The 144,179-nt window shown below is 38.0% G+C and overlaps 3 protein-coding genes across 5 annotated transcripts; 1 reads left to right on the forward strand and 2 right to left on the reverse strand.

Moving 5' to 3' along the window:
- Nucleotides 1-34,329: 34,329 nt before the first annotated feature.
- Nucleotides 34,330-37,846, reverse strand: LOC121382147. The gene is made up of 2 exons (XM_041511657.1): nucleotides 37,406-37,846; nucleotides 34,330-36,117 (listed from the first exon to the last, which is right to left on the reverse strand). The coding sequence occupies exons 1-2, from the start codon at nucleotides 37,833-37,835 to the stop codon at nucleotides 35,675-35,677; spliced, it is 873 nt and encodes a 290-aa protein (XP_041367591.1). The 5' UTR covers nucleotides 37,836-37,846; the 3' UTR covers nucleotides 34,330-35,674.
- A 20-nt stretch (nucleotides 37,847-37,866) lies between these two features.
- On the reverse strand, nucleotides 37,867-99,628 carry LOC121381631 (tyramine receptor tyra-2-like). Its single transcript, XM_041510966.1, has 4 exons — nucleotides 98,608-99,628; nucleotides 64,489-64,591; nucleotides 38,697-38,842; nucleotides 37,867-37,892 (listed from the first exon to the last, which is right to left on the reverse strand). Exons 1-4 carry the CDS (start codon nucleotides 98,720-98,722, stop codon nucleotides 37,867-37,869), a joined length of 390 nt encoding a protein of 129 aa, XP_041366900.1. The 5' UTR covers nucleotides 98,723-99,628.
- Nucleotides 99,629-105,835: 6,207 nt separating this feature from the next.
- LOC121382269 lies at nucleotides 105,836-123,434 on the forward strand. 3 transcript variants are annotated; one of them, XM_041511835.1, is made up of 3 exons: nucleotides 105,836-106,078; nucleotides 117,200-117,562; nucleotides 122,061-123,434. In XM_041511835.1, exons 1-3 carry the CDS (start codon nucleotides 106,069-106,071, stop codon nucleotides 122,300-122,302), a joined length of 615 nt encoding a protein of 204 aa, XP_041367769.1. In that variant the 5' UTR covers nucleotides 105,836-106,068; the 3' UTR covers nucleotides 122,303-123,434. The 3 variants fall into 3 exon arrangements, 2 of the variants coding, with proteins under 2 accessions (XP_041367769.1, XP_041367768.1); XR_005959140.1 differs by having other exon boundaries at nucleotides 105,839-105,906; XM_041511834.1 differs by lacking the exon at nucleotides 105,836-106,078 and adding an exon at nucleotides 114,414-114,822.
- The last annotated feature ends 20,745 nt before the right edge of the window (nucleotides 123,435-144,179 follow it).

A 144,179-nucleotide genomic window follows, 5' to 3' on the forward strand; every position in this document is an offset into this window, starting at 1 on the left:
AAGGGTCATGCAGTGCCTTTATAATTTTAAAATCCATACCTGACTTCACTAGACTCATCACTTTGCTCATTCATCTTAATTTAAAGTCTTAACTTTCAGTCCCACAAGAGATGAGAAAATCATCTGATGATCATTGAATACATCACTTTGATATCCCAGTATGTTAAGTGAACTGCAGCTGTCACCAAGCCCTCTCATTAGAGAAGCCATATTAAGTACAAAAAACCAGATTGGTGTTTGTGAAGACATTGAGTGGCTGGGTTACATCACAGCTCCGGTTGATTATGTTTAAAGAGACAAGCCAATCAGCACCTCCTCCTAAACACACATACAGGATCGACAGGATTTCAGGCTGAAAAATAGTCAAATAAACAAAATACTTGACACATGAGAAGTTCTAATATAGCTACATGCATTGCAAGTTTGTGTATGTGTGTGTTTGAAAGAGAGAAAAAAAATGGAGAGAAAGAGAGAGAAAGACAGACAGAGAGAGACATATACACACAGGCAGACATGCATAGAGAACAACTGAAGAAAGAGCGAGAAAGACAGACAGACAGAGACAGACAGACAGACAGCGAGTCAGACAGACAGACAGATGGAGAGATGGAGAAATAGAGAAAAAGTGGGAGAAGTAGGAAGAGACAGAGGGAAAGAATGACAGAAGGTGAGGCAAATAAAGAATATCATGACTAAAAAAAAAAAAAAAAAAAACTATTTAATAACAAACAGGCATAAAATCAAGGAAACAACTCAGTTATAAATATTATCAATGATTACTATAATCAACGTAACACATCAGATGAACCCATTATTCTTCACAAATAGTGGCATGTTATTGAAAATACCTGGGGCAGGAGGTACAGGGGCGTAGGCAAGAGGGGTTCGGGGGGGGGGGGGGGGTTCCCCCCCCCCCCCCCCCCCCCCCCGCTGACGCAAATGGTCCGCTTTCAGAACTAAACATACAGGTTTATACATATGGAGTTTCTGGTGGTGCAAAAACAAAATAGAAAAAGGTCCACTTGATTCATATTCGAACACCACCACCACCACCACCACCACCACCACAACCCCCCCCCCCCCCCCCCCCGGTCCAGATCACGCTACGCCCCTGAGGTAAAGCACTTGCCTGATGCAGAATCAGTGCGACCATTGGGCTATTTCTCATTCCAGTCAGTGCTCCACAACCGGTGTAACAAAAGTTACAAAGATTTTGAAATACCGGTTAGCTAGGTGAAATCACTTGAGAACTAAGTTCCAGTTACCTAAGATTTTGAAATACCGTATTAATACTACGTAGATATTTTGAAGGAAGGAATTTTTTAGCTAACGATGGGAATGGGAAATTGTTTAACTGCACATTCAGAGCAAGCTGTTGCAGGGCACGCCTATACTGGGACAAGTACCGGCCTCAGCATGAACTCAACACATTTTAATTATCGTTATATACCATCAGACATATGGTTGTGGTTGTGGTCACACACACACACACACACACACACACACACACACACATATACACACACACATATATATATATACACACACACACACACACACACAAACACAAACACGCGTGCGCGCACGCACACACGTATAAATTTTATATATTAAAAAACACATCGACCCACCCCCTCCTACTTCGTACGCCATATTGTACCACATTTACTTGAGTCAATACATTTTCTTAACAATTCAGGGCTTTTATGTGGATAGAAGACGAAGTGAGTTTAATTATTGCTTTTACCATCATGACTCCCGTAATTAAATCTGGCTCGTACGCGGGGGGGGGGGGGGGGGGGTGCGAGGGGTGCGTACGCACACCCCATAGTCTGCCGAGGTCCATCCATGGATGTGTCCAAAAAAAAAAAAAAAAAAAAAAATCCGACGATGTGACAAATTTACTTCCCAGAATGCAGGAAAATGCATCTCCTGCATTCTAGATTTAAAACATTTTCGAGGAGCATGCCCCTGAATCCCCCTAGCAAGTCCGGTCCTTTGGGCCGTCGATTACCCCCCCTCCCCCCATATAAATTTCTGCGTACGGGCCTGTAAATGAACGGCATGATTTACAATAAACTCGTAATTTCTTAATGATTTAGTCTGTTTAGTCTTTTTGTACTGCCTGTCTAGTCCAGTCAGAATACAGGACCCCGTACGTTTTTTGAGGGGACCTTTATTTTATGATTGAAATTCATTAATGAGGTCCCTGTGATGAAATTTAGCCTGGGAGTCTTTTTTGTTTTACTGTCGTTTGGCGGCCATATTGGAAAATGGCCGCCATTTTGCGATTCATTGAATAAATAGTGATATCTCGGTAACAAGTGAACAGATTTTCATTTTTTAAACGGTGTTGGATAGGTAATTAAAACGTCTATAAATAATTACATTGTTACATTTAAATATATCTAATAGTGTTTTTGCAATAAACGTTTTAATGAAAAAAAAGGGGCATTATTTAAATATTTCTACCATTACATTTCACGGTAAGTACCTTGTGGGTTTTTTTTAGGGGACCTTTGTTTTTTTTATTAGAATTCATTACTGAGATGCCCGTGATAAAAATTAGCCTAGGAGTCTTTTTTGTTCTTTTGCTGTTTGGCGGCCATTTTGGAAAATGGCAACCGTTTTTCATTTCATTGAATAATTTGCGATATCTTGATAACTTATGAACAGATTTTCATTATTTAAATGGCACTGGATAGGTATTTAAAAGCTCTATAAAGTAATCCATTATTGCATTAGATAAACCCAATATATTTTTTGCAATAAACATTTGAATGCCAAAAAAGGTATAATGTAAATGTTTGTACATGTACCATTGCATCCGAAATTGTGTTGGGTTTATAATGTACTTGGATGTACTTTTATTAACATTAAATAGCATGCTTTTGTAAGAAAACTTGTACTAAACTGTTATACAGTTTTGACACTGCGTCTCATTCATTCACTGAGAATTATATGTGAAACATTGTGTTTTTCTCATACATATTTTTATAAAAAATATTTCTGTTAATTATTTCTACAATGTTACAGTAAAATATGTAATTCACAGTGAGTTTATATTTAGTAGCATTTAGTCAATATATTACTTTCAAAAAATTGTGGATGAAACCATGGCAGGAACGTCTAAGCTTACAAAGAGATCTTCACTCTTACTTGTAGAGCCACCAGAGTTGGCGAGGAAAAAATCTAAAACATGTTCTGATGTTATGTGTGTGATTTGTGAGGAAAGTACAACTTCAAAACAAAATCCTTTGCAACAACAATCTCAAGATTCGTGGAATAATTTAGCAAAAAAAAGTAAGCAGTGGAAAGGTTTAGGTACTGCTTTTGATAATCTTCATGAACGAATAATAATTGATGAAACTCCTAAAAAGGTGCACAAAATCTGTAAATTAGATATCACTGGTATCAAGTTAAAAAGAACACAATAGGCTCGTTGTGTGCCTGTGACAAGTGATGCACAAGAAACTGAAGTTACTGATCAGTCTGTCGAGTCACGAGTACGAAGTAGTCGTGGAAGTTCTGAGTTGATATCAGTGTGCATATTTTGTGAGGAATCCCTGGAAGGCAAAATTAATAGAAATATCTTTGGTGAAAATGTTCCTATAAAGACCCACAGAATAGAAACAGAGATAGCTTGGAATACATTCACTGAGGCTGTCCCCTACATTGAGAATAAAGTCAAACGGGATCGTTTGCAAGCACTTGTAACTTACTGTGATAATGCTGGTGGCATATTAAAAGCTGCTGCCTTGGACATTCGTTATCACAAAAACTGTTGGAAATCACACTGTAGACCTGTATACAACACACGTGCAAATGATATGAGAGGAGAGGAACGTCGTCTTAGAGAACAATGGGTTATTGAAAAACAGAATGAAGGATTTCAACAACTTTGCACATATCTGGTTGACTGTCTAGATACCCGGAAAGAAGTTTACACCCTCAGAGATATACTTTCTGAATATGAGCAAATACAAAGGGATTTGTTGATCACCAATGAAGAGATCAGAAATACTTGTGATGACAGGCATGCATTACGTTCACTACGCCAAAAACTTGAAAAACATTTTGGGCAGAATATTGGGTTTCAATCAAGGTACCGCAAAAATGAATCCTCAATAGTTTTTTTCCCAAAGCATGGAGGAGCATATGTTGAAAGTGCCATAAATTGTTGGGGCGTTGAAAGTTCACAACTGATAAGCAATGTAACCAAGATTATACACTGTAAGTTTCGAAACGAAGGAGGAATCCCATGGCCATGTGCAATCAATGAACTTGATAAGGATAATACACCCAATGACATTCACAACCTAGTTGCACTTCTAGCTGATCCTCAGTAAAAATTTGTAGATGGTCGTGCAGTTGTTGCAGAACGCTTGCAGCCATCGATTCGTTTTGTGTCTGAAAGCTTGATGCATCTCATCACTGGTAAGCGACAGCCATTGCATGTAAGTGTATCAATGTTTGTTCACAACTTGACAGGAAGTAAAGAGCTCATTAAAATTTTGAGACAACTGAGAATTGGAATTTCATATAATGATGTTCTAGACCAACTATCAGCATGGGCACTACATGAAAGCAATAAGTCAGAGCACAATTCAGTGTGTCCAACTGACAGGCCCCACTTGATTAAGCATGTCCATTTTTGCCCAAATGAAATTGCACCACATCAGCCCTGTACTGTCGTGATGGACAATGATGATTTTAATGAAGATGGACTGACAGGCTCTGAGACGAGTCATTACACAAATGTCATTATGGCACAACCAATATCTTCCCGTTATGAAGGGACTTTGGAAAAAACAACATTGGTTGTACCAACTCGTGAAGTTAAAAACAATCTGGTCTGCCCAACAGTTGCCAAACAATCTTACACTTCCAGTTCCCGTGCAGAACCTAAACCAAAGAAAATAGAATGCAAAGATCAGTCAATGATAGCATACCGAGTAACTGCCCATGCACTTCTTCGTGTGATGCAATCAAAAGACAATGTTCCGGCTTTCACAGGATATCATACTTCTCTCGCTTGCAATGTTGAGAAGTGGGAAACGTACAATGTGAAGTGTTATGCGCAGCCTCCAAGTAAAGAAGTTGTTTTAGATGTGATGGACTGGTGCCAGAAAGTTGCTGAAATGAAGGAAATGCCGTTAATTCAACTCGTTTCTGATCAAGCTGTGTATAAATGTTGAAGAGGCACTTTTTGAAGATGGGGAGAGATGGTCTCGTGTTAAGTCTGTAATTGGCGGTTTTCACACAGAAATGTCTTTCCTTAATGTAATTGGAAAGCGATATGCTGGTAGTGGTCTTGAAGAATTGGCAGTTTCTGCAGGAATTGTGGCTGCTGGCAGTGCACACAGGACATTAGCTGGAAAACACTACAATAGGGGAATGCGTTTACACAAACTAGTAGCTGAAGGCTTGTTACGCATGCTGATTCAGGAATGCATCCAGAAGAACTCTAAAATAACAGATGGTTTGAAACACTTGATTGATATCACCACTGAAGAAGAACATGAGACATTCATCAAATCAACTGACTTCACTGATTTTGTACATGAACTATTTAAAGACGTCTTAGCATCTGGATCGGACATGGCTAAATATTGGATTTCTTACATTCTTGATGTGGAGATTCTTTATCAGCACTACCATTGTCTGAGGAGTGGAACAAATTTTGATGAATACCTAAGCAGTTGCCGTAAAATGTTGCCTTTGATGGCAGCATATGGAAACATCAACTATCTTCGGTATCTGTCCATCTATTACTGGCACATGTCCACACTGAGTGACGAAGAGAAGAAGAACATGGCTGCGATTTATTCTTGTTCACTGAGTGGCAGAAGCTACAGCAAATTATCCCCCGATCAGGTTATTGAAATGACTATGAACAAACAATCCAAGAACCGAAGAAGTGGGGGCTGGGTTGGATTTACCAAAAACTTGTCAATGGTTGCAATTAGCATCCTCAGCAGGCCAGTTGTTATGCAAATAAGAGAACAACTGCAAAAAGTGACACAATTCAAGAAACCGCTATATCACCATCCTGAAATAGGTCCATCAAGACAGTCCAAAGACAGCCAGGTACTTGATGCTATGAATGTAGCTCTGGAGGAATGGTGCACAAACCCATGGGATCTAAGCTGACCAACTCTTCGATCACTTTGTACTGGACAACCGGCATCAGAAGAGGTGAAACATAGTCTTGAAACAGCTCACGATGAAGGCAATCAAATGGTTGAAAATGTACTAGAACGTCTATCTTCTGGTACTCGATCAATACACAACACAATTACTAAAAGGAAAAGCAAAACATTTGTAACAAAGACAGCTGCTGTCAAAAGCAAACAAGAAAGTAGAGCCATTATTGACCACACTGCAACAAAAAAGATAATTGATCTTCTAACCAGTGGGGATGAGTCTAGTATGACTCTGGAGGATCTGATGCAGTACAGAATAACTTCCGTGAGCTTGTCTCTATTTACAGCAGATGGAATTTTCCACAAAACTGTGAAATCAAAGTTCATGACAATGCTGACCCTCACAGCTGCACAACCACCATCAGATTACCACGTAATGGTAGACATGGGAATGGCTTGGAACAAAATACCTGCAAACAAAACATGGTCTGACTATGCTTTTAGTCTCTTCAACTACATAGTGGGTCGTCATCCAAAAGCAGTTGCATTCCATTTCATAAATGATATTTATGATGAAACCATGTTGATGCATAGCCCAAAGCAACACGAACAACAACGTCGTGCAAAGGCGTATGGGTTTGTTGCTAATGGATTTCCTGTTGCTGACCAACAAATGCCAACAGGGTCATCTTGGCGTTCATTCCTGTCAAAGCCATCTAACAAACAAAGATTGCAGCATTTTCTCCTGAAGGAATGGCATTCCTACAATCATCATGCTGATCTGTATTTTACTATGAAACTTGTCTGCTACAATGTGAAAACAGTAGAATGTGAATCTCGCTTTGAATCCAAGTCGCCATGCGAGGCAGACACTAGAGCTTTCTTCCATGCAGCTCAAATGGATAACTCTTGCACAATTATGTTTGACTTTGAAGATACAGATGTTTGGATTATTGCATCATACATTAGTCATGTAACTGGACAGTGCATGTACATGTACAAGAAGAAATCAGGAGAGGCTCCTACATACTACAGCTGCACTTCATTCTTTCCGGACACCAATGTGGCATCAGTTGCTCTTGGAGTTTATGCATTTACAGGTGTAGACACAGTTGGTGGCCTTTTTGGCTGTGGGAAGGTCACGGCCATGAAACGGATTCTAAAGTCAACTGATTTGTCATACAGGAAGACGATGGAGACACTTGGTACAGATGATGAACTATCTGATGAACTCTTCTCTCAACTTGAGTTGTGTACAATCAGGATGCTCTACAATGACCCAGTGAGCACAACTCTGTCCAGTGCTCGTGCGCGCAAATGGCAACAAATGTCCCACTACGATTCAGCAAGATTGCCTCCAGACCAGGATTCCTTCAAACAGCACTGCCTCCGAGCTCACCTGCAGGTATATGAGTGGAAAAACTCAAGATGTATTAAAACACTTATTCCAAATAACTTTGGATGGGAAAAGAAGGATGACATATTACAACCAGTCACAGACACTATCAACGCTCTTCCTGATGACACACACTTCTCTGTACTTGAAGAGGATGAATATGATGAGGAAACTGATGACATCGTTTACCAGTCTTCAGATGAAGACAGCGATGCAGATGATGATGAGTAAATGATTTCAAACATGTGAGTGACATATAGAAAAAGTGCAGTGTTGTTAATGTCCAAAATCTTCCTTACATTCCGTCTAAAGTATTAACCCACTTTTCAGTCTTTATTTTGCATTAAAACTGTTATAGCAAAAATACTATTAGATATATTTAAAACTATCAATGAAATGATTTATAGAGTATTTAAAAATCTATGCAATGGTGTTTTAAAAATTAAATTAAAATCTGTCCACTGGTTATCAAGATATCACTGTTTATTCAGTGAAATTAAAATCGGTAGCCATGTTCCAAGATGGCCGCCAAATGACAAAAGTAAAAAAAAAAGACTCCCAGGTTAATTTTCATCATAGGCACCTCAGCAATGAATTCCAGTCACAAAAATGATCCCCTAACAAAACCCCACAAGGTTGTGTATTGTGAAATGAAATGATAGAAAAATTTACATAATGCCTATTTTTTCAATTAAAACGTTTATTGCAAAAAAAACTATTAGATATATTTAAATGTAAAAATGGAATTATTTATTGACGTTTTAATTACCTATCCAACACCGTTTAAAAAATGAAAATCTGTTCACTTGTTACCAAGATATCACTATTTATTCAATGAATCGCAAAATGGTGGCCATTTTCCAATATGGCCGCCAAACGACGGTAAAACAAAAAAGACTCCCAGGCTAAATTTCATCACAGGGACCTCATCAGTGAATTTCAATCATGAAAAAACAGGTCCCCTCAAAAAAACGCACGGGCCCTGGAATTCTGACTGGACTAGTCGGCGTCAAAAAAAAAAAAAAAAAAAAAAAAAAAAATAGACGAGAAAAAAAGCGATCGATAAAATATTAATGATAAACCTCATACTACATGTATTATTATTTATAAACACACACCAATTAACAAACATTTTTTAAAAAACCCACAAAAACCAAAGCAGTTAGAAAAGTTTCCAAGCAAATTAGGCCTACCATCAAAATGCTTAAATCGCATTTTGGATACAGGGATGAAAAACAACTTCTGGAAGAGCCAAGCTGGGGCTATCGCACGCGCAGATCAGCCAAGTTTATATGAATGTTTGTGGTGTTTGGGGGTCAAAACCCCTCCCTGCTCCAATTCAATTTTCTTTCCTATTTTTTTCAATGTATTTTCCAGGGGAGCATGACCCGACCCCCATATAACATTTACTAATACCTCCTCACAATTTCCTGCACGCGCCTGCGTTTGCAATTTGAGGGTACTTTATAAGGAAACTTTTTTTCTTTTTTTTTTACTCAACATGTAGACTGAATATTTCTGTCTCCGTAAAGCAATATTTCATCATTTTATTTTATTTTTATCTGTCTATTTTATATAATTTGTGTCTTATAGCTTTGATCAGACATAAATAAAAACTAGACATTTTGGACTTTTTAATTAAAGATACAATATGAATAATAACTTTACAGAGACAAAAATGTGCTGTCTACTCAACATGGTATGGGTTCAAAACCAATCTAATGTGGATCTAACACCAGCCAGTTGGAGCTCATGTCCACCAATCAAAACCTTACTTGCAGAATCCTGCCAGTGATTTAAAAATAATTTGAAAACATTCCGAATTATCCTGAGGGTATACGATATGTTTCATGTGAATTACGAATGCCTTATGTAGACCAGTAGAACTAATTTTAATCGGATTGCTAACAACACTGCGTAGTCCCCAATGTCCAGGTAACGTTTCGTCTGTAAATAATAATTTAAATATTGACCAATCACACTTCGCCTGTTATAACGTTATTTGGGAGCATACAAATTCTAAAAATATCGGGCGAGTCTATTTTAGTGGCCGCAGTACAGCGAACCATACCAATACGTACGGGGTGGGTTATCAGTGTTCAATTTACATTAAAAATTATTTATTTTTTATAAAAAAAACAACTAAAAAACTAAATCAGTCTTCAGTTTTACATTACAAATTATTTATTTTATGAAATGAAACATGTTTTAAGGCATTCGTAATTCACACGAAACATGTCGTATACCCTCAGAATAATTCGGAATGTTTTCAAATTATTTTTAAATCACTGGCAGGATTCTGCAAGTAAGGTTTTGATTGGTGGACATGAGCTCCAACTGGCTGGTGTTAGATCCACATGTAATAGTGGAGCTAATTTTAATTAGATTGGGTTCAAAACTTAATGTTTTTTCCTCGTGTTGTAGACTTACATGTCATTTCAGCCAGACTGGTTTGTTTTCAGGAGCATGTGCAGAAAACTGAAGTGTTGCAGGCGAAGACAAATACTGCGTGAAGCCACACAAGAGATCCTAGATTTATATATGTTCGTTTTAGTAGGCCTATTATAGTTAGTTGCACGCCAATCAGGTCAGGTAATAGGGTTTTACGTGCACATTCAGAACAAGCTGTTGTAGCGCACGGCTGTCTTGGACACCATGACAAAAAAAAAAACATTTTTAAAATGTAAACATTAAGGCTTTACATGATTATGAATCAGTCTTTGCAAACATTTTGACCAATGCCCATGCTAAAATTCATGATGCGTGTTATGCTAAGATACGACTACCATCTATCATGACGAAGATGGCCAACTCGCCAATCTCTCGACTTCTACAACAGTCCAGTTGCTAGTCACATTGTTACAACTCGATTCTCGTCGTAGCCTACATAACTCCTTCGACCGATTAGGTGTTAATCTGAGCGCATGCGTCGTAAGTTGGAAGTGAGGGGAATTACAACACAACTGTCCAGTTGGCCAACTCCGTCGTAGCATTTGATAGTGTGTCCCTTTAAGATGTTATCGACTAACAGACACTTTTTAACGATTGTAATTACATATCAAATATAATTTTCTGCATAAAATATTAGTGGCTGTATATTAAACGTATTTCTGGTCGTTCTAATATTTGTACTAGGTTAAATTTCATTTTATTTCCTAAAAAAGATTTTTTTTGTGCGTACGAAATTATTTGAAGACAAACTCCAGTTTGGGCTTCTTACAAATATTGAGAGGACCAGAAACACATTGAATATCCAGACACTAATATTCTAAACAAGACACTATAGGCGTACGGGCTCCCCATTTTTACGGGGGGTGGGGTGGGGGCAGGCTGATTTTTGCCCGAATTAAACAAAAGTGCCCGAATCTGGATTACAACGTTTATTCATATTAGCATTACTGCCAAACAGTTATGTTGGGTTGCAAACGAATCGCCACGCATTTTTACATGGGTTACAATTAATATTGTGGGTAGAATAATGAAAATTCATGGTAAAAATTTTTCAGGCCACCTCATTTTGACCGAATTTCTCTATTGTTTTTGCCCAAATTTGAGGATTTTCCTCCTGGACCCAGTCTCGTATGCTGATAATCACATTGTGGTGTCGCTCTCCTGAGTATTCGCCAGCTGTCAAGATAATGTGGACCAACAGAGACGTTTTGACGACTAATTACATATTAAATATATTTTTCTAAATACATGTATGTAATATTATATTATATTAAAGGTACATTTCTGAATTTGCTGCAATGTTTTAAGATGTTGTCGACTAATAAAATGTTTCTACGATTAAACTTATATATTAAATATATTTTCTATTTTAAAATATTAGTGGCTGTATATTAAACTGATCGTTAAACTGTTTCTGATCGTTCTAATATTTGTACTAGGCTAATTTTCATTTTATTTCCTAAAAAAATCTAGTTTGGCCTTCTTACAAATATTAAGAAGACCAGAAACACATTGAATATACAGACACTGATATTCTAAACAAGAAAATATATTTAATATGTAAGTTTAATCGTAGACATATTTTATTAGTCGGAAAAATCTTACAATGCAGCAAACTCAGGAACGCCCCTTTAAAGTCCACTATGGTGGAAACAAAAGATGATTAAAACTAAACTAACAGAAAATAAGCTGATGCTTGGTTTACTTTGTTGATCAAAAGAATTAATTGGCGACGATAGTCGGAAACATCTTACAATGCAGCAAAGTCAGGAATGTCCCTTTAATGGCTGTATATTAAAACCTATTTCTAATAGTTTTTGTATTCTAGGTCAAACTTAATTTCATTTCCTAATATATATATATATATATATTGAATATACAGACACTGATATATATATATATATATATATATATATATATATATATATATATATATATATATATATATGTGTGTGTGTGTGTGTGTGTGTGTGTGTGCGCGTGCGTGCGTGTGTGTGTGTGTGTGTGTGTGTGTATTTATATATATGTTATATTTATATCGGTCTACACTTTACTGGTGTAATCCAATTTAAAACTAACATGTGACTTCTAACTGAACACACCGGCCTCGGTGGCGTCATGGTAGGCCATCGGTCTACAGGCTGGTAGGTACTGGGTCCGGATCTCAGTCGAGGCAGAGGATTTTTAATCCAGATACCGACTCCAAACCCTGAGTGAGTGCTCCGCAAGGCTCAATGGGTAGGTGTAAACCACTTGCACCGACCAGTGATCCATAAGTGGTTCAACAAAGGCCATGGTTTGTGCTATCCTGCCTGTGGGAAGCGCAAATAAAATATCCCTTGCTGCTAATCGGAAGAGTAGCCCATGTAGTGGCGACAGCGGGTTTCCTCTCAAAATCTGTGTGGTCCGTAACCATATGTCTGACGCCATATAACCGTAAATAAAATGTGTTGAGTGCGTCGTTAAATAAAACATTTCTTTCTTTCTTTCTTTCTAACTGAACATAAGCCACTCCTGTCGTTTAACCATTTCCTCTGCAAGAACTACCATTGTTGGTAATAAAATAAATTGGAATACTGTTGGAAGCGGAAGTCTTTTGTTAGATCCTGACATTATGAATGCATTAGATAGCCAAAACACAATTTTAATAGATCAATTATCCGAAATGGACGTTTATGGCATATATTTGTAAATGAAGACAATAACACCTAATTCAATAATGGGAACAGTCTTCAAAGCTATTTCTATTTTTAATGAGGTTTGTATTTCTAGAGCAGAAGAGATTACTTTCTATTCATCCATTGTAGATCTTTGTTCTATGGCGTGCGTCTACAGATATATACGTGTAGTTATAGAAAGGTTATAATCATGTGGAAGCTAAGAATTACATTTGGTATTGTTCCAGACTTGATTAGAAGGGGATTGAGGATCACTGTGATTGATATTGTATGCCTGGCTTGTCTCATGCCAATTTTATTTCCGCACGTGCCTGCACGTATAAATAAAAACATAATTTTGTGAGTGGTGGGTATACAAACAATACCCTCCCCTACCATCTGATAATTTCTGGCACAGCCCTTGGAACACATTTTAAACCTAAATCAGTAATATGTGTTCTGTTTTAATACCCGTCGTCAGTAAACCATTACAAAGCACGGGCGTTCGGGTCCTGGTTAGAGTGTATAGATGTTTTATTAGTACCACTCCGTGAAACTTGATATATCCTGTGTTGTTATATATATGGACTATATTGACTATTTACTTGATTTGTGTAACAACCATTCTTTGTGGTCGGATGTTCAATAATAATGAGCTGGGTGATGGCAACTGCCCCATGTGCTGGAGCAAAACCTCAAATTGTGGAAAAAATTATACAGATATTCCGGCAAGATATGCCAACCTGAGACCTTTTTACTATTTATTTCTATTCTTAAAATTAGTTGTATTCCGTGTAAAAATGCGTAGTGATTCGTTTGCAACCTATAAAGCTGTTTGGTAGTAATATGAATAAATGTTGTTTTCCAGATTTGGGCATTTTCGTTTAATTCGGGCAATTTTAATATTAACGTACGCCTGTCATGGGTGGGAGGAGGGATCGCCCGTGCTGGCAAGTGCAACTAAGAACTAGCAGCCCGACCAGGGTCGGTTGCGGGCGGGGTCGCTTGTGGTGGTATTGAATTTGAACGTCCGATAGAATTAAGACAAAAAAAACCCCGCAATTTTCCTAAGGTAATTTGGCGCATAATCTAAAAACGGTTCATCAAAAAGAAATGGAGCTATTTGAATAATTTTGACTTAGTTTGCCGAATTGTAACACGTACTGGAAGACGCAGCACCCTTCATGCTTCGTCAAGAGGACTCCCGCTACTGCACGACGAAACACCCTCTATACCTCGTCAGAGGACTTCCATTGACAAGACTAGCTTCACAAATCTGAGAATTTAACAGTTGTTGTGGCAAGATTTCTCTTTTAAATTTTTGAGACGAACCATACAATTTGAAATCGGCAAACGCACGTGTTAACAGAAACTGACAACAGGCTGTCGTTTGTGCTTTGCCGAGCTAAGGCGGCACAGGCGACGAATCAAGCGTATACGTTTGACGATATCCGTTCATAGCGAACACACACGACTTTTTTAAAAGTGCATTTGAGCTTGTATTTCACATTTGTACATGGTGTTATAATATGGTAACCAGATAATGTAACTTTAAAATTTAAAAAAAAAGTCAGTATCTATCTGTGATATTTGTATTTTTGCACAGTTCTTTACACTGTGTTTTTATTTAAATCTTGAATTTTTATATTGATGTTGATCATCACTTTATTTGTTTGCATTACCATAGTTTGACACCCAATAGCCGATGTATTGTTCATGCTGGGGTGTCGTTAAACATTCATTCATTCATTCATTCATTATTCATTTTATTTCCTAAAAATATTTTTTTCGTACATACGAAATTATTTGAAGACAAAATCCAGTTTGGGCTCCTTACAAATATTAAGACGATCAGAAAAACATTGAATATACAAACACTGATATTCTAAACAAGAAAATATATTTAATATGTAAGTTTAATCGTAGAAATATTTTATTAGTCGGAAACCTCTTACAATGCAGCAAACTCGGGAATGTCCCTTTAAGAATATTGGGAATGTCATCTTCGCAAGCCATGGTACGATTCCGTATATCATACAGCATTTGCTTGCGAATATGGGGGTGCATGTCTATGCTTTACAGAATATGCTTGTATTTTCACAAATTAATTTGGATGTTTTTCGAAAGGTACTTATGTTATTAGATTTATATGATTGCCACGATAAGGAAGAAACAACAGACATAAAAGTAAAAAATGTATGACTCAAAGCTGTAGCTTTTGCTCATTAAAACGTTTAATATTCGAAATATTTTCATCGACAACGAAATTACTTTTAAGTTCATGTTAGAAATTATTTGCGTTGTGGTATAAAGATTTAAAATCTTTTTTTTTTAAAGGCAAACGTTTCGTGGATGGATAAGGTGGAATAAACATGCAAAAGACTTGTACAATATTTGTCCACAATTGACCAATTGGTTACATCAATATTTACCAAATATAGCGATGCCTTTTTTTTTTTTTTTTTTTTGGGGGGGGGGGGGGGAGAGGGTGGCACAAAACAGTTTAAAAAAACAACCGTAAATTTAACAAACACTGTCAGAAAACCCCCTAAATAATACCCCCCCCCCCCCCCCCCCCCCCCAAACAATATTGTAACAGAAATTCAGTATGTACAGCGAACACTATTGCGTCCTCATAACTTCATAACTAGTCATGTTGATGTATTGCTTTTTGATTAACCTACTTCAGTTCAACTTGAAAATATTATGTTCTATAATGATGGCTTTATAAATTGTTTATTGTGGCATTGTAAGCTCAAGGATAAAACTCGGTGTTGCATAAGATTTATTACTGCTCAATTTCATGGCGTGTTAGAAATCAACATCGTCGCCAATTAATTCTTTTGATCAACAAAGTAAACCAAGCATCAGCTTATTTTCTGTTAGTTTAGTTTTAATCATCTTTTGTTTCCACCATAGTGGACTTTAAAGGGGCGTTCCTGAGTTTGCTGCATTGTAAGATTTTTCCGACTAATAAAATATGTCTACGATTAAACTTACGTATTAAGTCTATTTTCTTGTTTAGAATACCGGTGTCTGTATATTCAATGTGTTTCTGGTCGTCTTAGTATTTGTAAGACGCCCAAACTGGATTTTGTCTTCAAATAATTTCGTACGAATGAAAAAAAACACATTTAGGAAATAAAATGAAATTTAACCTAGTACAAATATTAGAACGATCAGAAACACGTTTAATATACAGCCACTAATATTTTATGCAGAAAAATATCTTTGATATGTAATTAAATCGTTAAAAAGTGTCTGTTAGTCGATAACATCTTGAACATTGCAGCAAACTCAGGAATGTCCCTTTAAAGATGCTTCACCTTCAAAAGGAAGGTCTGATTTTCCCCCAAATTTTTGTTGATGATATAAAAGACGCAGACCCTAGTTTTAGCCCTCGAAAATGGACACTAAATTTAGTTAATCTACAAACCTGTAATACGTTTGGATAAGATTATAACAAAGAGAAGCTATAAAGTCTGTGATGTTTAAACTGGGAAATACCGTTTAAAAATAGACCGCAGCTTGTCTCAATAACCGTTACTTGTCAGACGAACGTGCGTTTTTACGAGAATTGTGAAAAATGCATTTTGGGGTATTACGAAAACCTGGATGACCATCAGAATTCAGGTGTATGAAAATTAATATTCGAAATAATAAAATATAAGTATTTCTAATTTAAGTTATCAAAATGGGATTTAACAGTGAACAATACGTCGTAGGGTTTAAATACTAGGGTCTGTCACTTTAACTTAAACTAAAACTGTCTATATTGTTTTTAATAAAGTCAATAAACTAGATAATCACCATTTTAAATCAGGTGACAAAAAAAATTTAAATTTCTAGGTGTAATTTTTGACTCAAAACTAACCTTTAGTGACCATATCAATGACTTAGTCAAGAACTCAAAAAATACTCTAAACTTGTTAAGAGCCATCTCAGGTACCAGTTGGGGAGCGCAAACAGAGGCAATGCTTATGGTTTACAAAGCATGCATACTCTCCAGAATAGATTATGGAGCCCAAGCCTACAGTTGCCCCAAAACTGTTACATAAATTAGATGTTATTCAAAACCAAGCTCTTAGAATCATAACTAAAGTTCCATCAAATACCAGCGGACAGAGTTTAGAAGTTGAGTTTAACATTATGCCACTGAAATATCGTCGCAATCGTCAACATCTTAATTATCATCTAAAAATCCACTCTCTTAAACTAGATCACCCAGTTCAGGAACTCACTCCTATCATAGCTAAACCAGGACTAGTATTCAAAACCAATCAAAATCTTAATGATTCTTTCGCCACTAAAGCTAGTAAAATAGAAATAGAAGTAGGTATAGATAACAAGCTTGTGGCACTGTACCATATCAATCAGCCAGTCGAGTGCCACACACCATATCTACTTAAACAAGCTACGGATTCAACTCCATTTCCACCATTTAAGAAAATCCTGTTCGATCAGATCCATATCTACACGGATGGCTACAAAAATCCAGATAACGGTAGGGTTGGCTTCGCAATAGTTGAAGAAAAAATATATATATAAACACTCTAAATTAGTTAAATACTCCAGGCTGTTAGGTAATCTATCAGTCTATACAGCAGAACTGACAGCCATCCATGAAGCTCTAATCTGGATCAAAACCCAAAAATACTCAAAAAAGCGTTATTTTCTCAGACAGTCTTAGCTCTATCCAATCACTTCAAACTAATAAATCTACCAGACTAGACATTCTCGCAGCTATCCACAATAAACTTCATAAACTAAACCATCTCAATTTAACAGTAGTATTCGAATGGGTCCCAGCTCACGTAGGGATAATTGGCATTGAAATAGCTGAATATGGAGCCACAACTGCACTTTCAATCACTAGTAAAATTACAACACTACCTTTAGGAATTTCAGAACTCATGTCAAAAGCAAGAAAACATTACATTAATCAATGGCAAGCCAGCTGGGACCTGACACCCAATACATGGCACTATAATATCAAACCACTAGTTAATTCAATCCGACCTAAACACTTAACCACTTATGTGGATAAAATAATTACTAAATTGCGTATAGGTAAATCAGCGCAGCTCAACAGCTGCTCTTTCACCAATAAAAACCCTGATTGTGCGTGTGGCACCCGGGAAGATATGAAACACTATCTCCTGGATTACACGCTACACAACAGTCAAAGAAAACTAATGATAGAATCAATAACCGAAGCCAACCATAACAAACCAATTACGCCTAACATTCTACTTAATCCTGATAAATATCACAAACATAAAACCTTCAAAGCAGTATATCAATTCGTCCAGTCCATCAAACCAAAATTATAAGTGCCACGTTCAATCGACGCGGACCCCCAACCCGATTGATCGCAGGCAGGATGGGAAGCCGTAACACACTCACTGGGCTCCTGATAGACATAAATTTAAAACTAAAATTAGAAAATGATCACAAACCACCCGCCTGTACGTCCCCTGGAGGGAAGAGCGACCTTATACACTCGACCGGACATGCACTCCAATCCGGGGACCAACGGAGGGAAGGTGGCGATCTATAATTAAGATACTTAATATGCTTAATATATCAATATGCTGCTTAACTCGTTACACCTGTGACTCCCCGGATGGAAGAGTGACCTTACGCATTCGACCACGACTATGCACTCCAACCCGGGGAGAGAACGGCGAAATGACAAAAGTAAAAGCATATACGTAGCCAATTTAGCTGACATAAAACTAATAATATAAACTAACAATTACTCAAAACCACCCGCCTGTACATTCCTTGGATGGAAGAACGACCTTAAGCACTCGACCAGACAAGCACTCCAACCCGGGGATCAACGGCGGGAAGGTAGCGAATAATTTAATAACTGTTAGATAAGACACTGCTTAACTCGTTACACCTGTGACTCCCCGGATGGAAGAGCGACCTTACGCATTCGACCACAACCATGCACTCCAACCCGGGGAGAGAACGGTGAAATGACAAAAGTAAAATCATATATATAGCCAAACTAACTGGCATAAATTAATATTACAAACTAACAATCATTCAAAACCACCCGCCTGTACATTCCTTGGATGAAAGAGCGACCAAAAGCACTCGACTAGACAAGCACTCCAACCCGGGGATCAACGGCGGGACGGTAGCTTAGACTTAGATATGTGTTTAACGTGCTCATATACCTTTATGGTTTCGAACACGCCTACCCCGAGTACGGCCTCCGATATGATCGGTGGTCTGACTCGGGGCAGGAAAAACCTAACTACTATAACAATTTAAATTTTTTGAAATTTAAGACCAAAATATGGGACGGTAGCGAATGATTTAGTAACTGTTAGATAAGATAATGCTTGAATCGTTACACCTGTGACTCCCTTGGTGGAAGAGCGACCTTACGCATTCGACCAGACCACGCATTCCAACCCGGGGAGAGAACGGTGAAATGACTAAAGCGGGCTTATACCTAACATCGTTAGACAATCAACCAGGATAGGACACCACTAATTATCGCCTATTTTTTGCAGCACCCTCATTGGTCCAATCCGGCCAATCACGGATCAAGAACCTCACTACACCTAACTGTAAATAAACTGCACGAATTTGTCTTTGCACCCGCACCATGTTTTTATCACTGATGTATTCAATTCTAGCAAACTAAGGTAAGTCAACTAGGGTTCCAGAAGCAAAGACATGCAGTAAAACCGATAACCAACTACCCAGATAGCCAGAAGACAAACCAAGTAAGCCTATTAAGATACTATCTTTAGGGGGCGGGAATAAAAATTCTTCAAATTAGTACATAGATTAGTACGTACATGTATGCAATTGACCCCTGAGAGCGTTAGTTTCATTGTTTTATGCATTGGTGATAAACTTAAGTATGCCAAGCACTAGGCTTTTTAAAGCAATACCTACACTATAAGGGTTCAACCCTTCAAATTAGATAGCTAGGCGATATTCATTGTTTTAGAGGGCCGTGTGCAGTTCCAATATGCACTTAAGCCCAGGTGGGCACTTTGTTACGTAATACCTCCGCGCGACCGTGGTCGAGCTGTGCCTAATACACACCCAGCCCCGGTGCGGAGGCCATGTGGCCAGTAGATACGTAATACCTCCGCTAGTTCGGTACGATCGGGGTATATTTGGCGAACTAGGCGACAGTAAGTCTAGGCTTCTAAGAAAATTTTCGTCTTGGTCGCTGTGGAAATATCACTTGTAGGTATTCGGTGCCGCGATGTACCCCCAGGCGATATTCGGTTTTATGATAAATAGCTAGGGTTTTAGAGATATCAAGGAGAAACATATTGGAAGGCTTCCAGGAAGAGCGTCCGTTTGGACTTGGTAATTATATATTTTCTGCTCTGTTGTATAACCTTGATGTGATTGGTGTGACTTTAAATATTTTAATACTGTATTATACCGATATTATTTAGACGGTGCTGCCGGTAATCTGACGCAGTAAACTGTAGGCTCACTGTTCTAATATATATATATAAAGCTTAACCAGTCATCCTAGAGGACCTAGGTAAACTGTAGGTTATTGTCTTTATTGTGATAGGTACCAGTATTAATTCTGTATTACAAGGTTACTGAATGAGTAGTTAAGGGTTAATTAAAAATTAACCAGTTAGGAATAGAGTGGTAATTCCTTTATTAATTAAGTTCCCCTGGAAGCGTTTCTCAATTATCACACGTGTGGGTGTTGTGTCACTGTGAAGTGTCAGCGTAGGTTAATACAGATTCCAAAGTGTATTGTGTTTTTGTTGTGTTTTCTAGTGAACTAAACGTGCTATAATAATATATACTTTATATAAGATCTTATGTCTGATCATACCTAGACGAGCCACGCGGGTTAAACTGCCCGTTACAGAGAGATCTAATAGATATACAGTTGGGAGAGATATTTGGACAATCGTGTTTCATCCAGTTACGGGTATTATAGGATCCCCGTGACAATACTATACAAAGACGGAGGGGGATGGGTGGTCATGAATGACCGTTGAACGCACTAGAATAGGGACTTAAGACAATAGGTACAACCGTAACACAAAACTATGATTCACGGACAGACTACACGCCCACTGCATCAGTACACAGGGTGCATTGACTAATGATAACAATGCACCTGCCCCCATTTAATGGCCCAGCAAGTACTTTAATAAGGAACCGGACAAAAGAATACCGGTTCCGAGTACACAATTGCAATGCACCCGGGGGAAGCTGAACAAATGAATAACGGCCTTCCCTACCCAAACCCCCAATACTTGCTGCTGGTATTAACTTGGTACTCGGTGACACTGAAGAGGAGGACACCGAGGACCACGCCAACAACAATACATGGACCAACCCGGAACAGCTGCCTTGCCTACCAGTGCCAACTACACAATTGCACGAGTCTCCCCTGGGTTGTCATGCCACGACCAGAAGCGGTCAGACCCTTTCTAAGGGCCCTATGGGCAACCTAGGGAGACACCACAGAATCGTAGAGGTCTAAAATTAACGAGCTACTCTCGATTCACTAATATCAAAACCTATATTAGCTCTGCCATTTACCTTTCGACCGACCGTTCAAAATTGCGCCAAATTTGCTCAATCAAAATTGCGCACCCTTTTCTCTTTGGATTAATTGCTCCATTCAAATTCCATAGCACCACCACCACCCCCACCCACCTGCTACCGATTTGATCGGGCTGTTGGTGCTCCCTTGCACCTGCCAAGGCGGGCTCTTGTGCCCACGACAGGCGTACGATACAACAGCTTGTTCTGAATGTGCACGTAAAACCCTACGACCTGACCTGACCTGACTTTAACTTACGTTCAGCTACGCACCAGTAACACACCAAGACAATATAAAACTAGTATAGTGTGTGATAGAAGCCGTAAGATACACGGCGGTTATGAATCTGTCGTTAGTATATTCAATATAATATCTCTGCACAAGACTGACTCCATAGCAAGTTATGATAACATTAGTGGTCGAGGGTATGCAACTACGACTCGTTGTCAGGTGCTTTATTTAGAGTGCAAAGCTGTTTTTCATTATGATATATGGCTTCAATTCCGTTTTTAGAGGAGTGCCACTCTATACAGCTTCCGTAAGCAAAGGGACACTTGAATGAGCACGCGTACATAGACTGGATTTACTTTACAGACATTTTATTTAGATTATTTTGAAGGCGAAAACCCTTCATTTGGGTCTCTCTCTGTCTCTTTCTCTCTGTCTCTTTCTGTGTCTCTCTCTGTGTCTCTTTCTGCCTATCTCTCTGTCTTTCCCTCTTCCCCTCTCTCTGTCTTTCCCATCTTCTCTCTCTCTCTCTCTCTCTCTCTCTCTCTCTCTCTCTCTCTCTCTCTCTCTCTCTCTCTGTCTGTCTGTCTGTCTGTCTCTCTCTCTCTCTCTCTCTCTCTCTCTCTCTCTCTCTCTCTCTCTCTCTCTCTCTCTCTCTCTCTCTCTCTCTCTCTCTCCATGTCTGTCTCTATCTCTCTGTCTCTCTCAGTCTCTGTATTCCCCCCCCCCCCCCATCTCTCTATCTGTGTATATGTGTGTCAGGTCGTGATGTTCCAATGATCAATTATAATCGAACATTGATCGGTTTGGTTCTACCGATGTGATGATATTATATTATACTCATTAATAATCGATTGTGTGAGAATATTTTAACTGTAATTGTTCCTCCAGGTTACATTATGAAATTGATATAAATTGTTTTGGGTTGGTGTTTGTTTTCATGTGTACATAAGAAAAAGATAACAAATAGTTAGTACAGGTAAACTTAGCGATTTGAAGGTTTTAGCCTTGAAAACACGATACTAGGTGCATTGTCCTCAACAAAGAAAAAAAGAAAAAAAAGAAGAACAAAAAGAGTTCAGACAATTAACGTTACACAAGATACTTTTTATATTTACTGATATTTTAAACCTTAAATTAAAGCCCAGATCTCGAGTCCTGGTGAGCCATTCTATCAAAATCAATAAAGGTAGTCTACAAAAAAAATATCCTGTTCGCGAGATCTCGGAAGGCCAATGATAGAGTGTAACGTTAATAAATGATCAGTCACAAAATAGTTTCTTCTAAAACCAGCTTGCACTTTACAGAGCAGTTATTTAAGAACAAACAAAGCCAGAATCAATTTACCCAGATACCTAAGTATAGTGAAGGGTCGGTACTTTTAGGTATATAGGTAAAATAGCACCATTTAAACATATACATGTACCAGGAATTACAAATTAGTGATTTCGCGAAGTGCCCGTGACCACCAGGCAATACGCGAAATAACTGAAAATTCCAGGCATTTCACGAAATGACTGAAAATCATGGCCAGCCATTACGCAAAATGACTAAGGTGCTATCTATAATACCACACCACTCAAGTCCTAATGTAACGCTTTATTTAAACTCAAATCAAATCATTTCAGAAGTTGTACATGAAGATAAAGTTGAATGTTACCAAATTATCAGTGTCAAATCATGAAATTAACATATTGGTATAGAAAGGTCACTTGTTTTTGCACACAAGGCTACCATGTCAACGGCTGGAACATTGAATTTTGGTTTTGAAACTCGATTGCATCTCTTAGGACCAGCACGGTTACACCTAACATATCCCTGTAGCTTACATTGTAGCTTTAAGTATCAATAGAATGGTGCATTTATCACAGAGAAATATTGTAGTATTAAAATTTATAAATGAATCACTACATCGATAGTGGATGGACATTGAATGTATTGAAACACACTTACTTTGGTAGCAGATAGTATCCATGTCTGCTCTTTGTTCCAATATCGGCTGCTGCTGTTTTAAGATCTTCTAACATTGTGAAATATGCATCTTTTGGAATTAACACTTTTCTACAAACTTCATACTTTTTGAAAAGCTCAGAGAAAAATTAATGACCAGAACCTTTTGTTAGTAACATTCAAGTGTTATTAAGCATATTTTCTGTAAGATTCTTTAATCTGAAACTATAGCAAAAGTTGAATATTAAGTTATTGTATAATAATAAATAATTAATATTAAGTAGTATTTTAAATCGTATAATCAATATACTTATCCTTGTTTGTTCTTCAAATGTGGTTTTATCAATATTTAAGACCAAAAGCCTGTATAAAAGTGTCAGCAATAAGACTTGAATCACTTTAGTCATTTTGCGTAATGGTGGTTACAGGCACTTCTCGAAATGATTGATTTGTTTAGGCATTACGCGTAATGACCGGTTTCATAGATTGACTGTAACATATAAAAACAATTGTATTAAATATAGTCTCGTAGAAAGACAATAAAAATGCAAAGTAAAGTACATATGTTTAATAGGAAAGAACAGTAATCTAGTAATGACGAATTTCAGAACAAGTTAAAATCGTTTATATAAAATGTTTTGTCAAAACATTCGTTCAAACATCTGAACACGCGTTCAAAAAAACATGTCTATCGAACTGAAATGTCTGCTACTTCTTCTCCCAAAGCGTGCTGTATTATTAGATTCCCTAAGCGTTTTCCGCTAGTTGCTGGGATTTTTTTTTTTTTTAAAGCCGTCTATTTTGTCTGTTTTTTAAAATAAAGTTCTGGGCTGATTTACTTGGAATTTGGTTGGTAGTTTGATGCTTCCGGAGAATTGATCGTATTAAAAAAAACTGTGTGTATTGGTTATGTGTATTAGCGTCTATCGCGAATTATATACAATTATTTAGTAAAAACAAATTCTTCAGACGTCTGTTTTATCATTTTGTAAGAAGCGTTCTAGGCCAATATAATTGAAATTTGGTAGATAGTTAGACCAACCAGGGGGATTGATTGTATTAAAAAAATTTATGTGTATCGGTTATGTATATTAGCCTCTATCGCGAATTTCGTATTGTATGTCAGTTTCTATGAAATGTACGGGTAAAAACTCTTGAAATTCTAGTTTTTCTAATTTCTACTGCCTGTCTACATAAAACTGTCAAAATATTGAATTAAGCCGCTGCTTGCATCCGGGGCAATTGGGATGTTTGATGTTAAAGGGACATTCCTGAGTTTGCTGCATTGTAAGATGTTTCCGACTAATAAAATACTTCTACGATTAAATTTACATATTAAATATATTTTTTTGTTTAGAATATCAGTGTCTGTATATTCAATGTGTTTCTGGTCCTCTCAATATTTGTAAGAAGCCCAAACTGGAGTTTGTCATCAAATAATTTCGTACGTACGAAAACATATTTTTTAGGAAATAAAATGAAATTTAACCTACTACAAATATTAGAACGACCAGAAATACGTTTAATATACAGCACCTAATATTTTATGCAGAAAAAATATATTTGATATGTAATTACAATCGTTAAAAAGTCTCTGTTAGTCGATAACATCTTAAACATTGCAGCAAACTCAGTAATGTCCCTTTTAAGTCCGGTTCGTCTCATCAAAACGCAAAAATCAGTTTAGTCGCGAAGGTTTGAAGTTACGACAATATTGTTTTCGTTGTTGTAATCTGCTGCTTGGAACGTAATAGACGATCGATTTATATGCGTAGTGTTTTATTTTATAAAATAAATAATTTGTAATGTAAAACTGAAGACTGATTTAGTTTGGGTTTTTTTTATAAATAAATAAATAATTGTTAATGTAAAATTGAAGACTGATAACCCACCCCATACGTATTGGTATGGTTCGCTGTACTGCGGCCACTAAAATAGACTCGCCCGATAGTTTTAGAATTTGTATGCTCTCAAATAACGTTATAAAACGCGAAGTGTGATTGGTTAATATTTAAATTATTATTTACAGACAAAATGTTACCTGGACATTGGAGACTACGCAGAGTTGTTAGCAATCCGATTAAAATTAGTTCTACTGGTCTAAATAAGGCATTCGTAATTCACATGAAACATATCGTATACCCTCAGGATAATTCGGAATGTTTTCAAATTATTTTTAAATCACTGGCAGGATTTAAAAATAATAACAACTCGTGACAAGTAAGGTTTTGATTGGTGGACATGAACTCCAAATGGCTGGTGTTAGATCCACATGTAATAGTGGAGCTAATTTTAATTAGATTGATGTGTAAGAGGCCAACCATCGACAGGGGTTTTGGTTTTTTAAAAACGTATTATTATTGTTTGTAAAGTAAGTTCTGGGACGATTATTATTATTATTATTATTATTATTATTATTATTCCGCTACCATTTTGTATCATGTGTATGCCCCTCGTGAAATAAGTTTCACTGTTACTCGCTAAAACTCGTGACAACTGAAAATTACAGCCCCCTTCCGTTGTCTTGGACACTTTCGCCTGGATTTCGGAAAATGTTCCTAGGGCAGACGAGCTTGAACCTGCAGTGGATGTAAGCACGCGTCAACTGGTTCATGGATTGATCGGTTGATTATTCCAGCAAATTGTTTGTATTGACTGTAATTATCCCAATTCTATTTGTCCCAAGCTCATAAAAGCTCTGTGCAACTTGGGAATCGTATTATCTAGGAGGCATAAACAGATGGGTCTCGTATGAACTTGCGTATTGTAACCACCTTGATTAACGCACGCGTTATTTTGCACCTATGTACACTTCTGCTGGTTTAATATCCTATAATTACAGCCCCCTTGTCTTGGACACTTTTGCCGGGAATTCGGAGAATGTTCCCAAGGCAGACGTGCTTGTACCTTCAGTGGATTGCGCACCCTATTTCACATTTCCGCTTTTTGTTTTTTGTCTGGTGTTTTTTTTTTTTTATTATTATTATTAGTGTCATTTATAATGTGTGTTCTTGCGTTCAAGATGTTTGACGTTTCCATATCAATATTAAGGTAGCACTAAACCAAATAATTTCCGGCTGGGTCAAAGTTCGAGGTGCAGCGAACTTTTGATAGAGAAGTTAACTCCACAAGTCCTATGTTTGGTTATAAATGTGAGTGTGTTGGTTGTAAAAAAAATTTAGTTTCATCTGGCCCAAAAAATGTATGCAATTTTATTTCATCTAGTACCACTGTGTCAAGTAGTCTTGTATTTGGAACATGTATGGGGTACCTATTAAAAAAAGTACTCAAAGTTTGTGCGAAACTAGGGGTGTTGTTAAAACATCTTGTTATACCGAAAATGAGCCATGAAAGGTATCATTTTCTTTAGTTAATACTTTGAGGTAGACATTTATGGGTCATAGTTTGGTTGATATATTGCATATATTGTTTATAAACACAAACGTTAACATGGTCGCCTATGGGATTTTATTTGGTATAATAATACCTATAGATGGACTCCACCACAGCGGCGAGTTCAGCTCAGTGGTAGAGCGCTATCTTGAGGTATGGTGGGCTGCAGGATCGATCGCCTCCAAGTATCTCGGGTTTTTTCTCGTCCAAACCTGTTCTTCGCGGTACCTCAAAGGTCGTGGTATGTACTGTCCTCTCTTTGGTGCCTTTTCGGTATGACTAAGTGGCGGCTGTGGGTTTAATTCTTTTCCCCTCTAGACTGAATGTCGAAATAAAGTTAAAGATTATTTGGTTTAACTACGCCACTAGAGCACATTATTCATAAATATCGAAATAATTACAGTAAACTCCATTTCAAACTCGATTTTCTCAAACGCCACCCTATCTTAAAGGATGAAGTTGGACTAAAAACGTTTTTCTCTGTAAACACATGTTAGACTTCAAATAGACGTAGTTTTAATTGTGCTGAAGTGTTAATTAAACACATATTTATTTCCGATATTAAACTGTATTAAACTGTATGTATTTGTACATAACATGCTACAATATTATGCTCTTTAATTTGTGTCCTATCTTTCCCTCTTGATCAGGTTCTTAGACACCAAATGGACCGTAGTTTAACATGTGATGAGTGTCGTTAAGCACATTTTTAATATTCCTCTCCTTTTTGTGTGCACTAAATGGCCTTTGTGGATGTCCCAGTAGTCGAGCGGTTAAAGTAGCGGACTGTCAAATACCATGCTAGTAGATGCAGTAGGTTCGAATCCTGCCAGGTGATAGATTGTGTTTTTATATACTATTTGTATCTGTTTATTTGTTTTTGTATCAATACGTAAGAGGATGCGTAGCGCTTGTTTAATATGGATCAACCTGCATTTGGAGGATTAGAGAGGGCTCTTCAACATTAATGCTAAATAACCACAGGCGTCGGAAGTGACAGGGGGTGGGGGAGGGAAGTGTAGGATACTCTCCTAACTCTGAAGATTGTGGAGGCTTTAGTCCCCCCCCCCCCACCCCCACCCCCGCCCCACCCACCCACTCAGTTATAAAGCGAATTAATATATTACTGTCCCTCGTAGTCGCTGGTACCTTCCAACGCCTTTGGAGACGTGCTTTAATTTCATAAAAGCTTTTCTTTGCGGTTCAAGGATGGTAGTAATGTATTGCAAATGTGATGAAAACATGTTTGCTTTTTTATCCTGCAAGAAATGCACAAAAGTGTAGCAATGCGTTTACGTTCCTTGCATCACGTTTTGTAACAAATCTCATTTTCGTTAATATACTTTACCTAATGGATAGGATTGCCATAGCAATTGATGTACGATGAGCAAATGTACTATTAGTCTCTTTTTTATTTTACGCCACTCTGATGAAATAAGTAAGCCTATGTTTTAATATCCAGTTATTTCTGTCGGTAGTCTTAATAGGCATAAGCGTACGAGACAGGGGGACAGGAGGGGGAAACTGCCCCCCCCCCCCCCCCCCCCCAAGGGCTGGAGCAAATCCTCAAATCCGGGCAAACAAGATAAGAGATATTCGCGCAAAGTGAGCTTGCCTGAAATCTTTTCACCATGTATTTCCATCATTCTACTCAAAAAAATAAACATTAGTTGTAATGCATGTAAAATGTGTGGTGATTCATTTGCAACCCTATATAGGTGTTTGGTAGTAATACTGATATGAATAAATTAATGTTGTTATCCAGATTCGGAGATTTTTGTGGAATTCGCGTAAAAAGCACCCTGCCTCCTTACAACAATGGGAGCCCGTACGCCCATGTTAATCAGGCATTTATATGTAGCTAAAGTTGACAAACTACAGCGCGTGTTGTGGCCTTTCACACCTGTTTACATTTTTTTATTTTAATAATTATTTTAGTATGTTTATATTTAATTGATATTTGTCGTCATATACCATTGTTTTACACCCAGAATCAGATATGTTTTCATGCTGGAGTTTCCTTAAATAGCAGTTCATTATTTCATGCATTCGTTCAATCGTTCGTTTATTCCTTCCTTCAAGACTTGCACAATATTTATAATATATCCCTTTAGTGTTACATCAACAACTGATTCCTGATAATATAATACTGGTTTGGCTCATTTAAATATAACGTAATATTAGAAAGCTTGATTAATTTTACATTCATTTCTTAGTCATTAATACATTCCTTCCGAAAAGTAGCTAGTGATCTGTTATGTGCACTTACCCAAAGACATGACAGTACATACCACGGCCTTTGATGTAGCATTCATGGTATCTCTTTCTAAAAATTGAAAAAAAAAATGTAGCGGGTTTCCTCTCTAAGACTATATATTAAAACTACCAAATGTTTGACAACCAATTGCCGATGACTAATAAATCAATATGCTCTAGTGGTGTCATTAAACAGAACAAACTTGTTTTAACTGACTGGCATGGGGAACATCCTAAACCAGCGAGGTCGATCGATCCTGCGACTCTTCACACCCCAGGTAACTATATCACCTCTAGCAAATTAAAACAAAAAGCTGTCAGCATGTGGGTAATATTTCTAGTAGCTTGTAATGCATTAATTTACACTGGAAGAACGAATCGGGCAAATCAGTTGTTGAACTGATCGATAGATATATCAGTGACGAGCCGGCGTTTCGTGTTGAAAATGACTTATTGTAGCGGCAAACTAAAGTAATTGCCATGTCTGATTCGTAATTGAATGCGATCTTGTTTAGATGACGTTGTTTTCACCGACTGATCAAAGGGTTTGCACGAGTGGAAAACAAAACAAAAGCTAGTAAAACCTGTTTTGTACTTTCTTTGTATAAAACAGAAGCATAAGCTAGGGGTATGGGTGGGGGTGGGGATGGGTGGGTCGTGAGTTTCGGACGAACAGACCCGCTAAGGCTAAGATGCTTTACAGTGCAATATTAAGCTTTTCATATAGGTCTGCAGGAAACATGTAGAAAAAAAGGTTTCCACTAGGTTAATATTCGACCTCTCTCCCCCCCCCCCCCCCCCCCCCCCCCCCCCACACACACACACACACTCCAGGTCATCTAGGCGTACGGGTTCCCATTGTTGTAGGGAAAGGCCAGTTTTACCCGAATTAAACGAAAATGCCCAAATCTGAATAACAACATTTCTTCTTATTAGCGATACTGCCAAACAGCTATATTGGGTTGCAAACAAATCACTACGCATTTTTACACGGATTACAACTAATATTGTGGTTGAATGATGGAAATACGTGGTGGAATGGTTTCAGGCCAGCTAATTTTGTCATACACGTTTGCTGCAGGTACACCCTACGCTACGCCCCCATAAAATTTCCAATTTGCTAACCGAAGATTGGTCTGAAGTTTTAACGACATCGATTTGATACGTATTCGTTACTCGATTCACTTACGATGACACATCGCATCCGGCCATCTCTGATTACGTTCCTCCTCGCCATTTGCTAATTGGAAGGTTCGTTTAGCAAATGACAATAAAATGAGATCTGACGTAATAAACGAGTCCACTATAACCAGATATTCATTAGTTTGATGATTTCGACCAACGTTTCTTCGTAATTATACTAGCTTGAAGACTTACCCGAATACTTCACGTTCTTATAGCATTGCAATTGGCTGAGAATTGAAATTTATACGTAGCCCAGTGGTAAAGCGTTCGTCTGATATTCGGTCGGTCTAGGATCGATCACCGTTGGTGGGCCCATTGGGCTATTTCTCGTTTCAGCCAGTGCTGGTATATCAAAGGCCATGGTAGGTACATATAAAAGATCCCTTGCTACTAATAGAAGGATGTAACGGGTATCCTCTCTAAGACTATTCGACAAATTACTAAATGTCTGAGATCCAATAGCCGATGATTAATAAACCAATGTGTGCTAGTGGTATCGTTAAACAAAACAAACTTTAACATGAATACACACATTTGTTTGTGGTTGCTGTTTCTGGGGTGTTTAATTTTTACTCCGAAGAAAATCTTGAGACAAACATTGTCTAAAATATTAAAGGCAATAATAATAATATTAAATTTTTATTTCAGATCAGTGATCCATAGAACATATTTAAACATCACATACAAGACTGATTACATAAATGTCCTTGACCTATTTTATAATAAAAACAAATTGTTTTTGTTTAACGACACCACTGGAGCACATTGATTAATTAATCATCGGCTATTGGATGTCAAACATTTGGTAATTATGACTCGTAGTTATCAGAGGAAACCTGCTACATTTCATTTCATTTCAATTTTCATACTATTGAATTTACTACAAGTTATTTATTTCTGAGCCGATTGATTTGTAAATTGTACACAAAAATAGGTGTTGTTTTTCTTGTCATTTCCAAAACACAAAAACTGAAATTTTCTTTCTATAGAATGATGGGACGGACTATAATTATTTCCAGCTGAAACTACAGACCTTTAACATAGTTAAGTTATCTGACAGTCAAACGCCAGTGGCAAAACTCATTAGTACAACCAGTTACCATTGGAGAACCCTATCTGACAGTCAAACGCCAGTGGCAAAACTCATTAGTACAACCAGTCACCATTGGAGAACCCTATCTGACAGTCAAACGCCAGTGGCAAAACTCATTAGTACAACCAGTCACCATTGGAGAACCCTATCTGACAGTCAAACGCCAGTGGCAAAACTCATTAGTACAACCAGTCATTATTGGAGAACCCTATCTGACAGTCAAACGTCAGTGGCAAAACTCATTTGTACAACCAGTCACCATTGGAGAACCCTATCTGACAGTCAAACGCCAGTGGCAAAACTCATTAGTACAACCAGTCACCATTTGAGAACCCTATCTGACAGTTAAACGTCAGTGGCAAAACTCATTTGTACAACCAGTCACCATCGGAGAACCCTATCTGACAGTCAAACGCCAGTGGCAAAACTCATTAGTACAACCAGTCACCATTGGAGAACCCTATCTGACAGTCAAACGCCAGTGGCAAAACTCATTAGTACAACCAGTCACCATTGGAGAACCCTATCTGACAGCCAAACGTCAGTGGCAAAACTCATTTGTACAACCAGTCACCATTGGAGAACCCTATCTGTCAGTCAAACGTCAGTGGCAAAACTCATTTGTACAACCAGTCACCATTGGAGAACCCTATCTGTCAGTCAAACGCCAGTGGCAAAACTCATTAGTACAACCAGTCACCATTTGAGAACCCTATCTGACAGTTAAACGTCAGTGGCAAAACTCATTTGTACAACCAGTCACCATCGGAGAACCCTATCTGACAGTCAAACGCCAGTGGCAAAACTCATTAGTACAACCAGTCACCATTGGAGAACCCTATCTGACAGTCAAACGCCAGTGGCAAAACTCATTAGTACAACCAGTCACCATTGGAGAACCCTATCTGACAGCCAAACGTCAGTGGCAAAACTCATTTGTACAACCAGTCACCATTGGAGAACCCTATCTGTCAGTCAAACGTCAGTGGCAAAACTCATTTGTACAACCAGTCACCATTGGAGAACCCTATCTGTCAGTCAAAAGCCAGTGGCAAAACTCATTTGTACAACCAGTCACCATTGGAGAACCCTATCTGTCAGTCAAACGCCAGTGGCAAAACTCATTTGTACAACCAGTCACGTTAATATATGTATAAGAATGGGGGGCGTTAATACATGTATAAGAATGGGTGGCGTTAATACATGTATAAGAATGGGTGGCGATTAATGCATGTATAAGAATGGGTTGCATTAATACATGTATACCCCTGCGTGTGCTGTAACCTCACCGTGGTGCAGGGGTGTAACATTCTCTTTGAGAATGGCCAATACAGCACAAAATTAAAGTTTTTGAGTAATATTCAGTATCCGTAAAATTCTGTGATATTTGTGTTTTTGCACAGTTCTTTACACTGTTTTTGCACAGTTCTTTACACTGTTTTTGAATTTTTATATTGATGTTGATCATCACTTTGTTTTTCCCATTACCATAGTTTGACACCCAATAGCCGATGTATTTTTCGTGCTGGGGTGTCGTTAAACATTCATTCATTCATTCATTCATTAATACATGTATAAGAATGGGTGGCGTTAATGCATGTATAAGAATGGGTGGTGTCGGATTCCTCCTGCTTGATAGCATACAAAAAGACACTTCTATCATCTTTTACTCTTATCCGGTTTCGAACATTATTATAAAACTAAATGAAACTGTATAGCTATAACTGATTAGTTGTGAATTTGTATTAAAGTCAATTTACTACCGATGGCGATTAAAATATCGATCCCAATCACAAGTGGTGACATTATATTGATATTACTCACTGGCTGTCAAGCTGTCGTTGCTGCACACTCGAGGTGAGATTATATCTACATCAATCAGTACACAACCAGGGGCACTCTAATCAGGGTCACTTGTAGTCAGCCTCGACAAACAAGATGAGGCGCGAAGCATTCGAACTTCCAGGATCCGACATTTGTTACACACATACACGCGCGTGTGCACCGCGCACGCACGCACGCACACACACACACACACACACACACACACACACACATATATATATATATATATATATATATATATATATATATATATACACGCACGCACACGCTCATAAACACACAAACGCGCGCATACACACATTAGTAATACGAAAGAAATGTGTTATTTAATGACGCACTCAACACATTTTATTTACGGTTATATGGCGTCAGACATATGGTTAAGGACCACACAGATTTTGAGAGGAAACCCGCTGTTGCCACTTCATGGGCTACTCTTTGCGATTAACAGCAAGGGATCTTTTATTTGCGCTTCCCACAGGCAGGATAGCACAAACCATGGCCTTTGTTGAACCAGTTATGGATCACTGGTCGATGCAAGTGGTTTACACCTACCCATTGAGCCTTGCGGAGCACTCACTCAGGGTTTGGAGTAGGTATCTGGATAAAAAATCCTTGCCTCGACTGGGATCCGAATCCAGTACCTACCAGCCTGTTGACCGATGGCCTAACCACGACGCCACCGAGGCCGGTATATTAGTAATACAATCTAATTAAAATTAACTCCACTATTACACGTGGATCTAACAGCAGCCCGTTGGAGCTCATGTCCAGTTGACCTTTCATTCGACCAATCAAAACCTTACTTGCAAAATCATACCAGTGATTTGAAAAGAATTTGAAAACATTCTGGTTTATGCCGAGGGTATACGAAATGATTCGAATGAATTACGAAGTATGCCGGAAACTAATTTCAATATAAAATTTTATATAAAACTGGTTTCAAAACGAAAAAAAAAACCGTGATGGTATAGTCATAAAATCTGTTTATACCAGTATACAATCCAGAGTTTATTACTGCACTTTTCACCCTGTTCTTTTTCAATGTCGAAATAGACCAACAAGTTCGCCTATTGCATAAATAGTCTCGCCCGATATTTTTAGAATTTGTATGCTCCCGAATAACGCTATAAAAGGCGAAGTGTAATTGGTCGATATTTAAATTGTTATTTATATATGAAATGTCACCTGGACATGGGAGTCCACGCAATGCTGTTAGATCTACTGACATATACCAGTAGAGCTAATTTTAATCAGATTGATTAGTAATATTCCTTCTTATTAGTTTTGTAGTCCTCTGAAGCGGAGGGGGTGGAAGAGGTGGGCATTCACCCAACTCTTAAGACAAAGCATTATCCCCGTTTCAAAGCGGAAAAGCCAATCAATATATAACTGCCTGCGGTTGTTTTTCTCGTCTGGCGCCTATACTAGCCATCAAAAGTCATCAAATGTGGTATCTTAGGTATGAGGCATGTTTATCCCAAATTATAAGAGTCAACAATTTAATGTCAAATGCTTATTAAAGAGAAAAACATCTAAAACGTCAACAACACTGCAACTGGTACGCCTAATATACGTCACGTGTTCAGTCGTTTGATCTTTGCAACATTCAACACCCACGAACGGATAAAAACACATTATAGCTGTATATGTTTTTCTCTCTCTCAAAACATCATCACCGTTTGAACATTTCAACAAATGACAAGTCTTTCTCCTTGCGTATTAGTATTTAACCTCCAACAGGTTTTAAGAGGGTGAGGGACTTACACCCTCCATCAAATTCGTGTAATTCACTCTGATTTACAACCACTGAAGTCCAGTGTTGCATATAAGCAATATATCATTAGCTGGGTCTCACAGTGTTCAAGATAATCTTAAAATGTGTGTGGCTGTAACATTCAAGTCAGCCTCACAGGGTTAAAAATAATCTTAAACTTTGTTTAGATGTAAAAACGCAATGAGTCACACATGATTCAAATACAGGTTTAAACTCCGTTTAGCTATAGACGTTATGTTAAATGTTGTTTATCTGTATAATGTAAACACTGTTTAGTTGTATAATGTTAAACTGTTTAGCTGTAGACATTTAGCGGTGTAATGTTAAACTCTGAATAGCTGTATAACGGTAAACTGTTTAGCTGCACAATGGTAAACCGTTTAGCTGTAGACATTTAGCAGTGTAATGTTAAACTCTGTATAGCTGTATAACGGTAAACTGTTTAGCTAAAGACGTTTAAATGTATAATGTTAAACTCTGTTTAGTTGTATAATGTTAAACTCTGTTTAGTTGTATCATGTTAAATTCTGTTTAGCTGTAGATGTTTAGCTATATAATGTTAAACTCTATTTACCTGTATAATGTTAAACTGTTTAGTTGTAGACGTTAAACTGTTTATTTTTATAATGTTGAACTCTGTTTAGCTATAGATGTTTAGCTGTATATGTTAAGCTATGTCTGCCTGTATACTGTTAAACTCTGTTTAGCTGTAGAAGTTCAGCTGTATAACATTAAACTCTGTTCAGCTGTAGAAGTTCAATGTCTGCGTTCTCGTGATACACAGAGCGGGTATCTACCACAGAAGACGGATACCGCAAGCAGCTGACCTGCAAACAGAACACACACGGAATGAGAGCACAGCAGTAATACATGACCATGGCGATGATGTGGCAATGTGGCGACACGAACAGACCTCGGGAGTTCATTAAGTTCACAACGAAGTAGGGTACGTAAAAACACACACTTATTAAACAGCCGAAAAACGTCCTCCTCGTCCTCATCCAGTCCTCCTTGGAGAAGCCATACGCCATCATGTCCAGGCGGCAGCATGTCACTGCGCAAAGCGCGAACACCATCAAGTACGGCGCCACGGCCGTGGAGAAAACGAACATCAGCACAAAGTATATGTTGGCGTGGTTCACCGTTGTGAAGTCCACACTGCACACGCGCAGTTCTGAAAGACGAAGTGGGTATATGTTAAATAACTTAAAGGTACATTCTCGAAATTGCATATGTCATATTTGGTTACTTTTATATGTACCTGTGAGAGTGCATTCTCAAATTTGCACATGTCATATTTGGCTGTTTTAATATGTACTTGTAAGAGTGCATTCTCAAATTTGCAAATGTCATATTTGGCTATTTTATATGTATTTGTGATAAATAACTTTGAACTATTAGATCACACGTATAGTCTTTTCAAAATTAACTAAGAAATATTAAAATATACAGTGTGACAACTCAACGTAAATTGTGGGTTTCTCGATAATTCTAAGTGAAATACATGAAATATGTAGTCAAAATTCATCGCGTGTCCAAATAAAGAATATGGAGATGCAATTCAATTCTAACTATGACGTCATGTGTTAATTTGTCGGTTACCTTTATTTGCAATAGTATATAACTTCAGAAACTAGTAGTAAACGAAATTGTTTTGGTGTAAACAAATTTATGTATATGTATTTCAATGTGTAAGCTTTATATTTCACAAGAAAAAGAAAAAGAAACATTTATGGTCATTATGCAAAACAACGTTGAGACTTTCCCTTTAATCAAGTTGTTGTTTGTTGTTGTTGCTTTTTTTTTCTTTGCTTTTTTGTACAAGTACAGGTATGCATATGTATGTAATGAAGTGTTGTGCAGTGTAGTGCAGTGTAGTGCATGGATGCAGGGGTCACAGGCCCAAACTGGAAATAATACACTGTCTCCAGATGAAAAACAAATTGATATAGGTCTTACTACACAGTTGACTTCCGGGTGAGAGTTCATTCATCATGATTCACTATTTGTAAATTGCTAATTGTGACATATTTTGTGGATCACATATTCACTTCTAGTAATTGGGGAAGAATTAAAACAATTGGTAAGCCTTCTGGCTGGATTTTGCCCATGCTATTTTGTAATATTGTGCATTGACCTTTTGGGTCATGGGTGTATAGCAGAAGAGCGGTAGGTGTGAATGGGTTCCTAACACAGCTGTTCGGACTGCTACTACAGCCATATGCGGTCATATAGCTAAACACTGAAATGTTCTAAATTTTGTAGTAAAAATAAATGCTTATATAATGTATGTTCGCAATGGTATATGTTGTTAGTGCCAACGAAAACCCGTTCTGTTGCCTATCTTCATTTGAAGTTGGGCAATTTAACATGGATTTCAATGGCAGATGACATCTGTGTAATGAGACCATACCCCACCCCCACCCAGTTGCTATCATCTTCCGACTCCTATGCCTCCTCACCTTGAAATGACAAGTGGATGTCTTTATATTGAACAACATCGTCCTTGTGCATCACAAACGTCGTGCACAAACAATCTGTGTTTGTCTGTCTGTCACAAGTGTCTGTGTGAGCCATTCGTTGTAGAATCGTTCCTTCGTGAAATGCGGAAACAAAATCGCTGAAGTCCATCGGATTGGAGGCACGCAGCGCGAACGTGACGCCACTTCCTGACATGCGCAGAACACGGGCTTGGAATTGCCAGGTTTCCCTGAAGTTGTCCGTCACGTTATTCAACAGCTGCATCAGACCAGCCGGGAGACTGGACCACAGAGGAAAGCTGGAGTTTAGAAAACAGTTGGTGCTGTAAATGTTGGTAGACTCGTTAGTTAAAGATATTGCCGAGTCCTTTGTTGACGTCACCGAGGGAGCTCTAGTCAGTGCGAGTGGCATTGTCAGATGAAAATAACCTGAAAGACAAAGACTATATACAGTTGGCCTCTGATACATCTGAATGCAACAACAATATAAGTTATATATAGTATGGGTGGTGTACAAACACAAAGCAATATAGATTATTTGCAGAGGGATTTACCTTTGTAACTGAATGTAAAGGAAGTGTCATTTGAGTTGGCGTTTGGTTTCTGTTGGATGCTGTCTAATGATATCCTACTTTGTTATAACTGCTGTGATTGAATGGAAATCAATACAAAGTGTTTGCAGTTCATAGACTCAGGCGTATCTGACATGAACACATGGATATGTGTCACAGTGTGTATGTACATGTTGCTATGACTAACAAGTAAAATAAATAACACTCGGCATATACTTTCAAAGGGGCTGTCCGGAATGTTCTGTAATTGTTGACTAGTTGCCGCTGAACAGAGATGTTTTAACAACTGCATTTTTTTCCCAGTCAGTGGCTGTATATTAAATGTTTTTCTGATCGTCCTCGTGTTCGTATTAAGTCAAACTTCATTTTATTTTCTAACATATATATTTTTTTCATACGCACAAAATTAATTGGGTACTAGATCCAGTTTTAGCTAATTACAAATATTAAGACTAGAAACACATTGAATATACAGACACTGAAATAACTCTAAAGAAGAAAATATATTTAATACGTAATTTAAGTCATTAAAAGACTTTATTAGTATGTTACAATGCAGCAAACTCAGGGTGGCCCCTTTAACTTGGTGTATATATAACATATTCGTGTTTTTCTCTTTTTGTATTTGAATTTAAAGATTGGCATCATGTTTTGGTTTTGATTCTTTGTCGTACACACAAGAAAAATTAAACCTAACTTGCCTCTGAGGTCCGAAAACTCTCCCCACCCATATAATGGGTTAGCCAAGATGACGGCAACAAGGAAAAAGATTCCAAAAGCTATGATCTTGAAGTTAATCTCTGAGAAGACGCCTTGATGTTCAGCGGGAAGCAACAACTTGTAGTATCTGTGGAAAATATAGGGGAAAATGTATCTGAAGACTAAAAAATATACATGCACAAAATATAAAGAGAATCACGATCTGTATATGCTAAAGTAAGATTGTAAATAAAATCTGATTATTATTATTATTATCATTAATATTATTAGTAGTAGAAGTAGAAGTAGTAGTAGTAGTAGTAGGAGTATATTGTAGTAATTGTAGTAGTCGTAGTAGCGGTAGTAATAGTAGTAGTAGTATATAGTAGTAGTTGTGGTAATAGTAGTAGTAGTAGTAGTAGTAGTAGTAGTAGTGGTAATAGTAGTAGTAGTAGTATATATATATATATATATATATATATATATATATATATATATATATATATATATATATATATATATATAGCAGTAGTAGTAGTAGTATATAGTAGTAGTAGTAGTGGTGGTAGTAGTAGTGGTTATAGTAGTAGCAGCAGGAGTAGTAATGGTAGTAGTGGCAGTAGTAGTAGTAATAGTAGTATATAGTAGTAGTAGTAGTGGTAATAATAATAATAGTAGTAGTATATAATAGTAGTAGTAGTAGTAGTAATGGTTGTGGTAGTAGTAATGGTTGTAGTAGTAGGGGTAGTAGTAGTAATAGTAATGGTACTAGTAGTAGTAGTAATAGCAGTAGTAGTAGTAGTAGTAGTAGTAGTAGTAGTAGTAGTAGTAGCAGCAGCAGCAGTAGTAGTAGCAGCAGCAGCAGCAGCAGCTGCAGCAGTAGTAGTAGTAGTAGTAGTAGTAGTAGTAGTAGTAGTAGTAGTAGTAGTAGTAGTAGTAGTAGTAGTAGTAGTAGTATTTTGTTTTTCTATTACACACTCGTAATAATTCTTAGGAAATATGAAATTCCAGACATGTTATAAAATTAATGAAGCATAGATATGATGACTGGACATCACTCAAAATGAACACATAATTAGAATTCATATTGGCATCTGAAAAAAACCCACCAGCACCAAGGGTTGGCAGTTTTTATTAATATGTCACATTGGTAGTTTTATTCCGTATTCAAATGATCTAAGTTAGGGTTCAAATCATTTCACAAACGATACGATGGTGGTATCTAGTCATTACAAAATGACCACTCCCCCAAAATACGCCCCCCCCCCCAAAAAAAAAAAAAAAAAAAAAAAAAAAAATCCCAAACAAAACACAACAACAACAAAAACAACAAACCCAAAAAAAAAAAACCCCCAAAAAAACAAAAAAAAACAAAAAACAAAAACAACAACAAACAAACAAACCCCTCCCAACCCCCCCCCCCCCCCCCCCCCCCCCAACAAACCCACAAAACAAAACACAAAAAACAGCAACAAACAAACAAACAAACACGACGTAATCTCATAGCCAATAAACTTAAAACATTTACATCTGTTGAAAAAACGCTGTACTGCTTATCTCATTCGTATTTCACATAAACTAAATTTAGATGTATTATGATGACTTTGCGAAATAATGTGGCGGTTTTTTTATATATATACTCTTCAAAAAAAGAAACGCAAAAGGGTACAAATGGGTTATAACTCCGATTTTATGTTTCCTACCGGTTCATGCTTTGTGAATACAAGGTCATTGCATGTCCCAAACACATTCCCACGGTTACATTCGATAAAACGCAGCTACTGTACAATAAAGTTCCAAAATGTGAATATTCGCAAAAACGCAGCCACGTGCAAACCATGTCACCACTGCACGTGCGTTGTCTGCACGTGCAACATGAACACCGACAGTATAAAAGTGCAGGGTGTTCGCTTGCCTGGCCTCTGTATCTGGCCGACAGTTGACAATCCAGGACATGCCACGTCTCAGTGAACCGCAGAGAAACAATGCCATCGGCCGACTAGACGCAGGCGAATCCAGAACGGCCGTTGCCAGGGCATTCCATGTGTCCCCAAGCACCATCTCCAGACTGTGGGACCGTTACCAGCAACATGGATCAACACGTGACCTCCCTAGATCCGGTCGACCACGGGTCACTACCCCCGGGCAGGACCGCTACATCCGGGTACGCCACCTTCGGGAACGATTGACTACTGCCACCTCCACAGCCGCAGCAATACCAGGTTTGCACAGGATATCCGACCAGACCGTACGGAACCGCCTACGTGAGGTAGGAATTCGTGCCAGACGTCCAGTTCGAGGTGTCATCTTAACACCACAACACCGTCGACTCCGACTGCAGTGGTGCCAGATTCATCGACAATGGCCTCAACTGCGATGGAGACAGGTGTGGTTCAGTGACGAGTCCCGATTTCTGCTCCGACGTCATGATGGAAGATGTCGCGTGTATAGGCGTCGTGGTGAACGTTATGCGGCAAACTGCGTGCAGGAAGTGGACAGATTCGGCGGGGGTAGTGTCATGGTGTGGGCAGCCATCTCACACACTGGCAGAACTGACCTGGTCCACGTGCAGGGCAACCTGAATGCACAGGGCTACATTGACCAGATCCTCCGGCCACACATCGTTCCAGTTATGGCCAACGCCAACGCAGTGTTCCAACATGACAACGCCAGGCCTCACACAGCACGTCTCACAACGGCTTTCCTACAGAACAACAACATTAATGTCCTTCCTTGGCCATCGATATCACCGGATTTGAACCCAAATGAGCATCTATGGGACGAGTTGGACCGACGCCTCCGACAGCGACAACCACAGCCCCAGACCCTGCCCGAGCTGGCAGCAGCCTTGCAGGCCGAGTGGGCCACCATCCCCCGGGACGTCATCCATACTCTGGTTGCTTCAATGGGCAGGCGGTGCCAGGCAGTTGTCAACACACGCGGAGGCCACACCCGGTATTGACTCCAGATGACCTTGACCTTGGTGGTGTGTCCTATCACTTACTCACAATGGACTAGAGTGAATTGTGAACAATCCTGCAACATTTGGTAATTATCGGACTCACCATTCAATAATTAAATCAATTCTCCAAATGTTACGACAATGTGGTTTTGCGTTTCTTTTTTTGAAGAGTATATATATTAACGTTTGTGAAACCATAATATTTTACATGTTAGTTCAGAATGAAATGGTATCCACGTTTATGGACCTTGTGGAATAATTTGTACATTGTCCGCTCACTAAAGCTTGTGGCAATCGAATCGGGACAAAAAATCGATAATGACTAGTAACTCTTATTTATTATCTTCTATTTAATCTACTGAGGTACTACTAGCTAAAGACCCAGTGGTACAGTGCTCGCTCGATGTGGGATCGATCCCCGTCGGTGGGCCCATTGGGCTATTTCTCGTTCCAGCCAGGACATCACGACTGGTACACCAAAGGCCGTGGTATGTACTACCCTGTCTGTGGGATGGTGTATATAAAAGATCCCTTGCTGCTAATCGAAAAGTGTAGCCTATAAAGTGGCGATAGCGGGTTTCCTCTCTCAATATCTGTGTAGTCCTTAACCATATGTCTGACGCCATATAACCGTAAATACAATGTGTTGAGTGTGTCGTTAAATAAAACATTTCTTTCTTTTTCTTTTTACTTACTAAAGAAGATATTTCCTATTTCTCAAACTGTTTATATTTCAAACACTCTATACAAGTATTCACTGCTGATTGAAACATACTTTATTGCATATCATATACCAAATGAATGGGCACCAGTCATCCAACGTACGAGGCCATCTCCTAATATAGGCCTACGCATATCCACAGCCGTACGTGCTCCTATGTTAGTAGGGGGACGGGCTGATTTGGGCCCGATTTAAACGAGAAATGTCCGAATCTGGATAAGAACATTTAAATATTGTAATTAGTATTACTGCCAAACGGCTATAATATGGGTTGCAAACGGATCACTAAGCATTTTTACGTGGATTAAAACTAATATTGTGTGTAGAATGGTGAAATGGTTTCAGGCAAGCTCATTTTGCCCGAATATCTCTATCGTTTTTGCACGAATTTGACAAGTTGCTCCAGCTTTGCCGCCTGTCTAGGCCCTTAATGCGCATAGCAGTTCCACGTCATTGTTAGTCAGTAGCGTACCTTTATTAGGAAACTAGTTATTAATTTAGCTAATTCAATAATGTTACTATGTAGATTAATCAGACGAAAATCTATACCAATACATCTTAAAGTGTATTGAAACGTGCACTGAATAAGGCATGTTTAGCTAAGGTTTCACTTTTAGGGCCCTGCGAATCTCCATTTTCCGGTCGAATGGAATTTCGAATCGAATATTCGAAAATGTTCAAATCGAATCGAATTTCGAATCTCGAATACTTTGGAGAATAATCAAGTGTATCAGATGCCGTTCACGAAGGAATATTCTTATCAGTGAAGGAAATTAGAAAGACAATATAAATATCCACTGCATTGGGTGTACGTACGGTGATTAACATGATTACACAAGGTTGAAGTTTAAATAATAAAGCGCCCTAAATAGAAAACCAGTACTACTGTGTACATAGTATGAACAGTTAACTAACACGAGATAATATCTTGGAAGTGATAATTTATTGGCTTTTAATTAGATCACAAAATAATTCAAGTAAACATGTGAAAATTAACACTCATCACCAATCGAAGATCAAAACAAAATACCAGTGGATATTCTTCGCACATACAAAAACAGAATAAGGACTATTGCTGAATGAAATTATATATATATATATGAAAGGTTCATTTAAATAGTCTGTTAATAAAGTAATATTCACCTCGTACTTAAAATAAGAAAAGGAAATCATCATTCAATTAGCCTTGTAGCAGTGTAGTACTGTAGGCAACGAGTCTACATTTGGGCTAATGACAACTAATCAGCAAACTAAAAAATACGTGTGATAAGAGTATTATTTGTTTAATAGGTTACTTATACGAATTTCATTTTAAAATATGAGTTTTTTCCTGCTTTGTCTTCCACATTGTTTATTGTTTATTAACGTTAACGGTTGGCCATATAGTTTGTCTCAATTTTTCCAATTGTCCGTACACTGCAATATTCGAAATTCCGAATACACAAAAATCGAATCGAATCGAATATACGAAGCTTCGCAGGGGCCTAGTTTCACTATACAGTTCACTTCTGGGTGAGAGTTCATTCACCGGGGTCCACTATAGTTCCTAATTGTGAAATATGTTGCTGTTCACATAATCACTTCTAGGAATTGGGGAATAATTAAAACAATGTGTATGTTTAATGATAAGCCTTCTGGTTGTATTTTGCCCATGTTATTTTGTAATATTGTGCATTGACTTTTTGAGACATGGGTGTATAGCGGAAGAGATAGTCGGAGTGAATCGGTTAATGAACCACCTGTTCGGACCTGTGTAAAAGGAATGCAAGCCTGCGGACCTCGGTTTCTAGGAACAGTGGTCCCATCGGACCTCCATACCTAATGATCATTAGTCCTACCCGGACTTGCATTCCGGATTTAATGTTGCTATTTTAGTTTCTATATAGTACACCTATGACTTGTATTCCTACCGGACTTAGATTCCTTTCACAGTGGACGGAACGCTTGTCCGCCAGTAATACTGGTCCACCTGAGTATTAATAGAAATCAGTATGTTATAGGGTACGCTTCTGAACGAGTTATCAGAAAGGCATGACTAAAAAAAGCCCGGCTGTAAGAGAGCTAGACGGACATTTGAACATAAATATGCTCTCATTACAGTCAGAGACCAAGCTATGTATTAATAATGTTATATATTCTAATATACCTCAATGGACGTCGGCCAAGCTCTGTGTATACCATTAGATTACAAGTAGATTTCTTAATGCCTAATAATTTCTTACAAAAATCTAGATGAATACATGTTTCTACATCAACTTGGTCTATCCTATTATATTTTGTTTTCTTTTTATTATTATTACACGTTTACTTTAGTAAGATCGATTGTGATAATCGTTGTTATAATAATAACTTGGATTTCATTAAAAAAAAACCCCACCATTTCCCGACGTCTCGTCAAAAGCCTTTTTCAAATCACCAACATAATTATATATTAGTATAATTATGGTTTAATATACCTGTATATTTAGGTTTTTGTATAATATGTAAACACACAATGTAAACAAACAGAATTGTTGAATTGATAAAAGACACGTTGTGAAAGAATGTTTTATGTACGAGACACGTTTTATCCGTTTAGATAGTAGTTAAAGTAATAACTCGGTTGAATCCTATTTCAGAGAGATTTAATCAAACATTGGAGAACATGGTTTTGAAGCTAGACGGTGATGCAGAATGGGACACATTATTACAGCAAGTTGTATTTGGTTACAACACATCCAAACATGCAAACACAAAGTGTTCTTCCTTTTACCTGTTGTACGCAGGTGAGTGCTTTGAAAGACGTGCACAAAAGCTATGGTAATGCCATATATTGTCTTTGATTAATCAATATGATCACATCAAGCAGATAAAAGAATATCACATAATAATAATCTATGTGTAAAGTATAATGCAAAACGCTACTTTAAAATAATATAAATAATTTAGCACAGTTAGAAGTATACAATTATAGGGAACCAATGATGCCTGATGATGTTAGACATTCAGACGATGAGATGGAGGCCACAGTTTCCGATGAAACACTTCATAAGGAAATTTGGAACAGAGTAGAGTCAATGATGAAAGTCATTGGCAAAAGAACTATAAACAACACCAAGGACGCCCAAACGAGACAACAAAAAGAAACTATGACCAACGATATACGATTCAGGAGGTAAAACCAGTATCTAAAAACAAAAATACTTAAAACTGATGGATTCTGCATTATGCGTACATTATATTACATTTATACAATTTTGCAAGCATGTCTTCAAAATGATATAATAAAAACTATATGAATGTTTTTGTAACAAAATGTGAAATCAAATTTTAAAAACCCAACTTTATCAGTTTTAATAAAACCATATTTTTATAGTTTATTTTTAAATATATATGAAACTTATTTAGTAAGAATAAAGTTACAATGAAATGCGTTTAAATGTAATTTTTATTATTAATTTATAAAAATTAATAGTATTTTTCAGGGTTTACCAGTAGGAACAAAGGTTAAAAAAAAAAAAAAAACTTAAGACGCGACCGCAAATGTGGTAAGGGGTAAAACCTTGGATTGGACCATGTGTCATCACAGGGGTAACGAAAAGCGGATCATACTTGTTGTGAACAACAGATGGAGTTATTTTAAACAGTGCCATAAACGGTGTCAATTTCAGAGTGGACAGATGTTCCTGCAGCCAAGATGCGCAAAATTGATTACAAAAAAAAACCTGTTCTTATTATTTGTTACTGCAATTTAATTTCCATACATATACGCTATAAGACTTGCATTTCGGTTTTCTAGGAATGCAGGTCCGGCTAGGTCTTCAAATCCTAGCAATCAGACCTGCATTCCCAAGGAATGTAAGTCTTAGGACTTCCATACCTAGCCATGCTAGACCTAGGATTTGCATTCCCGGCGGACCTGTATTCCGTTTACATCGGTGTAAAAGGAACGAAGGTCCGTAGGACTTCGGTTCCTAGAAACAGTAGTCCTATCGGACCTCCATAGCTTAGGAACCATAGTCCTACCCGGACTTTCATTCCTGGTTTATTTTAAAGTTGTTTTTATCCTAGGACTTGTATTCCTACCGGACTTAAATTCCTTCTACAGTGACAGAAATACTAGTCCGGCAAATTAGATGTCCGTTTACTATACTCCATGTCACTTGTCACTTGTGGATCAGACACGTGAGTGAATTTTTGTAATCGTCTTACATTTTTGTTATAATATTGAAGTAGGACGAATATCTTGCTTTTTTCAAAAGTATATAAAGCAACTACAGATAAAAAGTAGGCTATATGTCCATGTGTTTAACACGAAGAAATATACCCCCCCCCATGTAGTCCAAAATTGTTTTAAATATATATATATGAAAACTGATAACTCCAAAAAAACTAACATTTGGTGAACAACAAAATACAATTTCTATATGCACCAACATAATTTTTAATAAGATGTTTTGTAAGTTTATATTTTGACGGTAAGTCACAATCTGATTAATTGTGGTTTTCTAATCTTTGTCCGATCGGACTTCCATTCCTCGGAATCCTAGTCTGTGGGACCTGCATTCCTAGGAATTTAAGTCTATGGGACGTGCATTTCGAGGAATGTAAGTTTGTGGGACTTTTATTCCTGGTACTCCTAGTCCACAGGACTTTCAATCCTAGTATTCCTAGTCCTCTGGAATTTATTTCCGATAGTTTGCTTATTACATATATATGATTCCTGAAATCCCTGAAATAAAACTTTAAAAAGTGTACTTAGTTCTAGTAGTTAGTACTTATAACTAGTACTATAATAACCAGTTACTACAATATAAAATAACAGGAATAATAAGCATGACAATTTGACTTTTATTGATGAACAATTAAAAAATAACATCAAAACACTTGAAATTAATTATCACTGACTGCCTTACGGAAAGTTTCGACCATAAAAAGCATAAGATATGAGTTGGGGAAAGTAAAGTTTGTTTTATTTAACGACGCCGCTAGAGCACATTGATTTTTTATCTTATCATCGGCTATTGGACGTCAAACATATGGTCATTCTGACACTGTTTTTAGAGGAAACCCGCTGTCGCCACATAGGCTACTCTTTTTACGACAGGCAGCAAGGGATCTTTTATTTGCGCTTCCCACATGCAGGATAGCACAAACCATGGCCTCTGTTGAACCAGTTATGGATCACTGGTCGGTGCAAGTGGTTTACACCTACCCATTGAGTCTTGCGGAGCACTCACTCAGGGTTTGGAGTCGGTATCTCGATTAAAAATCCCATGCCTCGACTGGGATCCGAACCCAGTACCTACCAGCCTGTAGACCGATGGCCTGCCACGACGCCACAGAGGCCGGTAAAGTTGGGGAAAGAGTCTCTGCATTATTATACCTGGCCGTTAGGAACATCATAAGCGTTCGAGACTGGGTGGAGGTGCCAGTCGGGTGGGGGGGGGGGGGGGGGGGGGGGTGGCACTCCCCCAGTGGGGGGAGCAATGGACACGTTCGGGCAAAATGAGCTGGCCTAAAATCTTCATGCATTTCCATAATTTTACTCACAATATTAGTTGTAATCCATGTAAAAATGCAGACTGATTTGTTTGGAATCCTATTTAGCATCTTGGTAGTAATGCGAATATAAATATACGTTGTGTTCCAGATTCGGTAATTTCCGTTTCATTCGGGCAATAATGATCAGCGTGCCTCCCCCACCCCTTCTCCCAAAAAGGGAGTCTGAATGCCTATTGCGACCAAAACGGTCAGGTGTAAAAGTGTCATGAGTAGTTAGTCTGTTTAAAAGGATCTTGTAAATTGTGTGTGCATATTATTGACAGTATGATAATTGTTCAGGGATTACTGTTTTGTTTTATTCGGTGTAGTAGCCCATTGAGCTGCTAAAACCCACTCTTAGTCATTGATATTTCTATTAATTGATAAACATTAATGAAAACCATTTAACATATTTGTTTATCGATGGTATGGTTTGTTAGGACTAAGATATCATAGAGGCTAAAGTCTGATATGTCATATGTTAGACCAAATTAATTTTTGAAATGAGCAAACTTGACAAAGCAGGCAAATGTTTAGTAAGCTATGCAGGGGAGAGGTCAAGAAATTTGCTTTGAAGAGGGGTGTTTAGAACACGCCACTCCACCCCACACCCTATGTACACGCGCCTGCAACATTATTGACAGAAAGGTACAAACTTAAAATTATGTAATAACAAAATAATGTATATAACGCAAATATCACATTTTTATAGTTAAATTATTATTAATATTAATATTAATAATAATATTATTATTATTATTATTATTATTATTATTATTATTATTATCAAATACCAATATATAATGTCTTTGTGTTGGTATATCATATGGGCAAGTTATACTTATTTGCGAGTACTAATATGCTTCGAATTATGGTAAATGTTTTTAAGTTACTTTTAAATGTTTAAACATTTATTAGTTGGAACAATACGCAATGAATAAAGACCTTGGTTCTGCTCATATAATAAGGTCAACAAAATGTGTACAAACTCTTGTAAATTATATAAATGGAAAATATTCGAATAAATAGAAAATATTTAAATAAAGAGAGGCGCTAGTATCCTAAGTTAATTAAATAAACCAAAAAGGAAACTGTTTTTTGTTTTGTTTACATTTATAATTTAATTTTTATGTGTACGACCGGACTTAAATTTTGATTGTCCAGGAATGCAAGTCCGGCCCGGACTTGATATCCTGGCAGTCAGACCAGTATTCCGAAGGAACATACGTCCTAGGACTTGCATTCCTAGGTATATTAGACCTAGGACCTGCATTCCTTGGAGACTAAGTCCGGGCAGACCACTGTTCCTACGGACTTGCATTCCGTTTACACAGGTACAACAGCCAGATGCTATTGGCAATCTTCATTTGAAGTTGGGCAATTTAACATGGATTTCAATTGCAGATGACATCGGTGTAGTGAGACCTTAAATTATATGAATCTGCATTTAATGTTAAATACTTCAAGGTCACCGAAGCTTGATATGCCAGTAATACGCAATTATGTTCAGTCGTATTATATCTGCATCATCCAATACTCATGAACGCATTCGTTCACTCCCTCCCACCCCCAACCCAACACACACGCTGATGAAAGAGATAGACAGGGTGGTGAAAGAGGGGATAAATAGACAGTTACAGGATGGGTGAGAGAGAGGGTGAGGGGGAACGCGACAGAGAGCTCGACAGAGAGCTCGACAGAGCGAGCGACAGAGACAGAGAGAGATACATTTGAATTGGACAGAAAATGATTGCTAATGCTTAAAAATGTGTAGAGCTTAAACATATGTTTTATTTAACTACTTACTTATTGTTAACACAGAGAAAACCCCAAGAGTGACATAACCTTAGATGACTTATAAGTTCGTACGTTGAATATCTATTTCATGCATAGAGATGCATTTCATTGCATATCATAATACAGCACAGCACAGCACATCATAGTGTAGCGTAGCATGTATGCATTTATACAACATCTATGCCTATTATAGTCAAACCCGACATACATACAATATATAGATATTCATACATCAATAAATACTAGTCAGTGCCAGGTTTGCCCACTGTTTCATGCACGTAAGCGGGATCGACCGCGTAGCTTGTAGGTCCCATGCATGTGGTTGAGTTAAAGGCATATTGTCACAGACCACTGACCTATTTAATGGTCTAACAAAGTATTACCTGAACAAAAATAATTTGATTTGTCCCTAAATGTACTTTAATTCAACCATCTTCATAACCACCATACTCCATTTATTAATGACATTTTGTAAAAATAATTGAATTATGGCAATGGTCCATAATTCAAAAACTAAAATTGCCGAGAGGGATGATATGGATTTCACTCCATCATGGTTCAGTTACGGTGATGCTATAGCTAGATTTGGTTTCCAACAATTAATGTAATTTTTATTTATTATCCATTTTTAGAGAAATAAGGTGCTTAAATCTATGACAGTTTGCCTTTAAGAGCCTTAGTTTTAAAGATGACTCGATAGCTCAGAACGTATCTTCGCAAGGCTGCAAGTTGCGGGCGATTCGGCGCCACAGGTATGAGACAATTTGTGAGGCGGGATTTGGCTCAGTCGGTTGAGTGCTCGCTTGAGGTGCTTGCGTCGCAGGATCGAACCACCTCGGTGGATCCATTAAACTGATTGGGTTTTTACTCGTTCCAACCAGTGCACCATAAGCTGGTCAAAGGCCGTGGTATGTGTTTTCCTGTATGTGAGAAAGTGCATATAAAAGATTATTACTGCATTAAGCAAATGTAGCGGTTTCCTTTGATAACTGTGTGTCAGAATTACCAAGTGTTTGACATCCAATAACCGATGGTTAATTAGTCAATATGCCCTAGTGGTGTCGTTAAACAAAACAAACAAACATTCAAACAGGCATACAAACATACATCCACACATAACGTAAAGTATTTGTTTACCACTGAATGTTTAGGCACATTAGTTGGTGACAATCACCAACTTCTCTCGTTTGCATATAATTGCAGTGTGACTGTATTGATTTTGTACTGGCTTGGGCTAACATATAAAGCGGTATTTGACGGAAAACAACACCGCCTGAATAGCGCTGCGCATGTTATCAGGACAATTACCTTGTTAATAACTGTACTCCAGGGGACGACTGTATCATATTGACCATTCAAGCCAGTGCCCGAGTTCAATTCCGTACCAGTGAAATTAGTCATTCGTTTCAGCCACGTGGATAGTTCTGTGACATTATTTAAGGATCGTTGCATCAATTTATCTACGTGTCTCTGTGTGTGTCTATGTGTCTCTGTGTGTAGGTTTTTGTTATGTGTGTATGTGTGTGTGTGTGTCTCTCTCTCTCTCTCTCTCTCTCTCTCTCTCTCTCTCTCTCTCTCTCTCTCTCTCTCTCTCTCTCTCTCTCTCTCTCTCTCTCTCTCTCTTAAAAGCCCCCTGTGTCTCTCACGTCTATCCCCTTCCATCTCTCTCCAACCCTCTTGCATTCTCTATCTCACTCGCTCTCATCACCCTCCGTTTCTTGACAAATATTTCTTTTCTTTTTCATGTTGTAGCGGTGGTGGGTGAGTTCCTGTTGTGGGGATTAGCTGTTATTTCTAAAATGATTTGATTGCTTTATGTCTTGTCTTGGGACTGTCAGATTGGATTTGTGCCCAAAGGAAATTCGCGCCTGATTAATCTTGGTCATATTTTCCGAGTTGTTGTCCTATGAGCAAAGGCTTGATAACGATGTTATCTGGTATTACTACAACCCTCACGTCAACGTAATAATCACGAACAACCGTGCAGCCACTGGCAGGAATCTGATCTTCTCCCGATCATTTACGAAACTCATAGCTTTGAAAAATGTATTAATGTTACTTTTATTCGATGCAGGGGTTCGACAAGTAACCAAAACGTATGTGATAGATGACCTTTTTAATTCATTAACGACAATTTATAACTATCGATTACTCAAGGAATCTGGTTACGGCAGTGAATCAGTCAGTCAATCAACCTTTCAGACACCGGTCGGTCAATCAATAATCAATCAATCAATCACTTTCTGAGAGTCAGTCAGGCAGCAGTCAGTCAGTCGGTCAAGTAGAACAATATTAAAACAGTAATTTTAAATACATTTAATTGAACTATAAATTCAAGCGAATTTATTGTGTTACCCATAGCTTTAATTAATGTTGCAATGAACACATATTTGTTGTTGTTGTTTGTTTGGGGTTGTTGTTGTTTTTTTTTTTTGGGGGGGTGGGGGGGTGGGGTGGGGGGGTGCTATCTCTGATGAAGACTAACATAACACAATAGCCCAGTGGTGTTTCTTTTACTAATAAAAGAACGATTGAAATGTGTTGACGAGCACGTATATGATTAATTTAGTTTAACCCTTTCAGACCTTTTTATATGCGATACTGATTTATAAACATGTAATGCAACTTATTTTTTATCTTGTCTTTTGGATATTTTTTTTTCATCTTTTGATCTTAAATATTGGACATTTTTATTAATTAGAAAGTATAATGATGATATTTTCGTTTTGTTAAAAACCTGTTTGATGACTATGATTACAATAGGATTGGAAGATCAGCCCCAAGAACATTGTACTGTTACGTCACAGCACCTAATATAACCGGTTGTAGCCGAAAGGTCTTCAACGTCGTAACCCCCTACATATATCACAATCTAAAGGAAAAAACCCATTTACTAATAAACAAAATTAAAATTGTATTTCTGCCAGAGTGAAAAGGATATTTGAATAATGTTGTGACTGATTCCATGAGTCCAGCCAGTGCACCAAAGGCCGTGGTATGTACTATCATGTCTGTGGGATGACGCGTCAATCTAATTAGAATTATCTCCACTATTACATGTGGATCTAACAGCAGCCAGTTGGAGCTCATGTCCACCAATCAAAACCTTACTTGCAGAATCATGCCAGTGATTTGAAAATAATTTGAAAATATTCCAAATTATCCTGAGCGTATACGATATGTTTCATGTGAATTACGAATGCCTTATTTAGACCAGTAGAACTAATTTTAATCAGCTAACAACACTGCGTAGTCTCCAATGTCCAGGAAACATTTCGTCTGTAAATACTAATTTAAATATTGACCAATCACACTTCGCCTTTTATAACGTTATTTGGGAGCATACAAATTCTAAAAATATCGGGCGAGTCTATTTTAGTGGCCGCAGTACAGCGAACCATACCAATAAGTACGGGATGGGTTATCAGTCTTCAATTTTACATTAAAAATTATTTATTTATTTATAAAAAAAGAAAAAAAGAAGCAAATCAGACTTCAGGTTTACATTACAAATTATTTATTTTATAAAATAAAACATGTTTTAAGGCATTCGTAATTCACACGAAACATGTATACCCTCAGGATAATTCGGAATGTCTTCAAATTATTTTTAAATCACTGGCATGATTCTGCAAGTAAGGTTTTGATTGGTGGACATGAGCTACAACTGGCTGCTGTTAGATCCACATGTAATAGTGGAGATAATTTTAAGTAGATTGGATGATGCGTATAAAAGATCTCTTATTACTGATAGGGAAAATGTAGCGGGTTTCCTCTCTAAGACTGAATGTAAAAAAAAAATCAATGTGCTCTAGTGGTGCCATTAAAGAAAACAACTATAAAAACCTTCATTCCATAAGTCACTGTCAGGCGTTTCGCCACTTGGAGCACTGCATGAAACATCCTTTCCACTTGGTCTGTAAGAGCTCTGTGAATCCAAGGACTGGTTAGACAAACCTAAACATCCACATGGTAGAGATAATTGGACATCTTAAACAGTTGCGTTGACATGCACTCCTCCGTCACGGGATTGGGCAAACAGTGATGGTAGCAGCTCCAAGTTCAGCCAACAAGGTCGCAAACTATTTGACTGGTTCCCGACGTGGCCATTTAGTTTACCACGAAGCGCAAAAACCAGTCTAGCGGACGCTTTTCTGCTGTCTAGCTGAACTCCGATCTGGTATTCGCAAAACGTGAGCGTATCTTGCCCTCATCCGTGGCACCCGTTATGAGCACAGCTAATATTTATCAAGTCACCGACTTTCAGAATTCTGGTAAAAACCCTTTAAGCTTATTGTCTCTCCAAGATAGAACTTAATGTTGAGATGCGTGTGAGAGAGAAGTCGGGATAATGATGTTGCTGCTCGCCAGTGATTTATTTACATTGTGTATCATCATCATCCGTCGCCATGATTTGGGCACTTCCAGCCTTGAGTGCAGTAAAAAAAAAACCGCACCAAACAATCATTAAATTACTAGCATGCCACTTAACCACAACACCGCCGAGAACGGACCATTTATGCTATGCCTTTCACATTAAACCTCTTTTCAAATAAAATCTCCTTGAGGGTTCACTGTATGACGGCATCGGCGGACTTTCTTTTTCTCTATCGATCAAATGTCGAGATAAACATTTCAAACAGCAAATAGCCGCAGTCTAAAATGTGCTGAGGTGTCGATAAACAAATATTCCTTTCCTCTCCTTTAGGGCTCGCACCACAGTTTCAGCCAACCAGTGATTGTAGTTCCATTAATACGAGTATTCCACGTGTTACTTCAGGGCCGTAGCTAGCGGGGGAAATCCAGATTTTTTTTTTAGAAACTTAAAGAAAATTCTCTTCTTAACCGTTTAAGGAGTTTTAGACTATTAACTACTCAGTTGACCCCCCCCCCCCCCCCCGAACAAATCCTAGCTACGGCCCTGTATTTATTCGTTGGGATCAATATTTGTTAGGTTAAGCTAGATGTTGAAAGACGACTATTCCCCACCACAATGGAGCGTTTAATTTATTTATTGTTTTTAATTTTTCGTGTATATAGCTAACAAAGATTTAAGACGGCTGTTCTGGACACACCTCTGCTATATGGGTTGTGTTTCCACGCCATGGTGATTTTCCTGTCCTGAACGGACGAGCCGGCGTACGTCGACACCTGCGCCCATGACAGGCGTGCGCTACAACATCTTGCTCTGAATGTGCACGTTAAAACCTATGGCCTGACCTGACCTGACCTGCCATGATGGTAAATGAGAGAACGGTGTAAAGGCCTCACATCTTTCCACGAAATTGGTAAATCTCACTCTGGGTTAGAGTCGGTAGAGTTGGGACATGAAACCAGAACCTAGAGGGCTGTACACCAATATTTGAACTACTACATCACAGAGTCTGCAACAGTAAACGAACTCTCGAACTGATTGCCATTCATGTATCATGTAGTTGCCTAGATACCAAGTCTTAATACCAAGATGAGAGCTGCTCGCCTTTTCAAATCCCTCAAAAGAAACAGTTTTGGGGTAATGTTGCAAATTTTAGGTGCAACTAGCCTTTTTCTTTCTTTTTTTCTTTTTTTGGGGGGTGGTAGTGGTGGTGTGTTTGTGTGGGGGGTGGTAGCGTGGGGATGTTTTGTTTGGATTGGGTATTTAAAAAAAAAATTGTTTTGGTGAGTGAATGTGTTTTTATCGGGGGGTTTTGTAGAAGGAGAATGTTGTCACATTGATGATGTTTTCTTCTGTCACGGAAGAACATTCCCAATCTAATTCAAAGTAGCTTTACTGGTCTAACAGCATTGCGTGGACTCCCATGTCCAGGTGACATTTCGTCTATAAATAATTTAAATATCGACCAATCACACTTCGCCTTTTATAACGTTATTCGGGAGAATGTTTTCAAATTCTTTTTAAATCACTGGCATGATTTTGCAAGTAGGGTTTTGATTGCTCGAATGAAAGGTCAACTGGACATGAGCTACAACGGGGTGCTGTTAGATCCACAGGTAATAGTAATTAACCAGTGGAGCTCATTTTAATTAGATTGGAACATTCCACATGTATGTTAGGCTAATGTATGTTTTTGTGGCTATATGAAATAATCCGTGGTTAGGAATATTTTGAAAACTACATGGGTTTCGGTGTTTCATTCCATGTGTACGGGACAGTTTAGATGGGGTGTGGTGACACAAATCCGACTGCCGTCTAGATAGCCAACCCTCATTAGGCGAGGCTATCACCGTGTATATAGACACTTCTGTTCTGATCACAAACACTGTTCTCAAGGATGTTTTATTTATGGAATTCATCTTAGATCGTAATACATTGACACGAGGTGTGTACGGTAGTCAATTGGACATGAGCGCAAAACGGTCCTTGCGAAGTGCGGCAAAGATAACGATCGTCAGTTCATATCAAAAGAGGAGGAACGGTCAGAATGATCGGAAACTGTTAAAAAGGCCATAAGTCCGTATTATGTTATAGATAAATGCATTACATGTATACTTTGTGATGGAATCGTTACACTGAATCACTGAGTCTCACGTATTCGTATGGTTAAAGATAGCCCGAGTACTCTGACGGTAAGCGAGCTAGACGGACATTTGGACAGTTATCACGCTCAATTACCGTTAGAGAAGGTCTATATCAATATTGCGTAATATCTGCCTACCAAACGGTAGTCAAAGATTCCCTCTCTAATACAATAATAATCCAATGTTTGACGTTAAATATCTTTACATGCATCATTTTCGAGCTACAAAATAACACATTTTCACATATTAATCACTAATATACATACTACAGCAAGAAAGCCGTCAGAAACTACGTATTTAACTGGAACATTATTGAAAGGGGGTGCTGTCGGGTTTCTTCCTGTATTGTGTGTATTAGTGATTAATATTTTAAAATATTTTTATAAAGGAACTCGAAAATGATTGATGTAAAGGTATTTAACGTCAAAATCATAATTGTATTGTTGTTGTATTAGAGCGGGAATCTTTGACTACCGTTTTGTTAGGTAAAGATTGTGCAATATTGATATAGGTTGTTCTCTGACGGTTAGAGAGCGCGATAACTGTCCAAATGTCCGTCTAGCTCTCTTACCGTCAGCGTACTCGGGTGTCACGGGGATCCTATAATACCCGTAACTGAATGAAACACGATTGGCCAAATATCTCTCCTAACTGTATATCTATTAGATCTCTCTTTAACAGGCAGTTATACCCGCTGGCTCGTCTAGGTATGATTAGAGATAAGATCTATATAAAGTATATATAATATAGCACGTTTAAGCAGCGCATTAGCTACAACAGACGCAGTAACCTTCCTTAAGGGAATCGCCTCTGAAAAACGCGTAGTTCAGCACATAATTGTTAACAAGAATTGGTTGTCTGAACGCGTTTTCGGTAATGGCCCCACGACATCTATCAACACTTTTGAAAAAGCTTCCCCAACTATGGGAACCTTCTGCAGGGGATAGGGAGGAATTAGCTGATTTGGTTTGCCCACAACCTGACACACATGACATGACATACAATGCTTACTGACATTTGCAAACATTCCCTTCCAATAAAACTCTGAGGCAAGTTTACAATGAGTTTTATTCCGCCCTAAGTGGCCAGCAAACACGTCCTCATGTGCTAACAATAACAATGACGGACGGTACTTAGAGGGCACCACAATTCTACATCTTGTCACACATTCCTCACTATCAGGCACAACCCTTTCCACACTCTTATTCATTAATACTCCCTTGTCCATATAATAACCTGACATCTGATCCTCCATCTCACCCTCAGTTAACAATGTAGTGCGAGCTGCCAACAAACTTGGATCAGCGCCCTGCTCTAGGATTAACTCTTGTCTATTACAAGGTAAGTCCCCCCTATCAAACACAACTGGTTCATTTCCTCTCTGCGGGAGGTCAACAGGTTCCACCACACTTAATTCCTCAGCTGACTTATCTACCATTTTACTGATAACCTCATCCACTCCAATTTCATGGCTCACACACGTATCAGACAAATCACAAATATCCTCTGCGTCTCGTGTTACCCTTCTGGCCATAGCCCTAGTCATTACACACGCAGGATATCTAGTCTCATCAACCTCACACTCTTCTATGGGTAAAGGTCTGTCTTCAATTAACAATTGGTCACATTGCGGCTAACAACATTGACTAGTCAAATCATTACCCAACAAATCTCCTATGTTTTCAAAAGGCAAGTCCTTCACAACACCCATAATGACTGGTCCCGTCACAAACTTCGAACACAAGAAAACGTTATGTAACCGGACAACCATATTTTCTCCAGTAACTGAGGTTAAAGCCAAACTACGTCCTGTATCTGACTTCTCAATACCAGCTAAACACTCTTGCGTTATCAGCGACTGACTACACCCGGTATCTCTATAGATTGATATTGCCTTAGGACTCAATTCTTGTTTCACATCACAAACCATACCAGTGGACACATACGGGTTTACTTTCTCTGCCATGGGACTAACCATTAACTCTCTCGATAACGGAGCTGACCTCACTAAACCGACCACTTGCACATTATCGCGTTTCCTTTTAAAACAGTCCCCGACAAGATGGTTATCCTTTTTACAGTAACTGCAATGTGGACGAAAAGTTCGTGCATTGGCTGATAATGCAGGTTTATCCTTACTTTGCCCACCAGGTGCATTCCTTGCCTGACTAGTTGACCAATTAGATGACTCTCCCCGATAGTTACTTTCCCGGGAAAAACCTGGCTGAAATTTCTTCTTATCACCCTGTTGTAAAGAGCTACCCTGTACTGCCTGAGCTTTGTGTATTAACACGTAGTCATCTGTCACTATGCCTGCCTCCTCTATCTTTTTGACATCACAATCCTCTAAATGAATACGTAAGCTAACTGGTAATCCATTTTTAATGTCCTGTAAGATCAACAACTCCCGTAACTCGGTATATGACTCTACCTGATGAGAAATCACCCATTTATCAAACATCCCTGCCTTCTTAGCCACAAACTCACTATAAGACTGACCCTGCGTTTTTCTCAACTCGCTATACCGTAAACGATAATCCTCAGGTCGTAATTCATAAGCCCTCAACGCTGCAGCCTTAACTAGGTCGTACTGACTTGCTCGCTCGTCACTCATTGAATTATAAGCTACACTAGCCTTCCCCTTAAACTTAGACACGGCTAACAATGTCCACTTAGACTGCGGCCAATTTAGCTGCTTAGCGACCCGTTCAAAAAGTTGGAAGAACATTTCTACCTCCTGGTCATCAAATACAGGCACTGATCTATAAGCCTCCGACATGTTAAAACCATTTCCTGCCTAACGTCTAACTTCTTCAGTATTCAACTTTAACTCATGTTCCACTTTTAATTTTGCTAACTGGAATTCTCTATCCCTATCTCTCTCTCTCTCTCTCTCTCTCTCTCTCTGTCTCTCTGTCTCTCTCTCTCTCTCTCTCTCTCTCTCTCTCTCTCTCTCTCTCTCTCTCTCTCTCTCTCTCTCTCTCTCCCTCTCTCTCTTATCTATCTCTCTCTCTTATCTATCCCTCTCTCTATCTTCCCTATATCTATCTCTATCTTCTCTATCTCTATCTTCTTTTTCTCTATCCCTCTCTTCTCTTTCTCTATCTCTCTCTCTGTCTAATGCACGTTCTTCTCTTTCGTACTCAAGCTTTTTAAAAGCTAACTGTTGTTCCATACTCAAGTCATTTATCTCTATCTCTGGAACAATCTCACTTTCTTCCATAACAGGACTATCACCAAAAACTTCCTGGATAATAATTGTCTTTATATCACCTAAGGTTTTAGCTGATGTTAAATCAATTTCCCGCTCACTTGCGATTTCAACTAACTCGGCCTTACGTGCTCGCTTAATCTCCACTACACTGAGCGTAGGCCTATCCAGCAAATTCTTATCCATGTTTAGATATGACGCACTTATTATTAATTAATTTTCTAGTATTTGTAAAAATAATTTATAAAGCCCCCATTTGCAAACAATACTTTTTTAAAATATGCATGTCCCGTTTCAGATCCGGGACGAGCGCCCCAATTTTCACTCCTGTCACGGGGATTCTATAATACCCGTAACTGAATGAAACACGATTGTCCAAATATCTCTCCTAACTGTATATCTATTAGATTATACCCGCTGGCTCGTCTAGGTATGATCAGAGATAAGATCTGTATAAAGTATATATAATATAGCACGTTTAGTTCACTAGAAAACACAACAAAAACACAATACACTTTGGAATCTGTATTAACCTACGCTGACAAATGTACAGCCGCAGTAGTTAATTAACAACAACAAATAATAACAACCCAGAACTGATCACTTAATTAGTTAATCTCTAGGTGTCTAGTTTACACAATATGCTAATCACTTCACCGTGACACAACCCCCACACGTGTGATAATTGAGAAACGCTGCCAGGGGAACTTCATTAATAAAGGAATTACAACTCTATTCCTAACTGGTTAATTTTTAATTAACCCTTTCTACTCATTCAGTAACGTGTGATAATTGAGATACGCTTCCAGGAGAACTAAATTAATAAAGGAATTACAACTCTATTCCTAACTGGTTAATTTTTAATTAACCCTTACTACTCATTCAGTAACGTGTGATAATTGAGAAACGCTTCCAGGAGAACTAAATTAATAAAGGAATTACAACTCTATTCCTAACTAGTTAATTTTTAATTAACCCTTAACTACTCATTCAGTAACCTTGTAACACAGAATTAATACTGGTACCTATCACAATAAAGACACTAACCTACAGTTTACCTACGTCCTCTAGGATGACTGGCTAAGCCTTAATAATTATTCAGAACAGTGAGCCTACAGTATACTGCGTCAGATGAACGGCAGCACCGTCTAAATAATATTGGTATAATACAGTATTAAAATATTTAAAGTCACATCAATCACATCAAGGTTATACAACAGAGCAGAAATGATATTTACCAAGTCCAAACGGACGAACGTTCCCTGGAAGCCTTCCAATATGTTTCTCCCCCATATCTCTAAAACCCTAGCTATTTATCATAAAAGCCGAATATCGCCTGGGGGTACATCGCGGCACCTCCCCCTATCAAGTGATATTTCCACAGCGACCACGCCGGCATATTTTTCTTAGATGGTCAGACTTACTGTCGCCAGTTCGCTAGAGATTCCATGGTCGCGCGGAGGTATTACGTAACTACTGGTCACATGGCCTCCACACCTGGACTGGGTGTTTATTAGAAAAAGCTCGACGACCGTCGCGCGGAGGTATTACGTAACAAGTTGCCCATCTGGGCTTAAGTGCATATTGGAACTGCACACGACCCTCTAAAACAATTAATATCGCCACAGGCGAAAACAAAATTAAGAGCATGTTCCGTCACATCGGGCTAGGTTCAAGACAAATTGTGGTTGCATTCCAAATTTAGACTCTTCTTGTTTGATTAGATAATTTACACTTGGTTTCTCTGTTTATATTCACATTTTCCCCTGGATTCAGATTCTACATAATGGGTAATTTGTTGCAGCTAAGATAACCAGAAAAACGAGTACGCTGATTAAATCTACTGAACAAAACCTGGGGCTATTTTACAAAACCGAACACGTGGGACTTCCAGTGAAATGACAAATCTTTAATCGATTTAGTGGTCTGGTACTGCCTCAGGGGTCACAAACAGTGTCATTTGTCGCGTGAAGGAGTCCAATGTCTATGTGGAATGGAAGAGCCCACTTTTGTAGCAAAGCATTGACATTGTAAACGCGAATGCTATAAGTCCTCACGTTTAAATTATCGCATGACAATGGACACTTTCTAATATTGTCGCTCTATATGCAAACTAAATGATCGAGAAATTGCACTAGCTGCATGCGAAGAATAATGAGTTTTTCAACCAAAGTCATCTAAATAATGTTAGTTATATAGAAGACAAACACTATACCTTGACACTGTGTCAAGTTTGTATATTAGAACCAAGAACAAACCGATGTACAGAAATGAATAGCTCAGGAATAATGAATAGTTCATGTTATAACAGAAGCCATCTGAATAATGTTAGTAATATACAAGACTGAAAATATATATCAAGGCATTGTGTCGAATTTGTATATTAGAACAACAATGAAAAAAACAATGTACAGAAATGAATAGCTGAGGAATAATGAATATTTCATTTATAACTGCCATGTACTATGTAGTAATATGCAAAGTTTGTTTTGTTTAACGACACCACTAGAGCACATTGATTTTTCTAATCATCGGCTATTGGATGTCAAACATTTGGTAATTTTGATATATAGTCTTAGATAGGAATCCCGCTACATGTTTCCATTAGTAGCAAGGGATCTTTTTATATGCACCATCCCATAAACAGGATAGCACATACCACGACCTTTCATATGCCGATCTAGGTGCACTGGCTGGAACGAGAAATAGCCCAATGTATCCCAGATACACCGCGAACGCTTTACCACTGGGCTACGTCTAAACATACACCAAGACACTGTGTCGAGTTTGTATATGAGAACAACCAAGAACATACCAATGTACAAAATTAAAACTCCAAGTAAGAAACTGTTCCTTTCAATCACATGTAAAGTACACTGTTTTAGCAGATTATGTAGCTTATTTAAGTAGCAAATAACGGATTTGCGACCACTTCATTAACACCCCACTTCTCGTTTGTATAATTATAACATTCGAGCTGAATGACACATTTAATAACGTATGACTTTATTGCATATTATTATCTTATGCCATTACTTTACACGTATTAATCAGCTAGCCGTTATGTGTTGCGAGAGGGCCAAAACGATAAAAACCCGTATTAGCTCGTGGGAGTAAATGCGAATTTAACTTCCGCTGTATTTTTTATTTTATTTTTATTGGACCAACTTGGAAAGACGGCATCGCTTCGTTGTGGGTGTTCCTGCAAAACCTGTCTACTTGCTACTGTTGGTATCGGTCCATAACACATAATATATTGTTCATTTACGATTTTTAGAACGTAAATTTTACATAAATGGTAGTGGAAAGAAAATGGCAATACTCCATGTATACCTATTATCGTTATGGGCTAATAATGTAACCAGTCGGGAATTCAAAGTAAATACCTTTCGTTTTGGGCGCAACGTTTAATTCTCTTCAGTTTTATAATATTTTACTGAAGGTAAAATTCACTAACATTATCTCATGGGGGTTTTTGTGTGTGGGTTTTTTGTGTGTGGGTTGTTTTTGTTTTTTGGGGTTTTTTTGTGATCTTCCTTCCAGAAATTGACGTTTATGTCATGAGAGGGGATAAAAACGTTTGTGGTACGACCAAATTAGAATACATTTTAGTACATCTGGTGTTAGCAGACAATATCGTAGTAAAATCATATTGGCCTGGTTCTAGGTCCTAAAACCTATATTGGGCATCGGCTGGCTGTATTGGCCCTCGACTGGTTGTACTAACCCTCGACTAGTTGTATTGGCCCTCGGCTGGATGTATTGGCCCTCGACTGGTTGTATTGGTCATCGACTGGTTGTACTCGCCCTCGACTGGTTGTATTGGCCCTCGACTGGATGTATTTGCCCTCGACTGGTTGTATGGACCATCGACTGGTTGTACTGGCCCTCTACTGGTTGTACTACCCATCGACTGGTTGTATTGGCCCTCGACTGGTTGTATTGGTCATCGACTGGTTGTACTCGTCATCGACTGGTTGTATTGGCCCTCGACTGGATGTATTTGCCCTCGACTGGTTGTATTGACCATCGACTGGTTGTACTGGCCCTCGACTGGTTGTACTACCCATCGACTGGTTGTATTGGCCCTCGACTGGTTGTATTGGCCCTCGACTGGTTGTATTGACCCTCGACTGGATGTACTGGCCCTCGACCGGTTGTATTGACCCTCGACTGGTTGTACTGGCCCTCGACTGGTTGTACTGGCCATCGACTGGTTGTATTGGCCCTCGACTGGTTGTATTGAACCTCGACTGGATGTACTGGCCCTCGACCGGTTGTACTGACCCTCGACTGGTTGTACTGGCCCTCGACTGGTTGTACTACCCATCGACTGGTTGTACTGGCCCTCGACTGGTTGTACTGGCCATCGACTGGTTGTACTGACCCTCGACTGGTTGTACTGGCCATCGACTGGTTGTACTACCCATTGACTGGTTGTACTGGCCATCGACTGGTTGTACTGACCCTCGACTGGTTGTACTGGCCATCGACTGGTTGTACTACCCATCGACTGGATGTACTGGCCATCGACTGGTTGTACTGGCCATCGACTGGTTGTACTGACCCTCGACTGGTTGTACTGGCCATCGACTGGTTGTACTGGCCCTCGACTGGTTGTATTGACCCTCGACTGGATGTACTGGCCCTCGACTGGTTGTACTGGCCCTCGACTGGTTGTACAGGCCCTCGACTGGTTGTATTGGCCCTCGACTGGTTGTAATGGCCCTCGACTGGTTGTAGTGGCCCTCGACTGGTTGTATTGGCTCTCGACTGGCTGTATTGGCCATCGGCTGGTTGTATTGGCCATCGACTGGCTGTATTGGCCATCGACTGGTTGTATTGGCCTTCGACTGGTTATACTGGCCATCGACTGTCTGTACTGGCCCTCGGCTGTTTGTACTGGCCCTCGTCTGTCTGTATTGGCTCCCGATTGGTTGTATTGGTCCTCGAAGTTGCCTCAGGCCAGTACAGCTAGCCATGGGGAAATACAGCAGTCCTCGGACCTGTAACACGGTCAATATGAAAACACCGTTATAATAATAAGATAATACTACTAACCGTTCGAGACAGGCGAGTGCTATGAGCCATACCGTTCCTCCAACAGCCACGTGACTGGTAAACCCGAACACCTGACACATGGTGGAACCGAATATCCACTGACCTGAAAATTATCACAAATTAAATTGCATATAGATTTAGCAAAACAAAATAATACATGGATTAATGAATGAATTAATGAATAAATAAATAAATAAATAAATAAATGAATGAAAGCTAAAGTTTGTTTTGTTTAACGACACCACTAAAGCACATAAGTTTATTAATAATCGGCTATTGGATATCAAACATTTTGTAATTTTGTCTTTAGAGGAAACCCGTTTTATATTTGCCATTTGCAGCAAGGAATAATTTATATAACAGTCTCTTTTTACAAATACGAGTACATCCTATTGAATTGTAATGATTTTTCAAAATTCAAAATAATGTTCTATTGATCATAAACATGTGCTACTTTCCAGAAATACCACTGGCAAAAATAGTGAAAGCCTTTATTGCTTTAGTTACAATGTTTACCCAACGTGTCGCCAACGTCCCACTGCCTTCGTCAGGCGAACATAGTTCTCTTATTGTCTTTGTGATGTCCATCGTTACTCAGGGATAGCCGTTTAACATCATAATTGATATCCTGATTGAATTGGTATTAAACGACTATTCCTAGGTGAATATGGACATTACATAAACATCTGAGAGAATTGCTTTTCCGTAATGAAGACAGCGGGATGCTGTCGAAATGCTGAGTAAAATTGCAACTAAAGCGATGAAGTGTATAAATAAACTCTTATTAATATATATCCAGTGACCGAATTTACGTGTAGTTAAAGACAGACAGCAAAATATGTGGTACGTGTACTGTAATAGATGTGAGTGGGTGGAAATTGCAAGCGATGAAGTGTATAAATAAACTTTTATTAAATAAATATTCTGTAACAGAATTTTTTTCAAAATTAAAACCATGTATTGATTTTTCTCGTAATATGGTTAGCGCTACGATGCATGCGCAAATTAAAGATTCACGATTAGACGTCGCACGACCATCCAATAAAGCGCATTCTAAGCGGTGCAAATATCGCAGGGAGGCTTAATGTACACATTCAGTGTAGTGTTTCACTCATGTGGGAACACTGTAGTAATTTACAATCGCTTGATGGTCATTATGGTGATTTTAGTCATCGATATCAAAACCGATATGCTTTAGCGGGATCAATGGTTAACATTTTACGGGAAACTCAATAATTATAATCGTATTCGTTGTAGCGCGAAAAACAGTCTAGGTAAAGGAAAACAATTTGGGGAAAAAATGCAACTAATACCACAGTTTTGAAAAGCTGCATCACAAAAGAAAAGTTTCAGTGGCTCCTTTTTTAAACCATGAACCTATCACAAAATATTTATAATACTATATGTATCTTCAGATCGCATTGGCGGATCCAAAGGGTGTTATAAGGTTCTCATGACTCAGTACCCTTTTTAATTTCAGTAAAAAATAATTATCATCATCCAAATTAAATAACACTAAACTGCCCCGAAAACGCGTCTCTAAGCATTTTTATTTTAAAGCTGCAATGTCTGGAATATTTTTATTATTTAAGCATTTAGAACAGATGATCCAGTTCTATTTGGTGCATAAAAGGCCCACCACATCGCTATAGTTTCGCAATGCTCGCTTATCTACATTATCTAGGTCAACTGCAAACCCAATGGCCAGCTTGGTTTTCTTCAATTTACGCGATTTGCGCAGGCGCTGAGCTTCTCACGTGATTTTGAACAAATTTAACTGTCTTGATTGAGGGGTCGTCTCATACCTCCAAAATATATTTATATCCATAGAGGTATGGTGCAATACCTTTCCAGGGGTCGGTGGGGGATTTGCCTTGAAATTTTGACAGTGACCAGCGGTTGGCATACGCGTTACATGTAAGGGGGTGTTAATAATTACGTAACGCTCTAGGGGTAGAGGAAGAGGGCGGTATGTTCGATATACGTAACATTTATGAAGACTATATGTTATTTCTATTCATTACTAAGACCAACAAATGTGGTGGGGCTTTTTTAATGCGCGGTCGGTCTAGGATCGATCCCCATTGGCGGGATTGTTCCAGCCAGTGCGCCTTGACTGGTATATAAAAGGCCATGGTATGTGATATCCTGTCTGTGGGATGGTACATATAAATGATCCCTTGCTGAAAATAAATAATAAATAAAAAATACAATATTTTTAAAATGTAGCGGGTTTCCAAGGCGCGTGTGCAGGGATTTCAGCGGGGTTGGGGGTTATAGACTGCATTGAGCGAAGTTTATATGGGGCCATGTTCCCCCAGAAAATATATTTCAATTTTTTTTTTCTTGGTCAGGGAAGGGTTTCGACTCCCAATACCCTTCCCCCTGCACATGCGCCAGTTTCCTCTCTTAGATTATATGTCAAAATTACCAAACGTTTGACATCCAAAAGCAGATGATTATTAAATCAATATGCTCTAACACTGATGTCGTTAAACAAAAAAAACTAATTTTACCCTTTCCAAACGAAATAATATTTATTTGAATTTGTCGATTTTACCACACGTAAAATTAAAAAGTGAAAACGGTCATTTTCTACCTTAGTATATTTTATTAAAAATATATACATGATCAATATGTTATACAAACTAAACTTTGAAAGTTCTACTAACACTTTATAAAATATTAATTCTTAAATAGGAAGGTACGATTGTCGATAGTACGTTATCAAGATCAATACTGGTTTTAACGAAAGAATAGTACGTATCCTCAACCGAACGTTCTTTGTACAGCGCAAGAATTCTCATTTCATTTTTTGAGACGAACCCTACAATTTCAAATCCGCAAACGCGCCTGTTAACTGAAATTGACAACAGGCTGTTGTTTGTGGTTTGCCGGGCAATGGCCGAACAGGCGACGAATCGAGCGTATACTTTTGACGTTCTCAGTTCATAGCGAACACACACGAATTTTTTAAAAGTACAGTTGAACTTGTATTTCATATTTGTGCATGATATTATTATATGGTAACCAGACTCTGTAACTAACATATTCTAGATAGTATACCCCTGAACACCTTTACAAATCTCGATCATTATGGAATCTCGGCTCCTTTGCCTTTGGCAAACTTAAACTTTCCCTTTTTAAGAAAGTTGTGATCCCCTTTACAAACTCCTGGATCCGCCACTGGATCAACATAATATGGTTGAAATTCCACATGAAGTGTCTAATATTATGCAACAGTGTTTGCTTTCGTTTTGTTTTAACGATGTCCACAAATCCTGCAACTAATGCTAGACTCAGACTAGCAACTGCATCGACAAAGTTTGCCAACGTTCTGCTGTCACGACCTCTACGACTGTTCGGTTGCTTTTCTGTGCGCTATTATAACTCGATTCTTGTCATATAAACCATTAGTTGTTAATCTGAGCGCACCCTTTCCAAATAAGGAGTTGGGGGAATTACAACGCAACCGTCGAGTTCACCAACTTCGTCATGACAGTTGACAGTCTGACCCTAGCATAACCCCGGAGAAAACAGTAACAAAATACACGAGTTCTTACATACTAGACTGAAACATTTCCGGCATTAGATATTTTATTAGTCACCCTTGTTTGTGGTCAAGACAATAAATATTACTTTTGATTGGTATTTAGTGAATCATTTACTAAAGGGGCGGGACGTAGGCTTGATGCGCGGTCGGTTAGGGGGCGATTCCCGTCGATGGGCCCATTGGGCTATTTCTCGCTCTAGCCAGTGCACGACGACTGGTCTAACAAAGGCTGTGGTATGTGCAATCCTATCTGTGGGATGGTGCACATAAAATATCCCTTGCTGCTAATCAAAAAGAGTAGCCCATGAAGTGGCGACTGCGGGTTTCCTCTCTCAATATCCGTGTGGTCCTTAACCATATGTGTGACACCATATAACCGTAAATAAAATGTGTTGAGTGCGTCGTTAAATAAAACATTTCTTTCTTTCTTTCATTTACTAATTTAATGCATTGATTCCTATCAAGATTTGCATAGCCATGCAAAATATGGTGATCATGTCTTCGGACCGCCAGAGTCATGAGAGATAGGACTTGGATCTGTTTCCCGGATAGGAGACCGGTCTTTTTAGATTTTATATTCACTCCGGACGTGTGTAGGAGCGATGCAGATTAACTCGACAAAATAAGATATTGATTTCTGCCAAAATTCTTTCCTAAGGTGATTTCCCTAACGATAATTGCAACTGTTTGTAATGCGCCTGCTATCTCCAGCCGATCTGTGTCTGAATGAGCGGATCGACCGGTCGGAAGAAGGCTCGACTAAATAAAGTGTGATGCGTTATTTTTGAAAGTAATGAAACCTCTAAAACCACTGTTTGGTTACTTGGTTACTGCGGGAGGTTAGTAATACTTTGATGTGTATCCATTTTAACATGCAATACTGAATGACACTGAATAAAATGGTACTTTAAGCTGCCATACACAATACTTTGCATAAAAATAGAAAGAAATGTTTTATTTAACGACGCACTGAACACATTTTATTTATATGGCGTCAGACATATGGTTAAGGACCACACAGATATTGAGAGAGAAAACCCGCTGTCGCCACTTCATGGGCGATTAGCAGCAAGGGATCTTTTATATGCACCATCCCACAGTCAGGGTAGTACATACCACAGCCTTTGGTATACCAGTTGTGGTGCACTGGCTGGAACGAGAAATAGCCCAATTGGCCCACCGACGGGGAACGATCCCACGCCGACAGCGCATCGAGCGAGCGTCTTACCACTGAGCTACGTCCCGCCCCTCTACCATAACATCAAACATTCAGATACATGTAGTGTAAATGAAATCTAATATCTGCCATGTTTTTAATAATGGAATATGCAAATTAGTTTATATCTGCGATAAATATACTCTTGATATCAACCGCAGAGTGCACAAAAAAAAACAATCGGGAAAACGCCGTACCAAAATTCGGTAAGAGTCCGTTGGCATAGGCGACGGAAGCGTGGGGGAGAGGAAGGCATTGTCCTTCAACGCTGAAGATTATGTATTGGCTAACACCACCATCACCACCTCCACTACCACCTCCCCCGAGTTTAAAAGCGAATCAAATGAATTTGCCTCTGAAGTGTCCAGTTGTTGTCATGTACCAACGACTTGTTTAGCTAATCTACACTTGTAACTGTCGGTTTCGTCGTATTTGAAACCTTGCTTTAATTAAAAACATAATGGCATTAGCCTGTCGTAGCTATTTTCGGTTACCTTCCTCATGTAAATTCAAATAGCGTGTATTCTAAACATGAACATCACAAAATGACATTAGGTCGGTAATTATAATTAAGTCAAACACAAACACTGGAATTAAAAAAAAAGGTAAAAAGGAAAAGAGGAAGCGAAAAAACCGCACGCAAAGATAAGTGGGGCTCAATGAGCATGGTGTTGCTAAGCAATTTTGGAAATGAACGATTTTGTTAGCTTTCGCAATCCATACATCTTCATTACCGTTTTAATTTGTTCGCATTTGTTCGTTTTTCAAGTCACGGATAAATAGCAACCGATTGTCAGAAATCATGAAAAGCGACGGGGAAAACCATGAGTGTTGACGGGAATCACAGTCCCCCCCCCCCCCCCCTCCCCCAATTAATTTGAATTCCATTGTCCTTTGATTTGGGCGTAATAGTTGTTATGAATTGTTTTGTGACATGTCAGAACAGAACAGAACAGAACTTTATTACACTCTACACTGGCATTTGAGGAACACATATATACATACATATCAGCGTCAAGATAACAGGTTTCAATAAAACAAATAATTCATATACTGTACATACTAGAAGTCTTAGGAGGAACAGAAAGTTTTGTTAATAATAGTTATAAATTTACATAGCTTCTAAGGATGCCAATTTTTTTACAATTAAAAAACTGCTTAAATTTATGAATATTTTGTCTAATGGTATAATATTTATGAATATATTTACATCTTTCTTCAATAAATTTTGTACAAACAAATAATGAAATTCATCACCAACGTCATCAGTAGAACAATAAATACATTTTCTCTCTGCATATAAAATATTGGACCACCTTCCTGTCTCAGTAGGTAAAAAGTGATTAGCAATACTAAATCTAAGAAATACATTACACATAGTTTTATCCAATATATTTTAATACTTTTCAAAATTCAAGTTCTCTTTAAATATTCTGTAAGTTAAACCTTTATTAGATTTTGAAAGATCGCTTTGCCAGTTCTGCAAAAACTGGTCCGAGAGTCTTTGTTTAACTAATGTTTTTAACCACGTAATTGACCTAAAGTTTAAACAATATTTCTACAAAGCCCGATCCACATTAAAAAACTACGCCACTCCTGAAGGAAGCAAGATTTTCATTAACGAAGATATGACTAAAACTAAACATCATCTTTTCATGGAAAGTGTAAAGCTCCGACGAGAAGGCAAACTATTTCAATGTTGGTCAACTGATGGCAAACTCTTTGTTAAGCACACAGAAGCGGGAAAACCAGAAATTATTCGTAACCTGGATCAGCTGACAAAATTTCTGAAAGTGAAAGTATGCTTACCTGGATCCCAACAGCGGTGACATGTTTTTCGTCTCACCATGTAGGTCACTGTCGCAACGACAGTCCCACAAACACCCGAGTTGTTGACTAATTTGTGTTGCCCTATCTATGATCTGCGAATATTAATCTAATTTTCAAATACTGACGATGTATGCACACACGAGGGATACGTGACAGTTGAAATACATGTATTAAGTGTGTGGTGTAAATAGACAATTTGTCATGACACTCGGATAATAAATTAATCCTATACCAAATGTATCGGCTACTATTACGTTTGTGTTAATTTTTTAGTTTTATTGCACTGGATATTCCTGTATGCAGGTTGTATTGTTAAATTGACAGCGATTAGTACCACGTATCAATAGTATGTGTATATGAAAGCGCGTGAGCCACTGAGTGGAGTTTTGTTTTGTTTTGTCCGTGTATGCGTAGTGTCTGACTAGACGGTGATAAATATGTTTGAACTACCAGTCTATCAGTCAAGCTTGTCAACTTGTCATTTGTCCTTCTGTCCATCCACACTTGGCAACTCGTGCAGTTAATTTAGAAAATCTGGTAACTTTCAAATATCAATGTCACAACAAAGGTAATTTTCTGATTGATGTGAAAGGATATATTGTTGTAATAAATATTGTTTACTGCAGATATAATTATCCGCAATATGTGCTAACGACATGCTGGGTATATGTGTGCGTTCGCGCGTATGTGTGTGTATCGACACTTGGTTATTGTTTGACTGGTTGGTGAAGTCCTACCGTTTTGACGATTCGTGCACGTGGGTGTGCGAGCACGTGGAAGTGTGTATATACATGTTTACAACTACACATGTTCATTGCTTGTATGTATTGAAAATACCCTTGCGTTACACCAAAGGATTTGTGTGAGCGAGTTTACGTGCATTTATGATTATAGTCGCACGTATATATAATTTTTGTTTTTATTAGTAATGTTATTATTGTTTAAAATTAAATGCTACGAACCACACCATTTCATAATTGTGGTTATACGTACTGTTTTACCCTTTTTATTATCTGCTTTTTTATTCTGTCGTATCTTCTACTCTAAATTCCCCTTTCTTTTTGAATGGTTACAGATAAAAAACACATATGAAGTTGTCTATGATAAGATTGCTTTATTGACAGGTGGGTTTTGCGTCGCTGCTGATTATAAGATAATGCACATAGTATTTGATACGTTTAATGTACCAGAATTTTGTCAAGCTTGCTGCCATGTATATCTATTAGTATTATTTTGCTTCATATTAGGTGAACCCCTTGCCTTGCCCATTCACAGTTTATTTTTAATATTGTTACTTGATGTCGGTTGATATAGTTGTGTACCGGGCAAGAGTAGGGTTGCACCATAGTTTTGGATGCGGCAAACTGATTACCGATCTGATGAGTTTGTATTTTTATTTATGTTGTAGTTTGTTAGGAAAACGAGGTATAACTTTAGTTCTTTTACAATTGTTTTTATCTGGTGATGTCCATTTGAATCCAGGTCCACCCATTACGGTGTCATCTAGTATATCTGTTGCCCACCTGAACGTGAATGGACTTCTGCCAAAAGTAGATCTCATTGAAACGGAAATGTGCGATTTTGATGTAATTGCGATCACTGAAACCCATCTGAACCCTAACATCTCCAATCAAGATATTATTATTAAAGGATGTCATGAACCATATCGCAAGGATAGGACATATAATAATTGGGGCGGAGTAACGGTTTATGTAAAAGACAATATAATATCTAAACAGAGAAGATATGGATGTCCCCGGTCTGGAGGCTCTCTGGGTGGAATTGAACCGTAATAAATGTGAAATCCTATTAGGTACTTTTTATCGCGCACCATCTAGTACTACCGAATCGTGGATTTTAATTGAAGAATCGTTTAGTAGTGGTATTGATGATCGTATTAACAAAGTCATTATGATTGGTGATTTTAATGCAAACGTTTTCGAACCTGTCCATCCTAAAGTTGATCATTTGTGTGCCCGATTTCAATTGTCCCAATTAGTTAAAGAACCCACACGAATTACAGAAAATAGTAAAAGTACGCTCGACCTGATATTCGTTTCTTGTCCATTATACATAGTATCTTCCAATGTTCTTACTCCTTTCTGTAGTGATCATTCTCCAGTTGTGCTTCATATTGGTCCTAGACCTCACGAGAACAAAATACATGCATTTCAAAGAACTATCTGGGATTACCCTTCTGCTGATATTTGTGGTCTAAAAACATTTATTTTAAGTTTTAACTGGGATAACATTTTCCAATCGGAGTCCATTGATACAATAACGACAAATATAACTAACATTCGAAGATTAATGCGACAAAGACATAAACTTCACAATAAAGCTAAAAACAATAATACTCCTAATGACTGGGCCAACTTTAGGAAAACACGTAACTTGGTAATATCGGAGGTACGCAAAGCCAAATCAGAATATTTTAAGAAAATAGACAATAAAATTAACAGTTCAACCGATATTGGTACAAAATATTGGTGGAAACTTGTTAATTCTCACTTTAAAAATCGTGGGAGTATTAGTTTAACTATAACACCGCTGCTTGTCGATGGTAACGTTATTGATAATCCTAAGGAGATACTTTACACTGCCCGCAAGGAGAGCTTCCGACAGTAGACCTTACAGTTGATCCACTTATAGAAATAGAGCTAGTACAATCCGAAGTAGAAGATATCTTAAACACCCTTAATACATCCAAATCATCCGGCCCCGACTTTATTAGCAATAGATTACTTAAGTTACTAGCTAAAGAACTTTCATACCCTCCAACACGCTTGTTTAATCTATCATTACACCATTCCATTTTCCCCTCAGATTGGAAACTTGCTAACGTAAATCCTATTCATAAAAAGGGTAGTATTCATGAACCAAGTAATTATAGACCCATTTCACTTACAAGTAATCTCTCCAAACTTTTCGAAAAATGCATTTTTAAGCACATTTTCAATTTCTTTAGAATAAATAACACCATAACAAAATTCCAGTCTGGCTTTATTCCTGGCGATTCAACTGTTAACCAACTAATTGATTTTTATCATTTTATTTGTCATTCTATGGATGAAGGGAAAGAAGTTAGAGCAGTATTTTGCATATAAGCAAAGCATTTGATCGAGTTTGTCATAAGGGTCTGATCTATAAATTAGAAACTGTTGGGATTTCGGGAAAACTCTTATTATGGTTTGAAAGCTATTTATCTGATCGAAGACAATGTGTAGTACTACAAAACCATTTCTCTCATACTAAACCCATTTCCGCAGGTGTTCCGCAAGGTTCTGTTCTTGGTCCTATTTTGTTTTTGGTATATATAAATGATATTGTTAATGGGATTACTTCAAATATTAGATTGTTCGCTGATGATACCTCATTATTTATTACTGTTGAAAATCCTGAACTATGTTGTAATATTTTAAACTCTGACTTAGAGCATATTAACAAGTGGGCTAAACGGTGGCTTGTTAAGTTCAGTCCCGAAAAAAACCCGAAACCTTGTTGTTTAGCCGAAAAATTAAAAAACCCAGCAATCCTAAGTTATTTTTAGACAACGTACAAGTATCAGAGGTTGATGTCCATAAACACTTGGGCCTTACATTCCAGAAATCTGCGGAATGGGATTTCCATATACAAAATATTGTAAGTAAGGCCAGTAAAATGGTAAATTGTCTTCGATCCTTTAAATATAGATTATCTAGAAAATCATTAGTAAAAATCTATATATCATTTATTCTTCCCATTTTTGATTATGCCGATATTCTTTGGGATAATTGTAGTCTCCAACAGGCATACAATCTTGAAAATATACACTTGGACGCTTTGCGTACAATTTGTGGTTCTGTTCGGGGCACATCTCTCGAGTTACTATATAGCGAAACTGGTTTTATATCTTTATCAGAAAGGAGAAGTCGCCATAAACTATGTATGATGTATAAACTTTCTAATAACTTGCTCCCCACATTCTTGACATTACAATTACCACGCCCCATTTCTGCAAAACCCCCATATTACACTCGTAATGTAGATCGCCTCCTTACATACTTTTGTCGAACTAAATTTTTCGCGAATTCCTTTTTTCCTTCCGCAGTTAAATTATGGAATAATATAACGTTCGATATTAGGAATTCTTCATCGTTAAATAGATTTAAATCAGAATTAAATAAATCAGACCCAATTGTACCGTGCTACTTTTACGATGGTGATAGAAGGCAACAGATATTACATAGTCGACTCCGCTTGGGAACTAGCGATCTAAATGGTCATAAATTTGCAAGACACGTAAGTGACAGTCCATTTTGTACTTGTGGACATCTTATTGAAGATGCAGAATTTTGTGTATGTTATTGTCCACTATATAATGTAATTCGTAATACTCACCTGTCAAAATATCACAATCTTAATTGCAAGACTTTATTATTTGGTGACCCAAATTTTAGTACCCACGAAAATAGTGTTATATTTAAATCTGTTCAAGACTTTATAATTAATAGCAAACGTTTCGATAACTAACCATTCATTATTCCTCCTTCTCCCTTCCCAACTGTGACTAAATAATATCATATCAACTATCTATTTTTATTTTTCCTTTCTTCTCTCTCTCTTCCATTCTTCTCATCTTAGCTAATTTGAATATATTTAAATTATTATACTATTTCTGTCATCTTGATGTATCAAACTTGTATTTATAAATGTAGGGAGAGGCCTTAATATAGGCTCTTGCCTGTTGGCCAATCCCAAACCGCATTTTGACGGCAATAAATATTGTTTAAACTAAACTAAACAATATTTATTGCTGTCAAAATGCGGTTTGGGATTGGCCAACAGGCAAGAGCCTATATTAACCTAATATTGACCTAAAGGTTTGCTTATCCCAAATATTGTTTAATCCAAGCCTATAAAATATATCTCTAACATTAATAATCCATTTATGGTTTGTAAATAGTCATAAAATAATAGTTTGTAGATCTGTACTGATGGCTTGGAAGGTTTATCAGTCATAAGACGAGCCCAAAAACACACAATACGCAATAACAGTTAAGTAACAGTGGTTTTCTTCCAAACTCCCCATACAACATATAAATAGGAGTACTTTTTCTTGCATTTGCTAAGTATCGTAAAAACTGGATATGTACATTTTCTAATACATTAATGTTATAAAATCCCCAGATTTCACAACCATAAAGTAATATAGGAACAACAATTGCATCAAATAATTTTAAACGATATTCAATGGACAAACAGTATTCATTTGATTTCTTTAAAATATAAAACATGGCTTTGCGAGCCTGCTGTGCTAAATATTTTTTGCATATGTTAAATTTATTATTTTTTTCGAACCATATTCCTAAATATTTATATTCGCTTACATTTTCAATCTCAAGAGTACCTAAGTGGAAAACTTTCTTATAGTCCTTTTTTGTACCTCCGAATATAACAATCTTTGTTTTTGTTACGTTTACTGTTAGTTTCCATGTTTTACAATATGTGTCATAAGAATTTCGTTTCTTGTCAATAGGGCTGTATCATCAGCATATAACATAATAAATAGTTATAGACCAATGTCAAGATATATATCAAAATCAAAAGCACTAATTGTAATTCCTTTGCACTGTTGAGACTTCAAATAGTCCTCCAAATCATTTAAAAACAAGGAGAATAAAAGAGGTGATAAATGTTCTCCTTGCCTCACGCCAATGTCACAAGTGAAATATTTAGAAAGTTCACCGTTCTTTCTAACACATGATTTAATTCCACTATACATACTATGAACTATTCTGATTTTTTTTCCATCAATGTTATATTTCAATAGTTTGGACCAAAGTCCTACTCTCCATATAGTATCAAAAGCTTTTTTTAGGTCAACAAAAGCACAATATAATTTTTCTTTTTTTCTTTTTAACAATTCAGTTATTGCATAAAGTAAGAAGACGTTATCATTAGTGGAATAACCTTTTCTGAAACCAGCTTGGGATTCCGATAAAATATTATTGCTCTCAACATATTCAGTTAATCTGTTGTTAAGTATGTTCGTGAACAGCTTACTAAAACACGACAGTAAAGTTATAGGTCTATAGTTCTCAACACTTCTCGTGTCTCCATGTTTTTTTATATAAATTTGTAATAATACCAATCAGCCATTCTTCTGGGAAAATTCCACTGTACATAATTAAATTCAATAATGTTACATAAACCAAAAGGAATTTGTCAACTGTAGTTTTGATATACTTATTCATAATGCCATCGTGACCTGATGATTTATTATTTTAAAGTTTTTTCACAGCTTTCAGCACGTCAATAGTAGATATAGGCAAATTTAAAACATTGTTTGCATCAGCTGATTCAGCAATCTTATTTACATCACATAAATTATCACTATCATCATTTTCATACATGTAATTATTATTTTTAAAATAACAATAAAACTCTTGTAACGAAGGACTATTGCTTGGCATGTCATGTTTTTGTTTCATCAGTTTAAAGATACTCATGGGGTCAGTTTGTAAAGTTCTAAAGAGATCATTCTCTAGTTTCTTCTGATGTGCGTTGCTGTATTTTCGTATTATAGTTTTGTATTGTTTATTCGATGATTTTAGGGCTTGCAGACTATCTGTACTGTTTTGTTGACGGTGATTTTGTTTGGCTACATGAAACTTATTTCTTGCCTTTACACAGTCTTTTTTAAACCACGGCTTGTGAATAGGATTAACTCGTTTGACACTGTGGTTGTTATGTGGTGTTACAACACCAAACACCGCACCGGCTTTTTCAACAAAGAGCTTGTTAATTTCATTATCTGCTGAGTCGATTGCTTTCTTTGGGTTGTGAGTAGTGTTCAATAAAGTATTCAGTATAGTGTCGCTCTCTGTATGGCCAACAGCATCTTTGAAGTTATTTTGTAGAGTCGCATTCCATCTGCGTGGCTTTGTTTTATATTGATGACACGTGAACGATGTTGGGGTGTCTTGAGTATTGCAGTTCACTTTCAGTTCAATTGCACAATGAATATCCGAATATAGTGGGTTGAAATCGCACACCTTAAAATTATATACAAAACTAAAAACGTCATGCGTAGCAATGGCGTAGTCTACAGTACTTACACCTTTACATGTTACTTTCCCGACATACTTATCATCGCCAATCCTACCATTTAAAATATAAAGATTGTTCATTTTAAACATTTCAATAAGTTTGTAGCCATTATTATTTGGTTTCCCGTTATCTTGGTCATGTCTTTCAGTTGGTACATGTAAGGATTGTAAAATATTACTATCATCCATACAGTTGAACATAATATTATTAATGTTATTAAAACACACTATATCATTGTCAATATTTACATAATCAGATAACAAGTTAGTCCTGGCATTAAAGTCACCAAGAAGAAGTAACGGGATATTCAATAGTAAGTGTTCACTTATTTCTGAGTTTATTGTTTGAAACGTACCTTCATTATTGTATGGTGATCCTTCAGGTGGGATATAAACAATTCCAACTATCATACTTACATTGTTGCTTAGCAACTCTGAATTGATTCTAAACCATAATATATACTTAGATTTACCATCTACAGTAAAATGAACATTATTTACATATTTTGTTTTAACCGCTAAACCAATACCACCAGACAATTTCACCGAGTGACATTTTCTATTTTTCATAATAAATGTATAACCAGGTATTTCTATGAAGTCTAAATCGCGGGTTTTCGTTTCACAGAAACACATTATATCATAGTCACATACAAACGACTGGAATTCAGGTATGTTTAACTTAGATTTTAAACCACACACATTCAAACACAACAATTTTAGGCAAGCAGGTAGGCACACTTTGTTAGCTAACAGATCACAATCTGATCCTCCTAGCCACCCCTATACGTGAGTCATCTCCGAACATGTAGCTTGGGACTGGACTGGGGCTTGGATTTGGCGATTGTGACAACTGCGTTTACTTGCATGCATTTCGGGGCTTGTCTCACTTCTAGGTCAAGTCTGTCGAGTAGAGTTCAGTGGTTCTGCAGCATTTTCTTTCGGATAAACACGATTTCCATCGATAAATAGTTTGTCTGCAACAAAAGAAACCCTCTGATTTTTTTGTTTCGCCTCTCTGAAAAGTGGGAAAAGTAATCTTCGCCTCTCTACTATTTCGTAGGGGAACTGTTCCATAATTCCGTTTGGCTTTCCTTTTAAAGAGACATTCCCGAGTTTGCTGCATTGTACGATGATTCCGACTAATAAAATATTTCTACGATTAAACTTACATATTAAATATATTTTCATGTTTAGAATATCAGTGTCTGTATATTCAATGTATGGAAAAATATCCGCCCGGCCACCCCCCCCCCCCCCCCTCCCCTAACCCCTAACCCCAACCCCAACCCTAACCCCTAACCCTAACTAAAAATAATAATGGAGGGGACCGGGCGGATATTATACCCATTACTGAGTTTACTTACATTATATTCAATGTTTGTAAGTTTACTTTCAATTGTCGGTAAACAAGCAAGTTTTGAGGTTTGGTGCTCGATATTCGCCAGTCTGTCCATTAGCTTCTAGCCCATGCGGGCGGTGATAAAGCATTACTACTGTCAGTACTCACTGCTTGTTGATCTTGAGGCATCTGATGACGAGCTTGGGGTGGCTGGGTGGTGTTCATTCGATACATGAATTCAGCGCCTGCTCGATGTACCTCGGCCGCCATATTTCCTATACGTTGTTGACCATTGTCATATGACATATTGTTAATGCTTTCACCTTGACTCATTTTAAAAGTATTTCACTGAAGTTTTCATGCACACTAGTTCGGCATTGTTTACCAATGTTCAAAAGCAGGTATAGCAACGAATAAAACCATTTACAAACTCAAAATGTATAAAAATTGCGAGAGCTCCTAAAGACTTCGTCCTACCATCTTGACACATGCGCACGACCATCGAAGCCACATGCATTTGTTTGATTACAGCATGGTATGTTCTACCCTGTCTGTGGATCCTATAAATGATTTTTTGTTACAAATAAAAAAAATGTAGAGGGATTCCTCTAAGACCATATGTGACACTTACGAAATGTATGACATCCAATGGTGATGTCGTTAATCAAAGCAAATTTTAACTTTTTTTGTTGCAGAAGACATTTTACAAACACAGAGTGAACAGCAAATGCAGAACAAAGACGTCCTGTCCTGATTTTTTTTTAATTTCCGTAATTCTTCAGATTTAAAGTACCCGCTAAGTTAATTAATGGAAAGAAAGAAATGTTTTATTTAACGACGCACTCAACACATTTTATTTACGGTTATATGTCGTCAGACATATGGTTAAGGACCACACAGATTTTGAGAGGAAACCTGCTGTCGCCACTACATGAGCTACTCTTTCCGATTAGCAGCAAGGGATCTTTTATTTGCGCTTCCCACAGGCAGGATAGCACAAACCATGGCCTTTGTTGAACCAGTTATGGATCACTGGTCGGTGCAAGTGGTTTACACCTACCCATTGAGCCTTGCGGAGCACTCACTCAGGGTTTGGAGTCGGTATCTGGATTAAAAATCCTATGCCTCGACTGGGATCCGAACCCAGTACCTACCAACCTGTTGACCGATGGCCTAACCACGACGCCACCGAGGCCGGTACATTAATTAATGGAGCCTTCATACAGACGGTGATGTAGTATTTTAATTCATTTAAAGGGACGTCTCTTGAGTACTATTTCTAGAAAATATTTAATAGGTTTTTGCGGACGACCTTTTCAACCTTTGTTTACTAAATAAAATATACAAAACGCTTTTTGACGCTTCTTATGGCCACTATTTAGTGGCAGTCCTCGTACAGACGGCGTTGAAACCATATATCGTGGTTACGATAACCTCTCCCCAAAACACCTGACAATGAATCATGGCTGCATACCCTCACGACTCTATGATAACATCTTTTGGAATCAGTCTTGTGCAAAGATAAGGTATTGAAAACTAATATGAAAACTGCAGATTTGTAATTGAGACGTATGTTATGGAACATTATATTTCACACGTAATAATTATGTTATACTGTATTTTATTGTTTTGGTGTATTCCTGTTGAGTGTATATCAAGGCGTATTATCGTGAATTAAAATATATTTTGTATATATCTTCCTTTTGAGGGCGAAGATCCTCTAAAATGAAAATTAAAAGGGAAAACGTACAGTGTTAATGTAAAGTTCCTATTACTTCAGCTTAAGTATAAATGATGATGTGAAAAGTAGTGGGTACATCAGAATGAGAGATAAATAGTGGTAGAAGTTATATGTAACGATATTACACAATGAGCTTGTCGATTCATTGATCACTTTCTGAACTATGTACTTTTATAACTTAATACATTATTTGTAAGATAAATGTTTTTCTTTTCACTGAGATACATGTCATAGTATGTAGTATTTCAAGTATGGCCATAGACCATGTACAGAAATAGAGCCAATATCCCAATAAAGGAAATGCATGATTTGGCTATAACAAAAGGCAATAGTGTTGTAAGACTTCTGTTCCAAAAATACCTAAAGTAATCAAATATTCTCAACATTTCACGATAAACAATACATAAATAAATCTATTCATTTAAAAATATTATTAGAAGGGACGGTTGTGAGTTTGTTGCCAGTGTTCAGTGAAAGTTTGATTTGTTTAACGATACCGCTAAGAGCACATTGATTTATTAATCATCGGCTATTGGATATCAAACAGTTGGTAATGTTTGCATATACTCGTATAGAGTAAACCTGCTACATTTTTCCATTAGTAGAAATGAATCTTTTATATCAGTCGTGGTGCACTGACTGGAATGACAAATAGGCCAATGGGCCCGCCGAAGAGGATCGATACCAGACCGACCGCGCATCAGACGATCAAGATGTTGCCGACTAGAAAAGACATTGTAATGACTACAAATGCATATTAAATAAAACATTTCTGCGTAAAATATCAGTGATTGTATATTGAAAGTGTTTGTATTAGGTCAAATTTCACTATGTTTCCTAATATACATTTTAAAGAGCTAAGTCGGAAGGGTGCTCGCTTTTGTCGCAGGATCGAACCATCTGAATGGACCCATTATCTTATTTTGTTTTTTTCCCGCCCCAACCAATGCTCCACGACTGGAATATCAAAGACCGTGGTATCTGTTGTCCTGTCTGTGGGAAAATGAACATAAAATATTATTCCAGGGTTTATTCCAAGAACACATGTCAGAATTACCAATTAGTATGTAATGTTAGTCATTAAACGATTGTTATTATTAAGTTCAAGTTCTTTATTACTTTAGGTTTTTATAACTTATCAGCATAATACAATGTACGACAAATTAATAAATATATACAGGATATGTAAAGGATTATAGTGGAGTGTGATTTATTAACAAATAATAATAATAATAAAATAAAAACATTAAGGTCATATTGACTTATATTAATTAATACAAGTCATTACTAAGTATACTGAGAGATACATGTATTGTTGATTTAATATACATATAAACGAATAATACTATATTGAATAAATAGATGTAATGTTAATATTTACCAACTTGCCCTAATAGCTGATCTCTAACGGCATTTGCTCTAAAAAAAAGTATTTTCCGAGATTATTAAGTTATTTAGTATTGTCAGGCTGGGTAAGTTTAAAAACGTCTATGGTAATATTTAAAAATAAATGTCATTCTTAAATCATTATGTCGTGGATAATGGAGGATAACATTATTTCCGTCTTCTATTTCTACTTTTGTCACATTGTGTACATTTTCTCTGTGACATTTCAATATGTCTATACCTATCTAATTTTATTTAAATTTATGTGCACATAATCTGATTTTTTTTTGTTATTTCTTTTAAATGACGAACGTCCAATGGTTTTCTAAGATAATCTTGTGATTTGAAATGTTTATATAGACGTTTGGAGTTGTCTTTATTCTACTGTAACATTGTTAGTTGAATATGTCATTTATCAATTCTCTAATTGCATTGTAAACGTTGTTATCAACATATGATAAGTTCCATATATAATTTAAACCTAGTTCGTTTAGTTTCTCCTCATTAATCAGTCACCTTCATACTGAGCCATTTCCTCATATATAATATACTGTTATTAGTGTTACGCAGTTTTATCCAGTATTTACAAATTCGTAGTTGTCTTATAATTTGCATTGGGAATCATCCTAATTCAATATATACAAAAGTTAGTTTTGGTACTCCTAATAGGTAGTACTAAACCAAATAACTTCCGGCTGGGTCAAAGTTCGAGGTGCAGCGAACGTTTGATAGAGAAGTGAACACCACAAGTCCTGTGATTGGTTATAAATGTGAGTGTGTTGGTTGTAAAAAATAATAGTTTCATCTGGGTAAAAAAAAAAGCAATTTTATTTCATCTAGTACCAATGTGTCAAGTAGCTTTATGCTTGAAACATGTATGGGGTACCTGTAAAAAGAGTACTCGAATTTTGTGCGGAACTAGGATAGTCATAGACGCTACCCGTTATCTCAGAAACGAGCAGCTTGACCCCCAATTTTTTTTGATTCACTTTAAGTGTGAGGGGTGGTAGTATTTATATCCGTGGCGTTTATGTCGATTGATACGCTGCAGGTAGGAGTTTTAGCCACATATGTTACTATTGTCGTCTATGGGATTTGATTTGGTAGTATACACCCTTAATAGTCTTTTACAGAACTGTGTATGAATGTTTTTAATGTCTTGTCCAGGATGAAAACCCTACATGTCAGACCCGTAACTGAAAATACTAATGAATTTGTTGTCAAATACAGATAGCATTGTTTCAGTATTAAAACAATTTTTATTACACACTTTCAGTACTGAAAATAAAGCTTTTCGACCCTGTTCTGCTACTCTCTTCTGTGTACGACTAAGTTTGCCATTGTTAAAGAATAATATGCCTAGGTAATTAAATTCATCCACAGTGTCTATTTGGCAACCGTTATAAAACCATTTCGCACGTACGTTCCATTCCTAAAAACCAAAATCTTTGTCTTAGTTGTATTTATAGTCAAATCCCATTTAATAGTATAATTAGATATAGAATCCAGCAATGTTTGCAGTGCCTCTGGCGTTTCAACCAGCAGCACCATGTCATCAGCATACATTATTAAACATATGGTCAGCAATATAGGGCCAATTATCTGAGGACAACTGCATTTCACAATCATTCACATACATGGAAAATAATATTGCAGACAAAACTTATACTTGAAGTAAACTGTTCTTGCATATATAAAAAAAAAAGTCTGAAAGTACTTTATTACATTTGACACAACATTTAACATTGTCATATAAAGACCGTATAATAGCAAACATTCTACCCTCGACGCCCTGTTGAATTATTTTATACCACAGCTTTTGTGTATTAACATAATAGAAAGCTTTGCAATAATCTACAAAACAACAACAAAAGCGATTTCGATTCTTCAGTGTTCTGTATATGTATTAAGTGTTGTAAAATAAAAATGGCATCTGTAGTGGACAGACCTGTTGTCAAGACAAACTGTGCATCATTATCTCTGTCGAAATATATTCATATGTGATATAGAGACAAGTAATGTTCTCAAACAGCTAACTAGAGTAATTCGTTTGTAATTATCTCAGATAATCGTATCATTAACTTTTCCCTTTTTAATACAATACAGCCAGGACAACCTCCAGACATATCTACAGGTAAAGACGTTGTGGTTACAAAAGGATCCCTCTCTCCATCTCCATCTCTCTCTCTCTCTCTCTCTCTCTCTCTCTCTCTCTCTCTCTCTCTCTCTCTCTCTCTCTCTCTCTCTCTCTCTCACACACACACACACACACACACAGACACACATACATCATACCCAGAATAGTGTTCACGCCTGACTGGGTTTAACAAGAGCTAAATGGCCAAACAGCAAACTAACTTTAACTATTAATCAAATCCATTAACTCACAAATGCACCTAAAAACCTGAAACATCCGCCGAGAAAATGAGTACCATCGAAAACGCATTAGATGGCCTTAGAGCTCTAGTGTCAGGTCTGCCAGTTTCCTCGTTAGCAATGCTGAATAGTTATTTGTCAGCAATGTCATTTTGATCATATAACTGATCCTGTCAAACAGATTATGTTGTGAATCTGGAGACAACCTAAAAATAACACGGTGATAGATTTCCTATCTCACAAAGAATGTACATTATCTAAACAAAGAAAACCGTTCTCTTCGTTACCAAGTATTCTACTTCTAGAATTAGAGTCATCACGAATCTCAGATGTATTTTATTAAAATAATTTAAAATTTTAATTTAATTATTTCTAAACATGAGTTGACATGAACATATGGAAGCTATTATGCGTGACAACAAATCAGTTTATGGTAAGCGAAATAATTTTTGTGGAATTCTTGTCCTTCTAACAAATGGAAATTATATACCATGTGTGTAAAGATATAATAAAACGCGCACATGACTTTCATGTTCGTACCCTAAATTCATTTTCAGTAACTCAGCTTGGCTTGATTTTTCAGTCATTTTATAAAATGACTGAAATATTTAAGCAATTCGTACATTTCCCGAGTGCATAATGCTTTAAAATTCGTCATAATAAGTTTACAAATTGACGGTAACGCATGTGTGTGCGCGCGCGAAACACACACACACACACACACACACACACACACACACACACACACACACACACACACACATATATATATATATATATATATATATATATATATATATATCAAAAATGCGTAATTCGTTTATTTGCATTACGCCCTTGAGCACTTACATTTTATGACATGTGGTGATGATGATGATTGTAATGAAGATGTTGATGATGATGATGATGATGATAATGATGATGATGATGATGATGATGAATTAAACAGGAATGGTTCATGCCAACCTCACTACTAACACTCAAAAACTGCAGTGTTTATGAAATAAAGAACAAAAACAAAATAAAATAAAAATATAAACTTTGCTGAATGCGCATCTTTTTTGGTTATGTTTTGTTTTCGTGTGGTACACCCCTGCACGTGCTGTAACCTCACCGTGGTGCAGGGATGTAACATTATTTTTGAGAATGGCCAATACAACACAAATTGAAGTTTTGAGTAAAAGTCAGTATCTATCTGTGATATTTGTATTTGTATTTTTGCAGTTCTTTACACTGTTTTTATTTATATCTTGAATTTTTATATTGATGTTGATCATCACCTTATTTGTTTGCATTACCATAGTTTGACACCCAATAGCCGATGTATTTTTCGTGCTGGGGTGTTGTTAAACATTCATTCATTCATTCCATTCGTGTGGTACTCGAGATGTGCGCATCCATCACCTCTGTGTGGTTCCATTAAGTCCCGGCACCAAGCGCACCGGCGGTGGGCTGTGATTGCCGTGATTCATGGCAACATAGGCAGTGTAATTGGCGTCGGGAAGGGAACGGCGTGAAAAAGCAATAAGTGTGGTGGTGTTGAGTAATGAACCACCCAGACGCCAGTCCTTGTAGAACCGTTATTGATGCGTACGTCGAGAGAAGAGCAAACCTAGGAGACGTACTCGCCAAACTGATTTAATAATCAATGTGGCTTTTTATTCATTTCAGTTCAGGTCTGTATGGCAGATGAAATTCAACCAGTGTTTGTTGAAAAGCGTCATCCCCGAGTACTTAATTTAAAAATGCCCTTGCCCATAGCCATTTCCGTTTCTAATACAGCTGTCAAATAGATCTATTTTGTATAGCGTAATTTTCGTGACGCATGTTCTCTGTGAGGTGATAACAAATAAAGTGGTCTTCCAGTTAGTGTAGATACAGAAAGCCAGCAATTAGGCGCTGCTGAAGAAATGAAGTCAATTACTGAACACATTTTATTATTGTGGAACTTTATACATAATCTACATATTTAACTGGCAATGGAATTATCACAATGTGTCACGGGGATTCTATAATTCCCGTAACTGAATAAACACGATTATCCAAATCTCTCTCCTAACTGTATATCTATTAGATCTCTCTGTAACAGGCGGTTAAACCCTAGTATGGCTCGTCTCTAGGTATGATCAGAGATACGATCTTATATAAAGTATATATTATTATAGCACGTTAGTTCTCTAGAAACACAACAAAAACACAATACACTTTGGAATCTGTATTAATCTACGCTGACAAATGTACAGCCGTAGTAGTTAATTAATAACAGCAATAATAACAACCCAGAACTGATCACTTAATTAGTTAATCTCTAGGTGTCTAGTTATACAATATGCGAATCACTTCACCGTTACACCACACCCACACGTGTGATACTTGAGAAACGCTTCCAGGAGAAGTTAATTAATAAAGGAATTACAACACCATTCCTAACTGGTTAATTTTTAATTAACCCTTACTACTCGTTCAGTAACGTGTGATAATTTAGGAACGCTTCCAGGGGAACTTAATTAATAAAGGAATTACAGCTCTATTCCTAACGGGTTAATTTTTTATTAACCCTAACTACTCATTCAGTAACCTTGTAACACAGAATTAATACTGGTACCTATCACAATAAAGACAATAACCTACAGTTTACCTAGGTCGTCTAGGATGACTGGCTAAGCTTTATATTACCAAATACTCGTATAATGTTAGAACAAAAAGTCTACGATTTACTTCGTCAGATGACCGAAGACACTGTCTAAAGAATATTGGTATAATACAGTATTAAAATATTTAAAGTCACATCAATCACATCAAGGTTATACACAGAGCAGAAATAAAAATATTTACCAAAGTCCAACGGACTACGTTCCCTGGGAGCCGTCCTTTTTCGTTCTCCTAGATATCTCTAAATCCTAGCTATTTATTCATAAATCAGAAAACGCCTGGGGGTACAAGGCGGTACCTCCCCCTATCGTCTGATATTTCACCTCTACTAGAGTCGTATATTTCTCTCTGATCGTCAGACTTACTAACGCCTTGGTCGCCAAAATCACGGTCGTCAAAACCGCACTCGCAGAGGTATTACGTAACTACTCGCCACATGGCCTCCGCACCTGGCTAAGGGTGTGTATTAGGCGTACCGATCGCGCGAAGTATTACGTAACAAGTTGCCCAGCTAGCTAAGTGCATGTGGAACTGCACACGGCCCTCTAACACAATTAAAATCGCCACAGGCGAAACAAATTTAAGAGCATGTTCCGTCACACAATGTTTTTAATGTTGCTTATATTGTTTGATACAAATAGTAATAATTCTAACTCAAAGTACAAAATGCATAACCATTAGATTTCAAGACAGGACAAAAGTCAATAGCATGTGTTCTTTGTTGTGCTGTAATGACTTCTCGTGGAATTAATAAAGTTCAAAGTCATGTACAGAGTGCGATACAAACGTCTTCCATGTTCATCCAACAGTTGTCAATCAGGACCAGGTCAGGAGACCAAGCCGCCCACATGGTTGCGTTATCACTGTTGCATGATAACAAGTTCGGAGTGATGGTGGGGGTGTAACAGCTCTGCTTGTCGTCAGAGAATAATAGAAAACTGTAGACTGTAGTTGATGACGTTGATGCCTTATATGTAGAACTGCAGGTGATGATAGCCGAATCCTCCACAAACCATCACACTTCCTCCCATCCCACACGATGGTCTCAGTGACTGCAATGGGAGAACCGTTCACCACGTTGTCTCAACACACGTGAACGATTAAGTCAATCGGCATGGAAGGTGACGTCAGCTTGTATTAATAAAAAAGCACGTGTTTCATTTAGCGCCTTGAGACGAATGTATTCAGTCAATTCTGGCAGTACATTCAGTCAATTGTGGCAGTCTAATATACAATATATAAACATACCCGATTGCATTTTCTTTTTATAATCTAGAATGGTATGTAATTATTGAATTTCACGATATTGACTCTTTATTACTCCGGTAACTTACTAACGAAACAAACACGTGAGTGTGACGAAGACACAAGTACTTTAAAGGCATACTGTCACAGATTTAAGGACCTTATTTCTCTAAACAAATTAATAATAAATCAAAATTACATTAATTTTTACAGACCAAATCTAGCTATTGCATCACTTTAACTACACTATGATGAAGTGAAATCCATATCAACGCTCTCAGCAATGTTAGTTTTTGAATTATGGACCATTGCCATAATTCAATTATTTTTACAAAATATCATTAATAAGTGGTGTATGGTGGTTACGTAGATGGTTGAATAAAGTATATTTAGGGACAAATCAAATATATACTCTTCAAAAAAAGAAACGCAAAAGGGTACAAATGGGTTATAACTCCGATTTTATGTTTCCTACCGGTTCATGCTTTGTGAATATACGGTCATTGCATGTCCCAAACACATTCCCACGGTTACATTCGATAAAACGCAGCTACTGTACAATAAAGTTCCAAAATGTGAATATTCGCAAAAACGCAGCCACGTGCAAACCATGTCACCACTGCACGTGCGTTGTCTGCACGTGCAACATGAACACCGACAGTATAAAAGTGCAGGGTGTTCGCTTGCCTGGCCTCTGTATCTGGCCGACAGTTGACAATCCAGGACATGCCACGTCTCAGTGAACCGCAGAGAAACAATGCCATCGGCCGACTAGACGCAGGCGAATCCAGAACGGCCGTTGCCAGGGCATTCCATGTGTCCCCAAGCACCATCTCCAGACTGTGGGACCGTTACCAGCAACATGGATCAACACGTGACCTCCCTAGATCCGGTCGACCACGGGTCACTACCCCCGGGCAGGACCGCTACATCCGGGTACGCCACCTTCGGGAACGATTGACTACTGCCACCTCCACAGCCGCAGCAATACCAGGTTTGCGCAGGATATCCGACCAGACCGTACGGAACCGCCTACGTGAGGTAGGAATTCGTGCCAGACGTCCAGTTCGAGGTGTCATCTTAACACCACAACACCGTCGACTCCGACTGCAGTGGTGCCAGATTCATCGACAATGGCCTCAACTGCGATGGAGACAGGTGTGGTTCAGTGACGAGTCCCGATTTCTGCTCCAACGTCATGATGGAAGATGTCGCGTGTATAGGCGTCGTGGTGAACGTTATGCGGCAAACTGCGTGCAGGAAGTGGACAGATTCGGCGGGGGTAGTGTCATGGTGTGGGCAGCCATCTCACACACTGGCAGAACTGAACTGGTCCACGTGCAGGGCAACCTGAATGCACAGGGCTACAATGACCAGATCCTCCGGCCACACATCGTTCCAGTTATGGCCAACGCCAACGCAGTGTTCCAACATGACAACGCCAGGCCTCACACAGCACGTCTCACAACAGCTTTCCTACAGAACAACAACATTAATGTCCTTCCTTGGCCATCGATATCACCGGATTTGAACCCAATTGAGCATCTATGGGACGAGTTGGACCGACGCCTCCGACAGCGACAACCACAGCCCCAGACCCTGCCCGAGCTGGCAGCAGCCTTGCAGGCCGAGTGGGCCACCATCCCCCGGGACGTCATCCGTACTCTGGTTGCTTCAATGGGCAGGCGGTGCCAGGCAGTTGTCAACACACGCGGAGGCCACACCCGGTATTGACTCCAGATGACCTTGACCTTGGTGGTGTGTCCTATCACTTACTCACAATGGACTAGAGTGAATTGTGAACAATCCTGCAACATTTGGTAATTATCGGACTCACCATTCAATAATTAAATCAATTCTCCAAATGTTACGACAATGTGGTTTTGCGTTTCTTCTTTTGAAGAGTATATATATATTTTTAAGTAATACTTTGTTAGGCCATGTAATAGGTCAGTGGTCTGTTACAATATGCCTTTAACTATATGATATAGATGATAAGAGATGGACTTCCATGTATGACATCACCATTACGTGTTATTATTTCTTGTTCAGAAAGGTCACCGGATGACTTATTCTACTGTTGGACGAAGAAAGTATTTCAGGGTCCTCTACTATTCTAACAAAATGGTTCTTTGTCAGCATTTATTTAGTTTTATTTTGTTGTTATTAAAAGATAAATCAAAGTCACAGCGATTTGAATCGTACTTTTGCAGATGGAATCATTGAACATCGATAAACGTATAGCGTTCGACAAAATGCCTGCCGCTACTGTAATTCAAAACAACAGCGCTTTACCACTGGGCTACGACCCGACCTTTAATGTACGAGGTCATGAAGATGTGAGTATATCACACAAGGAATTTAATGCTGAATGCATTAGCCGAGGTTAAAGAAACTGTCACTTTGAGAATAGTGTCATGATTCAATGAATGTCATGAAAGTTTTTTGGATAACACCTTCATTTAACCCAGATATTGTTATGGCATTAACTTAAAGATGGCTGCATTCTCGATCTGACATCTTCACTGAAATGGACTAATTCCATCTAGTTAACACGCTAATGGCATGATGGAGCTTCCTTCGCGTTGTCTAGAGTGTTGGCCCAGACCTGATCACTGCAGTCGTTAAATCAAGACTTTGTCGACGTCCCTCAGGGACAACTGTAACACCGATCGAGATATAGGTTTTTCGTATTTCGTTCACACTATATTTATATCTACTGTACTAACTATCTGTTAAATCAAGACTTTGTAGCCGACCGTGAGTGACAACTTTATATTAACAAAAGATGTAGGATTTTCGTATTTATGTCACGATATATTTATATCTACTAATTATCTGCTAAGTCAAGACTTTGTCGCCGACCGTAAGCTGTAACTTTAACACCGAGATATAGGGTTTTCATATTTCTCTCACATTGTATCTACTATACCATATTTAGTCAAAGTGCCCACAGACAAAACAACACATCCCATGGTTTTGATATATAATGTAAGCTTTCTTAAAGATAACATATACTTTGACCACAAAAAAACAAACAGTTTTAAAACTTCAGGTTCAGTGGCAAGTGCCCTCCAACACCCCATCCCCCACCCCCTCATGCGCACGCGTATGGTCTTTGCGTGTATTCAAAACAATGTTCCTGTGCATGGAACGTGTTCATAAAGCTTCGAAGAGACGAAAACGTAACGTGTTGAAGAACGTGTTTCCGTTCTCAAACTCTACTCTACGTCGCCTGATGATGTCACGTGAACGTGTTTCCGTTCACAAGTTTACCCCACTCTATATCGCCTGATGATGTGACGTGAACGTGTTTGAGTTCTCAAACTCCACTCTACGTCGCCTGATGGTGTCACGTGAACGTGTTTCCGTTATCAAACCTCAAACTACGTCGCCTAATTGTGTCACGTGAACGTGTTTCCGTTCTCAAACCCCACTCTACGTCGCCTGATGGTGTCACGTGAACGTGTTTCCGTTCTCAAACTCCCCTCTACGTCGCCTGATGGTGTCATGTGAACGTGTTTCCGTTCTCAAAACTCACTCTCTATCGCCTGGTCGTGTCACGTGAACGTGTTTCCGTTCTCAAAACCCACTCTACGTCGCCTAATGGTGTCACGTGAACGTGTTTCCGTTCTCAAACCCCACTCTACGTCGCCTAATGGTGTCACGTGAACGTGTTTCCGTTCTCAAACCCCACTCTACGACGCCTAATGGTGTCACGTGAACGTGTTTGCGTTCACAAAACCCACTCTACGTCGCCTAATGGTGTCACGTGAACGTGTTTCCGTTCTCAAAATCCACTCTACGTCGGCTGGTCGTGTCACGTGAACGTGTTTCCGTTCTCAAACTCCACTCTACGTCGCCTGGTAGTGTCACGTGAACGTGTTTAAGGCCATTCGCGAACGCAAAATATATACATCGGCTATTTGATGTCAAACTACGGTAAATGCAAAAATGAAGTGATGAACAACAATATAAAAATTCAAGAGGTAAATTAAAAACACAGTGTAAAGAACTCTGCCAAAATACAAATATCACAGATTGGTGAACTCGTTCCAGCCAGTGCACCACGACTAGTATATCAAAGGCCGTGGTATGTGCTGTCCTGTTTGTGGGATGGTGCATATTATAAAACATCCCTTGCTACTAATGGAAACATGTAGCAGGTTTTTTCTTTAAGACTATATGTCAAAATTACCAAATGTTTGACATCCAGTAGCCTATGATTAATAAATCAATGTGATCTAGTGGTGTCGTTAAACAAAACAAACTTTTAGATTGGTAAAATTAAAATTTAGCATATAATTCAGTATCACGAAGAAATTGCAACAAAAGTTCTGGATGGATTCGAAATGATTCCATCACATTTCTGCTTCCAAATACATCGTTTCTGGACGATATTAATTGAAGGCAAAATCCAGGTTGACGACAAGACGCATACTGATTCAGAAACAGACACTATCATTTAATATATCAATACATATACAATTGTTAACAAGATTCAGTTAAATGGAAGTATATTACAGAACATAATTTTATTACACTCAGTGGCAGCAAAGTCGGAACAGGTTCTGGTAAAGTGATTAGCTGGACATACCTGTAATTGCGTTAGTACTACGTATTAAATTACCACGACAGACTTAATAATCGGTCCACTTAACGCACTGCAGACACGTACGATTAGTAGCGTGCGCTGTGGGCGGACAGCCGAAACGATGGGAATTGACAGCTTAACACTGAAGTGCACCTACTACTCGGTCACATTTCTAACTAAATGTCCAGTATAGATTACCTCTACTACTGACTCATGTTTGTTTGTTAGACGAGTACTCGGTAATATGTCTAACTGAACGCTGAATATAGATTAACTCTACTAGTGATTCATGTTTGTTAGACGAGTACTCGGTAATATTTCTAACTAAATGTCGAATATAGATTAACTACTATTGATTCATGTTTGTTAGACGAGTGCTCGGTAATATTTCTAACTAAATGTCGAATATAGATTAACTACCAGTGATTCATGTTTGTTAGACGAGTGCTCGGTAATATTTCTAACTAAATGTCGAATATAGATTAACTCTACTAGTGATTCATGTTTGTTAGACGAGTACTCGGTAATATTTCTAACTAAATGTCGAATATAGATTAACTCTACTAGTGATTCATGTTTGTTAGACGAGTACTCGGTAATATTTCTAACTAAATATCGAATATAGATTAACTACTATTGATTCATGTTTGTTAGACGAGTGCTCGGTAATATTTCTAACTAAATGTCGAATATAGATTAACTACCAGTGATTCGTGTTTGTTAGACGAGTGCTCGGTAATATTTCTAACTAAATGTCGAATATAGATTAACTCTACTAGTGATTCATGTTTGTTAGACGAGTACTCGGTAATATTTCTAACTAAATGTCGAATATAGATTAACTCTACTAGTGATTCATGTTTGTTAGACGAGTACTCGGTAATATTTCTAACTAAATATCGAATATAGATTAACTACTATTGATTCATGTTTGTTAGACGAGTGCTCGGTAATATTTCTAACTAAATGTCGAATATAGATTAACTACCAGTGATTCATGTTTGTTAGACGAGTGCTCGGTAATATTTCTAACTAAATGTCGAATATAGATTAACTCTACTAGTGATTCATGTTTGTTAGACGAGTACTCGGTAATATTTCTAACTAAATGTCGAATATAGATTAACTCTACTAGTGATTCATGTTTGTTAGACGAGTACTCGGTAATATTTCTAACTAAATATCGAATATAGATTAACTACTATTGATTCATGTTTGTTAGACGAGTGCTCGGTAATATTTCTAACTAAATGTAAAATATAGAATACTAACTCATATCAATCTAATTAAAAGTAGCTCCACTGGTTAATTACTATTACCTGTGGATTTAATAGCACCCCGTTGGATCTCAAGTCCAGTTGACCTTTCATTCGACCAATCAAAATCTTACTTGCAAAATCATGCGTGATTTGAAAAGAATTTGAAAACATTAGGAATTATGCCGAGGGTATACGAAATGATTCGGGTGAATTACGAAGTATGCCGAAAACTAATTTCAATATAAAATTTTATATAAAATTTGTTTCAAGACGAAAACAAAAACCGTGATGGTATAGCCATAAAATCTGTTTATACTAGTATACAATCCAGAGTTTATTACTGCACTTTTCCCCCCTGTTTTTTTAATTTTGAAATAAACCAACAAGTTCGCCTATTGCATAAATAGACTCGCCCGATATTTTTAGAATTTGTATACTCCCGAATAACGCTATAAAAGGCGAAGTGTAACTGGTCGATATATGGCCAACCGTTCAAAATTGCGCCCAATTTCCTCAACCCAAACAAATTGCGCACCTTTTCTCTTTGGCATAATACTTTGCTCCATTCCAAATTCAATAGCACCATCACCCCCGCCTCCGCCTGCTACCAACCACGGTCAGGCTGCTGGTGCTCCCTTGCACCTGCCAGTGCAGGCGGTCCCTCCTCTCCCCCTCCCCCACCTTTTCTGTCCTGGACGGAGGAGCCGGCCCAGGCCGGCTCTTGTGCCCAGGACAGGCGTGCGCTACAACAGCTTGCTCTGAATGTGCACGTAAAGACCTATGACCTGACCTGGTCGATATTTAAATTGTTATATTTTCCCCCGGCACTTCCTTCCCATGGAAATCCGGACCCAGCTAAATTGGGCTTACCCCCCCCCCCCCCCCCCCTTTGCGAATCCCTAGCCTCCAGGGCTCTAACTTAGTAATTAAACATAATATATGTTATTTTTTCTTTATTGTTAAATATATAATTAATTTTATAAATTATATTTAGACGAGCCCGACTGAAAACTGCACCAGCTAAATTAAGATTTAAATACATAACCCAGCTTTTTTTTATATCTCATACTTATTATGAAATTTGGTGCATTTGAAAACTATTATTTAATTAATTACTTAATTAATTTCCCACCCCATTAGTTTTTGGACCTTGGTCTTACCAACAAAATTTCCAAATTGTCCCCATCATCTCAACTGCTCCCCCTCCCCTCCCCATCTCCTGCCCCGGAACCACCCACTGGCATGTTAATAGAGTTCCCATTCCTATTCCCATAAATTGTTATTTATAGATGAAATGTTACCTAACGCATTGCTGTTCTACTGATAGACCAGTAGAGCTAATTTTAATCAGTTCGTGACTCATGTTTGTTTGTTAGCCGAGTGCTCAGTAATATGTCTAACTAAACGCTGAATATAGATTTCCTCTACTATTGATTCATGTTTGTTAGACGAGTAAGACATTTGCTGTAAACTCATTGTTAATTAATTTGACATAAGAAATGTTTTTGTTTTAAAGATCATTATTACAAATGTCCGTAATTTATAATCTTTAGCAGGTTACTGTTTGCCACTGTATTATGACATTCTTGAAATAACATCATATCAGTGAGCACGACAAGGTTCGTTGACAAGAGCGATGACATGGAACAAAGCCTAACTTATATAATAAATATATTATTATGTATACATGTAATATACACTGAAATAAATGTTTTATTTAACGACGCACTCAACACATTTTATTTACGGTTATATAGCGTCAGACATATGGTTAAGGACCACACAGATTTTGAGAGGAAACCCGCTGTCGCCACTACATGGGCTACTCTTTCCGATTAGCAGCAAGGGATCTTTTATTTGCGCTTCCCACAGGCAGGCCTTTGTCCAGTTGTGGTGCACTGGTTGGAACGAGAAAAAAAACCCAATCAGCTGAATTGGTGTTTCGATCCTGCGACGCAAGCGCCTCAAGCGAGCACTCAATCGACTGAGCTAAATCCCGGCCTCCCCCTCCCCCCCTTCCCCTCTCCCTTCCCCCAAGACAATAAGCAATTTTAACATATATGGCAATTACTAATCTGCCATTCGCATATATTCAACACCGTATATCTGCACAAGACTGATTCCAAAAAAAAAGTTAAGATGGAGTCGCGAAGGTGTGCAGCTATGATTGACGGATGCTTTCTTTACAGAGGAAAGCTGATATTGAGCACCATATATGGTTCCAACTCTGTCTGTAGGAGGACTGCCAGTGTTGTCGATGCTTTGAACGTACTTGCCGCTCACCAAACATACGACGGCGTGGTAACACGTTTTGAACGTACTTACCGGTCATCAAACATACGACAGCGTGATAACACGTTTTGGATGTACTTACCGGTCACCAAACATACAGCGACGTGGTAACACGTTTTGAATGTACTTACCGATTACCAAACATACGACGACGTGGTAACACGTTTTGAACGTACTTACAGGTTTCCAAACACACGACAACGACGTGGGTACATGTTTTGAATGTACTTACTGGCACAAAACACACATTACAACGTTTGTTTTGAACGTACCGATAACTGCACGACAACGACGTTGGTATCAAAGGCGTACAGGCTCCCGTTTTTGTAGGGGCAGGCTTGTTTTTGCCCGAACTAAACGAAAATATACGATTCAGAATAACAACATTTATTTATATTAGCATTACTGCCAAACAGCTATATAGGGTTGTAAACGAATCACTACGCATTTTTACATGGATTACAATTAGTTTTGCGGGTAGAATGATGGAAATACGTGGTAAAAAAGTCTCACTCGAATATCTCTATCGTTTTTGCCCGAAAATTAGGATTTTCTCCAGCACAGTGTCTTGTATGCTTATGATTGGTACATATTTTGAAGGTACTTACCGACCACCAAACACACAACGATGTTGGTACATATTTTGAAGGTACTTACCGACCACCAAACACACAACGATGTTGGTACTTATTATGAAAGTACCGGCCACTATAGCATAACAATGTGATACATATTTTGAACGTACTTGCTGGTTACTACAACTCAACATAATGTATATTTTGAACATACTTAACGGTCACTACAACACAACGATGTGATACACAGAGGATAACAAACGAGTTACCAGTTATTATCAAATTTATGTCCCGAGTGAAATAATTTTCACTTGCCACGAACTTTATCGAGTGACGAGTGAAAATTATTTCACGAGGGACATAAATTTGATAATAACTGGTACCCAATTTGTTATTCTATTTATTACCCCAGTATTTTTTTTTTTTTTTTTTAATAAAGCCTTTGTTTTCGATATAGCCTACATCGGCTACCCGCCGATGTATATAGAAACGACGTAAACTACTTTACTGTTCTGGGTATTGCTTTAACTTTGTATTGTATTCACGGTTCACAGATAATTTTCAAAACCCAAAGTTTTATATATTCTGTAAGAAAAAAAAATCTATAATGAATTGCATTTTATTACAAGTTTAACACTGAAAACAGAAAGACATAAACGCAAACGCTTTAAACTACGTGACGTCATTATGTGTGCTTTGCCAAATCGTGAAGACGTCATATTTAGTACCGACAATGTGTTTGGTTTGTTGGCGTCAAATCGTCCAATAGTAGTGTACGTTAAACCAATGGATGAAAATTTATCAGTGAGAAATTATTATTTTTATTTTCCCTGTTATGAGTGCCTGCTGGGGTAATAATTTGAACGTACTTACCGCTTTCTACAACACAACAACATGATACATATTTTGAACGTACTTACCGCTTTCTACAACACAACAACATGATACATATTTTGAACGTACTTACCGGTCACAAAACACACGACGACGACGGACACGTTGACGACGCAGGAACCCACGGCGCTGTACTTGAGGACACGCATGACGGTGCATGGCGACGTCGTGTCACCGAGCGGCGTCATGGCAACGCCCTGGTATTCCTGGAAATGTCACAACTAAATCAAACTCATCCAGGCCTCCGTGTGGTTAGTTGAAGAGCAGTCTAAACAAGAGTCGAATCCGTGGAGGAAAGTCCATTGAAACGTTGAGAAGTAAATCACACGTTCCTCTATGCTGTAAGCACGCGACATCTCTCGACAAAGTGACTGTGGTAAGAACCACCATACAGAAAATGAATCGTGTTCAGCGACATCGAGCGACGCTAACGTTCGCGGACTATCTGACTGGTCCTCGATGTGATCATTTGGTATAACGTGAAGAGCATATGTCAGTCTAGCGAACCTTATTTTTCTTCTCTTTTTTTTTCCCCGGACTGGTTGAACTGAGCACAGAAACTCTTGTGAAGTTACCGTTATCGACCGGAATCTCACACAACCAGCCTTTACTAACGTTCGCGGACTATTTGACTGGTCCCCGATGTGATGATTTGGTGTAACGTAAAGCGCATATATCAGCCTATGCTCGGACTGAGTGAACTTAACCCAGGAACTCTTGTGAAGTTACCATTATCGACTCGAATACGCTATAGCCAGCTATCTAACTCCCCGTGAAGTGCATATAAATCAGTTTCGCGAGCGTTTTTCTGCTCGGTCTGGCTAAACGCAGCCCAGGTGCTCTAGCAATGACACCGTTATCGACTGAAATTCTTCACTACCAGTTTTCTCTCTCTCTCTCTGTGGCTGAATGTATCTGTCCCAATAACTGAACGATTCCAGTTGGCTGAACAGCAGAAACCAATTTTAACACAGCTAACCGACTAATCGTGACGGTAATACTAATTTGTTTTTGGTCCTATTCTTAAATTGTTAATTTAATGTTATCCCCGTAAATAGTTGGCATGCGTTACAAGAACTGACAGAAATAACAAAGAGGTTTGCTTCGAATATCAGTCTCCCGTTTCTAGCATGTTTAATCTAGTGCATGATGTCGACGACCGATACTGTACAACAACACCACGATTAACCATCAAAGGCTGGTGTAAATATTCAACTCATTACTGCTTAATGTAATTACGTCTTCCAACGCAGGTGTAGTGTGCATTTACGTCATTGATGGTTTGTCCTACATTTTACGTATACTTTTAATCATCGGCGTCGGAAGCGGGGGAGGGAAGAATTAATGACACTCCATAAATCCTAAAATTAATCATTGCCACCCAAGTTGAAAAGCATACTAATATGCAGATAAACCTGTGTTAAGCTAGTCTCGTAAAGTGGCCTTTTAAGAGGTGACCCCGAAATATTTGTGTTTATATTAGTCTAGGCCCAGTAAACTGTGAAAGCACCTAAATTAGGAATCTCAGTATAATCACGATAAACCTACTCTCATCCAAATAATGTCATGTATTAACATTTATATATATATATATATATATATATATATATATATATATATATATATATATATATGTGTGTGTGTGTGTGTGTGTGTGTGTGTGTGTGTGTGTGTGTGTATATATATATACATGCATACATACATACATACATACATACATACATATACAAAATATATATATATATATATATATATATATATATATATATATATATATATATATATATATATATATATATGTGTGTGTGTATATATATATATATATATATATATATATATATATTTGTATGTGTATGTATGTATGTATGTATGTATGTATGCATGTATACACACACACACACACACACACACACACATATATATATATATATATATATATATATATATATATATATATATATGTTAATACATGACATTATTTGGATGAGAGTAGGTTTATCGTGATTATACTGAGATATATATATATATATATATATATATATACTGAACAGCAAACGAAACGCAAGTTATAATAAGAATACGAATGGTATTTATTTTTAGATAGCATTGTACAAAACTGATGTAAACTAATGAAAACAATTATTGAAGCCAAAAGTGTTTTAATTTCAAGAAATGTTAATAGGCATCAGTCATAAATGATAACAAGGGCAGACAACCCAGACAGAGTAATCAATAATCAACATCGTGTATGTCCACCATTTGCATTCACAACTGCGACGTACCTTCTGTACATGGAATGGATCAGGCGGTTGATAAAGGTCATGGGGATAAGTGGAAAGGTCTGAAGTATGATTGCCTGAAGCTCAGCTGCATTTCTTGGTCTTGGACGAACTTGATCAATACTTCTTTTCAGCTCGTCCCATAAATGTTCAATTGAATTTTAGTCGGCACTAAGGGCTGGCCAAGGCTAAATTCTGATGTTATGCTGCTGTAAGAAGTGAACCGTAGCCCGAGCTGTGTGTGGTCTGACGTTATCATGCTGGAACGTGTATTGCGGATGACGAACAAAAAAAGGCACTATATGGGGTCTGAGGGCCTGATCAATGTAACGCTGAGCTGTAATACCATTACCCCTTTCCCGGACCAATATTCTGGAAGACAACTAGGCCAAGTCTTTGATCCAGGCAAATTGCAGCCCATATCATAACACTTGGACCACCCCATGGATCTCTTTCCATCACACACTGATCATCATAACGATGTCCACGTCTGCGCCATATTCGAACTCTTTCATCAGCATGGGATATGCAAACCCGACTTTCATCTGTAAAGACCACATGTATCCACTGCTGATAACGCCAATTCCGGTGAAATGTGGCCCACTGTAAACGGTTCCGTCGGTGCTGCTGAGTCAAACTGGGATGACGGGCAGGACGACGACAACTGAGAGTGTTTATACGGAGTCTACGTCTAACTGTGTCACCACTTATGGGTCGGTTGTAGACTCCAATTGTCTGTCGAGCTGTTTCATTGGCTGTCAGGAATGGATCGCGAATATGCAAGCGATAAATATGTCTGTCCTGTCGTTGGGTGGTGACACAAGGACGGCCACTTCGTGGAAGGTCAACAGTACTGTTGGTGGTGACAAAACGATCTTGCAGACGATAAATGGTTGTGATGTGAACGTTAAAAGCACTGGCAACATAACTAACGCTTTCACCTGCCTGTAGGCGTCCGATTGCTTGTTCCCGCTGTTGTGAGGTAAGTCTTGGCATATTCGTATGACATAAATATTGGTGAATAAATTTTTTAAAATTGGGTATTTTTATACCCTATAATGTCATGAACAAAGAATGGGTTTTTTATTTTCACGAGGATCTCTTACTTGACAATCACATGACATTTTCCTATGGTATGTTTTGATGACATGCTTCAACCGTAAATGCGAACAAAACGAAATGAAAACTTTTCAATTTATTTTTAGCCTCTTTAAAAACTTGCGTTTCTTTTGCTGTTGAGTATATTTAACTGGTTCTCAATTCTGTTTAAATTCAAGCTGAATATAAAGTCTGTGATGTTTGTAATTAATTAACAGGCCATGTAAGTTGAATAAACTGATTGTTGCTAGCAACCGGCCTCAGTGGCGCAGTGGTTAAGCCATCGGACTGCAGGCTGGTAGGTACAGGGTTCACAGCCCGGTACCGGCTCCAACCAAGAGCGAGTTGTTAAGGTCTCAATGGGTAGGTGTAAGGCCACTACACCCTCTTCTCTCTCACCAACCACTAACAAACCAACTAACAACTAACCCACTGTCCTGGACAGACAGCCCAGATATCTGAGATGTGTATCCAGGATAGCGTGCTTGAACCTTAATTATTTCTCGCTTCAGCCAGTGCACCACGACTGGTACATCAAAGGCCGTAGTATGTGCTATCCTGTCTATAGAATTTTGCATATAAAAAATCCCTTGCTGCTAATAAAAAAAGAATAGCCTATGAAGTTGAGACAACGGGTTTTTATATAGCAATGACCTTAAGTGGTCATCCACAAATAGTAAGCTCACGAATGCTCTTGGAACTTTATGGGTCACCTCAGAAGTTCAACAACAACAACAACAACATCTTCAGTACAATAACATCAACAAATGGAGATCATCATGCGTTTCACCCACCTGCTCCTTTGGGTGGACGATTGGCGGACTGTTCATAAACATCACCATTCCTCTTCTTCCTCACCTCATCATTCCTTCCCATACCTATCCCAACAACCTTCCTTCATGCGAAGGATGGGGGGGGGGGGGGGTGACTCCGTGTCAGGATGCGTTAGGGCGAAGGTGGTCTCGGTCATTAGGTTTGCCTGGTAGGAGGTCTCCCCCGCCCACACCCCCGGCCTACCCATGGAAATCCGGCCCAGCAATGTTGGGTACTTTCCTGGTATTGGAACGTCAGCAACCTGTCCGCGAAGCCCACCCGTTTGCGAAATCTGCTTCCAGGGTCTAATATATAAATGATAGTAATTAAATACATTAATTAGAGCACCGGCCAAAGATGTCCCAATTGGGACATTTTGGGCTTTAACATGCCCCTCCATAGTCGATGCATATCAGCAAAGCTACGTATGGATCATGCTATCTGCAACAGATACAGACGTAGTTGTCGTAGCTATTGCATCAGTGGGTGGCTTTTAGTACAGTGTATACATACCTGCTCACATTATCCCGACCAAATTCATAGGGTAAAGGGAATGGGGATTAGTTCTTCTCCAATTTGGAAAAAGAAAAAATTACCTGTACATGTCGTAGCCTGGATTTATGTGGTGGATGATTACCTAGATGAATGTCATAGTTTGGTTGATATATAGCATATTGTGTTATTAACCACAAACGTTAACGTTGTTGCCTATGGGATTTTATATGCTATAGTATAACCTATAACGGTATTCCAGTCGTCTATCTTGACAGAAAGCCTCGAGTTCAAAAGTCGATCGATCGAGATAGTAAGTTGATCGATCGAGATATTAAATCGATCGATCGAGAAAAATAATTTGATGTGATGTCCTTTCCCAGCCACCGTACAATTTAAAATCCACAATTCAACAATCCACGTGTACAGTTATGGCACAATTTCCAACACGCTGACCGTAGTTTAAAAACCAATGCTTTGTTAATGTCAAGGTCGTTTATTATTTTAAACAATTGCTCTGTTTTACTGTTTTATTGTTATCAGTTAATAGTTACTCTAGAATGCAATTCACTGTACACCACGTTGAGAAGAAACTTGAAACCAATTATTACAAAATTACAAAACGGCGTACTTATTTGTTGAGCGTAGGAATCATTTGTTGGTATGTAAATCGGTCTACATTCCCGAGTGAAAAAAAGAAAGAAAGAAATGTTTTATTTAACGACGCACTCAACACATTTTATTTACGGTTATATGGCGTCAGACATATGGTTAAGGACCACACAGATTTTGAGAGGAAACCCGCTGTCGCCACTACATGGGCTACTCTTTCCGATTAGCAGCAAGGGATCTTTTATTTGCGCTTCCCACAGGCAGGATAGCACAAACCATGGCCTTTGTTGAACCAGTTATGGATCACTGGTCGGTGCAAGTGGTTTACACCTACCCAATAAGCCTTGCGGGGCACTCAATCAGGGTTTGGAGTCGGTATCTGGATTAAAAATCCCATGCCTTGACTGGGATCCGAACCCAGTACCTCCAGCCTGTAGACCGATGGCCTAACCACGACGCCACCGAGGCCGGTCCATTCCTGAGTGATGTCACTGTAATGCCATTATATTTTAGGGAAGTCTGTTGCAGTTTATTTCAGGAAAAAGTAATAAAACAGTTGAAATTAGAATAGGCATCACCTTACTGTGATTTAATATCTCGATCGATCGAGAAAAATAATTTGATGTGATGTCCTTTCCCAGCCACCGTAAAATTGTTTTTCGCAAATGACTTTTCTTTTTTGTACATCATTTAAATAATTTTAAAATATATTTTCGTTCCCCGAGGCAAATTGTGCATGTTGTGAGTTTGTTTTCGCGGGGTTTGAGGGAATCAGTGCTGATGTTTTATCGCCATTAATGTTGTGAATAATTGAGGAATATTTTCTTTTTTGGCTTTCCGAGGAGTCTGCATTATAACTCCTAACACTCGCTTCTCTGCGATGCCTCGAAATGTTCATGATTTCCCGAGTTTCTACCCCAGTATGTGCCAAACGGGTTAAAGTTGTGGCCCTAGCACAGTGATTGGTGTAACACTTGGTAAGGCCAGCATCAAGGGATATTGATTTCATCATATCATTTATTGTCTTAACACCTACCGGACGAGATGTGTACCATATTTTGTCAGAGGGTTGTATTTTTTAAATAGGTGCTTGGGTTTCTTTTTCCTCAATATAATTTCAATGATTTCACCGGACATTTGTCATCACCCGTTTCGTACATGTGAGGTTTGTGTTCAAATTCGTTGTCTTTTAAATCGTTTTGAGTTTTTGTTGCCTCATTGTAGGCCATAACAACAAATTCACAGCCTGCACTATCATGGTCAAATTTTAAACAGTCATAGTCGAGGTTCCGTACATTTTCTCTGGCGCGTCTGGCAAACTGATGGTTATACCGAACCACACTTTTCTCTGCAGTGACCGCGGATTATCATTAGACAGAACATTTGATTGTCGGGAGTCGAATCATATCTTCATCAGTAATGGGTTCGTAAACAGAGGATAATAAACGAGTTATCAGTTATTATCAAATTTATGTCCCGAGTGAAATAGTTTTCACTTGTCACGAGCTTTAGCATGTATGAATAAAGATGCTATCTTTTTTCAGGATAGTAAAGCGTTTTGTCAAACGTTTGTGGTTGTTTACATTATAATTAGCAGTTGATGTTGTATTACGTTACCTACTCATTAATTGGATGGAATTTTGTCTGATCTTTATTTTCATTGGTTAAATCTCCCAGGGCAATATAACTTTTGATCGGACTGGTGGACCTTCTCAGGGCAATATCACTATTTACGAAAGGTCATGTGACTGGTTTTTAACCAATAAGAATGCAGATATATTTTCATTATGTTTATTATTTATATAAAATAGAACAAAAAAATGTATATTTTTGTCGAATGGGGGATGGGTGGGGGTGGGGCAGGCCTCCACCTCCACTCCCCCGGTTCCTATAGGCCTACAAGGGGAGAGTGCTGGGGTGCGCATTTCAGTGGTATTATGACATTTTCCGTAACCTAACGAAATGGTCGGAAACGTTGGCATAACATTTCTTTGACGTGACGTCAACAATGCTTTGGCGTGACAATATGCTTATTGATGTCAAAGCGATACTACGTACATTCTTCTGGATATAGAAATGTGAGATCAGAATCGCTTTTTAACATTAATAATGATATTTATTTTAAATGTGTATAAATGCAAAATATCTGTGAATCGATCTAATACTACTAAATCTAACGCCGACAGCTAACCATTGTGCTGTTCGTTGTTTTCTGCAAGTGCTGAGTGGATACACATTGCATGTATAGAGGTAAGTGTTCAATGAATCTTTGTTTGATTGTTTGTTTGTCGGGACCGTTGAATTAGGAGCTGTATTGAGGGGCCACCCATATTGGACAGGGGGGATGCCACTGAGGAAGACCATGACCCCCCCCCCCCCCAACTATGCTAATACATATTAGTAAGGCTGTACAAGAAATGTTCGCGAGGTTAATTCCGTTCAGATCAGTTTTTGTATTAATTTAATCATAAACACTACCCTCAAGAGTGTTGGAGATGTGCACCCCTCCAAAGTTCGAAGTGCTCCGAAAAATTAAGTGTTTAACAGATGAACAATGTAACATAATGCATTTATTGGTGTTTAGTGGGTAACATGTTTACAATGGTCAGTTTGGTATTTCTGTGGAAGATTGCCATATAAATAATATATGTTGGTGTACTTCTGAATACTGTAAGTTCCCCCTTTTATTGGTTGCACCCCTCCTTAGGAAAATCATGGATCCGAGCCTACTTGTTTTAACAATGTAAAATTGCTAATTTACTACCATACACCCGAGTTTACGCTGGATCCGCCACTTATACCTTAATCCGCTTGCGTCAAAGGAAAACCGATGAATTGACATGCAACTGTACAGTAAAACATATTATTACGTTTTATTAAGATGGTCTTATATTATTCAATAATAGCAGGTTTACAGGTTACCGTCCATTGATTTACCTACATGAGTTAGAATTATAAAAAACATCTGAATGTATTAAATCATTTTCATACCTCAATCTATGCTTTATTATTCAAAGCGACACTGGCCTCCAAACTAAGGTGTATGACACAAGGGATAACTTCAACTTTCTAACAGTCAATATTCCCTTCATGTCGAGCAATATACCTTCTGTTCCAGATTTTGGTTTCTACATATCACAACTCATGCTCATTGTATGCAGATTTTAAACAACGCCATATCATTGTGCCTTAGAAGTTATTCCATCCCGATTATGATGTCCAGGGAATCCAGAAAATCTTTTGGAGATTATATCTATTAAATACGATGCATCATTGACCAAAGGGATGAGACGTAGCCCAGAGGTAAAGCGCTCGTTTGATGCGCGGTCGGTTTGGGATCGATCCCCGTCAGTGGGTCCATTGGGCTATTTCTCGCTCCAGCCAGTGCACCACGACTGGTACATCAAACGCCGTGGTATGTGGATGGTGCATATAAAAGATCCCTTGCTGCTAATCGAAAAGAGTAGCACATGAAGTGGCGACAGCGGGTTTCATCCCTCAATATATGTGTGGTCCTTAACCATATGTCCGACGCCATATAACCATACATAAAATGTGTTGACTGCGTCGTTAAATAAACCATTTCCTTCCTTCTTCCTTCATTGACCAAAATTATGGCTGATGCAATTCCATATTTTGAACTGGTGCATACCTTTTCTTCTCTTTGGTGAAGATATTGCACGTTTATTTTTTCATCACTTTAGATGAAGTGTTTGACCTGACACCTGTTATGGCAGTTCTTATGACGGGTGCCACCGGTGGGGCCGGACATGCATAGCTTTCGCCAACACCTGATATCATTACTGTTGTAACTCTGATTCATGTGTGCATGTAGTTATTCCAGTGAGTTCTGTCCTGTGCTAGTTTTGATTAGTAAACTAGTCTGGGAGTGGCATTTGAATTTGTGGTGTTCAAAAGGATGTATGTAACATAATACAATTGTCTAAAAATCCTGAATGACAAAAGGGATGACTTCAACTTTCGAATAATCAGTTATCCCTTTATGTTGAGCACTATACCTTCTGCTCCAGCTTTTGGTGTCTACATATCACAACTTCTGAGATACAGTAGGACATGTTCGTTGTATACAGATTTTCAAACAACGCCATATCATTCTGGCATATATTGTCCAATAAAGATCTCCACTGGAGTGGTTATCCTGCTATAGACAAAGCATTGGATAGAGATTCATGGAATCAACGACTATCTTGCCAAATGCTCATTCGACTGCACTGTAGATGTACGGTCTTGAATTATATATATATATATATATAATATATATATATATATATATATATATATATATATATATATATATATATGTGTGTGTGTGTGTGTATATGTGTGTGTGTGTGTGTGTGTGTGTGTGTGTGTGTATGTATGCATGTCTGTATGTCTCTCAGTGGTACAGTGCTCGCTCGATGCGCGGTCGGTGTAGGATCGATCCCCGTCGGTGGGCCCATTGGGCTATTTCTCGTTCCAACCAGTGCACCACGACTGATATATCAAAGGTCGTGGTATGCACTACTCTGTCTGTGGGATGGTGTATACAAAAGATCCCTTGCTAATCGAAAAGAGTAGCCCATGAAGTGGCGACAGTGGGTTTCCTATGTCATATCTGTGTGGTCCTTAACCATATGTCTGACGCCATATAACCGTAAATAAAATGTGCTGAGTGCGTCGTTAAATAAACGTTTCTTTCCTCCCTCTCTCTCTCTCTCTCTCTCCTCTCTCTCTCTCTCTCTCTCTCTCTCTCTCTGTGTGTGTGTGTGTGTGTGTGCGCGCGTGTGTGTGTGCGCGTGTGTGTGAATAAAAACAAGAGGCCGCTATTTAATTTTCAATCTTGTCAGTACTAAATAATTAATTAATTTGTACAGACCACCTTAAAATATCCATGTGTCAAGTTTAAAACTTCTCAAATTAAAAGTGTATGAGACATATTTTGAGATATTTCAAATAAGTTCAACGTGGCTGTTATGCGAATGTCTGTGCGTCTAGTCAGCTTGAAGTAATAAAAATTGTCACTCAGTTCCATTCACGCAAATCCAACCTTTTTTAACCAATATTACTACTGTCTTTGTTATGTCATAGTACATGTATCAATTTTTAGAACAATCCGATCAAAACTCCACGAGAAGACAGACTTTAAAATCTTCAATGTTAAGTTTCTATGTAAATCTAGAACTCTACTAGGAGACGATAGACTGAACATTTTCACTGTTACATTTTTGTTAAAATTTTAATAATTTACAAAAAAAAAAAAAAAATCCTCAATATCTCTCTAGTAGTTTATTTCTTTAGCGGAACTAAAAACTTCCTTAACAAATTGCCATCAAATTCCAAAGGTTAAATCTCCTTATCGATAAAAGGATGATGGCATCGGATAGAACAGTAAAATTAAAGCAGTTGCACGTGCAGTTCTACGTTTTGTCTGTGTATTTAATTCTCTATTACTAATTAACAATTCACTGAACCTGTTTACCTTGGCTGTTCCAGCATTTATCGTCATCCCTGTATTAGAATTGAGATCCAGTCTATACAATTTTATGGTAAGCCTACGTGTCAGAGTTACAAAATGGCTGACTTTGTAGTATACAGAATGTTAAACAGCTACGTGGTCTTAAAACAAAGTTGTTGAAGCTACTTGTAGATAATGGGCTTAATATAATAGTGTATTTACTAAAGTTATATTTCTAACCTTAGTTAGCTTCATGTCCACTGACAGCTTTCAGTGTATAGTTGCTATTTAAATGTTTTTGAATTATGACTATGGAGACATACGTCAATTATAGTACACCGTAGTACATTTGCTTAAATGCCAATAAACGTAGTGCCGTGACCTCGATTAATTTGCATCTAATTTGAAAACCGGCCTCGATGGCGTCGTGGTTAGGCCATCAGTCTACAGGCTGGTAGGTACTGGGTTCGGATCCCAGTCGAGGCATGGGATTTTTAATCCAGATACCGACTCTAGACCCTGAGTGAGTACTCCGCAAGGCTCAATGGGTAGGTGTAAACCATTTGCACCGACCAGTGATCCATAACTGGTTCAACAAAGGCCATGGTTTGTGCTATCCTGCCTGTGGGAAGCGCAAATAAAAGATCCCTTGCTGCCTGTCGTAAAAGAGTAGCGACAGCGGGTTTCCTCTAAAAAACAGTGTCAGAATGACCATATGTTTGACGTTCAATAGCCGATGATAAGATAAAAAAATCAATGTGCTCTAGTGGCGTCGTTAAATAAAACAAACTTTACTTTTTTTTCTAATTTGCAAAGTTATTAAATTTTCAAAGTACGTGATCTGAAAAATATAACATACTTTGATTACACTGGATATGCTAGCTAATATATGATAAATATATTTATTACCATTATGCTTTATTTTACTTTCCACTAGCTCGAATACTCTGCTTTGCAAGAGCTAGATGGACATTTGGACGGTTAACTAATCGCTCTCTCAGTCAGAGATAACTATATAATGGAAAAAACAAGAAATGTCGCTATTGTAATAATAACATGTTGTAAACTGAACTGTATATGTCATTCGGTAAATTGCTTTGGAACAAAACAATATGAATGAATGAAATCTCAACAGCCGATGATTAATTAATCAATGTGCCCTAGAGAGAGCGTTAACAAAACAAACTCTTCCAGCTCTTTTCTTGTCTAACCGCAGTGTTGATGGCGGGTTTCTCGGTTCATGTTCTACTCTATGTCACAGCAGTTGTATTACAGCAGCCGATTAATAAGTTACAGGAATGGTCAGATATTCATTTTCGTTTCCAATCAATACCACATCCAATTTTGTATTTCGTCTTAGACATGCAATCAACAGCAATCCACGGTGGCTTGGAATATTGAAGTGTAATACCATACATTAGTGATCATGTCTCCTACGAAACGGCCACACGTGTACACTGGCCTTTACTGTATGGTCTGACGACGGTTCATATAACCAATAGTATTTTATAGTGGTGGTGCTGGTAGTAGTAGTGGTAGTGGTGGTGGCGGTGGTTGTAGTGGTAGTAGTGATAGTAGTAGTAGTAGTATAGGTATTAGCAGTAGTAGTTACTGTTGTTGTGATAGTTGTAATAGTAGTAGTAGTTATTGTTGTGGTGGTGGTAGTAGTAGTAGTAGTAGTAGTAGTAGTAGTAGTAGTAGTAGTAGTAGTAGTAGCAGTAGCAGCAGCAGCAGCAGCAGCAGTAGTTGTGTCTGGAGCAGTAGCAGCAGCAGCAGTAGTAATAAGATTAGCAGCAGCTGCAGTAGCAGTAACAGCCGCAGTGGCAGCAGCAACAGCAGCAGCAGCAGTAGTAGCAGCAACAGTAGTAGTAGTAGTAGTAGTAGTAGTAGTAGTAGTAGTAGTAGTAGTAGTAGTAGTAGTAGTAGTAGTAGTAGTAGTAGTAGTAGTAGTAGTAGTAGTAGTTTTAGTAGTTGTAGTAGTAGTAGTAGCAGCAGCAATGGTCGTGGTAGCAGTAGTAGTTATTGTTGTGATGGTGGTATTCAGGCGCGGATCCAGGTGAGATCGACTCCGCTCTTGATAAAAAAGATTGTTCCACTTATTGTAAAGTGCATGCACCAAAAATATAGCTTTTATTTAATTAGTTGAATGTAGACACACACACACACACACACACACACACACCCCACCCGTAAAATATGCCTGGCTTGGAGCAATTAGAGGTGGCAGTGTAAGTTAGTGTATACTCAAGACGTGGTATTTATTTATATACTCACAAAAATGGTGCCTGTGGATGTATTGCACAAGTTATATATATATATATATATATATATATATATATATATATATATATATATATATATATATATATATATATGTGTGTGTGTGTGTGTTTAAAGTATTGAAGGAAAAGTCAAATTGTTTTCAAGAAATTATTTATTAATCATTCGTAAACTTTATGAGACGATTCCCACGAGTATGGTGTGTCCACACGAAGCACAAATGTCATCCATTTACAAACTTTACAGTTGGTTTAGATCATTTTAGAACTTTTGTTCGTGAGGATATATAACATATATCTCCTCACCAAGTTTGAACAATAATTTGTAGCCACTGTAGGCGTCATATGTATGTTATATAAATAAATAATCCATACCACAGCACATTGAGACTCTCAAACCACCAAACTGATTGGTGAGAGGAGAACTGGAAAAAGACTAATTTCATCCCACAGACGATTACTGGTGTAGCTTGTGAACGAGAAGAAGAAGAAGATCCATACCGCAATCCTAATCATTTCAGTCCATGTCCCTATTACGATTACAAGCTTGGCCTGTTGTCGTAATTGGTTTGCCATGTCCTGACACAGTTGGTTTGCCATGGCCTAACTGAATTGGTGTACCTTAACCTGACTGAATTGGTGTGCCTTGACCTGACTGAATTGATGTACCTTGTCCTAACTGAATTGGTGTACCTTAACCTGACTGAATTGGTGTGCTTTGACCTGACTGAATTGGTGTACCTTGTCCTAACTGAATTGGTGTACCTTGTCCTGACTGAATTGGTGTATCTTGTCCTGACTGAATTGGTGTATCTTGTCCTGACTGAATTGGTGTATCGTGTCCTAACTGATTTGGTATACCTTGTCCTGACTGAATTGGTGTACTTTGTTCTGACTGAACTGGTGTACTTTGTCCTGACTGAATTGGTTAACCTTGTCCTGACTGAATCGGTTTACCTTGTCCTGACTGAATCGGTTTAACTTGTCCTGACTGAATTGGTTTACCTTGTCCTGACTGAATCGGTTTACCTTGTCCTAACTGAATTGGTTTACCTTGTCCTGACTGAATTGGTGTACTTTGTCCTGACTGAATTGATTTACCTTGTCCTGACTAAATCGGTTTACCTTGTCCTGACTGAATTGGTGTACTTTGTCCTGACTGAATTGGTTTACCTTGTCCTGACTGAATTGGTTTACCTTGTCCTGACTGAATTGGTTTGTCTTGCTCTAACATAGTTGGTTTGTAAAAAAGAATTGGTTTTCCTTGTCCTAACTGAATTGATTTACCTTGTCCTAATTGAACTGGTTTACCTTGTTCTAACTGAATTGGTTTACCTTGTTCTAACTGAATTGGTTTACCGTGTCCTAATTGAATTGGCTTACCATGTCCTGACTGAATTGGTGTACCTTGTCCTGACTGAATTGGTGTGCCTTGTCCTGACTGAATTAGTGTACTTTGTCCTGACTGAATTGGTGTACCATGTCCTAACTGAATTGGTTTACCTTGTAATTGAATTGGTTTACCATGTCCTAACATAAATGGTTTACCTTGTCCTAACAGAATTGCTTGTGGAAGTCCTAACATAAATGGTTTACCATGTCATAACAGAATTGCTTTCCCATGTGCTAACATAATTGGTTTACCATGTCATAACAGAATTGCTTGTCCATGTCCTAACAGAATTGGTTTGTCGTGTCCTAACATAATTGGTTTCCCCATGTCCTAACTGAATTGGTTTCTCATGTCCTATCAGCATTGGTGTAACATGTCCTAACATAACTGGTTTGCCATGTCCTAACTAAATTGGTTAGTATTGGTTTAACGTGTCCCAACATAACTGGTTTGTCATGTCCTAACTGAATTGGTTAGTATTGGTTTAACATGTCCTAACATAACTGGTTTGCCATGTCCTAACTGAATTGGTTAGTATTGGTTTAACGTGTCCCAACATGACTGGTTTGCCATGTCCTAACTGAATTGGTTAGTATTGGTTTAACGTGTCCCAATATAACTGGTTTGCCATGTCCTAACTGAATTGGTTAGTATTGGTTTAACGTGTCCCAACATAATTGGTTTGCTATATCCTAACACCATGGGTTTGTCACGTGACAAACCATTTTTTAAACATTTTGTGACATGTCACAAAATGAAAGGTGATGTCAAATCTATCATATTACTGCCATTAAACTGGCGTGATTTACTTACTTATTTTCAATCTGCATGTTCATTTCTCTTTTAATCTATCCGATGATTAACGTATTATAAAATAAAAGCTATTAAATCCGGTTTTAACCAGTGTTAATACCTGATTGAGTATTTACCTGAATCAATATGACAAACATACTCTGTGTAAGGTCTCATTACACAGATCACTTCCGGGTGAGAGTTCATTCATCACGGTCCACTATAGTTCCTAATTGTGACACAAGTTATGGTTCACATATTCACTTCTAGGAAATGGTGAAGAATTAAGACAATATGTATGTTTAATGGTTAGCCTTCTGGCTGTAATTTGCCCATGCTAATTTGTAATATTGACCTTTTGGGACATGGATGTATAGCGCAAGAGACAGCCGGAGTGAATCGGTTAATGAACCACCTGTTCGGACCGGTACTACAGCCAGGTGTGGTCCTATAGCAAAACACTGAGACGGAAATGTTCTCAATTTTGGAGTGAAAATAAATGCTTATATAATATATGTTCGCAATGATGTATGTTATTAGTACCAATGAGAACCCGTTCTATTGGCAATCTTCATTTGACGTTGGGCAATTTAACATGGGTTTCAATGGCAGATGACATCTGTGTAGTGAGACCTAAGCTGGCTAACTTGAGAGATTGAGTATTTATCTGAATCAATATGGCAAACATACTTTGTGTAAGCAGCCTAACTTGAGAGAAATGTACACCTTAAAGAAACGAACATATGGTTTGCAGATTTGCTTTTAATGACACAGCGTAAAGAGAAATGCTATCTTTATTCTGTCTACATGGAACGGGCGCCTCGCTAAAATCAGGTAAAATTGTAATCGTCCATTATTATGACAAAGTCAAACAATGGCTGTGATAAACTAACAATGTCTCACGGACCTAACAAGTCATTCTACTTTACAAACGACTATATTTGGAAGATATTTTGCAGCACGGATACTACGTGCTTGGTTTCAAGAACACGAGATTTGTGATTTTTTACCATGCAGATGAAGCAGAAGGTGTCTGTGATTTGGGGCTTGATTATCATATGTACTGCCCACGGTGAGTGTAACCTTTACTTCGCATGTTGGTGAAAACCAAATGTTCATGATAAACCTTCGCAGATTAATACACTAACAATTACAACTGAAACGTTTAATTATTATTATTACTATTATTATTATTATTATTAGTAGTAGTAGTAGTAGTAGTAGTAGTAGTAATTGTATCAATACTAGTAGTAGTAGTAGTAGTAAATAGTAACAATATTAGTTGTTATAGTGGTAGTAGTAGTAGTAGTAGTAGTAGTAGTAGTAGTAGTAGTAGTAGTAGTAGTAGTAGTAGCAGTAGTAGCAGTAGTAGCAGTAGCAGCAGTAGTATATGTTGTGGGGTTGTTTTTGAGGATTTTGTTTGTTTGTGGTGGGTTTTTTGTTCTTGTTTGGGGTGTTTTTATACTTAAAGCAACTATAATTTCGTCTACTTCACTGGTTTATATCAACCATATAGCGATATTTAATGAATTTTCAGATAATCCTCGTGCAGGTAGCCTTGCACTTGCAAAATAATCAAACGAGCAATTTGTGTTATCTTCATTTGGCATTTACGAGATTTGAAAAATTACTCTTCACTTAATCTCAAATCAATACTCGGAGTTTTCACATTATTTTGATCGCTGTTGTGGAAACTAAACTTGAAAACAGAACTGTAAAAACTAGGCATTGCCAAGTGTAGTAAGACTGTGATTAAGTTGCCGGTTGGTTGGTACGAACAATGGCGTAATCAGTCTTGTTCAGTGCAAGATCTAGAATGGGAAGTCCCACTGTAGAAATATAGATTTCCTTTACAAACGTTATACGATGTAAAACGTGTTACATTTAATAGAGATGAATGAAAAATAAAAACTTCACAAATTACTAGCCGTTTGATGAATCGCAAATCGGTTTACGATTGAGGATTCATTATTTGTTTTTGTTTGTTTTTTAAAGGAAGTAATCCATTGTCAGTGCAGGTAAAATGTGGTCAAGTGCAAGTGGACTCGTTATGACACATTTTTTATATATAATATATTTAACTATGTGCATTATAAACAAATTAATATTTCACTGTGTATAATCTTACACAAATTAATATTTAACTGTATAATCTAACGTGAATTAATATTTTCACTGCGTATAACCTAACACAAATTAACGGTATATATTTAGACACAAATTAAAAATTTTAGTCTGTGTATAATCTGACATAAATTAATATTTTCACCCAGGGTATAATGTGACACAAATTAACATTGTATAATCAGACACAAGTTAACATTATATCACTATGTATAATCTGACACACATTGATAAGCTAACCGTGTGTATTATCTGACACAAATTAGCATTCTTTCTTACACACCTGTTGGTGACAACACCATGCATTATTTTTGATAACACATGGGTTGTTAACACACGTACGTACCTTTTAGTCGAAATTTTATTTTAAAATATGCTTAAATCCTGGTTTTTGAGGATATGTAAGAAATAGAATAATACATTCGTGTCCGTTAGATACCATTTATGTCACAACTCGTTTAAAACAACTTGTTGTGACATAAATGGTATCTAAGTCCACTCATGTATTATTCTCTATATAATCAGACACAAAGAAAGATTTTAACTGTATACTCAATCTAATTAAAATCAGCTCCACTGGTTAATTACTATTATCTGTGGATCTAAAAGCACCCCGTTGGAACTCATGTCCAGCTGACCTTTCATTCGACCAATCAAAACCTTACTTGCAAAATTATGCCAATGATTTGAAAAGAATGTGAAAACATTCGGGATTATGCCAAGGGTATACGAAATGATTCGGGTGAATTTCGAAGTATGCCGGAAACTAATTTCAATATAAAATTTTATATAAAATTCGTTTCAAGACAACAAAAAACCGTGATGGTATTGCCATAAAATCTGTTTATATTAGTATACAATCCAGAGTTTATTACTGCACTTTTCCCTCTGTTTTTGTTTAATGTTGAAATACACCAACAAGTTCGCCTATTGAATAAATAGTCTCGCCCGATATTTTTAGAATTTGTATCCCCCGAATAACGCTATAAAAGGCGACGTGTAATTGGTCGATATTTAAATTGTTATTTATAGATGAAATGTCACCTGGACATGGGAGTCCACGCAATGCTGTTAGATCTACTGGTAGACCAGTAGAGCTAATTTTAATCAGACTGCTGTATACTCTGACACAAAGTAACATTTTGAATGTATAATCAGACACAAATTAAAAGTTTTACTCTGTATAACGCGACACAAATTAACATTATAACTATGTTTATAATCTGACACTAATTAATATTTTTACTCTGTGTACATATAATCTGATCAAAATTAATATTTTCACTCTTAAGTACGTAAAATCTGACACAAATTAATATTTTCAGGTGCGACTTCTTCTGTGAAAGTGACCCCAGAAAGGAAGAATGGAACGAGAAGTCAGAACTTCCTGAAACATCGTTTTCATGTTATGTGCCTACTTATACATAATATGCGCAATAAACTATGTACCACCACAACAAACTCACCGACAAAGGCATCACTTATTGTACGAAAAAGGACAAAAGCAGCAGAACACACCACTGGGATACCCAGTACTAAAACCCGTTCGCAACCATCACAACCAGGGCCAACAGATGTTACGACTAGCAACATCAGCCACACCGGTATGACGTCACCAAAATCAGGCATCATTGTGATGTCATCGGATAAGTCGTGGCAGATATCACAATCACGTGTGTGGGGAAAAGGTACATAACAGTAAATTTTAGATTTAAGAATCTTTAGATCTCATGGACAAATAGTAAATCTCTCTCTCTCTCTCTCTCTCTCTCTCTCTCTCTCTCTCTCTCTCTCTCTCTCTCTCTCTCTCTCTCTCACACACACACACACATATATATATATATATATATATATATATATATATATATATATATATTAATGATATCGTCTCACAATAAGATAAACACAATTGATTGATAACGAATACCAGTTTCAGGGAGTTCGAGATTTTGAAATCCATATAGTACACTTAAAGCCGAAACTATACATGTAATGACTCCGTTTCATATTGAGAGAAATGCTCGTTACTTTTGTGTTTATTGTTGAAGGACATAAATAACAATAAAAGACATGACTCAAATGAATTTCGCATACTAACATTATAGATACACATATAATAATCAATACAAAAACTTGTTTTTGAAAACGGTATAAAGAAAGTTTGTGAGTTTTGTAGAAATTATATGTTATGAGAACGAGTTGGGTATTATTTTTGCTTAACCACCTTCAAAGAATGTAATATTTGTCAAAACATTGTAAATAGTTTTAGACAAACGATGTCTTATGTTTAAATCAATTATAAGTTTATCTACTTCACTGGTTCATATCAACCATATAAGGATATTTAATCCATTTTAGAATAACCACTTTGCATGCAGCCTTGAAAAGTATATCTAACAAATAGTTTTACATTGACAAGATTTGTGGCAAAAAAAACTTTTAACTTTACTTTCCACTATATTGATCTTCTTATGTCATTCAATATAGAAGGATTATAGATTACCTTCTATTGATTTACCCACAAGAGCTAGAACTAAAAGAAACATATGAACATTTTAAATAAGTGTCCAACCTCTATCTATGCATAGTGATTCAAAGCGACACTGGTTTCCAAACTAAGCTGCATGACAAAAAGGATACCTTCAACTTTTGAGTAGTCAATTTTACCTTTATGCCGAGCAATACACGTTTTGCTCCAGATGTTGGTGCCTACATATCATATCTTCTAAGATACCTTAGGACATGTTCATTGTATGCAGATTTTAAACATCAGGGTCATGATGTCCAGGAACTCCTGAGGGGCATTCAGAAAGTTTTATGGTAGACATTTGGAGGCTACATCTACTAACTACGATACATCACTGACCAAAATGACGCCTGATGCTATTTAATATTTTGAACTTGTGCAAACGTTTGAATATCACATTTATTATTATTCATCGTTTTAGATGAAGTGACTTACTTGACACATGTGGTGGCAGTCCTCATGACGAGTGCCACATGTGGGGCAGGATATGCTCACCTTTCGCGAACACCTGATGTCATCACTGTTATGACAGTGAGTTGTTAGTGCATGTCATCACAACTGTGCTTCTCCATTGTGCAGAGATACGGCCCTGGGCCCAATTTCACAAAACATCGTAAACCTAATTTTGCACGTAAACGTAAATCTACGACTAAACCACAGTTCTTGTTACTATTCACAATAAACTAAATATAGTTGAAAATATACATATTTCGTTCTCTTTTGTCAATAAAATCCTCCATCTTCCGTAATGATGTCATTTAATGCGTGAAATAGATTCCAAACGCATATAAACGTATGACTGGTTTAACTGCTAGTCGCAGACGTAAATTTACGATGTTTTGTGAAATTGACTCCTGGTCACGTATTTCGGTTTTGTCGTTCAATTGTACAAACTAGGCATTGCCAAGTGTAGTAATACTATGATTAATTTGTCGGTTGGTTGCTACCAACAGTGACGTGATTAGTCTTGTTGAATGCAAGAATGGGAAGTTCCTCTATAGAATTAGGGATTTCCTTTACAAAAGTTACGTAGTTTAACAAGTGTAACATTCATTACTGATAAAGTAAAACTAACAACCTAACAGATAAGAGGAATTAATAACCATGTTCTCTGTTTTGTTCATCGTTTCATAAATCGTAAATCGGTTTACGATTGAGGATTTGTCGTTGTTTTTCTTTTTAAGTAAATAGTCCATTGCCAGGTTAGTTCAAATGCGGTCAGGACATATGTGTCATACTAGTTATATTCCCTTGAACTATGTGGTTAATTAACAAAAACCAAAACACTTTGTTCTGTACTATCCGACACAAATTAATATGTTCACTGTGTATAATTTAACACAAATTAATATTTTCACTGTATAATCTGACACAAGTTAATATTGTCAGTGTATAATCTGACACACGTTAATATTTTCACTGTGTATAATTTAACACAAATTAATATTTTCACTGTATAATCTGACAAAAGTTAATATTGTCACTGTATAATCTGACACACGTTAATATTTTCACTGTATAATTTATCACAAATTAATATTTTCACTGTGTAATCTGACACACGTTAAGATTTTCACTGTGTATAATCTGACACACGTTAATATATTCACTGTATAATCTGACACACGTCAATATTTTCACTGTATAATCTGACACAAGTTAATATTTTCACTGTATAATCTGACACAAGTTAATATTTTTACTGTGTAATCTGACACAAGTTAATATTTTCACTGTGTATAATCTGACACAAGTTAATATTTTCACTGTATAATCTGACACAAGTTAATATTTTCACTGTATAATCTCACACAAGTTAATATTTTCACTGTATAATCTGACACAAGTTAATATTTTCACTATATAATCTGACACAAGTTAATATTTTCACTGTATAATCTCACACACGTTAATATTTTCACTGTATAATCTGACACAAGTTAATATTTTCACTGTATAATCTGACACAAGTTAATATTTTTACTGTATAATCTCACACACGTTAATATTTTCACTGTATAATCTGACACAAATTAATATTTTTACTGTATAATCTGACACAAGTTAATATTTTCACTGTATAATCTAACACAAATTAATATTTTTACTGTATTATCTGACACACGTTAATATTTTCACTGTGTAATCTTACACAAATTAATATTTTCACTGTGTATTCTGACACACGTTAATATTTTCACTGTGTAATCTGACACACGTTAATATTTTCACTGTGTAATCTCACACAAATTAATATTTTCACTGTATAATCTGACACAAGTTAATATTTTTACTGTATAATCTGACACGAAGTTAATATTTTCACTGTGTAATCTGACACACGTTAATATTTTCACTGTGTAATCTGACACAAATTAATATTTTCACTGTATAATCTGACACAAGTTAATATTTTCACTGTGTAATCTGACACAAGTTAATATTTTCACTGTGTAATCTGACACAAGTTAATATTTTCACTGTGTATAATCTGACACACGTTAATATTTTCACTGTATAATCTGACACAAGTTAATATTTTTACTGTGAAAAATTTGACACATATTGCAATTCACTTAATAACCTAACACAAATTAATATTTTCACCATTTATAATCTGACACAAAATAAATTATTCACTTTTTAATCTGACTCAAATTAATATTTTCACTGTATATTCCAGCATTTTGAGTTAAAATAAGCACTTTGAACGTGGTTATAGTGTCGCCTCTTTGCAAAATTGTTACACTAATGTTAGAGTGACAATACATCTCAATTAATAGGCATAATGATATTTAATTTGTCAATTTATTATCCAAATAATGATAAATCTGTAAATTACCGATTACCGATTTAAAACAAAATAAAATAAATATATGTTCACCGCACAAGTAATAATAATTTGAAAACCAACAACATATTTCACTTAGTTTTTTGCATTGCTTCTGTTAATTGCATACTATTAGTGATATGCAATAGTGTTTTAGTGATGGTAACACAAAAATAAAAACATGTGGTAGTATGTACATTGATTTTATTACAAATGTACAGATTATATTACCAGTTTCACCCTGGTCATATATCATTACTTGTAGCCTGCAAGCTATTTTATTATTACGTCTAGTGCGTGTTGTACAAACAACATACAGAACACATAATTGACACAACGTAGCTGACTGATTTGCGAACTGCATATACTAAGAGAAAGAAATAAGGGAACAGACAGTACTGTAGACCACATTCCAGTCATTGTCAGCGTATTATGTCTGTACAAAGTACTAAGATATACTGTCGATTGAATGTCAGCAATGTGAGACTGAATGTCAGAAAGACAATTATTAACTTTCTCCCATTGTGGATGAGGGTTTTGGTTGTGATCTAAAACTTCTTTCCATCAGTATATGTGTTTCCATTAACGTGAAAGGCGGCATTTAGCTTTGTCTTCAGATCGAAATAACCACAGACACCAGCTGGCCGTAATTTAAAATGTGCTGAGACCAATTGTCAGACATCGAATAGCCATAGTTTAAAATGTGCTGACACCATGTTAGACATCAAATAGCCGAAGTTTAAAATGTGACCAGACACCAAAATAGCCATATTTAAAATGTGCTGAGGTACCGCGAAACAAATATGGCATTCTTTTTCTTTGCTTACAGATACTGAACGGTACCTCGTGGCGGAGCACGGCCCGCTTCCAGATGGTGTCCACCTCAAATCAACGTTCTTCTGCCCGATCCCCTCCACCAGGGTGGGGTGCGCCGCCCACTGCCTCGCCTCCCACTCGTGCCTAGCGTTCACCCACTCCCAGACACGCCAACTGTGTCAGCTAATTAACAGGAATAGGGTGTTCAAGGAACACCTCGCCTTTGATGTTGGATGGAAGATGTATCATGTGTAAGCACGCACAGAATCAACTGACGCCCATTGCTCATCACGAAATATAGTGTAATCACACACTAGAAGGAAACTGGATATTGGTTATTTTCAGTGTTCGTTAATTTCAGCACGCTATTGCTAAATCAGTCAAGTAACACATTTTTTGCACGTGGATGCTTCGGTATTATATATAATTAGTAAAAGTAATATATAGTGAATATCATTAGCGGAAAAACTAGTTTTTAAATAGTAAACAGACCGCATTGTGCAAGCTTAATATTGAGTATGTTTCGGCGAACATTCCGGGGTCACCCTATTTGTCCTCACGAATAAATTGGATACAGACGAATACATTTCCCGAGAGGTTGGAATTGTCGCTAAACAAAGTAATATTTACATTTTATCACGGAAGATTTTAATCGTTAGAAGAATGCATAGTGAAAACGGTTGTAAACAATACGCGTTATGGTCGTAACACTGACCGTAAGTCGGTACAATTAATCGTAGCTACCATTCTTCCGTGGATCGGGGCCCTGGTAAGCATCGTACAACTAACAACAGATAATGAATACATTCTGAATTTGTAATAATTTTAATCAATTTATTAGTTTTAGTTGGGGGGTTTTAACATAAAATTAATACTTTATCATCTCCACTAACAATGATCAAACATAATAACATAAAACAAAAATATTTTTGGCAGATGAGCCATACGTCAAAGAAAAATTGAAAAGTGTTAATTTTGACGAAAAACAATGTTTTTTATGTTCAACAATTATAAGTTAAAACTTCAGATATATACAACTGGTTGACATTTACCATATAACGCGGGAACTGTCTATTTAAAATAACCTTTATCTAATCAAATGTGAATTCTTGAGTTCTTCAAGCATTTATGGTCAATTGTTTTATTAAAATGTTTAAAAGCCGGACCATCTACAAATGTTTCCTTAAATAAAACTTGTACTCCACAATGTACGCTGCTGCATTTTCATATTCATAATTCACAGCCTTTACATTTACAGGCCACGTACTCATAATGCATTCAGTTGCATCTTCATATTGTACACAGGCTACATGCTCGTGGTTCCATTTATATACTTAAGATTGTCTGACGTCTTGTTATGCTTAAAATAAATGATTGTGCAAACGTATTATGTAAGACGTTGTTTGTTTTGTTGGGGTTTTTTCTTATTTTTGTTTGTTTTGTTGGTGTGTGTGCGTGTGTGCGTTGTCTTTTCTTTTCTTTTCGTCTTTGTTTTTGTTTTTATACTTTAATTCTCAGACAGGTAATTTTATAGTCTATTTGAACTGAATCTGTTTTGGGTGGTACATGTGTTTTATTTCTGTGAAATTGTTCGTCATGAAATGTGTGTTAAACGAGCACTATAACCAGACACACAGCTAGCACTGTTCCTGGGCCAGGAGTTGCTTGGAACAGAGTGCGGGAACCACTGCGACCTGAACCTGGTTGCTGCTTGGTTGGCTTGATGCCTGTAAAATAAAAGTATACTGTTAGCAAAAGTCTAGAACATACAAAATAAAAACAAAGCAATTTCGGCTCCATGAACAATATATCTGTCTGCAATCGGGGTTGGAGGAGGCGTGGCCGAGTGATAAAGCGTGCGTCTGATGCGCGGTCGGTCTAGGATCGATCCCTGTCGGTGGGTTCATTGGGACATTTCTCTTTTCAGTCAGTATTCCACAACGGGTGTAAGAATCGCAAATAACGTTTAACGTGTTTCAGTATAAATATAGTATGCATTTATGTTAGTCATGTCTGTCTCGTCTATTTTCGTTCTGCTAAATTTGTGAGTGAGATGCATGTAACATATGACGTGAAAAACATGTACATATATATTTGGAAAGGTTTTAGCAAATGCATGTTTCCATAATTCGTTCACAATACAGTGATGATATCCAGTGAAACCATAATTATAAAAAATAAATTGGGGGGGGGGGGTGCAGGCAGAGGGGTTTTGATAAAAACTGCAATGGTCAAGTAGTAAAATGTGAAATAGCAATTTGCATTACGTTTAACCACATGCCCGGATGTGATTAATGGTACTCGATAAGATCATCATACATACGTTGCTTCTTACATCTGAAGTTTGTGTTGGTCCAAACTGCATCTAGACACTGTATTGTAGGCCCTCCCTCTGGGACGAATCCCTCCGAACAGGTGTACCGTCGAATGCTGCCGTGGGTGAATGGTCCTCTACTCACATGGGCATTGACAACCTCAGGAGGATGCGTACATGAGCTACCTGCATGGGAATCGTATGGATGCATTAACAGCACCATATATACGGAAACTCTTAAGTTCTAGAGGACATTTTATCCATCACCATGTCCGTCTGTCTGACTGTCTCTGGCATTGTGATTATTTTTAATGTATGCAAATAGCAGGTATGCTAAAAATTAAAATGTTGCTTATATAAATCAAAGAGTATGATATTTCTTTAAAGGGACATTCCCGAATTTTCTGTAATTTTTAAGATGTTATCGACTAACAGAGACTTTTTAAAGGGACATTCCTGAGTTTGCTGCCATTTTAAGATGTTATCGACTAACAGAGACTTTTTAACAATTATAATTACATATCAAATATATTTGTCTGCATAATATATTAGTTGCTGTATATTAAACGTGTTTCTAATAGTTCTAATACTTGTACTAGGTTAAATTTCCTTTTATTTCCTTTTTATTTTTTTCGTACGTACGAAATTATTTGAAGACAAAATCCAGTTTGGGCTTCTTACAAATATTGAGATGACCAGAAACACATTGACTATACAGACACTGATCTCCTATGCAAGTTTAATCGTAGAACTATTTTATTTGTCTGAAACATCTTACAATACAGCAAACTCAGGAATGTCCGTCCCTTTAATATAAATTGTATCAAAACTCTTGGATCATAATACCTTGTAGTTGTCAGGCGCGGATTTAGTTTTTTTTTTTTTAACTATAGCATACACTAGAGTGGAATTACACAAAAATGCACTTATTTCCCAAGAGTCTTTAAATTATATTTTGTTCACGAAAATCGTCTTAAAGGGACATTCCTGAGTTTGCTGCAATTTTTAAGACGGTATCGACCAACAAAGACTTTTTAATGATTGTAATTACATAACAAATATATGTCTAATAATGGATTGTAAATAATACAAATGACATTCACTTGGGATACTAAAAACCTCTATTGTATGGTCCTACAAGTTTTCGTTGATTTCGACAGAGGAATGACTTACCAATATCATCGACGATTTTACGTGACCTGAAGTATACTAGTACACCAGTTGCAGAAAGAAAGAAATGTTTTGTTTAACAATATACTCAACACATTTTATTTACGTTTATATAGCGTCAGAAATATGGTTAAGGACCACAAAACAATGAGAAAGGAAACTCGCTGCCGCGACTCCAGGGGCTACTCTTTCAAAATTGGCAGCAAGATATTACATACCATGGCTGTTGATACACATTGGCCCAGTTGTTCAAAGCAATGTATATTACTGAAACAACTGTTTCGATATTTCTTCCCATTTACCGGCAGCCGCAGTCAACGGAAAACCAGCCTAATATGGGAAGGAGAGATGTGTTTTGTCTGCTACAAGATGTTTCACGGTAAATAAATCAATTTTATTTTATTGCATTATCCAAATTCTACTCTCAATGTTATGCTTGCAACAATATGTTTTTTAAATGAAAAATAAACTCGATTAATTTATTTCTTTATCCATAAATAAAAATTTAAAAAAAATGTTTTATTTAACGACGCATTTCATTATCCAGATTCTATGTTGTAGTTTTTGTTTGTTGTGTCTGCTACAACGTGTTTTACGGTAAAAACACCTTAATTATTTTATTTCATTATTCAGACTCTATAATTTATGTCTGTTGTGGTATCTGCTATAGATAATACATCAGAATTATTTTATTTCATTATTTAGTGAGGTGGGCGACACTTTCTGAAACAGTACTTACTACCTATGTTTTGTGGTAATGACAATGATACTGAAACAAAAAAGAAACTAGACTTGAACTAAATGCGACCCAGAAGTCACAAGTCAGGATTAGAAAGTTATTTATAATCAGAGACGTGTCTGAATCTCTCAGACGTCTATGAAAGCTCTAAAACATCTCCAAATGATCTTTCAAAATAGGGTAAAACACCGCACCGGATGTCGACTCTACTGCTGTCCTAGCATTTATCCACCTCTTGCACACAACATTTAGCTATGCAGTTTCATTGCCTTCTCTACATTAAAACTCTCCTTTTGGTAAATCCCAGCGAGAAACTATTCCACTGTCTATGAGTAAACCTCACACCTCTCCGTGCCAGCGCAAACGCTGAAGACGATGATTTGCCGAAAAAATGGGTTCGAAATAAGGACGTCTGCCATTAATCTTTGCAGCGCGCAGTCGATTCCGAATGATCTATGTTGTCATCTGGCCACTGATCAATTCCCGCGATGTCGAGGTGACAAGGCGATTGCGCAGATGATCTATCCTTATTTGTCGATCATCCAAACATGAACGTCATTTGCGGAACTCTTGAAAAGTGGCGGTCTGATGTTACGTTACTGGACACGTGTCCTTAGATTGTTTATTGTCAACTCGAACTACTTCCGAGACGGACCGTCCAACTTGCAGCCTGCCCATGGCGCACTATTCGATGGTCTAACCATTCTCAAACTATTGTTTAAGGCAGTGTTACGTGTACCACGAATAATCAGCATATATCCGTATGAACGTGGCACAGATGACATAGGCACATTACCTTCTGCACGTGCATTTCATGTTGTACACAAAATTCTCGGGAAAATGAGCCTTGGGTGAGTTCAAACTGATGCCAGCTTCCAAGCAACATACCAGTTAGGTTACGTTAAAATGCGGTGTTTTATTGTATGGATCTTTGTAATAATGTCAAGTTTCTTTTTTGTTTCTGTTTATTTGCTATTTGCTTTGAATTATAGATGTTCTTTATTATATATGTACATAGGTGCACTGAAGGAAGAAAAACAATATCTTATTTAACTCAACCCATTTATATTTACGATAATTTGGCGTCGGACATATGATTAAGGACCACGCAGATAATGAGAAATGAAACCCGCTGTCGCCACGCCATGTAGGTTCAATGACTTACTGTTTGGCCTATTATATAACTGACAATCTAAATCATTTCTTTATTACGTTCGGTTAGATGTAAAGCAATACTGTTCTGGGAGATGACATTTCACATTATTTAAACATGTTATTGGAATATCTTTGTAAAAAAAAACCCCACTCATCTTAATGTTTAAAGTAGAAATGTCGGCTTGTGATAATAACACAATACTATTGCAGGCTGAAATACGACTACCATCTAAATAATCGCGTTGCTTTCAATAGTAATAGTTCGCCTCGCCGACAACGCCATTAAAACAATGTCACCATTTTGTATTTTATTTTGAAAACAATTGGATTATGCGATTTGTTGCGACCATTCACGATGTAACTTACCGTAACTTAAAGATACAGTATAGTAAAAACAAAATGAATTTCAGAATGTATTCTGTGGTACATTTATTTAACTGTACAAATATTTTAATAGAATATAAAAAGCGTTGAATATATCTAACATTTGAAGACCGATTTTTCCTTTTATTTCGTAACACATTTAAATGGCAGTTGTGTTTATAGGCTATATTAGTATCCAGAGGCATTATGCAATAAATAGTCTGTATCACATTCTTTGTCAAATATGACGTCTGTGAACTTGTGACACGTGTGAAAATATTATTTTTATAAATCACAAATTGATACGAGCATCTTGTTTCACAAACTGCACAAAATAACCTCTACAATATTGATGGAAAGAACTGAGGCAACATGTAAATATAACCAGCGAATACTGCCTGTTGTCAGAACCCTCATTCACAGTATCGGGAAGTTAACCATGTTTAATACTGAAGTTTAGTCCCACGGTACTGACATTCATTCCCATATTACATATCTTTATTATCCACATGGTTCAACATAACCGAGTTAATAATAATCATACGAAACACAAGTGTAATGACGTAAGTTTGGGAAGCGACGTCATAATATGACGTTGCTTCTCCAGTCCTAGCTCAGACTGTGCATTTGAAATATCATTTCGTCGTCTCCTTCTAGTTGTGGCAGAAATATTTTGAGTTCGGTCTTGTTATTCATAAAGAAAACAACAATAATAATATGGATAATAAAGAAATTATTACACTCGCGTGTGAGTCGTACTGATTTTACGAAACTAGTGTCAGGATTCATGTATTACCCTCGCCAGTCGCTCGGGCAATACAAAAATCCTGATACTCGTTTCGTAATATCAGTACAAAAAACACACAAGCTCGTATAATAATCTCTATGTATTTCATACTAGCATAACTACATTAGCGATTCATTAAATTCGATCCCAAATACCATGTGTTCCCGTATAATGTTCCGTCAGCATAATACACTGAACAACAAACGAAACGCGAGCATTTTTAAAATCTATGCAAATAATTACCTATCTAAAAAATCTAAAAATATATATATTATTAATTAAAGCAGAAACATTATTTTAAAATGGATTTTACTTTAAATTAACTAAATCGAGAAGTTTGTTAGTTCTTTTGAATTGATTGTTGATAACATAATTTAAAATTGTAACTACACAATTACACGCAATTCCATTATGAGTTCTGATATCGCGTTTCTTTTGCAGTTCAGTATATTTTATCAGTGAAATTTCATCTGACAATTGCAACTTTAAAAGTTATAGTGTAAATTGCTCACCACGTTCAACATGTTAAAACATTCCCACAACTACGTGTGTAAGTAAAAGTATTCATATTTTGACGTACCTGTTGGAAGTGTGGTGATTGTAGGCCCTGTTACTTTTGTACTTGTTTCCACCAGTCCATTAGTTGTGGAATCAGGTTTAAGTAAGTCTGAAGTATACAAAGTTTCAGTCACTCCAGAAGTAGACAAGCGTTCATCGAGTTCAGCTGTACTATAGACAGATGAGATGCTCTGCCCATTTGTTATGGAATCTGGTTCTAGTGATTGTGTTGCATATACGTCTGTTTTCGACAGTACAGACGTTTTTACATCTGTTTTCAGTGGCTGCGTTGTGATTAAATTTGTTTTAGTTAACTCTGTAAGCGTTAGGTATGCAGTTAGTGGATCTGTTGTAAGTATATCTGCACTGGACATCCGAGTCGTTGATGACGTCGTGTCTAGTTTCAGCGGATCAGTCATCGAGGAACCTGTTCTGGACAGCCCAGTTGATGCAGTACTTGGTGGATATCTGGTATGGGCAACGGTCGTGTCTTGCTTCTCAGTTAGTTTAGAAGCAGTTGGAAAAGCTGTAATATATAAATATGTTTTCAGGTCGTCTTCGGTAGCTGCCGAATCCATCTGCGATGGTTTTGTTGTAAAATAATCTGTTTCAGACAGACCGGTTGTTGCAAAATCTGTTTCCAGTCGACTTGTATAGTAATCTGTTTTGGACACCTCGGATATGAACATATCTGACTTTGTGGAATCTATTGAAAAATAATCTGTTTTAAATAATGCACTTGTTGTTAATTCTGTTTTCAGTCGATTTGTTGTATAGAAATCTGTTTTGAACACCTCGGAATTTATCATAATTAATTTTGTGGAATATGTTGTCTGGGGATGCCGAAATATGGACAAAGTTGCTTTTGGTACACCAGATGTATGAGAGTTTGTTTGTGGTAGACTAGAAGTAGTTGAATCTGAGATTGATAAATCTGTTGTAAAATAGTCAGGTTCGAAAAGCCAACTCGTTGTTGAACCTACTGGTGAATCTGTTGTGCTGGAAGATCCACTTATTGTTAACCCAGTTTTTACTAGAGATGTTGTGTATGAATATATCGTGGACAACCAATTATTTGTTGAAGTAGGTGTTTCCTTTGAAATGTATCCTCCTGTGTTGTTTCCTGTGCTAGATCCATCGGTGGATCCAGTAGTCGTAGGGAGTATCGAGTAGATGCCAGATGAACCTGTTGTTGACGAATGGGCGGCCGTTGGTTCCAGTGATTCTTTATATAGTTTTGAAGGACTTGATGGGACCATGTTTTGTGATTCAGTCACGGTAACAGTTGATGGATTCAGCGTGGATGGATTAGAAACTGTCTCAGGGGAGAAATCTCTTCCTGGCGTTGCTGAACTGATTGTTAGTTGTACACTAGCGAATCTAGACGAGCTCGATGGAGGTTTTATTACTGGAATGGTTGCTGATGGTGAGGTCGACACTGAATCAGTTTGTCTCGAGGATATGTTAGACGCTGCTGAAAATACTGAATGTGGTGACGCAGTAACAGGGGTTTCCGTCGGTGGGTAGCCTGAAGGTAATACCGATACTTCTCTAACTGTAGTTTTTCGTATATTTGAAGAGACATATGTTGTTGGCAGACTAGTGTGTATTACGTCTGTATTATATGAAGTATATAATGATGAAGATAATAGAAATAATATCTGAGATGAAGGATGAATATTTATTAGTGGAGTTGTTGGTTCTGGAAAGTGTGATTCTAGAGTAACTGTATGTGAAATTGGAAATAATCTGCTAGTTTCGTTGTCAGTATTTCCCATGTGTGTTGTTGACATAACAGTCGAACGAGTAGGCGAGGGTTGTATGTCTGGTGTAAAGGACACACTAACTGACTGAAGAGGTGTGGTTAGGACGCCATTAAATAGACCTGTAACCGGTGGATCAGTCATGGTCGTCATTGAAGCAGTTGTCGTCGGTGACGCAGCTGGTGCTCGTGAACTGGTCGTCTTTGTAATCGATGTAGTTGAAGCAGCTGAAATAAATATGTTTACCCCTTTGTGGTTTTTAAAAATGTATTTGTTTACGTATACTACTACTACTACTACTACTAATAATAATAATAATACTAATAATACTAATAATACTACTACTACTAATAATAATAATAATACATTCTTTGTTTTAATTGTTTAAATAGAAATACGAAACTAATCTCTTCTGAAGCTCTCTAATAATTAAATTCAAAATGATAACTAAGAAATAAATTCCAATCGAAAGTATACATATTATTTTCTAATCAGGTCTACATATATTATATTCATAACAGATCAAACAATAAAAACTATGCATTTATATACTCTGTCAAAAAAGAAACGCATAGGCGAAATATTCATGGAATTATCTCTTTAATACAAAGTGGCATGGTTTCGTTATTTATGATCGTATCACAGTCAAATTTGACATGAGTATGTGACAATATTCTTGCTATGGACTGACGGCAGTTTTCGTCACCAAACAGCGTCGCACGAGGGCACTGAAATCGGTACCTTGTGTGGCCACCAGCAGCAGCAATCACTGCGCGACATCTCTTTGGCATAAACTGAATGAGTCTCTGAACCCGGGCACGCGGAATCCTAGCCCATTCTTCGTGCAGGGCATGTGACAGTTGCGGAAGCGTCTGAGGCTCCGGGTCACACTGGCATGCACGTCTGTCCAGTTCGTCCCATAGATGTTCAATGGGGTTAAGATCTGGCGATTTTGATGGCCATGGCAGCACATTAATGTTCTCATTCTGTAGGAAATACATGCACCCTGGCATTGTCCTGCTGAAAGTTCATCCCGGTAGCGTACAGCTGTCAGGTTGCCTTGTACGAACACAAGTTCACTTCTGCCGGTGTATGAGATGGCTCTCCACATCATGACACTCCCTCCATCGAATCTGTCAACTTGAGCGACGTAGTTGTTGGCAAAACGTCCATTGCGGCGTCTGAAAACACGTTGTTGTCCATCACGTCGCTGTAGAAGGAAACGTGACTCGTCGCTGAACCATACTCGCCACCAGTTTCCAAAGTTCCACCCCAGTACATTCGTGCACCAGCGAACACGTAAATGTCGATGTTGACGTCGCCAACATATGGTCTCCTAGCCCGTAAACCAGTTCTCGAAGTCGGTTCCGAATGGTTTGTGCAGACACCCTTCTCAAACCAGATATGCGTCCAGCAGTGTTCGTTGCTGTGGCAGTTCGGTGACACAAGTGCAGAACCCGGATGTTGCGATATTGTGCTGCAGTTGTTATGCGAGGTCATCCACTTCTGGGCCGGTCTCCAGCTGATTGAAACTGCTGGTACCTGTCCCAAAGACGTGAAATTGTGCACTGATGGACGTTCATGTGGCGTGCGACTGCTGACTGCGATTCACCTAACTGGAGGCAGCCTATTGCAATGTTTCGATTCGGCAGGCTGTCTTGGCATCTTGTAACGCGTCTACGTCGAAATGGAAATGAGGCATCATTGCGAGCATTGCAGCTTTAAATACCCATCACTACCCCCCAATCTTTTCCCCGAGTTTCACGTGCATTCGCCAAAATCTGACCATTTCACGCCGATTTCCTGTAATTGTCGCACAACGTGTTATTAGATTTGTTTTAGGGTGCATTTGGGCATGCTGTCCCATTCCAGGAACATTAACAAACATGGTCATTGAGCAACATTGTAAAAAACACCCACGATATTTTGTAAAACCAAAAAGATTTCTTCTTTTCCTATCACCTATGTGTTTCTTTTTTGACAGAGTATATATCCATTGTGTGTGTGTGTGTGTGTGTGTGTGTGTGTGTGTGTGTGTGTGTGTGTGTATATATATATATATATATATATATATATATATATATATATGATAAAAGAAAAAAGTGTACAGTATATATATGTTTTTATTACATTTTTATCGACGTTATTCTGCAATATCGATAAGTCTGAAATATTAGAAGAGAATAAACGTGATTTATGTCAGGTGGTAATAGCGAGGCTGGATATTTGGTTTCTAGTGAGTATTGCCCATGATGTTCTTTACTTCACGATCGACTACTGTCTTGTGAAGACAGGATTTCTGAACTTCAAATCCATAATTTTTAATTTTTTTCATTTTTGTTTCAGTTCATTCGTTAATTAAAAGACATATGAGCTGCAACGACTGCTTTATATTTGATATACTTATGTTTGTATAATGTGAAATTTTTCTGTTCTATTTCCGAGTCGCTTTTATTGACCAAAGTGCTATTTTAAAAAAATATTTTAAAGATTTTGTTCTTTGGTATTTAATGATAATATGTTTCATTGTGTCTTTCAAAAATGTAACTCTTTACTGTCTATACTATTGTTATGAATATTCTTACAAGTTCTGAATTGATGTTGATCATCATCATCGTCATATTTTTGTGTGGCACCCGTTGATCGATGTGTTTGTGTGCTGGAGTGTCGTTAGACATTCATTCATTAATTTCAACTGACTTGAGGGAGGACAGATTATCATAGAATTTCCTCGACTGCACATTAAAAGGTCTAGTAAATGTTTGAAATAAATAGAACGTGTTTGCATAAACTTAGGAAACGTTAGCTAACTGTTATAATAGTATGTGCATATATTTGGGTTTGTGTCAGGTACGACTTCAAGTTCTGCCAGAGGATATGGAGGTTCAACTTGCGTACCATAACATCTTGAAAATGAATGTATATATTTTAAAGAGTTTAAAAACAAAAAAGACAGATGATAGTAACAGAACTGTGCAGTATCCAAATTCAAAACATTTAAACCATAACTACCTAGTTAGGGCATTTATGGTCTGTTTTGTTTTTATTAAGAACCCTCTAATTATATTCCAATCTAATTAAAATTAGCTCCACTATTACATGTGGATCTAACAGCAGCCAGTTGGAGCTCATGTCCACCAATCAAAACCTTACTTGCAGAATCCTGCCAGTGATTTAAAAATAATTTGAAAACATTCCGAATTATCCTGAGGGTATACGATATGTTTCATGTGAATTACGAATGCCTTATTTAGACCAGTAGAACTAATTTTAATCGGATTGCTAACAACACTGCGTAGTCCCCAATGTCCAGGTAACATTTCGTCTGTAAATAATAATTTAATTATTGACCAATCACACTTCGCCTTTTATAACGTTATTTGGGAGCCTACAAATTCTAAAAATCTCGGGCGAGTCTATTTTAGTGGCCGCAGTACAGCGAACCATACCAATACGTACGGGGTGGGTTATCAGTCTTCAATTTTACATTAAAATTTATTTATTTATTTATAAAAAAAAAAACCTAAGTAAATCGGTCTTCAGTTTTACATTACAAATTATTTATTTTATAAAATAAAATATGTTTTAAGGCATTCGTAATTCACTCGAAACATGTCGTATACCCTCAAGATAATTCGGAATGTTTTCAAATTATTTTTAAATAACTGGCAGGATTCTGCAAGTAAGGTTTTGATTGGTGGACATGAACTCCAACTGGCTGGTGTTAGATCCACATGTAATAGTGGAGCTAATTTTAATTAGATTGATTATATTCTGACAGAAAAAAGTTACAGTTTGTTTTGTTTAACGACACCACTATATCACATTGATTTATAAATCATCAGCTATTGGATATCAAACCTTTGGTAATTTTGATATATAGATTTAGAGAGGAAACCCGCTATATGTTTCTATCAATAGCCAGGGATATTTTATATGCACCATCCCGCAGAGAGGATAGCACATACCACGGTCTTTGAAATACCAGTCGCTAGGACAAGAAATAGCTCAATGGGTTTCTGACATAAAGCCTTGACTTACCATTGCAGACGAGGTCGATCTCGTCCCAAATACCCTCCATACACACAGCAGTGGTCGTTCCATCTGGAACAAACCCTGGTAGACACCTGTAGCTGGCTTCTTGTTCGCCTAGGATGCTGTCACGTACCGACACGTCTGCGTGGTAGATGTCTGGAGGCCATCCACATTCAACTGAAACATAGCATTTCAAAATGACACTCATAATATGAGTAACAAAAACAAAAAATTGAAATAACAATTAAATGTTAACACATATATGTGTATATATGTATGTGGTCAAGTTTCTAAACTGTATAACAATGCAATTCAAATATTAATTAAAGTAGATAACCCTGACCCAGCATTTCAAAATGACACCTATAATATTTGCAACATAAAATCAAAATTAAATGTTAACACAAATATGTGTGTATACATGTACAGTATATGGTCAAGTATATGTTCATACACCGAAATCATACTGTTATTAAAATCAATAACTATGACACATTGAGTATAAGATATGCTAGCTTGACACAATGTACATGCTGAACCGTTGGGTGGTGGTGAGAGAAATGTGGAATGTTAAGCTCTAGTTTGGTCCAAAAAGACAATCTGCCACGGTGGTGCTAAGGTTATTGTACGGTGAGCCACGGTAACCCACGGTTTCACTACGGAAGACCACGGTATTGCTACGGACCTCACTACGGTTCTCCACGGTAGGCTACGATGCACCGTAGCGGTGCCTGCGACCACTACGGTGTCGTCAAGGACCATGAAGGTGATGCTACGGTTTGTCACGATTACCCACGGGTCGACAGGGACATGTTCCTTACCTTACCGCTGCCGTAAGTTACTGTAAGTCACCGTAGGAGTTGACACTCACGGTGAACTACGGATGGTCACGGATGGACAAGGAAGGGTGTACAGTGGTCCTACGGCGAGGCACGGTGGTACTAAGGTTACACTACGGTGGCACTACGATATGCATTCACCGGCGGCGAGCTACGGTGAGCCACTGAAGTTTTAAACCGCTTAAAACAATCATGGCGATCTACGGTTCGCCACGGATCACCCCACCCCGGATGGGTACGGTTTGCTACGGTTTGTCACCGGACTCACTACGGTTACCCAAGGTTCATCCCGATTTCAAGCACCTTGGGTCACCGTAGCCATACACCGTGACAGTTTGACTGTAGTGTGGTAGCCCTGTGGCAAAATTCACTATGACCTAAAACAAATTGGTACACAAGGTTTTTTTGCTATAACACTATCACAAAGACCATGTCTATATATTCCAAAAGTTATAAAGGTGCGTGGCTTTAAAGACAATAGCTTGCGTTTGCTGCCATTGTAAGACGTTTCCGACTAATAAAATCTTTAATGACTAAAATTACGTACTAAATATATTTTCTTGCTTAGAATGTCAGTGTCTGTATGTTCAATGTGTTTCTGGTCATCCTAATGTTTGTTAGTAGCCCAAACTGGAATTACTCTCCCAATAATTTCGTACTTACAAAAATATATTATAAAATAAAATGACGTTTGATCTAATACAAACACTACGACGATCATACACACATTTAATATACATCCGCTGATATTTGTATGCAGAAAAACAAAATGTATTTAATATTCAATTTCAGTCATTAAAGGGACATTCCAGAGTTTGCTGCATTGTAAGATGTTTCCGACTAATAAAATATTTCTACGATAAACATGCAATTTCTTGTTTAGAACAGTGTATGTATATTCAATGTGCTTCTGATCGTCTTAATATTTGTAAGAAGCCCAAACTGGATTTTATCTTCAAATAATTTTGTAAGTAGGAAATAAGATGAAATTTAACCTAGTACTGATATTAGAACGATCAGAAACACGTTTAATATACAGCCACTAATATTTTATGCATAAAAATACATTTGATATGTAATTACAATCGTTAAAAAGTCTGTTGGTCGATACATCTCAAAAATTGCAGCAAACTCAGGAATGTCCCTTTAAAACATCTGTTTGTCAGAAACGTCTTAACAATGGCAACTCAATCAGGAAAGGCTAGCCCGAGTACTCTGACTGTAGAGGGCTAGATGCACACTTTGACAGATATTCAGCCCCAGATATCCGTACTCGGGCTAAGGAAAGACCAACAAAAACGCCAAGATGATCAAAGGAAAAAGATAAAACGGCCAAAGGAAAGTCAAAACGGCTAAAGGAAAAGTTAATTCGGCTAAAGAAAAGTCAAAACGGCTAAAGTTTTTCTCATTCACTGCTGTTAAAACTAGCTAGTTTCGATGTATGTGTATTAGGCTAAATCGATTTCCAGTGCCGATGATGTGATCACTTTCTAATAAAGCGCAGCTATCAACACATTACCGGCCTCGGTGGCGTCGTGGTTAGGCCATCGGTCTACAGGCTGGTAGGTACTGGGTTCGGATCCCAGTCGAGGCATGGGATTTTAAAATCAGATACCGACTCCAAACCCTGAGTGAGTGCTCCGCAAGGCTCAATGGGTAGGTGTAAACCACTTGCACCGACCAGTGATCCATAACTGGTTCAACAAAGGCCATGGTTTGTGCTATCCTGCCTGTGGGAAGCGCAAATAAAAGATCCCTTGCTGCCTGTCGTAAAAAGAGTAGCCTATGTGGCGACAGCGGGTTTCCTCTAAAAAAAAACAGTGTCAGAATGACCATATGTTTGACGTCCAATAGCCGATGATAAGATAAAAAAATCAATGTGCTGTAGTGGCGTCGTTAAATAAAACAAACTTTACTATCAACACATTAGTGTTGTAAGTGAATAGCGTCTGGACGTGGAGGCGTTATGTGTTTCAGTAGTACTGTAATACAGGTGTAGCTGCCCAAGATGTCCCAACTGCCCAAGATGTCCCAATGTTCTGATTGGGAGATCTTGATACGATGTCTTGACAGCGTTTTCTATCACTACAACCGGACTCCAGATCTAAAGCATGATCAACTATAGCTTGAACGCAGAAAAAGAAGGTCCGATGTCTGTCCAAACAGTTGGGACATTTTGGGCTTTTACATACGGGTTTGACTTTGACTGCATGTTAATGTTTAGCCCGAGTATTGTGACCGTAAAAGAGCTCCTACATGAGGCATTATAACTGTCTAAATGTCCGTCTTGCTCTCGAACGGTCAGAGTACTTGGGCGAGGTAATGTTTAGTTCTAATTTACTCACTGACACATGCCAGGGTCGCATTTTCCCACAGTCCATCTTGCAAACACAGGATGGTAGGCGATCCACGCATGACGAAATCCTCCTGGCATCTGTATGTGGCTATAGTAGATGCGTCGGCAGTCCGAGTCACAGACACAGTGGCGTCGGCAATTTGCGGTGGATCTCCACATTCTTTTGTGAGGGTAATAAGCGACATATCCATAACATCAGTTGATGATTTTCACAAAGCATAGTAACGATTGTACTCCAAACAGGGACCATTCAAACGTAACATTTTTACAAATTAACGAACCTTAAGGTGTGCGGGGGTTGGGGCAGGGTTTAATCTCAGTGTTAAAACAAGTAATGCTAATAAAAGAAAATATTGCTCGCAATTTCCACATTTTGGATTGTAATTGTACGTTGTTGAGAACGTTGATGATATTGTTGACTTTTACCTTTTGTTCTGTTATGTCGTGTCAACACAGAGGCACATTATTAGACGCCACATCCAAAAATAACGAATGTTTCAAAATGACTACATCGTGACAACTATGTTCGTACTTCCACGGATGAATGCTAGCTTTTTAGCGAAGGGATTAAACGTTAAAAACGGGCACGTTTTATATTCAGGGAGGTGTGCAATATTTTTTTAAAGGGCATGTGCTGTATTAAAGAAGGTGTCCTGTGTTTGAAAAGGGCGCGTGCTGTATTCACCAAGGGGTGCTACGTTTAAAAAGGGTACGTGCTGTATTCAAGAAGTGGTGCTGCGTTTAAAAAGGGCACGTGCTGTATTCACGAAGAGGTGCTATGTTTAAAAGGGCACCTGCTATGTTTAAAAAGAGCACGTACTGTATTCACGAGGTGGTGCTATGTTTAAAAAGAGCACGTGCTGTATTAAAGAAGGGGTGCTGTTTAAAAAAGGCACGTGCTGTATTTAACAAGGGGTGCTATGTTTAAAAAGAGCACGCGCTGTATTCAAGAAGGGTGCTATATTTAAAAAGGACACGTGCTGTATTCAAGAAGGGGTGCTGTGTTTATAAAGGGCATATGCTGTATTTAAGAAGGGGTGCCGTGTTTAAAAAGGGAACTTGCTGTATTTAGGGGCGGCAGCGTTAAAATGGAGGGGGTATAGCTTTTGAAAAGGCATCTGCTCTATGCAGGGTGGTATGTAAAGGGCACCTTATGCATCCACGGTTTCAGTGGTGAAAAACGGTACCTGCTATATTTTGGGGATAGGGTACAACGTTTAAAAGGTAACTGCTGTAATCAGGGAATAGTGCCACGTTTGAAAAACTGCAACTATAGTATTCAAAAGTACAAAATTGTTGTCAATATTCCTTTGAAATAACAAGCCACTTATGAAATCGGCTACCCCCAGCACCGTCACCCTGGATTCGAACCTGCTTACCTAGACACTTCATCGTCACCTCGCTCCACTTACTGAAGACGCAGTACGCCGTGTTATTTCCCGTCTGTACAAATCCCGGGTAACACTCGTAGAGAATCTGCGAACCATCAGTTATCCTAGTAATTGTCTTCACTATAGCATTCTTCACAATAGGTGCATCCGAACACGTACCTGTAAGTTAGGAAAAACTAAACACGTTTTACAAGTTACTTTTCACAAGAAAGAACAAGGAAAGGAAAGGGAACGAATATTTCTTTAACGACACCTAGAGACAAAGAAAACCCTGTGTCATCGCCTAGATACACACACACACACATACATACACACACACACACACACACACACATACACACACACACACACAAAGGGAGAGAGACAGACACACAGAGAGACACACACGTACGCGCACACGCACGCACACAGACAGACACACACACACACACACACACACAAAGGGAGAGAGAGAGAGAGAGAGAGAGAGAGAGAGAGAGAGAGAGAGAGAGAGAGACACACAGAGACACACACGTACGCGCACACACACGCATACACAGACACAGAGAGAGACACACACACACACACAAAGAGACACATACATACACACATATACATACATACACACATAACCCCCCCTCCACCACACACACAGAGAGACACAGAGAGAGAGAGAGAGAGAGAGAGAGAGAGAGAGAGAGAGAGAGAGAGAGAGAGAGAGAGAGAGAGAAACACATACATACACAGAGAGAGTAACACATACATAATCTCTATCCCGAGTCAGACCCCCGATCCTATCGGAGGCCGGCCTCTAGATAGGCGTGTTCGAAACCCCAGTGGTATATGGACACGTTAAACTAGTTACTAAGCACACACACACACACACATAAAAACCACACACACACACACACACACACACACACACACACACATTGTGACACCCAATAGCCGATATGTATGTTTGTGCTGGGGTGTCGTTAAACAAACATTCATTCAATTCATTCTCTCTCTCTCTCTCTCTCTCTCTCTCTCTCTCTCTCTCTCTCTCTCTCTCTCTCTCTCTCTCTCTCTCTCTCTCTCTCTCTCTCTCTCTCACACACACACACACATACATACATACATACACACACACACACACATATATATATATATATAGATAGATATATATATATATATATATATATATATATATATATATACACACACACACAGACAGACACACACACAAACACCATCACGGGTGTTTGGTTTTTCAGTAATAGGAATAGTTACTATGTTTAAACATAACCTTTTTCAGCGGAACCGGTCTCCGAGTTCAACGATCCTGCCAAGAATTCTCTGGACTGAATTCCAGCATAGTTCAATGTCAGGTTTACCACGACAGTTGCTCTGAAAAACAAAACAAGTAATGAATAATGTTACGGATTTAGTTGTCAGGGCACCAGACTCCCAAGCCGGAGACGGGTCTTTAAATCACATTATCCTTCTCTTGTATTCTGTATTTTCCTTCCATCTCATTCCCTATGTCAGTCTTCCTTAATTTCACTGTCTAATGGGAGTAGTCAGAACCGTATTGGTGCACAGAGCGAATAAGCCCAGGCCTAATGCGCCAAATTTTAGGGTGCGGCAAAATATCCCCCCCCCCCCCCCAAAAAAAAAAAAAAAAATAATAATAATAATAATAATAATAAAAAAAAAAATAATAATAAAAATTCTATATGACCCCTCGCGAGGCACTGATTGGGGCAAAAACAAAATGGGCCCACAATTGGTGGGGATGGAGGCTGTTTTCGTACGATCCACGCACCTTAACAGGACCGTAAGGGTGGGGGTAGGCTGTATATGTTTTGTCCTACTCTATATGAATAAAGATAAAATGGAAGAACTGTGCCCCTGCCCCTGCCCCTGCCCTGCCCCTGCCCCTGGCCCCGCCCCCGCCCAATAGAGCTTGTGCCCCGCTCCCCACTCCAGATATCGTTCCTACGGCCTGCTCCAGTGAGTGCTCTACCAACAGAATTACACGAAGCTTGTGACTCGTGTGACTGAAACAACGAATGTTTACATATCTCAGTGTTTTAAGTTTTACTTATATTGCCATAACATTTAAAACGTCTCTAATGTGAGTTTAACGTTACTCATTATAGAGATAAGTATATGACATTTCATTGGTAATTCTTACATGTGTAAGTTCGAAATAAACAGCAGATAACAGAAAACAAAAATCACATTTTGCTAAAAGAATTCAAATGTGCTGTAAGAGGAATAACTCGCATTGACGAGTAGCACAGTAAGAGTATTACCCCATATATTTAAACTCGGGCGGTAGGGGACACTTGTAGTCTCTATTATAAAGTTTCTTTTGTTTCACACCGCTAAAGCGCATTGATTTATTAATCATCGGTTATTGGATGTCAATCATTTGGTAATTTTTACATGTAGTCTTAAAGAGGAAACCCGCTACATTTTCCCATTGGAACTTGGAACTTGGAAAATTGTTTAACGTGCACATTCAGAGCAAGCTGTTGTAGCGCACGGCTGTCCTGGGCACAAGTACCGGCCTCAGCCGGTTCTTCTGTCCAGGACAGGAAAGGGTTGGGGTGGGTGAAGGAGGGACCGCCTGCACTGGCAGGTGCAAGGGAGCACCAGCAGTCCGACCGTAGCCGGTAACAGGCAGAAGGTGGTATGGTGCTAATTTGTAATTTGGAATGTCCCGTAGGATTAAACCAATGGGAAATGGGTGCGCAGTTTGATGAAGGAAATTTGGCGCAATTTTGTTGGTCAAGATAGCAAATACCACGACCTTTGATATACCAGTTGTCTGTATAATATGACTCATGAATAGCTAGTGGTAAAATCTGGAATTCTATCAGTCGACAGTGGATTTCCAGTCTCGGCAGATAAAATAATTCCAGTTTCTAATCGCAGAACTCTGGGGCTGCGTTCAGCCAGACCGATCAGGAAAACGTCCGCTAGACTGGTTTATGCGCTTGACGTTAAACCAAATGGACACGTCAGGAACCAATCAAATAGTTCGCGAACATTAGTGAAACGTTCGCTAGCTGAAGTTGCCCTAAATTCTAGTCTAAAGACAAACATATCTATAAAATATTACATGAGTGGCCGTTGGATACCATTTATCTTACGGGTTGTATAGATAACGTATCCAACGAGCGAAAGCGAGTTTAATACGTTTTGTAACAACACGTTATATGATAAATGGTATCTAACGGAAATGATTGATGTATTGTGTTTTTACATGTCCCCCGAAACCATAAGTGTACGAGACGTAGTGTTGGAGCAAATCCTCAAATTCGGGCAAACATTATAGAGATATGACTGGCCTCGGTAGTGTCGTGGTTAAGCCATCAGACATAAGGCTGGTAGGTACAGGGTTCGCAGCCTAATATGAATAAATGTTGTTAGCCAGATTCGGGCGTTTTCGTTTAATTCGGGCAAACCCAAGCCTGTCTCCACCCCTACAAAATGAGAGTCCGTATACCTATGGCCAAAACCAGGTGTTAAACTAATTCACTAAAACTTATTTACAACCCTTGCGCTCGTCGCTAACTTTCACGTCACGGACTAATCAGTTGCAGGTTAATTAAATGTTACAGGTAACCAATTTCCATCGTATCTTCTTTCCTTTCTTTTTTCATTGGATGGTATGAATGTCGCGGCCGGATTATTTACAAGGAACAGCCAATCGTATGTCTTTAAATTGTTATCAAACATATGTGTATAATTAGTATGTGTTATCACAAATATAGAATAATGTTCTCACCAAAGACACGTCTAATATTGCTCTCGATGAAACCAGACGTCAGTCCCCTGGACGGGGGGGGGGGGGGGGGGGGCGGCCTTAAATGCAAACTATGGGAAGCTACTTGAATATCGCGTCGCATACACCGGGTCACGGGCAACCGTGACTTTGGTGTACGGCGACGCGGTAGTACAGAAGAAGAGGAGGAGATGGAAGAAGAGGAAAGGCGCGCCAGGGGCGGCACGGGGGGGGGGGGCAAAACTGGCGGCTCAACTGCCAGCGGTGGTCCCTTCTACGACGCCTCCCCCAGCTCAACCTAAGTGGACAGGAACCGCCGACAACCCCTAGGGACGTCCTGAACACTGCGGCATGTGAGACGCCCTGTGACGGCCCACCATCACCAACCTCTCTACCGCCTAGACGTAACTGGAACTGGAATTATATTAACGTGCCCCTATCCACAGAGGTTCAGGCACGCCCACTACGTAACTGACCGCTTTCACCAGTCTTGCCAGTTATCAAGGCAACGGTCCGAACAGGAGCCGTTGGAAAGAGGAAGACCGTCGCTCAGCCGTGCGACCAGCATGACAAGGCCCGGCCTCCTCCAACACCAACAACACCACCTGCACCGTTTCCCTCCGACTCAGAAGCCGTCTGGAAGATACAGATCGGGAAGATCAGATCCGGCTACCTGAAGTTCGTGCAGGGGGACACGACGGACAAGGCGACGCTGCTGGGCGGATTAGTGGAAGAGGAATTTCGACCCCTTCCTGATGGAAGCGCTGTCGATCCTGGTCAGCGAAATGGATAGCCAGACCATTCATCGGATCGTCAAGGCTCTCTTCGGCAGCGACTACAGAAGCGTCATCACCTTTCTACAAGATCAGAAATGGAAGCGCGTCATTCCCTGATTTGCCGCGATT

The sequence above is a fragment of the Gigantopelta aegis genome, chromosome 9 (genome assembly GCF_016097555.1).
Source record: "Gigantopelta aegis isolate Gae_Host chromosome 9, Gae_host_genome, whole genome shotgun sequence".
NCBI lineage: Eukaryota > Metazoa > Mollusca > Gastropoda > Neomphalida > Peltospiridae > Gigantopelta > Gigantopelta aegis.

Coding starts and splice junctions, on each gene's coding strand:
- LOC121382147 (XM_041511657.1), bottom strand. CDS start 37,835: ATGCCACTCGCACTGACTAGAGCTCCCTCGGTGACGTCAACAAAGGAC. Junction 36,118..37,405: donor CATCCACTTGTCATTTCAAG/GTGAGGAGGCAT, acceptor TTCGTCTTTCAG/AACTGCGCGTGTGCAGTGTG.
- LOC121381631 (XM_041510966.1), bottom strand. CDS start 98,722: ATGACGCCGCTCGGTGACACGACGTCGCCATGCACCGTCATGCGTGTC. Junction 38,843..64,488: donor GCACTCGCCTGTCTCGAACG/GTTAGTAGTATT, acceptor TATTTTCCACAG/ATACTACAAGTTGTTGCTTC. Junction 37,893..38,696: donor AGAGTTTTCGGACCTCAGAG/GCAAGTTAGGTT, acceptor TGTTGCATTCAG/ATGTATCAGAGGCCAACTGT.
- LOC121382269 (XM_041511834.1), top strand. CDS start 114,762: ATGCAGATGAAGCAGAAGGTGTCTGTGATTTGGGGCTTGATTATCATA. Junction 114,823..117,199: donor TATCATATGTACTGCCCACG/GTGAGTGTAACC, acceptor TAATATTTTCAG/GTGCGACTTCTTCTGTGAAA. Junction 117,563..122,060: donor ATCACGTGTGTGGGGAAAAG/GTACATAACAGT, acceptor CTTTGCTTACAG/ATACTGAACGGTACCTCGTG.